The sequence below is a fragment of the Battus philenor genome, unplaced genomic scaffold (genome assembly GCF_028537555.1).
Source record: "Battus philenor isolate CCGP_79_NKW_IND1 unplaced genomic scaffold, ilBatPhil1.0.hap1 SCAF_16, whole genome shotgun sequence".
Lineage (NCBI taxonomy): Eukaryota > Metazoa > Arthropoda > Insecta > Lepidoptera > Papilionidae > Battus > Battus philenor.
Window position 1 is genome coordinate 5,268,456 of NW_027181678.1, and position 144,179 is coordinate 5,412,634.

The following is a 144,179-nucleotide window of genomic DNA, read 5'->3' on the forward strand; positions in this document are numbered from 1 at the left end:
CAGCTGAAGTGATGATAATGAATTTATTGAGCTTGTCAAGGTAGCTGAAAGACGCTGGATGCAGCCCTATCTATGTTCACTAGTGAACCTACGGCTGAAATGATGTCGACAATGATAAAACCAAAGGAAATACTGTAATATTGAAATAGTCGCATTAGCCAAGTTTGCATATGTTGTAAAATATATAGTAAAACGTCTGCTTAAACATAAATATGTTCTTAAAGTATTGAAACTAGCTGACTTAAGTATACATTATTTAATATAACTCAATAAGCTTGTAACGTTTTATAACACAATTAAAATTTAAATTTAAAATCTGATTAACATAAAACTTGTATTCATACACGCGAAAAATTTATTTATTAATATGAATATTTTATATATTTGTGTTAAAACGGTATTTATTTGAACCAAAACGAACACCAGTTATTGTTGTTATATTATATTAGTAAACTTAAAAGTTGGTTAAATTACTAAACTTAGATGGCAAATAAAAATAGAATCTGAAGTCTACGCAAAGCTTAACTTCGTAGGCTTTTTAAAATACCAAAAAAAAATCAGCTTAATCAAGCATACACAATTCCCAAAGTATTGTCCTCATAGAGGCTTTATTGAAACTGGTGCAGGATTAGAAAACGTGACAAAAATATAAGTTAAAAAAGGTTCGAGTGGCGCGAAGTTTTATAACCTTTTCACCCTGTTTTTGTTCAGACTTCTTTGTGAGGATTTTATTGAATTATTTATAAATAGTATGGATTCTGTTTATAGTTTTTCCTATACGGAGAATATTGGTAACATAAAGGACTTAGTAAAAAATCTTTGCTTTGAGTTCCTACGAACAAATTTTAAAATTTGTTATAGAAAAATGCTTTGAAAGTAATTTGAAGTGACAGCATAGCACACAAAAGTGGCTATGTTGTGGGCGCCGTTACCTTTTGGTTTTGGAGATGGGCGGGACCACAGACCGGTAAGCGCAGCAAAGGACATCCACCTCCAAAGTAAACATATGACATTGTTAACGTTCTCTGAAGGAACTGGACGAACTGGTCCATTTACTGGTCCTAATGGAAATCTATGGGAGACATCTTTCAGCTGAAATGACAATGTAGATATAGGGTGCTTAATTTTTTTTAATTAAAAATTATTTTTGTTTAAAACCTATTTTTTTTATAATAGAGTCATTATTTTTATTGTTTGCAAAAGAGCGCTCTTAGCGATCAGACCGCCTATTTTTGCACCAGCGTTAACATTTTAGTTTCAAGTCAATTTACTCTGTGCTTCAGTAGTACAAAATCTTTCTATCTATAAAGAAAACCGTTAGGCTTCTGAAAAGGAAACAAATTTTAAGAAGAAGATTCATATCACCTGCATTTTCTTTAATAGGCCAGTCTTGAATACAACATTTTTTTTATTTACATCTTTATATTATTATAAATAAAGTGACTATTTCCACGCATGCCTGAGCAGAGGTAGCCCAGTGGTAGAGAACTGACACTTGCGATAGCATATCGAGGGTTTTATTCCTAGGATGCAGTTTTATATAATTTACACTCTGCGCTGTAATTGTGTAGAATTGCCTCTGGTCAAAAATAAGTTTCCAGATGATGTACAGCAGCGTTCTTTGCTTATCATTATATCAAATTGTGGAAGCCAACCCCCCTGCCAGGCATGGCAATTATTTTGTATACTCTCGGATATCTATATATAGATATCTCTGAGGAAGGCCATATGCCCTAAAGTGAAGATCTATGAATTGGGAAGAAAAAAAGGAAACTTTCATGCACCATAGTGTCATTGGAAATTGTTGTTACATTATTTAAATACACGGTAATTAGTTGTAGTTGTTGTTAAAAAGCTGTCTCAGAGTTTTTACAAAGTTTGCATGGATAAATAATGATTTTAATATGTAGTATCCGAATTATAAAAACACTTAGAATAGAGATAGGCCATCTTTTCAGCCCATAGACGCCCATATCAAAACATATGTGTCATTATAAAGCATATTTTCTCTCAAAGCTTTTACAGCTATAGTCTCTCACTATATATAAAGTAGCTTCCCCACCGCTAACTCATATTTAAAGGTGTTTTAAGAAAACGTCCGCGTGTTAAACGATTTGTAGTATATATAGACGTTCGTTATAAATGACCGTTTCAAAATATTACCACGAGGGACACAATTTATGTTGAGAAGTACAAGTTGGGAAGAAAAATAGTTCAGAATGTGTGGACTGGTTCGTATTCCGCAGCTATTAATCAAGGTGTCAAGAAAAGATATAAAATATAAAAAGTTGTTATATTCATTGACCAAAGTCCAGAATTATATTATTCATTTTATACCTTCTGCGTGTGTGACCTTCAAATAGAGATAAATACGTAAAACATATAAAATACCATAAAATATTTTATCATAATATATGTTATGATAAATAGCGCTAAAGCCCAGTAGTAGATAATTGAAACATGATATCGTAAGTCACGGTATCGATTCCCAGGATACAATCTTAAATAATTCAAACTTTATGCTTTAAATAGATATATATTTCCACTGCTCACAACCAATTTTCCAGAGTAGTAGCAGTGTCCTCTGTGAACCATAATAGCTCACTGTGATCTCCAACCCGCCGGCTGAACGTGGTGATTATGGTATAACGCTTAAAGGCGAACAAACCAACGAAAAGGACTTTAAAATTGAAAGTAACATTATTAAAGGACTCGTAACTTTAATAATAAAAATTAAAGTAGGGCACTATAACAATGTAACAAATATTACAGTTATGTTTATCACTTAGCTAAAATATTTTATTTGAAATAGTATACGTTACTAATTATAAGTTTTTTTAAAGCCCTTTTGAATGTCGCGTAGTTCTAATAATAAAAATTACATCATCTTATGTTTTAAAAAGATAAAGATACTTTAACAATGTAACAAAATATTCAGTTGTTTTTATCATAAATTAGCTAAAATATATTTTTATTTGAATAAGTACACTTTATTTTAGTAGTTTATTACAACATGAAAATAACTATTGATATTCAAATAACTTACTTTCGTACTTGAAATAATAAGTTTTAGCTTACTACTACTTAATAAATTTAATATCTCCAAGACACTCGCGAAAATTTTTTGTGACTTCATATGATTATATTTTATTAAATTCCCAAAAAATGCCAAGAATTACAAGTCATTTACTTGATTGTATTAGGGCTTACAATATCGAACTAAAATCTTAATACTGGTATTTGATATTTGAAATTTGAAATACCGCCATACCGGTATTAAAACCGGTATTATTAAAAAAATACTTTTTTTATAATACCGATTTTTACTTACTTTAGTTGCTATATTGACTTGTTAACAAATAATATATGAAATCCAATATTAAATTCTATGTTACATTTTATATATAATGGGCTCGTATGGTATTATATAATTAAAGAATCAAATAATATAATTAAATTGTAAGTATTATATGAAATAATATGAATAACTTGTGTTTTGTTTATTAAAGTATACTTTAAAAAAAATAAACAATGAATCGTACAATTTTTACTTATAAACACTACAGACGATTTGCAAAATGAAACTATCTAATCTAAACTATTTCATAATTTTTGTATTACGTATTTTATGTATTTGTATAAACGAAGCCTTTTCATTGGGCAGTAGACGTAAAACATAAACAATCGAATTATAGTGCCGACACCGCCGCTTCTCGATGGTGCCATACTCGGCTCCGTTTGGGTAATAAATATGCCTTATATAGATATTAATACAATAAAATTGTTTGTGTATCTAAAAAAAACCCTTGTAAATAATAAATATTATTTTTAATTAGATTTACATTGTACATAAATTCAATTTTCATCAACTAATGTAATACCGAAATACCGATTTTTTTACATGAATACCGGTTTTTAATAACGGACAAAAATCGTCTCGGATTCCGGTATTCGGGATCCCGGAATTCCGGTATTGTAAGCCCTGGATGGTATGTTACCCATCCTATCCATAACGCAAAAAAATAGTTATAAGTAAAATTCGACAAAGGCAATTATAAAATTACGAGTAAACTTTACGAGTAAGGAAGAAATAATAAACAAATAAATAAAGTCTTGAATTCGATAAATATGGAGGATTTTTTTTATTAACAAAAATTGTGGCTAACTAAAAAAGATAATTATATGCATTAAGACACACTACGAACGTCATCGCAGTAGTGGCAGCGAAGAAAAAAAACTAATCAGAGAGTCCTCAAACCTAAATTCGTTCGAAATAATTACGAAATTTTTGAACTTTCTCTTTTATTTTAATGACTAATTCCCCTCGAAGTTAAGACTTAATTGGTTAAAATAAATGAAATTTTATTTTAAACAAAATTACTCACCAAATCCAAAGTCTTACAGCGTGAAATAAAATTGTCTTAAACTTTTGGGAGCAATCAAATTGTGTAGATTCCATTTAACATTGCCAGAATTCTTGCTGAAATCCAATCGCATTAAAAGCCTTCTTAAACTTTTTGCTGCAAAAGGATTTCGTAATTTATTTTACTTAAAATAAACAGAATACGTGCTCAACGACCAAAAATTATTGTCGAATTTTTCATTGAAATTTTCTGATATAAAGAGAACAGTAGGTAAAAAGAAAACCATTCGTAGAAACGGCTCCATATATTTTTCTAGGTTTTAATAAATAATTAGTCGCAATAAACTTCAATCTTCCATGATTGTTGTTAAATTGAACGTCGATTTAAAAAGTTTATATGAAAAACATCTGAAAACTGGCATAAGGAAGACTTTTCTTTGTTTTGTCGTTACTATTTGTCAATTTAATTTCTAACTAATACTAATGGTTACATTTGGAGCCCTAAGTTCAGTAGAAGATATCTGATGGCGAACTTGGTGATGATGTTGATCATTGTCATTTAATTTAAAAAAAATATGTATCTTGTGTGTTCTCATTACTGCATACTTTACACAGCACACAACATCCCCTACGTACCATAATATAAATATCTTTGAAGGAGGCCTATATCGTGCAGTGGAAAACTTTGACTTAATCGTAGGCGACATTACACCTTTCAAAAATGTTACTCCAATGTAATTCAATCTACGAGACAGACAATGCTCGATATAATTATATGTAAATTAGTTGCCATGGAAAAAGGAAATACTTAATTATTATTATTTAGAATGCATGAAAAATCTTTAAAAAAATAATACGTCACGTTCTCGCCGAATAGTTAATATATCAGCGCTAGTGTTCCACACACTTAATAAGCTCCTTTCGTCCCGCTTTGCATTTGAAGTTACTTAACATTTCATACTGAGTTTCTCCGTCTAGAAGAATCTCAAACTAATTTTACGGTTCAGTGGTAATATGCGCGCGCCACAAACTTCAGTTGAAAGTGAATTTCTCTAAGAAAGTAAACGTTCCATCTTTGCCAGGCATTGCTAATGATACCACATTTTTGACCATTTATAAATGTGGCCAATCTCTAGAAAAACTTAGCTTTAAAAAAAATACATTTATTTTCTATGTATATCAACATAAAATACTGACAAAAATAAAATTCGAAATTTAAATCATTAAAAATTCCTAATCAGACATCTTATTTTTAATAGCATTTATAAAAATTAATTCGATTGAAAAATAAATTTCGAACGTAACAAGGATTGGTAGCACAAACAGCTATAAAAAAATTTATACTCAAGCACATCCTGGAATCAAGATCTTAAGATGATAAATGAATAAATTACGAAATATTACTATTTATTTTTATAAGTATCGAGGTGATAAAATGCGAATAGTGTTTACTCCAGATCTCATTTTCACTAAGTCTTTCAAGATATGATGGGTATAAGCATGGCTGCATTTATTAGGAAGCTCTAGATGGCCGAATTTGGACGTCTTCGGTTCTTGTTACAATACTAAAGAATTTATACGATGTCTGTTATAATTTGCAGAGATAATGTGAAGAAAGAACGAACCGAAGTCTTTAGGTTCAAAACGTTCTCGAGTGACGATAGCGAGCCAGTAGACTTGGCGTGGGTAGGCCTCCCTCTAGGTAGATTGACGATATAGTTAAGGTCCCAGGAAACCGTTGGATCCGGGCAGCGCAAAACCGATCACCTTGGAGATCTCTGCAGGTGTCCTTTGCCTTGCAGTGGTCGTTTATCGGCAGATATAATGATGTTATATTTTATTCTAAATATATTAGTACTGGCCTATATTATACTAAATAAAAACTCTGATCATGGAGAATATTTTCCAAATTTTATTACTAACAACATTCATTGATAATTTTCAATACTTGTTTACCTATATTTTATTGTAACGTAATATTCTGTGTCATTTTCTCTCTTAAAATAACACATTCTGATGCCTTTTATCTGAAACCGTTTCTGTATGACAATTATGGTAATTTCGAGGGGTTACTTTGCGGTAATTTGTATACCTTGGCTCAAAAATATAAACAAAAATTACGACAGAAATATGTTTATTAAGTTTCATAAATGTTATTCATACAAAATGTTCTTTCAATATGCAGTTTATAACATTTTTTTTTAAATAACAGTTTACGTAAGTTTAAAAACAAAGTTTACAGTGATTATTACGATAAAAAAATAAAATTAATTTTCTTCGTTATAATTTCAGCAATAAAACATCAACTAATAGATACGCGCCTTTGTCGCGTTTTTGCATTAAGGACGGTTGGAAGTCCCAGGTCTTTCGTTGACCTTAAAAAACGGTCGCTTGTTGATCTTCTAGGAGAACAAAGTGCAACGCTTCACTTGCCAATCCGTGGTCTTTACTATAATAATTAAAGGGCCCATTAGCCATCTGTCCTGCGCGCACTGTAGACTGCCTTCAACCAATAAAAAAAAAACATTATTATTTTGATCAACATTCCGTTTCTTAAATTTCACTGTTTGATAATGAAGAAACGAAATGTTAGTTGTTCTAATTAATTTAATTTATTCGCATAACAGCATAAGCGTGCTTCGCTTATACATGAACCGAGTTCTATTAGCAAATTCTTTTTTGGGTCAGTTCTCAATGAGCATGCAATTTTTAAGTAATAGCTAAGCTTTAGCTTTTGACTATACCTGTATTTGCAAACAAATTACAACATATTACATCAAATTAAAATAACTACAAGAATTGCTATACAAATTACTAAATTTATATGCGAAGTTATTTTTTAATACAAAGTAGTAAATACATAAATACCATAGTTTAAAATAGCATTATTAACAATTTAACCTTTATTTAAATATTAGTAAAATAGAATTATTCTTATAATTTATATGTTAATTATTCTTTATCAGCTTTATTATATGAGAACATTACAATTATTTGTAATCATCAGCTTAAAATTAAGTTTACCTAAATTCGTAACGCGTCACCTACCGAGAAAATGTAACAAAAAACAGGAGTTTTTATTTAAATAATAAATACAAAAAATCGTTTAAATTATAACGACTTAACTGGATAGGCCACACGCTCTGAAGGGAACCTGATGACATACCAGAGCAAGCCCTAGATTAGAATCCTAAAAGAAAGCGAAGACGTGGTCGCCCAAAAACAACCCTGACGGCGGACGATCACTGCAAAAGTGAAGGCAGTTGGAATGACGTGAAGCGAAGTAAAGCGCGAGGCTCAAGACCGCTCGAGATGGCGAAGTACTGTAGACGCCTTCTGCCCCATCTTTGGGAAATCTATAGATAAGGTAAATGATGACCCTTTTTAAATATATATATATATATATATATATATATATATATATATATATATATATGTAGTATACAATTTATCACTACATATTTATGATTTTTGTGCTTTATCCGTTTACTTTCAATGACTTCAAGAGCTTCAACATTTAACAACAAATAAACAGCGCCAGTCAAATATGAATTTTGATTTAATACAAAAACAAGTGTGTAAATATTATCGTCGATAATTAATTTATTTAAAACATTAATATTTGATGTATTTTGACAAATTCAATAAAGAATAAATTTGTAATATCTAAACTTGTTAGCTAACGAATTACAACTTTTATATTTGACAACTTAATGGCCTGTAAACTGAAGCGGTAACGTTTTTGCTTTATTTATCGCAAATAATACATCAATCATTGTCTAGGTGCCAGGTCGTTGACAAGTTCTTAAAAAAGCGCTTTTCATGTTATTCAACGAAAATTTTCACACCATTTGGGTTGTAAGTCTCAAGATCTTGTAAAATGATTTCTAAATTGACACCGAGTTGTTGAACGTTATTTTAAATTGTTCAATATTCATAAGATAAAAAAATAACTTAAGCTACTTAAACTAATTAATTTATTCATTTATCAAGCATATCATATCTTTAAAAGTATCTTTTACGTAATACAATAAATACTGTGTTTGTAAATACACAACCTTATGTTTTGGGTAAAAGCTTTATTTCATAATATTAATACCACACCATTTAAACGTGTAATACCATAACCTTATATATATATATATATATATATATATATAAATATATATATATATATAAACATACATATATATATATATATATATAATTTCTAAATATAGTCTATCCTGCTTAATAATTCTTACTTGCTAACTTCAAAGATAAATAAAAACCTTCCTTAAAGCAGTTGTACTTAGATTGTAATGAATAGTTACATAACAAAATTTCTCTCGAATTGCTATAATGCGAGACTGTAATTTTTTTATTTCACACGTGAAGTATGTGTAGAACTGTTTCTAAAGAAAAACTTAGTTAATTAAATTATATAGAACATAATAATTTTACATTTCCTTCTTTTAAATTAGTTAATACTAATGGAAAATGAGAAAAATATGCCGATTAACATAGGCATTTTCTTACCATTTTTTTTAAAGTTATTCTCGTATATGATAAAATTCGTTCTTATAATATACTTCACACAAAAGTAGCGAACTTTGCATTCTCCAAACGTAAGCCCAATTAGCAAACTACTATCTAGGTCAGTTCTCACACAGCGTATTCATTTTAAAATAACTCGTAACTTTGATTACTTCCCAACTTAATATGTTGGTGAAATGACATTATTAGTTATTTGGTATAGTATTAAATTATAAAAAAATGTCAACGATGTAGAGAAAGTGGAAAAGAAAATGTGAAGAATGAAAGAAGACATATTAATAAATATACAAAACTGAAAGAAAATTAACACGAAATTCTATCGTTCCTGCCCCACACAAAGCAGGGGGAATGACATGCTACTAAAAACGGGGACTACAGAAAAAAAAGTTTGTTAACAGGACTTCTCCTGAAACACACCAGTGCTACTAGAATTCCTTTAGAACACACAGATCCCCCTCAATAGTCCTCGGCACCTCCGCAGTGCTACAGCAATACGAATTCATGTCGTGTTACTAAAGAAGATGAAGGCCTCCATTCTCAACGCAGGCGAACCTGACACCTGTTCTAACCGCCTTTTTTTAAGAGGATACGTTATGGTAACGTTCCTAAAAACCAGGATAGAAGATTTGTTGCGTTAAAGTTAAATTAGGCTCTGTAGATAGTAAATTTAACTTTATCAGTAAAATTGTTTAAAAAATCTCACCTTTTGCTAGAAGCGAGCACATACTAAGGAACGCAAATGATTTTCGAAATCTTTGTTTGCATCTTCTAGGAGTTTGTTATTATAGTAAAAAATAATACATCTATAAAAATACATATATATGAATTTATAAAGGCAAAAATATCTTTTATGTTATTTTTAAGATTTTGTAAACACTAGATGTATTTTTTGTTTACATTATTTTAATAATACTTAGTATTAATTACTTCCATTTGGTAATATTGCAATATTGACTTAGTCGAGCTGTCGGAAAGAATATAGAAGCAATGTTTAAACTATTTACTTAAAGTTATACGAGAATTCATTGATAATCTACAAGCCTTTACTTATATGATCCTGTATATATACTTTGATGCTGTAATTATGAAGGTTAAACGCGACTCATTATATTAAATAAAGCGGTCATACTATATACCGTGATAATGTATAGAGGAACATTCCTTTATCGGATAAGTCTTATGTAATAACCCAGTCTAAAAACCTACTAACTAAAGCAACATCAATTGTTTGCATATATAACTTGTGTAGAATCAAAATTAAAGCTTTTATTTATGTATCAAAAATTCGAATATTCCTGTAGTAATTTTCCTCGATTGCCTATTAAAGCACTTTTTTCACTTGTTAAAACCCGTTCACGTCGCATTAAGTGTCCGATTTACAAAAGGACTGCGCCTTTGAAAATTAAATTATTAACGTAGCAAAAATTAAGTAGCTTAAAAAACTTCCTTCCATTTTAGCGGCCTGATATTAAAAATCCTTAGCCTGGGAATTACAACTACATTTCAGTAGATTTGCAAATAGACGTTTACGCACTAGATGTTATAAACAAATATATTTTCTAATAATTCAATTAGCTACTATTAATTTGAATAATTTCATGTTCACGAAACTAATTAACGGAGAACTATTCGAATGCAAATTTATTTGTCTGTTTTGTTAACTTCGTAAATAGTTTATCACGTTATACTCTAATGTCAAAACGCTAATCTTATTTTAGACAACTATGGAAAACATTTCAAATTCTTATTACATAATTTGTATGTTATAAAAAATAAAAGTAGCTACAAATGAAACAAAACGTCAAATGAGTACGGTAAAGATAAAAAAAATATTAGAAATTATTAATTATTAATTTTGACAAAAACACTTCACATTTAAATGTATTGTACGCAATGTTTTTATAAAAATAATGTTTCTAATACTCCGTCGAAAGAAATGTATTTGACTCAAATATGTTATGAGTCGTTCAAAATAAGTTAACTAGTCAAAAAAGTCAAGTTTATGACAAAGAACCGTAACCAGCAATGGGTGCCAAATGGCTGAAATGATATTCAAAGTCGTCTATAAGTGCTAACAAAATTCTCATTGGAACTGTTTAGGATGAATTGTTTGCCATAGTTTTTAAAGGAGGTTAAACCTTATGTAGATATCTGGTTAACAATTAATGCTACAACACATCAAGCAACAGATCGCTATCCAATGGCAGCTAGTAAACGAATATCATGATTATTGGTAGTAAAAGAAATGACCATAAAAATATTTTTTTTTTATTTAACTTAAAAAAATATTCCTACAACAATTCCTTACGAAGATCTAGTCACATAACTCCGATGAAGTAGATTATCTGGACAGTTCTACAGTTAGTAGGAGTCCCACATATTTATCCTTTGCCTTAAAGGTAACTCTGATTCAAAATTTTCTCTTTTAGTCACATAAAAACATATTTCCAAGTTAAAAAATTACGATGTGCACACACAGAATATTTTTATAACCATGAAATATCGATTTATAAAGAGAATTGTTGTTGAGCAGCAAATATTTAATATAATACAATGACGGCTCACGCCTGCCTCCTATGAATACTGAATAAGACCTCAATTTTGTTCGAACTTCAATTTGGTCTATAAATTGACTGGCTGTGAAATATAAAACAGTGAAAACAGCATAGATACAAATGCACGGTGTTTAATTATTAATAAGAACACAAAAAGGCAGCGAGCACTTGTTAATTTTTTATTTAAATTTAGAAAGTTTAAACAAATGTAATACAGTTGTAAAAATACACGTTACTTTACAATTTTTGAGCAATATCTCAACTACTATCTATTTAATAATACAATTAGTTTTCGTCGTTCAATAAGTTTTATGTAGGTTAAATATTTTTTTAATTATGTTCTGTGAGTCAATTTTTTGGAGACCCATCAAATTTTCACTCATCAATCGAACGTGGAGTTAAATTTTTATACATTTAAGAACGATGAAATAGTTTCAGAGCATTTGAATTTCTTGTATATTTTATTACGGTCTTGACCGCCACAAAGGATTACGCAAACCTGACTTTGATTAGAAAATATAAATAGAAATTGAAAAATAGTTGTATTTGCGATAGTAAACAGATAAGCCTAGTTTTTTCGAACACTCGTAATTTAAATATAATATCGACATAAAAGCGGTCTAGATTTGATATAAATATTACGTTTTATGTTCTGTAAAATATTTTCGTCAATGCATTTTTAAGGTTATCCGTGTGAAAAGTTATGAGAAAAGAAGTAAAGCCTTTTTTCACTGCCAGTGAAAGTAGAGTGATTTGCAAAAGTATCTTAAGAAAGTACACCCGTAAAGTGTAACTGATCCACAGCCCGGTTCATAACGTATCCTACTAATCCTTGATGAAAATTTATTTCAGGCTTAACAATATTTTATAATGCGTGTATACACGTCGGAGAAATATCCTCTCGTTATCAGCTTAGCCAATATTACATAATTTTAGTTCAACAAACCGTCAATAATATATAAATTCGAAAAAAAGTGTTCTATTCGATCTAAAGCCGGTCAATGTCACGAGATACAAAAGCTCCGGCGTTTCCAGCGACAACTGTTTCTATGTCGGCGGTGAGTGGTTTTTTATCAACTAATGACAATTACAACTATTCGTCTATCTTCAAGCATAAGTTTTTTTATAAAACGAAGGTTTCAAATAAGGTGCTTATTTCACAATGAACAATTATATATCTATAACAGGCAAGGGTATGCACTACATAAATTTATGTTCTTTGTAATGAAGAATAGGACGTCCACAAATCTACAGATCTATCTGGAAATCCATCAGTCCATTTATTCACCGTTTCAGTTTCTTAAGTCATTTTATTTCGGGTAATCAGGCGATTGGACCTTACCTGTGGTCCCCACCAAACGAAAGGTCTAATCACCATGTTATCTCTACCTGATACGAAATTACAGAGCCATATTTCATTTATTTTGCCTTACGATCTCTTTTAGTAGAGCTCTATTTACGCTCTAGCTATCTCCTAATACTTTTCTAATAATGACAATTGAAATGAAATTCCTCCGCTTTTTCAGTAATCATTATATATTTATGAGCAATCAACGATAACAAAAGTTAAATCCGTTATTACGTTGAAATAAACATTTTTTTCTCAGTAAAACAATTATGAATTAAAACGTTCGCGAGAAGAATAAGAAAAATGATATCGGCGAAGACATGTCAAGCCTGCCAGTCCGCATGCAAGGAACGTAGCGAACTAAAGATAACAGGCTCTGTAAAGTTTGCTGCTCAACTGTAAAACTGTATACATTATATTTACTTAATACAAATGTTACCTATTTAAAACTTTAATTTTAATTTAAAATAAAAATTGTCTTTCAAATTTTACTAAGCTGTTTGTGTATCATTAGGATCTTGGCTAAAATTTTTATATTCGCATTTTCGGCGGCGTTTTTTTTTATCGCTTTGCGGTCATCCTTCACGTGACTACTCTGGACTAATTATACAAAAAAATTCATTTAAAAAGCTTAAGAGTTGCCCACATCAATTTTTTTAAGCATAGTAGTGCTTCTGAAATATGTGTAAAAACAGAAGTGCATACATTTGACAAAGTTTAAAAGTGTTTATAAAATCACGTCCTTTAAATCATATGTAAGAACTTTATGATTATGCATCTGGTTGACAAAGTGATTTAAACGACAACGTGTTTAATGTTAACAGTGTTAAATGTAGAGATGACGGTCCGACTACCATATATTTTTTATGTTAAATTATTCTTATTAACATAAAGCGTTATTATTATCAACTCTATTTTTATTTACCACCATGCATGAAAAAGAATCTCGTAAATTATATTCCTATGTAAATTACGAGAATTCTTGAGTTAATTTAAATTTTAATAAGCATATCTATGTATAACTTGTATGTAAATTTATACCTTTATTTTAATTAGACACTCAAATGGAAAATTTTAATAAGTTTGCCAATTTTAAGCGTAGCCCTGTTCGTAATTATCATAATTCTTAACTCAATGGTTTGTATTTAAAAATATAACTAAAGTCATTATTTTTATATAAAAATGATAAATAAAGGTATTACTTCAAAAAATTAATATGTTTTATTTTAAGTGCTTCCTTCTAGACCATTATATATAACCAAAAATAGGCTACAAATTGATTACAAATTAATTGTTAACATGATCATATAAGGTACTTTATGAGGGAATTTTATGCTACCATTACAGTGTTATTAAGTATAAATAAAAACAATTTTATTTTCAATGTTGAAAGAACCTATCCTTAAAAGTACTTCTAGGGTTTCCTTATTTCTCCAACCCGGATATTTCTACATGAAAATAATAGTAAGGGTTGCACGTTCTGCGACTCGGAGGGTGAAGACCGATGTTGGTACATCATGTATTATGCCGTGCAATATTAAAAACTTTTTGTTTACATCTACAAAGAACTCTAGAAATACCATTAACACAAAATTAGATCAAGAAAAGATATAAGTACGCTTTACTGCTGAAACGTCGGTCCCAAACATATGAAATGTAGGCAAAAATTTAAATATGTAAATAATTACATCTATTGTATATTTAACAAAGTTACTAAAGTTAGATTTATTACATATTTTATTATGTCTTTGTTTTTATTGGAAAAGTTAATAATTTGGAAAAAAAACATTGGTTTAACAAATATATAAATATTCCAAAATATTATCAAACACTTTACTTCCTTGCGTTTTTGTTGGCATAAACTTTTATGATAGTTTATAGTCCTTATCCTTCCTTTATTTCTATATAAATAGAACATTGTCCTTTTCTGTTGTATTTTTTTTTGTTGGGATTTAGACTTAAGATGGTAGATCGCAGTTTTGATTCCCTGTTTACAATCTTATGAATTATAGATATTTTAGACTTTGCGCATTCATTATGTGGGATTGCCAAAATGATAAATAAATATATAAATCCACATAGATATTTTTGGGCAAGGTGTCACGGTAAAAGCCTGAGTGTGAAACTACATTTATGATCTAATAATAATTACTAAGCATTGTAAATAATTTATAATTTTAATTAAAAATATTTGATTATTTTTTCTCTTAAATCTATTAAAAAGTATATGTCTTATAGCTATACATCTAACATTTTTAATATATTTTGTAACTAAGACTTCCACCAATATATCTGTTTGATCACTTCTCTTGTGTTTTAGGCGTCTATGAAGCGTTGAGTCTACTCTTTTAAACTGTACTCAGTTTTATTATCGTCATCATTTCAGCCGTAGAACAGATGTGGTAGAGGGTACTACTGGACATAGGCATTCACTGTAGATTACGGTCGACGACTTGGATTTGCTACACTCTTCGCTGCGTTTGTCGGTCTGTGGTCTCTATTCTAGAACCTTAAAACCCCAGTGGCCATTAAGCGCGTTAGTGTGGTCAGCCACTGCCACTTTAATTTACCAATCGGCAGGGCTAATGTCTGTAGTTGGATCTTCCAGGAATGAGGATGATTCGGTTTTGTAGGAATTTCACGAGCATATTTCTCATGGCTTGTAGTTTGATTGTGAGATAAGGTATAAACCTTAATAACATAAAATGTTACTCAAAATAATATTTAAAATAATTATTTAAAATACGTGAAACGTAGAGAATAATAGAGAAGAAATTTTTCCAGTCTTTATAATACATCGAATATTTAAATACAGTGTTACTTCTTTATTTATTAAAGCGAAACTTTTAATAATCAATCAAGATATCGTTCAGAATTATATGTCTATTGATTGTAGAATCTGTGCTACGAGTAATAATCTAAAATGTAGCCGCGGATTGTAGCACACGCGTAGCCAGTGCCGCCGCGGCCTCGTAGCGAATCGGACGTCTGAAGTACGGAGCAGTTGTAGCAAAGCGATTCCTTTGCACAAATCGTAACGTAACTAACAGTTTCGGACTAACGTGTTACTACGGTTATCCAACTTTTTTGCTGTGATGTGATATTCAACTGTGTGTGTATTTTAAATTTTTTTAATAACGCTTGCTATCAAATTGTGATGAATTTTTCAAGATTGGTAAAAGTTTAATTTGAATATTAGATAAAGAATCCGTTATTTCGACGGTTAGGTTAACTAATACAAAATAATATGTAGTACTTATATGATTTATTATCGTTAAAAATTACGTAAATAAAATTATTTTTATTACTTTTATTCACCGGTTAGTAAGTATTTTTTTGGCAAGTAAATACAAATAAACAAAACACTACACAAAATAAGAAAAAAATAATGATTACACATAATTTACGAAGCTTATAATAAATATTAATTACAATATTTTAGACACGATTTACTTTATAAGATCATTTTGATTTTAAATTTGATTATTAAAACGATATCTATATATCTCTATACATATATCTAATTTTCCTTACGGTAATGTTATGTTTGAGCTAACTATATATAATATCTCATATAATCCAGCTATGTAATCTAAACGTCGTTGTTTTACCATTAAAGACGACATCACCGACTTACACGGAGTAGTTAAAACAGTCTATATCTGTTAAAAATCTATACAGATATGATATGAAATAGGTAAAAAATACCAGCACGGTTTAAATACAATATAAAAGTTGAATTCTAGGCAATTAAAGACCAAATAGAGTAAATTTGAACCTAAATAAATAAGTACAAAATATTAGCAATTTTAAAACATTAGGTATTTAAGATGGACTTAACATATAAAACAGCGTTTTCGGTAAGTTCATAATTGTTTTCTTTTCAATGGATCAATGTTAGATTCTGCTTTGCGGTAAATTTTAGTGTTCGATATCACGAGACACCGCTTTATTAAATTTAAATCTATTTTTATTCTGTAGTGTGGTGTTTAAATCGGCTTATATTTTGTAGAATTTATATTAAAAATCAATCTTTAAATCTAATTAATGTCATGGGAAATTCAATTATTAAAAATGTTAAGGCGAAACGTAAAGATTATGGTCCTAATAGTAATGAGCCAAAGAGAATCAATGAAAAATTTATATTTAAACTTAAACCCTACAAATTGTTTCGTATGAAACGTTAATGAAAATGATTACGTTAACTAAAGTGATCGATCAAATAGATATAAATATAATGAACGTTCATTATAAATAAAAGGTTACAACTTAATTGAAAATTAAATGTAAATTAGTATACAAAGTTAATCAAGTTAAAATTAGTCGTAGGAAAATTTTCAACAACACGTCGTTTATTTTACTATATCGTAATGTTACAATTTCGTTGATAAATTAGGTCTATTTATTTTCCAGTTTTTTTTTAAATCATTCATACTAAAGTCTACGTATTAATCGAAAGATTTTATTACCTTCACATTCATTGACATTATTTTTTATAGTTTGCCTATATATAGCACATATAGCGACATCTACACGTTGATTTATCATAGATTTATAAGCCTTAAATGTGGTAATGAATCAAGAATATATTTCCCATTTGTCAGCAAAACGCTTTAAAACTTTTATACTTATATTCAATCACCTGTATAAAGTAATCACTCTGAAATAAGTTACGTCAATTGATTTTTCTATAGGATTGCGTCAGGTATTTTAACAGTACAAGATTTGTAGGTACAAATAGTAAACAATTATCTATTTTAATATTTAATAACGCGATTTAAGAAAAAGATTTAACTATATTATCATAACGACATTAATCATTTCTGCACACACTATAAATCGACAGCAAATGATCTATACGTTCACCCATTTCAAGCTTTTACATTTGTAACCAATCACTCTATGTTCACCGACTTTACTAGTTATTTTATAAGTTTTTGATATGAGTTGAATAAGACATACAGACATACGAGTACAGCCTTATTTTAATAGTGCTATGAAAAAAAAATGATACAGTATTCAGCGAACCACGTACACATTGATTTTGACACAAGTGTTATTAATATTAATAACTCTATTATTTTATTAGTTACGAAAGACTGTTATACTGGAATATATTACGAAGCATTCTTTAATAATAGTCACTTGTAAGGCAATATAAAAACGTACCATCTTTTATGAAAGCCGGAAAAGACCTTTGATGTTCAGTCAGAACTTACCAAAGGACTATCTGAGCGCAAGTTTTATTATTTGAACCTTGTATGAAAAGAGACTATTAGACAGACAAGGTTCTTAAACCGTTTTTTGTCTTAAGCTTAAAACTTTCTCTCGCAAAATGCCTTTGAATTGCTCTATTCTTACAGTCTCTTTATGTAACGTAAATGACTATCGAACAAAAACTTTTCTACCACGTTACATTGTTATCAACTTAATAAAAGACATCTGAAGTATCACTGCCATATTAAAAAGAATATAAAGGCTTTATAAATAATAATAATAATCATTATATCAGCCGATAGACGCCCACTATAATACAAAGGACTCCCAAAAAGAACGCCAGGATAACCGCTATAGCGTTGCCTCCAGCGACTCCCTTTTATCCTAATTCTATCAGGCTTGTCCTATTTATAAATAATACGTTTTAAATTAAGGTATAGATTTTCGTGTTAATCTTTCTTACTTGCATACTGTTTTGTTAAATAAAGTTTGTTTATACTACTTATATTAAAAAGAAAGGAAGCATTCCTTACTTTCTATGACAATCTGATAACACAATTCTGGTCGTGATCGAAAAGATGATATAAAAGGTGATTTGCCATAGGTGTAAAATTAAGTAAAAAATTAAATTATAGCCCATCCTATATATAAAGTTACCTTTTCGAAACATAATACACATTTTTTTAATAAGAAAGCTACTGTCCAATAATTACTGGCAGTACAAAGCCCGCAAATTCTGCAGAGATAGATAGCAAAGAACAATAAATGTTATAATGGACTAATCCAGCTTTTACTTACTATATTATCAACACGATACTTAATAAATCTAAATCGATTGATTTTTAGATAGATTGTAACATCCAACACCTGAAATACATCTTTTTAAATTTTCTATTCATACAACCATTCATCCTGTATTCATTGGATTAATATTGGCGTTATAAAAAAGCGAAAACTAGTACAGCAACTGAACCGTATGACTTTGAAACTAGAATAATTTGTTTTCATGTTACATCGATACGCTAAAATTATATTTTACGTCATTTATTATGCTCTACAATCAACGAGTCGACTCTAACTGCTATCGGTACCCATACAATCAAAGTTATTATAAAGCACGACATGGTTATTTTTACTAAGTAAAATAAAAATATAACGCTATTTATATCGATGAGAAAAGAGGTAAGTCTACAAGAGTGTTACCGTCAATGTGTATATACTATCACTTTTTCTTTTGTCAAAATTTTACTAACTTTGGTAGTTTTTGTAACTTTTAGTAAGTAATATTCTTTATTTTTTACAGTGGAAATAATCAAAATCACTAATAAATTTATTAAATTATGTTTGCACTTATATAATTAATTTTTATTAATTTCGTTTAAATTGTGATGCTTTTATTTTCCCTTATAGAATAAAACAATTGTCTGAAATAATAGACTGAGTCTTATAAATAAAAAAGCAAATTCAAAATTAGCCATGAATACCGTCAACGTATATACGACAAGGAGTGTAAATTTGCCGTTTCATATATTTGTATTAACTTCTTTTAAATTAAATTTTGATTGTTTTAATATAATTTTCGTTATAACCTGAGAACACAAATTAGTTAAATAAATTGTTACATATTCTATATAGGATATTCCAGTGACGACTTATGTCACTGAAACATAATCTTTGAGCATCATATGGATGCTCACAGGCGCTCAACGGGCCATAGATATGGCTAAGCTCGGATTTTTTCTACGAGATCAAATCTGAAATTTAGAGATTCGTAGACGAACGAAAGTATAGGCATATTTAGCTGATTGATAGTAATAATATTTTTTTTTTTAAAAAAGTGATCTTATCCTGTCAAAGTTACTCAGAAAGATTGTGCTTAAAATTTGGAATCTAATATTAAATTATATGTCAAAAATAGGACGGAGATATTACTCAATTGGGTTTAGAAATATTTAAATGTTGCGTACCCCTGCAATCTGGCTACTCGGAGAGTTAAGATGTTTATCATTAACCCAGTAATGTTCAAGACTACTTCACATTTTTAAACTGTTAATACTTAGCTGTCTCAATTAAAGATCGATACACCAAGAAGGCCTGTAATAAAGATTTTTACTAGCAACTATACGTATTAAAATATTGATTTTTATATTGACATTAATGTTTTTCTTTGTTATAAATTTTTAATTTCGTTATTTACTTTATTATTCATTTTTGATCTTACGTACAAATTAGTACTGAGTAAAATATCAATTTATGTAAAACAAAAATAGTTAAAAGTAAACTGAAATAATCACGAATAGAATAAATTTGAGCTTGGATTCCTATTTAAAAAAAAACACGATGCAAGAGGTAAATTTTGATTTATTTTACAAGAATCTTTAAAATAATATACATTATCATTATTAAATACTACAGATACAATATATAAGAATTTTCATTATATTTTTAGATGGCAACGACATGCAGAACTGACATATTTTTCTCTGTTATGTTTTTTATTTTTACGATTCACTTTTCTGGCCGGTTATTAAAACTGCGAATTAGAAATGAATAAATTAAGTAAAATATGCACTTATTGTGTTATTAACACACTATTTAGAAATCGAACATTATTGATAGAAGTTATCATTATTACTTTCTGAATTTTAGTTATTTTGTCCTTAAAAATAATAAAACATTGAATCAAATAATTGATTAATGAAAGTTCAAAATTTAAGTTCTTTAGTTTAGGTTTAGAAATTATTTTTTTAGTTTATTCACGCGGTAATCTGTAATAAAAAATAACGTACTTCAAGCGTTTATAATTATACTTGTTAAATGCTGGGATAGATTTTGTTAAAAAGTAAATTTTAGGAACAGACAGATATTTGTATGTAATTAAACTCATCTATGCAAAAATATAATTATTTTGTCGTAAAATATAATCTTTTTTTACTTTATCTTGCAACTCAAACCATTGACTGTAGGTACTGCAACGTACGTAATAACAACATTGAATTATAACTTTCTTTACTCTGTGTCACTTTCTCTGTAGTTTGAATTCCAGTAGTAAAAATAGAACAAGGCAATTGTATATAAATATAATAATATAACTTTTGTGACAGCCTGTGCCGAGGTTTCCGTGGAAGCTCTCGAGGTATGACACGGAAAAGAGATCTAGGCTAAATGTCTGTCGTGTCACTTTATTTATTTATTCATTTACTTATATTAATATCAAGTAAGGATTATTTACAGTGATAACTTGTGCAAGTCATAGAAAGAATGTCAAAAGATCCTTATTTCATAGAAACTAGAATCAAATTAAGGTTCTTTATAATGTCTTACTTTAACTACCAAGGTTGCAATTCTATAATTTACCTCCTGCTCGAGGAATAGCCTAAAAAAATCAGAATAGTAATTTTTTTATTACTTTCACAATTATGTTTTACAATATTTAGATAATTTATTTTAAAACATAAAGACCGTTAAAAAATATACTTTTATAATTTATTACATGATAATTCAGAGGTAATATACGGAAATGTATTTTAGTTACCTTCTAAAGTTTCTAATTTAATGAAGCTGAGAGAAAAGTATAAAATAAGGCTGTTATTTCTAATGTAAAACTACAATGTACAGACATGTATCGCAGTATTTTTAATCATATTTTATATGTTGATACTTTGGTAGCATTTACAATTTTCATATTTTAGACAGCTCTAAAAATCATTCGTAGCATAAAAATAATATCACTACACTACTAAATGACACTGTGACAAATCAAACACCATTTTCATATATCCAGAATGTTATATCAAACATGTACATACTTATTTCAGTGCATAATATAAATGTAAAGGGAAACACGTATATATTTTATTACATACATCTACGTGTCAGTATGGCGTCGAGTTCTCTGATCGAGTTGTTATGTTGTCAGATATTGTCTCTCTATTCTGACCTTGCGTGTCTCGTAACATTGTTTTAATAATACCCTTCATCTTTTACTAACAAAGACCTATCACGACAAGCTTTTGTATAAATATTTAAATAACACAGTTTCTGTTACATCATAATTATCCCCAAGGGTCAGCGGACATGCTAGTATATTGCCCATTGAGTTATTGCGTGAGTCTCTGCTATTTATAATCTTTATTTAATAAAAATCTAAAACAATCTTTTAACAACAAAAATACTGGAATTCGTTCAGTAAATCAAACTAAATATATTTCTATGTCAAACGGGTTTTATTAATATTCTATATAAAAATAAACATTTAAAAAATTGTGTTCAGTTCTAAAAATGGATCAAACAGTTTGAGTGGAGTATGACACAGATGTGGGTGTAACAATGGCGATGGTAATATCTCAAGCGACTAAAGCAGCTATTGGAGGTTTCCTTGCTTTGATGATATTGGGGGCTGTATTAGTTGTGGGTGCCGCGTTCGGGTGGTTCGATCCAAAGAGAGAAGATGAAGATACACCTGCGAAAATCAGCGCAAGGCTTCAAGGAAGGACCTCTTTCGTTACTCACAGAGCCGTAAGTAAACCTGTTATAATACTTAAAGAGACTAAAATTATAATCGCACAGGTATTGTTAAGAAACATGAATTCCTTTTACAATATCCGGCTGTGTAGATTTTATAAAAAAGACACGATTTTTCCGAGCTTTTGTAGAGCAAGTTAAACAGAGAGAAACCTTCACGTACGTGGGCGAGCCGACGTATTTTTTACGATACATTATTGTTAGGCATTTGTGTAATTTTAAAGCCTTTATATAGTAATAAACCAAAAGAAAACTATGTAATATGTAAATGATATAAAGTATTATAATTAAAAAAAAAATCCACCAAATAAAGAAGATCTTGAAACTACAAAATATATCGTCCATTATCCTTCTGTGCCAAATTTTGTTATTAGTGATGATTCATTACAATGTGATATTTCACTCTAAGCCTTAGTGGCAAGTTTACAGTCGCTCTATCAGTCATGGTAGACGAACGAAAACAGCTGACATAATGCGGATTGACAATTTAAATTGGGAGTAGGCAGGCTATATAGCACCCAGAACAGATGAGCCTTTAGGTTTCGGAGAGGACATCAACAGGAGAAGTGGATATACGATATTGAGATCGTCGGATTATCCTGGATGCATGGCCTTTTTCAACCCGTTCTGTTGGATATCTTTAAGCGGAAAAGGAGAGTTGTTATCTGTAGTGGACGTCATATGGCTAAAATGATGATGATAAAGCAAGAGAAATTTAGGGAATATTTATAAATCTTTTTCTTCTTCTTTTTTAGCCGATGGTCGCCCACTGCAAAGCATAGGCATATTAACCTATATATAGTAAAATTAATCCATCCGCAAACATTAACGAATGTAATATCTACCGGCGGAAGTGATCTCGGTTAAAACAGAATACGTGAATAGCTTCATAATCGTATCATTTTGTAAGTCACAAAGCCAAAAACAAAATGATACATAGATAGCAAAATGTTAATTCGAATAATAAAACAATCAAGTTTATTGTACTCGGATTCTAGTGATAAACTTTAGCTTAAACTGAAAAAGGGTGTTTGGTACTCTGAGCACGAACTATTTTGTCGGTTTTTCAGTTAAAGCGCTTTTAATTAACCAAAAATGTAAGATAACCTTTTCACAATTTCTCTCTGCCTACGTACATTAAAGTAAATATTTCCTTTACATTAAATCAATACCAAATTTTTTGGGATTTCGTCCAAACGAATTTAATAATTTATAGTCCTATTTAATTACAATTATCAAAATACAATTAACTACGTAATTTTACCAGAGATGTACCATAATCTAAACAAAGTTTTTTATATTCTATTTCGATAATTGATCACCTGAGTTTTCTAAAATAAAAATAATGTTATTATTCGTATTAGGCTCAAAATTAACAATATTGTAAACATAACCTGATATTTAAATTATTAGTCGTAAGGAGCTGGCTTTTCGATTAGTACATCGCTTAGCAAGATCATTAAGTATATACAGCATTTTAATCCTCAATTTCCTATTTCTTTCATTTGAATAAGACAATATACGCTCCCTGCAAGATATAGGCCTCTTCCACGCCCGTCCACTTAGTCAATTTCCTATTATTTTCCTATCATTTACAGACTACATAACGACAATCGAAAAAATTGAAAGTCGATTACATAATTCACTTTGAGTATATAACATTTTATTAGTTCCATGAGTAAATTCAGTAATTTTAAATTAAAAAAATATTTTTTAAGAAGGACAGCTTTGAAATTTGAATTTCCATTTACAGACGAAATATTGTACTTATTATCAAACAGATTAATATAATGAATGTCGATAGTTTTTAAATGATTTATGACAATTATATGTAACAAATAATTTCAAGGAAAAACTGTTCGTGACTAAAATCATTAAGTTGAACATTTTTTTTCGTAATGACACGACAGTAAATAATTAAAAGTTGTATGTATACTCTTGTGTCTATAATTTACTTAACGTATATTTACTGTTTTGATTGCTCTGTATCTTGATTGAGGAAAATGTGTCGTTATGATGTTCATAAGTAGATTGTAATAGTTGATATTTTTGTTTAGATTACGATGTACATTTTGGTCTTAATTTGTGTATTTAGTAAACTGTTTTATAATAGTTACAAAGCTATTTACGTAAATACGTATAAGTAAATGTTTATTGGATGTCAAATACCACTTCATTACAAAAAATGTTGGTTAAAGTAAAAAAGATAATTTGTTCCAAAACATTCACAAAATTTATACTATACTATTCATATACTTAAGTATTCTTTTTTATTTAGCGTAAAGGCCAGTAGTAACCTGGCTGTTCTTAGTTGCTCTACCAATGGCGGAGTGTTTGATTAATTCTGGTAAAGAACGAAACTCTTAATATGTGACGTCAATTAGGTGTGCCCAACTCCAGTAGTGCATTTTACTGTAGACATATTAAAATTCTTACTAGAAGGTCCAGGGACATTTTACCGCAAGAAAGTGAGCAATAATATGACTGTGATGTTCTTAAATGTCCATCCACGAATGCTTCACTGAAGAAAATTACTATGTTCTGTTGAATTCGAAGCATTTGATATTGAGGCTTGCAATTATCCCTTATAATTGAGGATTTCCTTGTGATCCCGAATTGCGCATAGTTATATTAAGTTATTACCAACATCATTATTATTTTCTCCTCGGGAAGTCCGCAGTTGTACATATGTGTAGTATGCACATATGCACCTCCCATAAATTTCTAATAACACCGACCTGCATCCAAATTCTTGGTAATAAGTTTGTCTACGCTACGCTTGGCGGTCTCCAATCGAAAACCTTGAGGCCTCAGTGTAATAGTTGTGCAGTTGGGCGCGGTACTTGGCCAGCTACCGCTACAGCTTGCGAAACTACTGGGCTATCTCGGTTCTTTACGTTCGTCTACGAACCTCCTCATTCCTACTTCTATCTCGTAGAGAAATCCCGATCATAATGTCCTCTATAGCTCATTGAGCGACTGTGGGCTTACCAATTGAAAACGTGACTAAGGTTTTGGAAGTAAAAAAAAACTGACCTCTTCCAATAAAATTATTACTGGACTTATTTAGTTAAGATTAATATTATTAATGTTTATAGGATAACTACGTAAATAACGCCTATTTATTTACACAGATATTGCAAAATAAACAAAGTTTTAAAAAAGGAAAATATTATTTTTAATTACGATAATCAATTTTAGTTATTATTCTTCTTAACTTCAAAGCAATTATAAATTCAAATAGTGATATAACACTTCTTATTATGATTTTATAGTTAAATATCTATATATGTACTTTGTAATTTGACTTACCTTGTTATAAAATATAACGCGATGTTTCTTGGCAATCTTTTCTTCGCAAAAATATTCGCTGTCGGATTATTTCCATATCGTCTGTACTCTATATACTCGATTACATGAATTATTTATTTGTATTGCTAGAAGTCCCTTCTTCGTTCTTTCGGAATTGTTACGCGTGACTTGACTGTATTAAAGTGTGACAATTTTTGTTTGTACTTTTTACTTTGTTGAAGAAAAAACTTAGAAATAACATACAACAATAACAAACAAAAAATTAAGAGTTAAAATAAACATATTAATTGGCAGAGTAAGAATAAAAAATATATACATTTATTCAATGGTATACACTTCCTTTGAAATGCAGTCGCTTTTCTTCTTGTCTTCAGCCCACAGATGCCCACTGTTAGGGGAAGTCCTATCCCCAAAGATCGCCTCGATGAACGCCTTCGCGCTGCCCGAATCGAATATCTTCTCGCGAGCTTAACAGCTTGTCAGTGCTCCTGCCCATACCTAATGGAAGACCTACCCGCGCCGCGTCTACTGGTTTGTGGTCACTACTCCAGAAGCTTTTAGCGCCAACGGCCATCGACTGCACGAGCGATATGCCCCGCCTTCTGCCATTTCAAATGAGCAATTCTTCGAGCTACGTCGGTGACCATCATTGTTGCTTTTTCCTTTATTAATATGTATCAAAAGTTTCTTTTTATAATAAAGCTTACAACATATTTTATATGAAATGTTTATTGTAGTCAAAAACGTTCAAAAAACCACACCACGCAAATTAAATTCTGAATTTTAATTTACACATAATTTTATTGCAGGTAAATCCAGAAGAGAATAGATTAGCTGTAATATCACACTCATCGCCCTGTAAGTATTTTTATAAATCAAAAATAAAAGGTGTGTGATTTATACAGGAATTTTCCTTTCATGATTTGTCACATAGAATGTTAAATACATCGTACCTTCATCGGCAAATTGTTATCACAAATTATATAGAGTGATTTATTATAGGTGTAAAATATTTAAAGAAATGAATGTATAGCTCAATTGCATTCAATTAATCTATTGTTCACCCTATTTAAAAATAAATGGTTTCAAAAACATTTTATCACGTGATGATAATAAACTAAGAAAAATCGTTTTCAAAAATGAAATTAATACTTCTTAAAATTGATTATAGGCTACTATATGTATGCAGACTTTATACGTGCAGAAGTTATTAACCTATCTTACATTCCAAAAAAAATAAAAATAATGCAAGATATTTCGGAGTGATGATTGTATACAGATTGTAAATAGGTTTAACAGTTTTTTTTTCTGATAAATGAGCTATGCATTTACCAATACGCCAGTATAATATATCTTTTTGGATCTATGATAACATATTTTAAAAGGCATAATCGGTTTACAGATTTCGTTGGACAGAAAGGCGAAAAAGATGATAATGTGAGTATAAAAAATAAATATAAAAACAATTGTTTTTCGCAGTAAAAGTTTATCAATCTATGCTACTATGTAACTTGTTTGGTACATATAACAATTTATTGTTCTAAACCCCTTTGTACGTATTATTCAAGACATTTGCCTTTCTAATGGGTGTATTGTCTAAACAGGGGTCGCCTGACGTATCAGTGAACGGAGATCCGGGTTCATCCGGACCTTTGGGTAAACTTGGCAGATCTACAGAAGCAAACGTAAGCATTGCATCAAAATATTCACATGTTACTATTATTTATTGTGTATATTATACAATCATAAATGGTCATAACATAACTGTGTCGACATTTCTAAATGTTTTTATTTTTTATTCTAAGATGTTATTTATGTTTTACATCGATATGTAGTTAATAACAATGTTACAAATGCATCTATATATTGGAGTTTCAATAAGCTTAAAGCTACTTTTTAATCCACCTAAATATTACTAAATACTCATAATACTTGAAGATGTTGAAAGAATGCTAATGGTGTTTTCGTCGTTCTCTAGTAAATTAATCAATATTTGTTAAGAATACGTCGTAATTTTTGGGTTTTACTAGTCAGAATAATGCCCAATTTTCTATTTTAAATGATAGAGGTAAACAAAGTAGAGATAGATTGGTATCAAAACTAAGCAGACGAAGTCCTCATAAGTAACTGTTTTTAAAAAGTTTTGTTGTCTTACAATATGAAAAGTGCAGATTTAAAATTTGAAAGATTCGTAACATTTCGTAACTAAAATTTAATGCCTATGTTCTTTGTTACTACAGATTCTTCTATCGGAGTATTGTCAATGTAGTGCTAATGACTTATCACGTATTTTGGAAACATTTCCTGGGTTGAAGGGTCCACCGGGACCGCCTGGACCTATAGGGATAGACGGTACTACAGGCGCACCTGGAAAAACAGTAAGTGACTTACAATCTACTGTGATATGAGGTAGGCCATAATGAAGTTTGCTGTTGCTTTTAAAATAAAACATAGTCCCGCCAGGTAAGGAACTAGACGACAGGACAGGGCAGAAATATTCCCTGGAAAGTTATATTGAAGAGAAGTTCCATTAAGTGGTCACCATGAAGTCCAGATTTGTTGTTTTGTAATTTTTAAATAAAGATATCTCAAGAATGGTCTCCTGTTACACTCCTAAAACACTTAGTAAGATAAAGCAAAACGCATATAGACCACCCTTTTACTAAAAAAAATAACTCAATGTTGTTTGGAAGAAAGTTTTCGAAGAGTTTGAGGACACGTTGACGATATTATTTTGAAAAAAAAAATACGCTCAAAGCTCAACACGCACTTTTTATTATTTTCAATGTGAGCTTTATTTATCACCCACTCTTCATTTATACGTTACAATATTATAACTTTTAATTAAATATTTTACTTGATGCATTTTATATCTTATAGGGTCAAATAGGCGAACCAGGTGCACCCGGACCTCCTGGTACAAAAGGCGATCAAGGTGAAAGAGGTGACACAGGCTCTCCTGGCGTAGAAGGCCAACCTGGTCCTAAAGGAGATCCCGGTGCTGATGGTATACCAGGGTTACAAGGACCCCCTGGTCCTCCCGGACCCCCAGGATCGGTTCCCTCGGCTTTAATAGTAAGTTTTTTAATTATATAGCAATTGTTAACTTAATATAATTATAGCCAAATTTACTTTAAAGCTACATAACTTTAAACATTTAAATTCTATAGAACAGAATGAAACTTCATTAATTAAACGTTTGTTGATTCGGCGACACAATATAATAGAACTGAATTCATTTTATAAAAAATCTTGAATATATAAATATTAGTTTTAAAAAATGGCAAGTTAATAATATACCTACTGGATTATTTATGATAACTTATTTTTAACATGTATATATTTGAATACTTTAATCTTCTAAATTCTCCGTGCCCATCTAAACAGGAATCAACGGGATTATACGGATCAAGTAATCGCGGTATCGGTGTTCCGGGGGAGAGAGGCCCAATGGGTCTACCTGGCCCTCAAGGTGAAAGGGGATATCAAGGAAACAAAGGCGACAGAGGCTTACACGGGTCTAAAGGAGATAAAGGGGAAAGGGTGAGTAATATAGTTATTAAACCACCTTTAACTTTAGATCGCTTTGGAAAGTTAATTTAAAGTTATTTGACAATATTGATTTTGATATAAAAATGAAATGTAAGGAATTAAACATATCTTATCATAACATTACGCGTAATTGAGTAAAAGACACAAGGTATCGAATAGGCCAGGACTGGTCAATCCACTTACTCGGAACCTTTTTTTTCACAAGCTAAAATTGAACATGTATTAGAAGGTATAAAGGTATTATTTAGAAATATTATTTAGAATACAAAAATTATATTAGCACAAGTATAAGCAAAAATGTGTATATTATTTTAAATATCACAAAATAAACACACTTACTTTACTTGTCTCGATTTTTTTTTAAATTTTGTGATCTGCACTTCTCAGTAATTCTTTTAGTTGTTGGTTTGTCTATACTGATCCATGTTTAAATTTCAAGGTTATTTTATTCAAAATATTACAACATAAATATTAAAACAATAAAAAGGGAACTCCTTTAAAAAGCGTGGCTGATGCACCGTCACTTGGCCTCCCCTGGAAAGGTGTATTTCAGCTTCATGCATACTATGACTTTTATAATTTTTTTTTTTTATTTATGGTTTATTTAAAAATGGCGTCAAACATTTATCAATGTTTTTGACTAGATACAGCGGTGTTTGAGTTGTTCTAAGATTGGTCTATGAGTACTTTTTTTATGCGATAATATGCTCGAATTGAATTTCAATTATAGTTATAACATAGTGCCAAAACATATATAGTTGAATTTTGTATCATTTGATTCTGAATTTGTATTATATATGTGTTCGAAACTAACTAACAAATAGCGTTCATCTGGGGTATTTTTTACTTGTAGAAATTTTGTTTGAGCTCGTTTGACTTAGATGTTACTACGTAACAAGGTCATTTCAGTTTCAAACAGGTTCTATTATGATAATTAGCTAAGCAGCTTCTTTCAGTAACAACCAAATCAATGCTACTGGGTGTTCTGTTCTATAAAACTCGTAACAAACAAATTAAAGCTCTAGAGATAGACGCTCACGCAAGTTAAGTTCACTTAACAATATAGTAACCGTTTCACAATTTAATTTTATAACTTTCTGGCTGTGCCTACATACTTAGCCAGAAATTATTGGCATGACGAACTCCAATTAAATAAAAAAAAATAACAAAGTGCGACCACTATATCTAGAGGTTAAATTTGAAATAAATAGTTTCGTGATAGGTAGATAGGCAGCTGTTAAAAGATGACGAAGTTTACAGTTCGTGATCTGTTAAACTCACAAAATTTATAGCGAACTGTCAAATGCGTCGAGTTTCAAAAGTCACTATATGTTCTAAAATTTTTTAAGTTACTGCGCAATTTACAGTTAGTTTTTTTTTAAGTTCATAGAGTATGTGTAAAACTTATGAAATGATAAATGAAATCGGTAAAATCGATAACGATATAAACGAAAAAATTTTTGTTTATATCTTTTCTAAAAATTACTAGTCAAATGACTGGTTCTCCGCATAGGTGCATATAGCAGTAAATAAATTGTTTTGTGTGTCAAGTACACACAACGTAGACTAAAATCGCTTCTAATTTTATGGCGCGCGTGCAAAACCTACTTCAAGTGGTAGGAACCATGAAATCGTTAATTGCAATTTTAAGTGGTGATTAATCCTACGATTATCGTTAAAGAGAAGCTTTATTTTGCAAAAATCGTAAAGAAGCTATAGCTTCTAATATTCTAATCATATGTATTTATATCCACCCTAGATATGATAAAATCTAATACTTTATGGTCTTTTATAATATGATTAGTTTATTTTACTTTTAAACATGATTTTTTATTTTAACTTTTTTTTGTTAAATATCAGTTTGAAAAAGTATAGGGTAATAGATTCTATGAAAAATGAAAGTATATATTTGTAATAATAGAAAAAATATAGGGTTACACAGGCACCAGAGGGCCACATGGTGTCAAAGGGGAAAGAGGTCAACCAGGTCGCGACGGATTGCCCGGTCTTCCGGGTGCGCACGGCCGTCCCGCGGAAAAGGGTGAAAAAGGTAACAAACTAACTCAACCATCAAATTTAATGATACGCTATGATCGCAATTTATGTTCGTAAAAGATTAGCGGAGATCGTCTGCTTACTATTATACTATTTTTAAGATCAGTTATTTAAAGGATTTTTTTTATTATAAATCTCAATCAATCACTAATCATTTATATAATATCTCTAATAATATGTAGAAAGGAAACAATGGTTAACATGTATAATTCTTTTAACGAAATACGTCTTTTTCAGTTCTTTTTTTCTTATAGTATATTCTATGTAAGTAGAATATATAAAAATATTGAAATTTTTCATATGTAGTTGTTATTCTAAAAAGTTTTGGCGATTCATCCCCTGCGGGTGCAACAGACATTGACACATTCCGAATAAAATACTTTAGTTTTATTTCGAACCCTTTTGTCAAACTTATCAGGAATTTTCGGACATTTCTGTACTTTAGATAACTCTGAACCTGTGCCCCGAGTTTTTATAAAGCTGGAGATCACCACTGATCATAATAAAACGCTGCGGGATCATACCCTTGCTGAAGTTTTAAGAGGCTAATCGCCAATCACTTTCAATATAATCACCAAAGTCAGTGTTACGAAATTACACAGTACTACAGTTATAGTAGTACAGTGGTCACTTTGTTCTTTATACATGTTACGATTTAGCATCTAAATTTTTAAGCTTATTTATTAAAAAGAAATATTCTTTTTGGAAACATAGATCCGGACGCCGATATGATAGAAGCTAATGTAAATTTTAAATAAATACTAAGTTAGCAAAACGTATAAGTATTTGTAGGAATATTAATTTTATTTTAAGCGGGCATCATGCAAAACGGATGGACACTCGGGCGTTAATATTCTGGTTAATACCACGAACCAGTAAGCGCAGAGCAGGACTTCCACTGCTAAGTTGGACTGACGACCTTCTGGTCGTCAACGGTTGTCGTTGGTGTGGAAATAATAACAATGAAAAGAAAAATCTATAGACACTCATGTTTTATTTGTGGATGTAGAATTTCGTATTTTTTTTATTATGCTAACATTAATTATATTTTCTCGTATAGGTGCCCGTGGTCTGCCAGGGCCACCTGGGCCATATAACTCAGCCTTATTAGAAAACTCTGCAGGAAATGTAAATGTGAACGCAGGTAAGTTTCACATTTTATTTAAAAAGGATTATTAACTAACTTCGACCCGAAAACATAGCAATATCAATAACTCGTTAAAGAAGCGAATGTTTCCAATTATTCATTATACTTCGAAATGAACTTTGTTTTCGACTTATACTAATTATACCAGTGTTTCATTTTCGAAATTGCTGTAACCTTTGCGAATGGCATACATAAGTTTACCTTAAAATCTGAACTAATAACTTGACTTGTATTTTATATATTTTCCATAACGTTTACCGAATATAAATGACTTACGGTTCGCTACATGTTGTTTTACCTGTCTTTTAGATGTAGAAAACTAATATGTTCTTATTGCGTACACGCTAAAGACTATTTTAGAGTGTACCTTATTTACTGACGTATTACGACACTAGCATGTAAGTATAATAAAATAATGTTTACAGGGCTGCGTGACGTTACCTCCCTTCCAAAAGGGGGTAAAGGAGAGAAAGGAGAACGTGGAGAAAAGGTAATTACCTGCCAGCCGTAGTTAGTGTGAATAAGTATTTTGTACGCCTGTTATTTGATTCTTCATAGTGTAATTTAGAAATATTGCGGTCAAAAAGGTCGTTACCTATACACTAGTAATTTATAACTTAATTTATTCTTGTACAACGTTTTAATTATCTTTAAGCTGACAATAAATTTGAATATGATTTTTTTAGGGTGAGAAAGGTGTTAGAGGTATTGAAGGACCACAAGGATTTCCAGGAAATGATGGTAAGCCAGGAGAAAGAGGTGATATTGGGCCGTCTGGACTACCAGGAACGCAAGGAGTAACAGGTGCCACCGGACCAAAAGGAGATAAAGGTGAAATTGGCGCACCCGGCCCTGTAGCAATATCCAGAGAAGAGGCAGTTATTATGACTAAAGTAAGTTACCGTACACGTATACGTACTAACAAAATAAAGTAAAACGCTAGCCCGTAAAGTTGATAGTTGGATGTTAAGCAGTTAACATCCTCTAATATTGACGAAGTTTACCTCTTTGTGAAAAATTGCAATTGTTTTTAAAATCCTAGTAACAGAAACCACTTTTTTGTATGGACAGGGAGACAAGGGTGAACCTGGTCCTAGAGGCAAACGCGGTCACCCAGGTTCACCGGGTCTAAGAGGCCCTCCTGGACTTCCTGGTCCTCCAGGAATACCAGGCACTAATGGAATTTCCGGTGATATAGGATTACCAGGATGGACAGTGAGTAACGAAGAAATTATATAGCTGAGTTATTAGCATTCTACAGTTTTATAATCTTTACACAATTCTTAGGGTCCACCAGGAGCAGCTGGTCCACCAGGACCACAAGGGCCTAAAGGTGATAAAGGTGACAATGGTATATCTTCATTGGATTTCGATAAGGTACTTAAGTAACACTATCGATATTATATATATATATATATATATATATATCAAAATTTTAACGTGTTTTTTTATTTGACAAAAGATTAAAGGAGAAAAGGGAGACAGAGGAAATGATGGTACACCGGGTGTACAAGGTAGAGATGGGCCAAGAGGTCCACCCGGTCCCCCAGGGACGCCTGGACCAAACATAAAATATATTTCCGTACCTGGTCCACCAGGACCACCCGGTCCACCTGGACCATCATATTTTAACGAGACCCCTGGAGAAACTTTAACCGATTCACCTGGAACAAATCGCCGTGGACCAAATTCTGGTAAAATATTTTTCATTAGAGCTAAAAAAAATTATTACATTCATTTATTTATAAGTAATATTTTTCATCTTCGATCCATTTCCATCATTTCTAGTGATCGTCATACTATTATACCGTAATGAAAAGAATTTCAGTAGTTGATTATTAGTTTGAAAAAACTTATGATTAAGAAACCATAAATTTTTGTACGTTGAGTACTTATATGTCAATAGAAGATTATCAAGAGAAATTTATTATTTCTATTTATTATTTTTGTTTCGATGATATACAGACGTCCAACTTATTATTTCCTCAAAACTTTATGTCGTTAGTAATATATAAACCTAAGAAGAATTATTAATAAAAAAAAATATAAAAATGAGTCAAATAGTCTTTGAATCAGCGATAACATCAATTTTCATCACCTAGTGTAAAACAATTTTTATTTTAATATTAATAAGGGTGTACTTTATAAAATTAGGAAAGCAACGTGACGCATTACAAATTCTTAGGAGCTTAAATCATCTTATGCAAAATCGTCCAGTGGTTTACGGTAAGGCAATTTCTTTTATATATTTTCTTCATGCTTTTCATATAACTTTAAAGTCAAACACTTATGGAAATATGGAAGTAACATGTTTCATTGACTGATTTAAATGATTATGTTTGAACTATACTGGGTTATAGATACAAAAGCGTTATAGAAGTGAATGTATACGGAGTTTTTTCCTGCTTATTCTCTACAACTGTAACACCTTGCAGCTTTTGACTCTATTAGTCAAAAATGAAATAGATTTAAAAAAAAATTCGATCAATTAGCGTCCTGTTAAAAGTTCCAATGTTGAGTAAATGAATTTAATCTTTTATAGCTCATTTGTCAATTCACCACACGTTTATCCAATCGCCCGATATAAAGTAAATATGTGATAGTTATTTATTTATTTTATTGGAATACAACAGGCTAGTAACTTCTGGAAGTACATAGTCTCCAGGGAAATAGAGTAAACAATATTAAATTTTAATATGTAGTAATCAGAATTTCATAAACACTTTAAACGCATTACTTTTTTTTTATTTCTGAAATCATTGATTTTCGGATAGGTTACATCAATTCACAGTAAATGACATTTAGATTAAACCGTTCATACAAATATACGGCACTTAAAGATTTTTAGATAATTATTAATGAATTATTCATTGTGCACCTAATAGTATAATTTATGTGGAAAGTATCCAAAAATGTATAATTTCTATATTGTTACTATGCATAAAAATTTTTATTAATGGCATTTATTACCCCGAAAATCGCAACTAATTTTCAAACCGATTGAGTCTCGTTAAGGTAATGTTCATACTATTATTTATTACATTTTCGTGATATTTCCAATATTATTCTTAATAAAAATTTTAAGATTATATTTGAGAGGAGTTGCACAAAAATAATAACTAATGATGTATTATTTAAGGTTTACGAGATCCTTTAGACAATTTAGAGGATGATAATGATTTTGACGATGAAGAAGAAGGAAAAGCAATTGTCGGGACGATATTGTTTAAAACTACAGAATCATTGGTAAAGGTACGCCGGTTTTAATTAAAGTTATATATTCGATTTACACTCAATAATGTTTTGAAACAAAATGTAATGAGGTTGCAAATAATAAATAAGCGGTTGAATGTGAATAATATGTTTCTAGCTCGGCATAACCTGTCCTCGAGGTACTTTGGCGTATATCATACAAGAGCAAGCGTTGCTTGTTCGTGTCAACAACGGCTGGCAATATGTCGCGGTGAGCAAAGCAAAATATCTAAATCTAGTCGTATATTCCTATTTCAAGGGAACATGAGACTCGACGTCACAGAATAAAAAAAAATCTTTTATAAAAATATGAACGCTGCGCTGTGATGTATTTCTGTTGTATTAATTACAACATTCTACGATAATTAAAAAGATCTCAAGCATAAACTGAAGTATTAAAATACATTTTGAATGCAACTTTACTGTTATAATTAGCAAAATGAATTTATTCCTAGCACGGGACAATTAGCGTAATACAATTATGAAATGTATTTGTGAATTCTAAATAATGTTAAGGTCACCTTCAGCGGTTCGAATGTAATTTTCGACTGTTTTAAACATATTTTTTGTAGGATATTACTTCGGATAGTAAAATTATTATATGAAAATAATGGCGTATATTATTAGAGTAATCTAAATTTAGTTTATATTATTTGTACTCAAAAGTAAAAACATTTTAGATGGGATCGCTTTTGACCATACAAAATTCTCCCAATGGTGGTCCGACTAAAACTCCTTTGCAAAATATTTTGGAAACATCAAGTCTTGTGCACCACAAGAATCCAGCTGGACAGGGACCTACGGTAAGAAATTTAAATGATATTGTACAAATAATCGATGAAAATGCAATAACTAGGTTTGTGCAATATAATACTCGAATCTAATATACACGTCAATCAATAAAATACACGAATAAAATACACAAATCTACATTTAATATTTAATAAAAATAATCTAAATAATTTTTCCTATTTTTCTTTACATATAGGCATCTCAGGATTTTTTCGTAACAAAAATTTCGTTCTAAATAAACTAATAAAAATAACATTCTTCGTTTATAAGACAATAACCATAGACGTCTCCAGTCAAATTAAGGCCATTAAAGTTAATTTAAGTTTTCTCTACTAATTCAGGTTCTTTTTATTTAGACTTGAATTATTATAAATACCAACGTTTTTCATATTATTCCAAATGTTATGTTAATGAAGGTTTTTGAACAAGTTGACAAAATATTATTCAGTGAATATTACTTTTAAACATTGTGTATAATATGTTTCCTGTTCAGTTGCGTCTGGCAGCGTTGAATGAACCGCATACAGGAGACATGCATGGTGTTAGCAGTACAAACTACGAGTGTCGTAGGCAAGCACAAAGAGCCGGCCTTGAAGGCACTTTCCGCGCATTCATATCTTCGAGGCAAGTGTTTTACTTTGTCTTCGGACGGTTTCATTCACCCTCAGACGAACGTGCTGTTAGACTCGACGCTTTAATAAATTAAAAAAATGTTGCAAAAAAATGTACATTTGTATCAAATTCATTTTCTTAATAAAATTAGTATTATATTAAGTTTTTATACGTTTAAAGAGGAATAAATTTCACCGAAAAATTTGCCTTTGTGACAAGACCTCATTTTATACATAATTTTTTGCCTATGTTTTCGGAGTTTCTTTCGTTCGGAGCACATATTTAAGAGCAAATAAACAGATAAATGAATAATATTTATATTTAATAGTAACATTTTTACGTTTTCATAAGGGTTCAAATTATTTATACTAAAGGGCATTTAATAGATCCCAAATATAGTGCTGCTAATTTTATTTTTAAATTAATGAATAATATTAAAAATTATATAATTTTTAGAGCGTAGATTAATAAAATTTTGATTAAATTCCATGTTTCCGCAGAGTCCAAACCATTGATTCTATAGTGAGTTGGGTGGATCGCGAGATTCCTGTAGTGAATATTCGAGGTGATGTGTTGTTCAACTCATGGGGAGAAATGTTTGATGGATCGGGTGCACTTTTTGCACACGCGCCCCGAATTTTCAGCTTTAATGGAAAGAACGTGCTAGTTGATCCATACTGGTAAGCCAATGATGTATATACACAAAAGTTTCACAGATCACACAAATCTATCTACATATCAATTCGACACCTTAACGATATGGAGTTAAGGTTTGATTTCAAATATTTTTAGGCCTACCAAAGCGGTTTGGCATGGTGCCGGTCCTAATGGAGAGCCAGCAATGGATGCGTACTGTGATGCGTGGCATAGTAGCAGCACCGACAAGTTTGGTCTAGCATCGTCTTTGCATTCCAACAAGCTGTTAGACCAGGAAACGTAAGTACCTTTTGGCTTACGTATTATAAAAAATGTCATTTCACGATCTTTTTTGAAGTATTTTGTTAAAGTAACGGGACCGCCTTCGTATACTACTATAATTATAAATGGCATTAATTTAGCGACTAAATGGCTTAGGATGGAGGTACAACCACCCATCCGTTGTCTTTAAGAGCAGCGAGTAGCTCGCAACTCGTAGCGGGGCCAATACATGCATACAGCCGATCACCCCCCAACCTGCTGTCAAAATTTGACCAAGTTTTGTAATGGAGTGAGATGCGGGTATGATATAACCTGTACCAACGTCCATATGGCTGGCAGCTTCCTTCTGCAACATTACTTAAAGGCACCGTGCCTTCCACCATATATGGACTTTCTTTGCAGAATAGAAGACAAAACTAATTTGAACTACAAGAAAACTGCGGGTGTTTACCCAGCAAGAGTCTAGCATAACATTTTTGTTGTGCAGGGAATGAATTTTTAACCATACTTACACTTTCTGAATATGTAACATATAATTGTTATTTTTAGATTTTCGTGTAGTACTAAAATGATTGTGCTTTGTATTGAGGCAACGCCTGCAAATACAGTGAGAAGAAAAAAACGATCCAGGTAAGTAATTTAATCAAATATGGTTCTCAACTTGTAAATTTTAAATAATTAGAAAATTTAGCATGTAAATTACTAAGCGTAAAAATCTCAGACAATGATATTTATTATATAATATATGAAAACATTGTACACTCTTCTTAAATTATCTAGGTATTAAATAGTCTTAGTAGTAAATAATCGATTTGTTTTTGTCGTTAACAGACTACAATTGGGTGAGACTACGCGTTTGTTTAAGGCTGTCGCGGAGAGAAACAATAGTAGACAAATTTTATAGATGATTAATTCCAAACTACTTGTATGTATAAGGAAATTTGTGAAGACTGTAAATATTTTAAATATAGGTTATACAGAAATCTCTCAAAGCAATGATTCCCGTGGAGCATATCGACAATATTCAATTGATCACATCTTAAAGAAAATAAGAGTTATTTAGAAGAGCGGTTTCCAATCTTGCACAAAATTCGTAATATTTATTGGTTTTTATTTTTGCTTTGGCTATTGAAATTTCGTTATTTCTCTAAGACGTTTTCAATAATAGTTAGTTCTTTGTACATTAAAGTAAGTTTGTTTATGACATCAACTCGGACTTTTAAGTAAGTCTTTTAATTCTAGGCATATTAAAAAACTGTCTTATATTACATCCAAAGAGTGATGTCATAATGTAATATTAAATAAAATTTACGGTTTTATGTAATTGTATATAAATGTAGATATACGTATGCCCAAAATTTTATAATTTTAATGTTAATTAACCAAAGTCTAATTACTCCCATTTTCAGATTATTTTAATGTTTATTATTGACAAAATTTTTATTAAAAATTAACATGACAGTGTTCATATGGTTTTAATTGGCAATTAGTAATATATTTTGATTTGGAATCCGCCCTTAATAATTGTCAGCTATTTTAATATAGTCGTTTTGTATATAGATGGCTTTTTAATATATTGACATTGAAAATCGTAAACACAGATAAATCACAAAAATACAACAATATTTTGTAGATGTAAATAGATTCCACACGATCTTGCTGTCAATATTAGAATGAGATATACTGCCGTTTTGGTAAATAGATGTTTGTCAATAAATTATTATTATTTATTTACATGTCGGTTAAAATAGTTCTATTGCAAATGAATCATGGCCCTAAGTTATTTCGTAAATACGAAATTTATTATGAGCAAAGAGGTGTTTTATATGTAAATCTAAACTTAAGTTTTTGGCCTATATATTTTTATTATTACTTTAAAGAATTCATTATAAATGGTGTCAATACTTCAAGATTCATTTCTCATGCTGAAAACTGTGATATTATGTTACGTTTTGTCTCAAAAGACCTAAATTGTCTCTCTTATTAACTGCATTACTTTTCAAATCTAATAATTTTAAATAATAATTGATTTGGAGCTCATTGTCGTTTATTGTACTTAACCAGTACTGCTGTTTTAATAAAATAAAATGTTTTATTTATTTGTGTCTTTATTTCGTATCCATTTCTAGGTTTATTAAAAATTATGCAGAGCACTCGATAAGATAAAGTAATTTTTTTATTTTAATTTGTGCAATTACAGAAGATTTGGACAAGAATATTAAATATACTTTGGCCCCGGGTAATTTATTAATTAGAAATATTGAGTTTGAAATCTCAAATATTATACTTTATATCTCTGCCCGCAGAGGTGAGGGTATGTAAAAATTGTTTTACTAATCCTGAATTGACGGAGGTTTCGTTTATAACAATAAGCCAACAATTTGAACTTCGACGGTAGGTGATTAAAAACTAATCTTCAATTTTTATAGTGTGTGCTATTTTTTTTTAATTGTAAAGAAAAAACGTTCAAACTTGAACACACCCACAATCACAAATTTACGTTCATACACACTTTTTTGCACATCTCGTTAGATTGTATTTATTTATGTAATACTGTATATAAAGAGTACTGAATACCGGAAAAATTAAAAGTAAATTAAATTCGGTTTTAATATGTGTCTAATACACAATATCGATAATAAAATTGACGCGTTGAAAAATGTAAATATTTTTTATTAAAATTGCAGACTTAAAAATCTTTTGTGCGTGAAAGAAGATTACTCGTAAATTTGAAATGAAATTTTAAAGCTGATTGTAAAAGTCTGCGTAAGCGGTGAGATAAAAATAGACATATGTAAAATTAAACGGGATTAAAAGATGAAAGCTCGATAAGGTTTTCAAATTAAGAATTCTAATCAATAAACGCTACATCGAAATATCTTCCAATACTTACTCAATTAATGTATATAATATGCAGTATTTATACGACTTATGTATATCAACGATTTATTAGATATTGGGGAATCAGTTCTATTGTAAACCTTTAGGGGAGGCCTATCTACTATGTACAGCAGAGAATGTACTTTGGCTGAAATTATTATGATTGTGAAAGTTGAGAGGGAGAAATAAGAGGCAAGAGGTTACCATTAGGTGAAATGGTACAGTAGATAACACTATAAATACTTTCCAAAGAAATTTGAAAAATTAACGCGTTATATTTTGATGAAATTAAGTTAATCTTGCAAGTCACTTCTTCTGGTACTACTGGAAAGAATTGATGGAGACCTAAGTCTAGCAGTGGACATCTAACTGCTAAAATGACGATGATGGTAAAGATTAAGTAGTTATTTTTTACATATGGCGTTTTACCTGCCATATTCACCATAGGTCAAATTCCATAATCAGCCATTCCTTTAAGATGTGTTGGTTGCAAGCACTAACGAATTTTGAGGTTTTATAAAAAAACGAAGGTCTAGCGCTCATAGGATTCTGGACAAAAGTTATTCCGAAACTGCTGTACCGCGCCTTAGGAAAGTGCGGCGTGGTGGGGGTAGAGGAAAAAAGAGAATCGGTGAAGGTGAACTGACGGAACGAAGCGGCCGGTAGCCTCCCCGTCTTGCCGCGTGCATTCCTAAGGCTTAAGTACGGTTGTTTAAGTACTATACCATAACACGCTTCTCTGGTTCTTAATCTGGTTGCTATAAAAAATAGAGTTTCATCAGGTTTGAAGTGGCGTAGCGTTAAGAGTGCTTAGTCTTGACCATTATAAAAACTGGGGAGTTCAACGTCAACCACTGTGTTTGCGTTTTAAATTTATCATATAAATATCGTAATGAAATAAAATAATCTACATAAAATCAATATAGGTGTTGTAATAGCACCTAAGGACGATGGCTCACTTCGTCAACACGTTTCGGTACGTTACATTATTTATTTCGCTGGGTTGGGAGACCGCCAAGCTATAGCTTGTTTAGCCGAACGTTCCATGCAGTGACATGGCTTGGGCTGTCATTGGAATCGCTTTTAGCATTCCAAATTGAGATTTCCCGAGAGGGCTGAACATCGGCTATATCGAATTACGTAATTGAAATAAATTTTACCCTATAGAATATCAGTGTGAAATACCTAATCCATTAGTGATAATCTAAGAAGACAGTAATGGAATAAAATCATAATTTGGAATATCTCAATATTTGGAATATTGGGTTCTAGATTGTGCTAAAATTAATGTTAATAAAACTCTGAACGAATCATAGATTTAATTATCTTAGATATTACGTACATAAACATAAAAACGTATTGTGTTCACAATTTTTGAGGATTTTCGCATATTTTTGTTATGTTTTTAATAAATTAATAAATTTAGTGAATTACTTATCTCCCGTATATTCAAGATGTGAATCAAATAAATATATAAAAAATGATAGATTGTTCCACAGACAAAAATTAATAGTTTTGGTCTGTATAGGACTTTAGTCGTCTTTATTTATATTTATAAACAGGAATTGGATTCAGGTGTAAAAGCTTAAAAGAGGTTAATGTATAGTCCATTTTCATTCAATTAACGTGTAGTACAAAAAATCAATAATTTTAGAAAAATTAAATTATTTAAAAACACTATAGTTATAAAAAGCGTTTTCTAAATTAGTAATATTACATATTAAAATTAATTAGTGTATGTTTCTGCGAAGTCTCTAGTGTCAGAAGTTATTGGTCTGTCACGTTCTGATGAAAATAAAAAATGGATGTACTCGTAACACATTCTACTGATCATTTATACAGAGTGATGGGAAATAAGTGTAAAATCTTTAAGATTCTTTAAAAACAAATGTACCTCACACATTCATCCATTTGAACTTAATCTATACAAAAAACTATGGTTTTAGAAATTAAAAACAACTTAGTGATAGTATAAAAAGAAGAGTTTTTTAAATTCGAATTACCACATAAAATTAATTGTGGGTTACTGTCTGTTCATTGGAAATATATGTAAAAGCTTTAAAGCTTTTTGTACACATAAACCTATAACCATCCTGTTTTAAGTTGATCAACGCAGTAACCAGATTTAGATTATAAATTAAAAGTAACAAAACAGCTTTGAAAACCAATTTGAATCCAGTTAACGATTTTCAACTGAATCAGTGTTTGCCATTAGCTTGACACAAGCAATTTATCTGTTTGCAACATTTTAGTCCTTCCGACCGTCCGGTGTAATCCAATTTGCGTGTGCCGGCACGCGTGGGCGGGCAATCACGCAAGTCTATCTTCAATTTACACTCATCAGACAAAAGTTTTTTTTTATTAGTTACAAAACACTTGTTTGTTCGATATGCACATAATGAATAAACCTACGACATGGCTGGACAAAGGCACACCCAGAGACTTAAGATTCCAATAGAAGCGATCGGAAGCGGCATACATTTAATGTCTTCCGACGACCTTAACAAGGTTCACCTTGTAACATTAAAGCTGTAGCGGCCATCTGCCTTGCCCACTGTGGCTAAGTCAGTTCCCTTCGTTCATCTTCGTATCTCCTCAATCCTGATTCTATCTGATAAATAATTAGTAACTTAGCTCTCTTCACGGCTAGTTGACCAACAACAAGCTTATCAATGAGGCTAAGTGTGAAAGAGCACGTTTCAGGGTCGTTAATAAACTTTTATTTATTAGGAGTAACATGTAAAGGGCAACGAGTTATCACTTTATAATTAATTTTTTATTCCGCAAATCGATATTAATATGACGAACAATGAATTTAGTTTGTTTTTAAACTAGGCTCAAATTTATTTAGCACGGTATGCTATCAATTAAATTCGTTTTGTAACATCCAAATTGGCGGTTAGCTTGTATTTTTTTTAATTCTCGCATGACAACCGGCAGTTGATTTTCAATTCGTGACCGCTCTGACAGGTGTGTTTACAGAGCGTGCTTCCAGCAAACATTTGAAGTTAGATTGTACTCGATGGTTCTTATAATAATATATAACAAAGTGTCAAACATTAAATACAGATTAACTACGAACAATAATAATAAAAATCACATTAACGCGTGTCTGAGAAAAGAATAATAAAATATTAAAAAAGCTAGGAAATTTAAATTCATTATCACCATTATGATCGGTAGGACTGGATGGAAGCATCCAGCTTCTTTCGAACCAAAATCTTTACAATTTTTCTAATTTTTTCTTACTTATAAATATACTTATATATATATAATATAAATATAGTGTGGATAGATATAATTAAGGTGGCGAGAATTTGGCAACGCACGTTGTGGAAATATACTAATTTAGAAACTTCATTACGATAAAATTTATATTGTTTTTAGTTATTTTAAAGAATAGTCATATAATATTAGAAATTGTTAGTTGTTCTTAAGGTATTTACGTAAGTGTAAGTAAGTGATCGTGGGTTTTTTTTTTTAAAAAACAAAAACATCGTGGCCTCGACTGATACAAAAATGTCTACAGTTTACAAACAAATAACATTTGTACAGAAATACATTGTGGATATTTTTATAAACACTCACAAATTATGCGAATTTTGGGCATAGCTGCAATGCGGCAGCGAGCTAACGGCTGCCTACAGACACAGGTTTATATTCTTTAAATATAAACCGCAATTTCGCTGCACAGTTGGCGTAGTCGTCGCCTTGTCATTGTCGCGCCCAGTTTTGAGGATTCGATCCTAACTTTACATATGTGTCTGCCTATATTACACATATCTCTACAAAGTTATTCGAATTTTAAAAGATTATGCAAAAAAATATTACTTTTATAAACACAGAATAAAAAAAAACATTCGTAACAAGATTCAAATAAAGTTACTTTTAATTTTCTTATAATTAATTTTCTTTTTAGTCGTAGAAAGTTGAAATAATGTCAATAAGTAATTTAATTAGATTTGGTACACTGCAAGTAAAGGGTATATTTAGTTTGCAGTTTGAAGCTAACGACGATTTAATTATTTTTGATTAGTTTTATGTAAAGTTAATGTTATAAATTATTTTATATTATTTTATACAATTACAAATATCTATTGGTTCGGTCTAATGGACGGTTTTCATACAAATGTATTTCGTTATTATAATCTAAAAAAAATGCTGAATTAAAAAAAAAATCATTACAAATTTATACACAATAAATATTAATAATACTAAAAACTAAGCAATGAATATTTTAATATCGTTGCAATAACGCTTCCATTAAAATTTAATATTTTCACTAATCGAATTTTTAACGGTAATTTTGTAACAAGAAACTTTAAACTACATTTAAACTAGGTTTATTTAGATTTCAAATAAATGAATTTATGTTGATATCAGATATTAAAATTAAGTGAAGGTTAATAAATAATAAACTGTAATTAATAAAAATAAATACTTATTAATACTAACAATTGATTGACTTTTAAAATCGAAATGTTAACTACCATATAAACATGCTAATGAAAGCAGTTTAATGCGAACAACCTCCATTGTCCAGGTTTCACCCACTAGCTGTAAATTAAAAGGTAATAGAGCGCAGCAGGTTAAATGTTGTTCAAAAGTCACTTCGAGTAACAAAACATTTTGTTAATTACAGTACTGTAATACGCATTGTACATAATGTATTGAATATTTTATTTGTATGTCATTCTTACCTACTAGACATAGGGACAGTTGCATACTTTATAACTTAATTTCACACAAGAGCTTTTGTTTGAAGACTAGATGTCTTGTAAAAAATCATTCTTTTCTATATTTTCCTGGACAATTAACCTTATGATACGTCTAATTTAAAAGAAGTCTAGCTAAAATAGTCACTAGCAACAATAACCATTATAAGGACATAATTATTTTGATTAGTAATTATCTTTGTCATCCTTTCAGTCCATATACGCCCACTCGAATATCATACAAAGTATGGATTATAAATAAAGTTATATCCCAGAGATCGAACCCATGACGAAGGCTGAGACTTGGGATCTACTATCCCAAGTCTCAGCCTTCGTCATGATCGCTGGGTTACCACTGCTCAACTTGTGGCATTTGCTATGGCGTTTCGGAAATATTTTACGTCGGAAAACATAATCCTTTATAAACAATCATCTTCAATTATTTACATACCAAGCGGTCCGACCACTTTGGAGCAATAAGAATGCTCTATAATAGAATTAAACCTATCTTTGTCTTAAGTCTTATTCTCTTCCTCAACGTTTCAAATCAAATGATGGTTATTACACTGTTGTTATTAAAATCTTTTATAACTAAACCAGGTTTGGAAGAGCCTTGTTATTTACCATTATGAAGGATGCATATGCCTAGGTGGTCTCATCATTATCTAAAATTATATATTAGAAAAATTAGTATTTTAATCGACTCGCGTTATTTTGTGTAGAGATGATGTATACAGACCAATCAGAATGTTCGTATTCTCACGTAGAACACGAAATAAACACCGCGTTTAGTTGCTTATTGCACATAAAACAAAGTTCGAGACTTAAGTGTTTTTAAACGGTAATCTTTAGTTCAAAATACTATTTGCTTTAATGTAATTTTCAATTAGAGCAAGGAAACGATTTATATATGTTATATTATTTTAATTGTAAAAAACCTTTTGATTATGTGCGCTGCAGGTCGAATATAAGTTATGTAGAAAGTATACCAAGGATCAATATTCCACAGACAGCGTCCGTGCCCTTGTTTTATAGTTACTTTTATAAGTTCCGATCTTTTTGTTTGCTTACGTTTTGCATGTTACAGTTTTTAAGTAAAAAAGTAAGTCTCTTAATCTATCTTAACGACGCGCTAACAATGTCCATTTTAAAGATTACGAAAAAATAAGTTAGTTATGTACTGTTACCGCTCTCATTGGAAATCTATGGGAAAGTCTATGTCCAGGACGTCTTACTGCTGAAATGATGAAGATGGTTTAAATACATAAATATATTTTTTTTCTGAAAAATACCTGCAGTATTTAATGGAATCAGGCGTTATTTCGCGGAAGTCCATCCTAAGTAAGAAAAGAACCAATATTTAGCCACTTCCGCATATGCAGTAGTAGTCGTGCAATAAACTGCACCGCCCGCCATAAATGAAAAGCCAAAAGTGTTGAATCTGTGTTTGGCACTAATCGGTGTAACATAACTCCTGAAGATGCCCCGTGGAGGGGTGAAACACGTGTTGAGTAATTTGGCGGTGGCGGTTGTGTGATTCGCATTGTTTGCCGCATACGCATTTATCAGCGGGCTGGCGGGCGGTGCACTTTATTTTACGACTACCACTGCATGTGCGGAAGTGGCTAAATATTGGTCCTTTTCTTAAATACCTGCAGTAGTTAGCTAATAAGTTTATGCGATGCTCACTCTACCGACGTCATTAAGAAAATTTTGGTGATTCCTGCTAAAATCGAAGACAACAGCTGTTTTAAAACCTTTGTTTTATATTAATTTTATTCTATTTTATTTTAGACCAACAGTGTAACAACGCCTTGTTACTGATTGATGAATGTATAAGGGATATTGTCGAATCCAAAGGTCAATGAAATTGTCAAAACAGCAAATGTTAATAACACCTTATGTCGCTGAATATAAGAGAGATGATTTTATAATTGAATCATTTCTTCAAATAAATGAAATACAATGTAATTTATGAAATTAAAAAATGTTTCTAAATCAATATTAACTCAAAAATCAAGTTATATTTTATTATAAGAAGAGAATTATTAATGCTACTCTTTCATTTTGTGTTTAAATGCATATCAAAGTTATTAAGTGCTACTAAAACTCCTTCGTATTTATTTATTTTATGAATACATTTATTACATTACTATTACATAAAAAGAAGTTAACATATATCTTTTCTTATTGTAATTATTTGTGTTATAATAGAACTTATTTACATTAATTTAAGTCGTTTGTCTATATAAGTTATTCTCTTGTTAAATCTATGTCGATTGTAAAATTACGAGGCTATCGGCGAATGTTGTTAAAAGGCTAACGAGTTTTATATTTCAAAAGTCTGGCTCCTAAAAATGCATTTTTAAAAATGACCATTTGAACACCGGGGATGTGTTTGACACATTATAATATAAATAATAATCACCCTGGAGTTTTGATTAAAAGCGCACTGCCCGTAAGACAGTCTTGGTTCAGCGACTCGTGCATTTTTCACGCTCATGTCTGACTAAAATTCACAGAGAATTTTTAAATTAGAGAATGTTCAGCTCTTTAATATTTTATTACTTTCTCTGCTTTAAACCGTAATAATAGAATTCTTAAAAAGAACGTTATGAAACAGTATTCATTACCTTTCCTCATTATAATGTATATTTGTATTGCAATATCACATGAAATCTGCACTAGATAGACTATCACACTCTCTTTCTTATATTCTAATCAATTGCTTACGTGATTGACCAAAATTTACAAATCTTATACAATCACTATGTACGTAATGGACTTAAAAAGCCTATCAAATAAATCTATTACGGTTTGAAGAGATTTAAGTAATAATTAAACTTACGAATACCTTGCTCTACCGCTGTATTAAAGATACTTGAAAGTGATCATAAAAAACTCGATTATTATCGACTCTTCTCGAGGTGAATAAACATAACGTAACAGTAAAATTACGTTTATTCAATATTGTAACTTTTAACACGACTCTTAATGATCGTCAACTTTTTTTTTAATCTATTTCATGTTGACGTCTACATTACTTTATACGTGTTATAGTTGTGGAGAAGAAGCGAGAATATACTCCACAAAAATACGTCTTTTTTAAAAAATATCAATATGATTTATTATGCTTCATACATGGGAATTTATACCGATATCATTTCCAAGGATTCCTATCATTTAAATATTCCTTCATTGAATAGACTTTTTCCGTCTATTTATTTTTAATTTACGTTTTGAATTTTATAAATGGCAGAGCATATTTTGAGGAGTTTTATTAACAAATCTGGTTCCGTGTATTACAAATGAATTAGAGATATTTAACAGTACAAATATCGGTGTAGCCAGTTTTTCACAGTGCCTTTTAAATGAAATATGTACGACCTCTATTTTTTATTTTATTATTAGTATTGTAAACGTATAAAATATTATTAAAATATATTTTGACGCCACAGTAAAAATGTTGATTTCTTTAAACTGTTTACTTAAGGACCGCTGATTTGTCCCTAGCCGTAAATTGCTTGGATAGTCCACTATAGGGGAGCCCAACCTAATTATAGTTTTTACCAAGTATAATTCTTTTAGTATTTTTTTTTTTTCATTTTATCAAGAGGTATACAAGGGATCGATGTAAATGAACCAAATTGGATGATTATATAAATAAGTAATATATCGTTATTCTCTCTTTATTAGAATTTTTCAAAAAACCTTGATGAAATTATTAACCTATTTTTGGTAATTATTCTTCCAGTTAGTTTCCTGAATTATTTTTGTCATTGAAACCATTGTTATTTATACCCTCAACAAGACTTACAAATTGCGTCATAATATTTTTGTATTCAAAAATCTTTTTCTTTTTTATTCATTACTTATTTAATTTATAGTACTGCTAGATCAACAAATAAAAACTGTTTGATTGGTTATTTGACTATATTCCTGCCGCGGTTCTGGTATTGATATCGGATTATAAACAAATTGAAGATGAAGAAGTAATTCAAGAGCCTTTTTAATATCATTGAAACAGGAATTACAAGAGAATTAACAAAACGACAGTAAAAAAGACATATATAAGCAGTTTATTTTATAGCAAATTCCTTATTAATTATGTTTTTAAAAAGATAACCAAATTTAATAAATATTATTGTTAGAACACAACTGAATTTTGCGGGGGCCGTAACAACCAATCTATTTTCCGCTACCTGCCTACAATATCCATTAAACATCAGGTTTGCAGTAAATTCATCGTCGATTCCCATTTGAAGGATTTAAGCAAAATAAACGTGTCACACTGCGGTCGTCACTTATGTGTTTGTTATTTAAATTGCTTTTGTGTATGAACTATGCACATTTGTGTAACTTTATACCTCTATTGCCACGTAATGACATTAATTTGTGCATGAATGCATCGTTTTAATGATCCCAAACCGCGATGGGTGGGTACCCTCCATCGGTGGAGTTACCAAGGTATTTAATATTACTACAAAATAGTTAGTGATAATAGCTGTAGTGAACAAACGTGTATTTTTCTGGACTGTGACATAGATAATAAAGTAACAGGTCTTGTAAGGTATAACATTAACATACCAAATACTCGTAAAATAACTGATATTAATAATGCATTGTAATTAATAAACGTAAAACTAATTAATCTTATAACACTTCAATAACACCATTAAAGAACTATTATCTAAAAAAAATATAACTAACATAGTTACTGGCCTATGGTTTGAGATTGGTGGAAAGCTATAGTTTTAACTAATCCATCAAAACTCATTCGAAGCGTACCTCGATGTGGACTTCTTTCATTCGCTCGCTAGCCGCCCTAAATGACCCTGCTTTGTCCCTGTTAGCTATTTTTATTTCTTTAATACTTTCATGTGGGTCACTTCAGCTTTACTGACCCCCAAATAATTTTAAGGTTTTGCCAAAAATGTTTGTCGTTGCTTCAAAATTTGCCAGTTCGACATCTTGTGATAATGTTAATGATAATGTAAAAAATAAGCCACAGCTTCTTGTCCTTATATATATCATCTGTTTATTTACCATAGACACTAATTTAAACATGTTTATAATTACGATTAGGGACGTAATTACCACTAATCGATGAATAAATCTTACATTTGTGAAATTCAATGCTCAACTAACTCCGTGATGCTAGAAGAGAAAATTTTCCGGAAATTACAGCATATACCTATTAAACAAAGAGAAGCGAGTACTTATCGGCATTTTCATATTCTATCGTATAACACACGATGCTATTTTAAAAATAGCATCTCTGCCGTTAACTATTGCTTTATAGGGATAATTAGACACGTAAATTAATCAGAGACTATTTATTTAAATGTGAATTCGTTGATGTAACGTGTATTAGGACATTATATACGTAAAAACTGGTCGTATGTTTATTACCACATGATTGACATGTTAAACAGTATATAATACGTCATCACCAAATTCAATTGTATATTATAAATAGCAGGTTGAGATTAGTAAAGTCTTCTGCTATCGCATTTTCAACGTTGTACAAATACTGAAAAAATAGAATTGGAAATTAGTATATAAAAAGTATGAAATATAAAATAATTAATATTTAATAGTGATTATTGTTGCCGAGAACGCTAATCATTATTTGCATATTGTCCAGATATATTTCACATCCATATTCAATAATGGCTTTTTTCGTCCCTATTTTTGGGACTTCATGTTTTTTTTGTAACTTTATTTAAGTTACAAAACCTAACAATAGTTTAAATATTAACGTTCCCGGAGGTTCCTAAATAAGGCAGGGCTGGTGTGTCTTGGAAATCATTTATTATTTTATTTGGAAATAGTAATTATCAACTATTTAAATTGGTGTGTGTGTATTGGAGCACTCAGTCACACAAATACGCACATATAAACTTACATGTTTGTGTACGAGTGTGTGTATTTGTGTGAAAGATCGATTTGAATTGTTGTATGTGTATCTATTTATATAGCTTTATATTGTCGGTATCTTGGTAGTCGACACTATGAAGGACATATATAAATTTCGTTTTTGCTATTACATGTACATACAGATTTACATACATAAAAATAATCGCATAATATAAAGAATAAAATTATCGCTGCCATCGTGTTAATAAGTAAACGTGTGAGTTAAGTACTTTAGCCGCTTATGTATGCAAACACCCAGTCTGCGGTGAATCGAAACAACAGCTGTACAATACGCAAACATTACAATTAAATAAATTACCCTTTTTAAAAGAATTGTAAGTGAAAACTTAATTCAGCGATTTTTTCATAAATAATAGATTAAGATACGGGGGTAATGTTTGTTAAGTTATAGAAGTTAAAAGATTTTCACTTAAAATTCTGAGTAGTGACGTTTTTGTGTTTGGGTATAAATCGAATATGATTTGTCTCATTGCATTATTACGAAATTAGCCTTAATGGCGATAGAAAGAGATGTTACAGCGCTATCTATACATTGTAGTAGCGATAACTTTTTGGCGTTGTTTTTTTTTTATTCATAAAGCTAGATGGGTTACAACTTAAAACTGTAAACAACATTTGCATAATAATTACTATTAGAGTATCCAAACGAGTGATTGAGTATTTTGGGTTATTGCCAACTTGTAGTACGTTATCAGTAGCAGAAGGTAATAGTAAAAATAGAAGTGGTCCAATCAGATCCATTTAACAGATCTGTCAAAATTTGACAAAAGACACCATTCAGTAAGCGAAAAATCTTAGTCGATGGGGCGAAGTCTTACGACAAATGCTTGTGAAAGAAATTAAGAAGAATGACCATAAGTTGAAAAAAAAAGCCTCTTCTCTTGGCAATACCAAGCGTGTCTTTCTGATTAGTTTTTTTTTTCTTAAAAAATTTTTTCGTTCACGTCGTATAAGGAACGCGATATATAACGGACGACTAAATAAAATGCTTATTCAATCTTTTCGCATTGTCTTATGCTGCTTCTCCCGCCCCCGATGCGTCAAGTGCCTAAGGGACCACGGGATTGCAGACTGTCTCCGTCCCGCGGTCACAGAGACACCACCCGCGTATGTCCTCTGTAAGACCGAAGGCCACCCCGCCAACTACAGGGGATGTCTCAAGGCGCCTAAAAATCGCCGCGTTGGCCGCCCCTCGACCTCCCGCCCTCTCAAAGTCTCCGCCCGACAAACCTCCTTAGTTCCCGCGGAAAAAGTTTTGAAGCCCACTCCGAAACCTCTTTTCCCTCCTCTACCCCCTACCACTTAAGCCTGGACGAAGGCACTATAACCTAAAAGCAAGCCCGCCATCCTCCGTACCACCCCATCGGTGGCTCACGAGCAACCGAAAACCACTAAATCCCAAACCGGGTCCCCTTCGCTTGCCGAGGAATTTAAAGCCCTCGCGCTATACCTCGCCAATGTAGTCCTTGACAAGGGTTGCATTCTTGCCGCAAAACTCCGCAAAGCCTCCAGTCCCTCAGAGCGCTTTCTCTGTATTTCGGAGCACTCAGCCCTTCTCGCCGCCCTTAAAGCAGAATTTAAATAATATCCCCCCCCCCCCGTCTCAACGACAGGATACACACCTCACATCGAGCCCCAGCTGTCTCGATGCACATGTCATGCACTACTCACACACATGACACAGCGGCCGCGTCCGCTCTAACCCGCGTTCGAGCGAGGGCGGTCCGGAGAGGCCCGTGTCTCTCCTGAACGCCGAGTATTCCTCGCTTCGTGCTACATACACTACACCTCACTTACTCCACTATACACCTAAACGGTTATAGTTCTCCGCGTGTGGACGTCTTCGTCGTAACTGGGGTACTATCCCCAGCGTAAAATTTTTAGTCCGTGGACCTCTGTTTCTGCGAACTCAATTTCGATGAAGCTGTACAAATCCTAGACCGGCTAGTAGCATTACTTCTAGTACATCAAATACAAATGTTTTCCTTGGTCACACCATAAGTTGTTACCGATTTCATTTATTTTATATAAGTATCCTAAAATTATTTCTAGTAGGTTGTTATGGAAAACAATTAAAAAAATTACGCAACAAATTATAATAACTATTGTAACTACGCATTTCGCTACGAACTTCGCGTATTGAGGTTTGGATTGATTATTCGTAGTAAGACAGGGGAACGTCTGACGCGTTAGCTAGTAATTAATAATATTTATTTCTTTCTGTAAATGACGTTTGCTCGTGTTTGTATTTACAGATTTATCAGTTAGCTAATCGCTGAAGACGCACAACTTACAGCTCTTGCATCATCATTATGTGTATCGTCATCATGATTTCAGTCATGAATGTCCACTGTTAGATATAGGCCTCCCTAGTAGGTTTCTAATAGGACCAGTAGGAAGCTGTCTGGTTTCACTACCGTCCAACGACTTAAGAAGGTCATTTGTTCATTTTATGTAGACATTCTACTTTGTGCTTGCCGGATCGTGTTCCGTTTACTCCATAACCTCAGGGCAATACTTAGATCTCTATGTGGTAAGTACACTCAGTTGCTGCATTAGTAGCACCGATATTAGTCATTATCCACACTGGGCTTGTTTTTATATTATATGTAAGATAAAGTACAATTAAAAACTACTTCAGGTACTTATAGTAAATCATAAATAAAATGGCTATAGCATTTAGCAAATACTGATCGGAATCTATAATACCAAATTCTCTGCATAATAAGTAACGGACGATGCGTGTTAAATTAGCTGTAAGGCTTCGCTGCTACAGTTTCAGTATAGGAATATCACATCTCTAATCGCATGACAAACTTGTTCTTCCTGCCGATCAACATTCTTTCAATAGTTTATTCCATAATGGTCGGTTAATGGTTTATTAATTGGCTTATGTATACAAACTTATGTCTATTGAGGAGATCCAAAGACGAACAAAAGTAGATATAGCCAAACTGATGTGCCAGTTGAAGTGGCAGCGTAAGCCGCATAGTGCTCAGAACAGATAGCTAGCTTCAAGGTTCTTCTGGAGTGGAGACCATGGAATTGCAAGCGCAGCTTAGGATTTTTATCACAAGGTGAATTTCTTAATGTGCAGCCGCTCGATGCTCCCTACCGGCCTTATTGGAAATCTACGAAAAAGGCTTGTGTCCAACGTCTGAAATAATAATGAGAGATAATTGGAAAGAATCATTTATTCGCAAAATATAATAACACAAATTGATTATGAACAAGGCTTAAAATAAATAGATACCATCACGTAATAAAATTTAACGATTTATAATAAAAGAAATGAAAGGAAAAATAAAATTTAATACAAACAAAAAAAATGCTGGCCACTTTTGGAAAACTATTGATGAGGCTTATGTCTAAAGATTAACACTCATGATAATTTTCCAATTATAATTTGTTGTTCAACGGACTGCCGGCGTCAGATCCGAAGGCGCTAAACCTTTCGCTCTTTACAGCGACTATGGTAGTTGTTATGCTATTGATAAAATGTAAAAAGATTCTTTGAACCGGTTTTGTATTTGAAATGTATCATAAAATTGTGTTAGTGATATCGACAAAGTCGGCATCGTCTCTTTTAAAAAACACTACTGTGGGAATTCCTTGTGCATAAATAATACTGTATACAAAAGGACTTCTATGAGGAATTTTCCTAATTTCATCCTTACGACTAAGTAATTTAAGTACAATATTGTGAATCACTGAAAGTTAAACCGCACTCTCTACCTTCGTTACCTGGTTCATTAATTCCTATCCAAATTAAGAGCCTATATTAATTCAAAAGGACACACCATTGCATGAGGTGACTTTATGCTTGCTATAAAGGTTTCTCTTCTTTAACCATTTGATTAAAAGTAATACGATTAAAATAAATATTTTTACCGGCTTAAATTATACATACACGAAACTTTAAGGGAGTTAATGTGTAGTTTATTTGTCAGCAAAAAAAGTAATAATCCTTTACACCTATATTCAAACACCCTATATAAAGATATGTCTCTAAAATAAGTTACGTTTATTTATTTTTCTATTATAATGCGACTGATTAATAACTTCTCTCAGTACAAAGTCTGCAGGAACAGATAATAAACAATAATTAATTTTAGTATGCTATAATCCGCATTACGTTATTTACTATTTCTGAGACCATTAATTTTTGGACAGGATTTATCGTTCACCGCTTTAACACCTATATCCAATCAAGTTATATAACCCAACCGTAATAAAATTCATACTTATATTTCGAACATACAATCATTGACCATATTATATTTTGCACTGCCATTGTTCTTTCAATAACTCGCTTTCTGTTTCATTGATTTTAATTACTGTATGTATTCTGCTTACTTTTGAATAAATATTGTATTGAATAGGTAACTTACGTCACAGTGAATTAACGATAGTAAAAAAACTAATGAAAGATATTCATATGTGAATATTAAATTCATCTCTAGTAATTGAAAATGATTGATGGACAACGAGTACAAATATATAGGTGCCATGTTGCACAACTCAGGAAATTTAGAGGTAAATATACAACACTGAATCGCAGTTGGCTGGCTAAAGTGGAGGGAAGTAACTGGCGTTACCGTGATCGCAGGATGCCAGTGAAGCCTAGTTAAAGGCCTGATATATAAGAGCATGATAAGACCTGTTCTGACTTATGGAAGTGAAACATGGGCTAAGACATAAAACCATATCCCTTGAGCCCAATTCGCCGAAATGAAGATGCTTTGGTGGATGTGCGGAGTAACGAGGCTCGATAAAATAGGCAACTAGTACGTTCGCGGTACGTGACAGCGCCGATAAGCTACAAGAGAGTCGGCTTAGATGGTACGGACACGTAAAGAGGAGATCTCCTGAATACATCGGGAATGTCGCTATGGATCTAAACGTTTCTGGGTCCAGAAGAAGAGGAAGACCGAAAACAAGATGGGCAGATACCCTAGCGAAAAATATGACTGCCTGCAATGTTTCCGCGAACGACGTGTCCAATAGCGCGAGGTGGAGAAAGAAGATAAGGAAAACAGACGCCATGATCAGATGGGATTAATAATGCTCAGGAGAGAGAGAGAGAGAGAGATTTAACTCCAGTAATCAGCTTGTCCAAAACCGGTCCCACATTGTGTCTGATCAGATAAACACATTCTAATAAGATTATAAAATTATATTCCGTCAACTCATGTGAAACCTAAACACTTTGCTTTAACACAAACCTAAATGTGGTCCAATAGCTGTATGTAAATGCCATATTCTTCTAAAATTTCTCGAATGATTTTAAGATGTTTTTATTATTAACAAGGAACATTATTTGCGTATATAAATACAACATAACTTTCCCTCCAACCTATTATTTCCGGTATTCACAGCCATTTATTTCTACCGCTATTTAATAGTGCGCTAACTTTAATGTATAAATCAAAATTAATAGTGAAACAATACACATAAAGGTAATTCAATAGTCGTGTAAAATTTTCCAGTTCTAAATTCTGTTTAGTAAGGCATTGATATTCTATTATAGCGTGTAGTATGGAGTGCAGTTCGACTAATAGCATTAAATTTAGTTTTTTGGACTTATATAATCGGCGATGATACATTACCTTCTGTATTAATATATATTTTATAACGTTACAGAATATTTTTGTATTAAGATATAGGACAGTTAATACCATCTATTGACTTGCAATAAATTTTACAGTTCAATAAAGTCACATCGGCCTTATTAAAAACCTATGAGGGTGGCCAACATCTAGCAAAGTATATTCAAAAGATAAATTATGGTAATAAAATAGATTTTTAAAACTAAAAACCTTGACTTGATTCACTTAATTTATAATTACTATTTTACTTTTATTTGTTTTCTTTGTATTATAAAGGTATATAGTCCATAATTTAAATATTACAAAATTTATGCATGCATTTTATATCATTTCATCATATAGAAGCCTACCGGCATTGCCCTTTACCAAAGTTATATGTGTTGGATATACTATAGTTGGCGATGGGCACGCAAACGTCGCTGCTGACCATCCTCAGAATACTTGTTTGTGAGCAGACGCAATCTTAAATAATTAATTACCAAAGTGTGAAGTACATAAGACTATATCCCGGGTATCAAATCCGCGACCTGCGATTGAAGCTCTCTTTATTCTTTACCTTTACTTATTTATTATATATTCTCATAAATTCGTATTAATGTCTGAAAATAACTTTATTTTTTTTACTCATATTTCAAAAAGTTTTTATTTGTTAATATTCAAAAATTAGGAAAATTATTCAAATAAGATGTAAATTCACACAAAATAGTTAAAACCTTTTAATGTCACATGGACCCCGGTTTTCTCAGAAATGTTGTTGGAATTTTGCTCCATGAATACACAGATCCCTTGGCTAAGATATTTACCCTTCGAAATCTTACCTTTGAGATAATTTTACCCTCGAATTAATAAATTTAAACTATGTTAACGGTTGGAATTTCTCATATATAATCTTATTTCGTATTTACGGTAATTGTGTGACATGATACAAGGATAGAAATATGAGGTAAAGATGACCTCATAAAATTTCAGCCAACGATTACTACAAATATACAAGAGTTTTTTTTACCACCTAAGTACCAACCGCTCTAAAATCCTTATTAAAATTACACTATCAGGCAAATAAGCTTCTGCTTAAATTTAGTAACAATCTCTGTTGCCAGTGATAACTTTTTTTTATTGCTTATTAGCCCGTCTTTGACGGCCAACTCGCTTGTTGGAAAGCAAAGATGTGAACTATAAAGTTATAAGCTAATGAGACATACAAACTCGTCTTTATTTTTCTTATAAGTACTTTTGTATACAATTTTTCATCAGGAAAACCGTACCCGTAGATAGATCCCAGCAGATAGACGCCCATTGCAAAACATTGGCCTCCCCAAACGCATCTATAGGAGGATACACCATTATAGCCATGCTTTTCAGGTGAATTGGCGATCATATAGTGTTTTCATCGTACGCAGAGAACCCTGCATATCCTCTGAAAACTTGTTTATAAGCAGTGAAAATCTTATATACATAAATAATCTACATGGTGTATTATTTAAGATTGTATTCCGGGAATCGAAGTGTCCATAATCGCGAGTATCCATCCTCTGCCGTTGAGCTACCAATGCTCGAGTAAAATCTTAAGTTCGGAACCGAAAATTATGGAATCTTGAACTCAATATTCATTAATTTATTTTTGTCAGTCGATAGACGCCCGTTTATTGAAACGTAAATAATTACTTGTTAGTATAACCAGCCGTCATTTCTTTTTGAAAATTTATTCTTTATGACATACTGTATATTAGGTGTTAGTGGTGCGTGTTTCATTCTTATGCTTGATAAGAGTCTTATCATTGAAATAAAGCCGGTGTGGTTAAGAAAATTAATGCCGTTATCAGAGCCATGAGGCCGAATATATGAAATTAACAGCACCCTCGTGTGACACGTAACCTTCGTAGGATAAACGTTTCACGTCACTTCGTACAATAGCTTGTCCCTTTAAATTAAGGCCGCTCCCCATATAACGCCTAAAGGATTATACACTAGTGAAGGGTTGTATATTTTAAGCTGCTATCGAAACGATTAATTTGTTAATTTTCATGTGAATTTAGGATATACAATCATAAATAAATATAAAACGAATTCTAATATTAAAAATAACACCGGATATACCTCGAAGGGATAAAATTGTATTATCTATTACTTATGTATACGTGTATTTAAGTATACATATTTAATTGAATTAACAGCGCTGTATCAAGCAATTGATGTATACAAACATACATATATACGTTTAAATATATGTTTGTGGCAATGGTAATCCAGCATTAAAGGTTTGAGACTAGCGATCGTAAGTTTCGGTTTTGTTTTGTGGCATACAGTCTAATGTATAATTATCTAATGTATCCAGTAGTATATATATATATATATATATATATATATATATATACATAAAATATACAAATACATATAATGTATAATTAACACTGTGAATTCATTTTATATAAGATTTCTGCTGCTCACAAACAAGTTTTCAAAGGATAGAGAGCGTCCTCTGCATACCATTGTACCACTATGCGATAGCCCCCTCTGGCAAACGTGGCTATGTTATATCCCCACATAGACTTGTTTAGGAGAGACCTATGCATTACAGTGAACAACTACTGGTGAAAGGATGATAATATATTTCTGCATTGATTTTATTTCAATTGAAATAATTTATAAATGATTTAGATTTTTTTAATTTTTAATCTAAATATCTTCAATTGTTAGTTTTGGATATTGTGTATTAGTTAATATGAATTTTACATGTGTCATTTTTAAACATTTAAATCAAAAGCAGAACCTATTATAATCGGATTTAGTTTTATTATTACATTTATTGCAACATTGTTGTATCTTTATATAATAATGACGCTTATAGCCCTTCGTTTTATGTTATGTTTTGTATTTAAGTGTAGTATTTTTATAACTCGCTGATGAATTTAAATAGATCAAATAATATTAAAATAAATATCAATAAACATAAATAATAAGATAAGACGTAACGATATTATGGTCGGGAGACAAAGTAGTGTAATGTAGCATGGAAGACTGTGGTAAGAAATAAAGAAAGGGTTCCAAAGTTTCTAACAGGAAGTCAAAGATCTGGACATACATCATTCTGATCCGTCGCACGTGTTTTAAAATCTTTTCATAGCTCCTGAGATATTTCTGTGTTTATTTTAGTATTAAAGCGCCAGCTCTTCTCTAAGTTGATATATAAGAAAAGCACGGCTAAAACTACAAAAGTATGCGAACCATCCAGCTATGGAAGTTTTATGTTAAATTTATAGATTTTTTAACAGACTTAATATTTTTGTATGTAACATATATGTACAAAAAATATAACGCAGTATATATATAATAATTCATGTCTAGCAGTGATCGGTCAACGGTTGAAATGATAATTAAATAAATTAATTAAAAGGCTCGCATGCACTAGGTAAGTCGTATTTCAATTAAAAAATAACAATTGATCGTATTCGATTTTAATTAAATGGTGAAGCATCATGAAATTCAAATTTCAAAGAACAACATAGAACACAGTAAAAAAAACTCGAGTTTTCAATTGACCGCACAGTTGTTACAAGCTTCAACGAAGCTAATGAAATCAAAAGAGTTTTAATTATTAAACTACTGTAGGTATAAAATTAAATAAATGGATATTTATATGGTCCTTATTCTTCTTGTATTTACCAGAAAAACGACCACTGCAAGGCATAGGCCTATCCCAAAGATAGCAAAGATCCTGCATGGTCTATATTAAGGTTCCATATTTAAAGTTATCGTCGTTCCTATATCAAATTATTCGTAAACTAAGAATAACCTTTATTTACGTTGTACATTAATAAGAATAACCTTTATTTACGTTATAACCGATTACGTAAATGAAGTTTATATTAGAACTTTACGTTGATAAGAGAATTATAAAAAAATAATTGATATTCTTTCTATAAAACAATGTAGAAGAAGTTAATGTTTTTAAAGTAGCTAATGTTCCCATATTCATCGAAAGACCTTTTGTGTAAATAGTGTCGCATGCCCTAAATGTACTGGACTAGTCATACGTGACCAAGTTTTACAAACTTGCTTGGCAATGGGTAGTCATCCCTCGAGGCTGCTGACCCCTTTTAAGCAATTCGCGCATCACTTTTCTAAGCTCGTCTCTATGCTACCTGGCTATTGAGGTAGTAAAGGATGTATTTTTTCCAATAAACACATATTTCTGTGAATTTGAAGCAGAAAATATAATAGCAAAGCTTGGTGCAAATGAGAGAAAACATGATCGAAATATGTTTGAAAACATTGCAGCTTGTGTCTTACTCTATATTTCATTTATGGTTTTAGTTTGTACAAAATTGTAATTAGTTTGAAATATTATGAGTGATTTTCAACATTCTATAGAATTCATAGTGAGCAGATAAAGACTGTACTCGCCTGTTTCTACTCACAGATAAATGCAATACAAATTGTATATGATTCTAACTAGTAATTCAATAAGAAGTAAATGAAATAAAGTGTAAGTTTCTTTCCTTTTAAAAATGAAAGTTACAATTAAAGTAAAGTAATATATATAGAAAGTAAATATGTAAAGAATATTATAATATTGCGAACGACTTTTATACATTTCAATCATCTTTTATTATAAATACCTAATACTTGGTAAAAAATAAAAAAATGTTATCAATCAGAAAATTGAGCAAAACCTTCGCTACCTGCAACCATCGACTTCCCGCGACATTGACTGTTTCATTTAATCATTAATATAAGTAATAAGCCTCGCTAAACAAAGACATGAAAGCAAGACCAACGTTCCTAAAAATGTGCAGAACAATTGCGCAAAACGTGATAAAAAGAAACAAGAGTTGAGTTTAAATTAAAAAATTGTAAATAAAAGTGTAAAAATAGGCAATTTAATAAAAAAGTAAATAGAACAATGTATATAAAAATGTATACCTAGAATAGATCAAAAATGTGACATAGAATAAAAACAAATAAATTGCAACATTTAAGGTATGAGAAGAAGAAAGAATGGTAAGAAGAAAAAATGGATATGAAAGGGAAAGAAGGAAGAATTCCAGAAAGAAAGAAAATAAAGGAATGAAAGATCTTAGGAGAAACGATAGAAGAGCGCAAAATAAAAATATTACATGAACAAAATTATAAAATAGAAACAAAGTCCCTGTCCTACAATAGATAGGGATACAATAGGTCCATATAGCCACGGCCATTAAAAAAAAAGTGATAATGAAATATGTTACATTTATTTAATTTGTCTATTGGGATGCGACAGGTTAACAAACTTCTGTCATTACAAAGTCAATCGGGACAGATACCTTTAATGTAGATAATTTAATATTTCTAATTTCATTTTGAAGATGATCAGAAATGATTATATTATTAAAATATATTAGAACGTAATTTTAATATCACTTTTAAGGAATCCCTTTGAGTGAGATTTCAATAAGACATGACCGATTACAAAGCAACGTAGAAAATTATATATATAATACTATATAGTTCGAGCGTCTACTTTCCCACGAATCAGTTACAGGCGTACTTTGTACATTTATGTATTAACAACAAAGTTCAGTGTAACAAAATCTATTTCAAACATTATCCAATTTCAAACGAATTACCGATAACCCTTTAATGTAGTTTAATAACTTTGACCATTATCAATACTTATTTCGTATAACATAAACGTTATACAACTTAATTAACGTTCATTCATTTTAATTTTAGAATTATAGAATATACATGTATTTTTCAAAGCAAAAAGTTACTTAGTGAATAATGTATAAAGTCTATGTATGAACTTCGACGCGGGATTGAATTAGAAATGAAGGGTACAACTTAGGTCACCGATTTAATTCGAAGAATTAGTTAACTAAGTGGAAATCACGTGTTTGTAGACGCAGCGTGGATAAACTCGCCACTATGTGAACTAACGACTTAGTCCAGGTCGCGGGAAGTTGATAAATGTGGTCAGGTCTAGACTGGGCATTATAGCAAGCTTTGAGGAGGTTTTGGACTCAACGTCTATCGGTTGACATGATGGGTATGACATTTATCAATATTCAAACATTACAATATACCACGTCTGCAACATTTTAAAAAAAGAGTAGACTTAAAATGTCTTACCCGTCACAACCTAGTAATTTAACCTAAATAATTTAGTAGTATACGACCGGAACTTCGATTATAATTTTGTTAGAAGAAAAGTCAGTAAGCCGCACATTTTGTTTGAATATTATAGTACGCACGTTTTGTTTGAATATTATAATATCACCCATTTGCTTATAAAGAAGAAATATATTTTGAACACATTTCAAAAGTAACATTCACAGTTTCTTATTCACTGAATATTTTACAGATCTGTATTATCTCCATGAGAGATGAGTCATGTCTTACTGTAAAAAACATTATGCTTCTGACCTAATACGGGAGTTGAAATTGGAAATTAGTTTACATAGGAATAATGGTTTTAAGTATTTGTACATTTTGGGAATCGTGCAGTACGAGGTTAGTTTTGTGCCGTGGGATTATAACACTTACATACTCCCCGAAAATGTAACATATTATACATATGTATATATAAATATATACATATATATATGTATATAAATGTATATATAATATATATATATATATATATATATATATATATATATATATATATTATATATATATAAATGTGCATATATAGAATATTATAGAATATATTATATATATAGAAAGAATGCTGTATACATTTATAATTAATACGGTATCATAGGTTAATAGTTTGTTTTTTCTTCTAATTGTTAGTCGAAATAAATACGAATTCCTTACAAGTTTTTTAAATTTTATTTTCTATTTATTAGACAGGCCGGTGAATTTGTCGTTAGCGTTATGGTGGTGACCGTGTGACGCGTGACTTATTGTAACATATTGGTATCATAACGACGTCCCTCGCTGCGCTTGCAAGTTTGGTCTCGGCTCCAGAACCTTTAGGTTAGATAACCTATTCTATTTCATTGTAATAATAAAAAAACACATTTTTTCTTTCTTTTCTAATAAATAAGTTATATTTTAAAAATAAATATTCCGTGTACTATAAATTTGAATATCATGCCAAATATATATATAAAAACCTTACTTCTTTATAAATGGGGATAGTATATTAAGTAAGCACTCGAAAATTAGACAAGGCTGCTGTATCACTGCGTAAGATCGGTTAAAATTAGTAATTCCTTTGTAGAAAACTCATGTAATACCTATCTAAGGATATTTATAAAAATGATCTCAAGCTAATATCCCGAAAAAAATTGAGCTCGGAGGGCTTTTCCAGATATTTTATGTTAAATATGCTATTAGCAGAGAGGTCAATTTTCATTACACTGAATTCACTTTTGACACTTGGATTACAATAAAAAGTCGAAAGTCAAAAAAATTAAAAATGTTAATTTTTATGAACATTTTAATATTATCTGCATAAAGATATTATTGTATTAATCATGGGGAATCATCATGGTATTCAGAGCCAGTCAGAAGAAACTGCAAATGATCTATAAACGCAAGAACATCAAACAAAATTATATGTATTAAGAGCGTCAAGGAATCCGATGAAAACGTTAAATGTAAATCGCTACAAAATACAAAAGCCTTTAATGTATCATTAATGGTTTCCAAGAATTTTGGTGCCCGACTAGATCCGAAGAACAATTAAGGTACTGAAGCTTTGAACTTTACCTTTGTGGCGGTTGTAGCCGTAAAGTGGAATTTCACAAAGCGAAAATTAATATTTTCATGCGTAAAAAGGTAACATAATCTTAGTAGACGTGTTACTTCTAAGTAATAAATGTGTTTATATATCATTAACAAATAACATATGTAGTTAAAAAAATTCCCCTTTGATTTGAAATTATCATCATTTCAATCGATAAAGGTCCAATTTTAAGAAAGTTCTTCTCCATAGATTTTTGATAAGTCAGGTTGTAAGTGGCCTGCACATAGCGTCATCCGACGACTTTCTAAACACTGCGCTTACCGATCCATGTTCTCCTCTAAAGAACCTTAAGGCTCCACTTACCATTTGTGGCCTATGTAGCCTTCACTTTGCAATTTCAACTTTGTAATCCGCTGGGATAGATCGACTTTTAGTTGTACTTTTGTTATTTTATTACAAATTTATTCTGTTTTATCCTTCTGATCTACAATACGTACAGATATTTCAAACTTATTTTTTTAAAGGTAGAAAAGGATAAGCTTATGTTTAACATACATTTTTAAATAAGTAAGGGTATTCCGGTTACTTTAAGTCTGATTTGCATAAAGGATTAATTACCATAAATTAAAATTTTCTTACTAAATATATGCAAAAGAATTACGTAGATCCTATTTACATTTTCGCCATTGTTTAATTTAAATATATATTCCATATACAAAGAAAATTTTTATACAATTTTGTAATTGTGAATGTGGTCTAAACAGTAAATATATTGCAGTGATCCTTCCCCCTAAATAGGTGAAGAGTAATGTTAGTGTTTGTCTCAAAATTAAGCTTTTCACATATATTTTTCAAAAAGAATGAATAGATTATGAGCATAATGAAGCTCAATGATGTTTAAGAAATTTCTGGCACCGGTTTAGAGTGCATTTTTATTTTTACAGAATAATTTTCATTTTATAATGCTTCATAACGGAACTAAATTTTGACCTACTCTTAAGAATTTAGGAAGCATAGATACCCAAAGACCAGGCAAATAAGATGAAAAAATATTGTGACATAATCGACGATGTTACTAGAAATAAATTCATAATGGATTTGTATACTTTGAAGGTATAACAGCCGGAGATATAATAACAAATTCTGTATAATGCGATAAAAGATTGTATCTTTTAAAGTATTGGGTCTTTTAAGTGCCAACATTCATTTTTATAAAATAAATGTTAGCACCAAAACATGTTGGGAAGCATACTCCTATGTATCTTAAGCTAGTCGACCAAATGACCAGGTTTAAAGTCATATTGAATTTGTGGCGTACAATAGCGAGAGATAATGCAGCAAAATCTCTATAGCTTGCTGAAAGATTTGACTGAAGTTCATTGTTGAAAGATTAAATGCTAAACAAGAAAAAAATCGTCACATACAAACAGACACGCTGCATCACAGGTAAATGATGTAATTGTTAACTTATATTATGGAAAATGGATAAACAATAAATTAACTAAATTGTAACAACTCTCATTTCTGCGATATCTATGAGCCTAGTGCAAATATCAACCGTAATTTAATCCATTGCTATATTCTGGTGAATAAATAAATAAATTTACATTCGATGCATAACTTAATTATATTTAAACATAAGTAAATGCTATGAAAGCTTTTTTCCCTTTATCAACGTTTCCCTAGAAATCTTGTAAAGTCGTCTTAACAAATTTTTACAACAATGATACATTTTTGTTATCATTCTATTGTGTTTATATGGTTTATCTATTTTCATTGTAGCGAGATATCTATTCGGTCCATTCCTATTTTAGAGCCGAGACAAAAATAGCAATTATGTATTATCTACTTTATTGCTATATAATTTTTAAAAGGCGCTTTTATGTCAAATTGTTAGAGTTTTTATGTGGTGTAATAAAATATCATAAATAATTAGTTAACACTTTGAAAAGATTAATTAGAATGTTTGGTAAGGCGTTCGTTTTTTGGAATATCGTAGCGTATTGAATTTACTATGTTTGTAGGACTCACCGTTCTGTGTATTAAAATGACTAGCTCAATATGCAACAAGCAAGATGTTTAGTTATGGAGGACGAAATAGAATATCAGTATTATTGTTAAGGCATATACATTTTCACAAAACCAATGCCTGCATCGTTAGTTGAGCGTTCAATTTTTTCATCTCGAAGCGACAACTAAAATTTTCGATTTTATAAGAAAATTACACTAGTTTAATTTATTTTATATAAAACTTTATTTAAATCAACGTTGCTGTAATTTAATCTTTCTTATACGTGTTCTGTTTAAACTTCGAAATTTCGTTAGTTTGGTAAAGTCGCAAATTCGATAAAGAGCCTGATACCTAATAATGAGAGTCAAATAATAAATTCGACGACGATGTGTTTAAAATTTAAAATAGCTCATTAGTAGTATTACCAAAATGTTAAATTATTTACGTCGATAAACAACTTTATAACACGATTGTCATTAAGCGCTGTAGTGCAGCAGAAGGGTAAACAATCATTAAAGTTAAGCAACGCTCCGCACGGTCGGCAACCTCTGACATAATTACATTAACTTTTAAAAATATTGCGAAGAGCTCGCGGAAAATTCGGCCATGCACTCTATTAAATTTTGTAACTTAATGAAAACGCAACATAAAGTAAATAGAATGAATAAAAATTAACATTCGAAATTGAGAATTACATTTCGACGCAAATGAAGAAAAACAGATTAAAAAGTAAAACAATCGAATTTATACGGAAACGAGTTTTGGGTAAAAGTATTTATTATGTAATGATGATACTATTGTACCTCGCCGTGAAACGGAAAACTGATTTTTAATTATCTTGATTAAGTCATTAGAAAAAGTTGTAGGCTGCTTCTAATCAGTTTTTTTTGGGAATCTATGGGATTGGCACATGTCCTGTAGTAGACAGTATTCCTTGACTAAAATAATGATGATGATTATACTTTTTTTTATCTAGGATTTGTATCTTAAATGAGAAATAAAATAAAAGCTAGATTGATCGTGTGAAATTTCAAAGATTAACCAAATGACATTGTAAAATATCGCCGGAGCTTCACTTCGGGAAATCCATTGAACACAAGCAAAACATCTGTGTGAAATTTAAAGAAAATTGCATCGATATTCCTCTTGAGTTTATTTTAAAAATCGTGTGGAACACTTCTGCTGTATTTACGAATGAGATGTTCGCTCCTGGCAGTTATAGATGTTGAAATATTTTAGTTCTACATATTCATACATTATTACTATTGATTTTAAAAGAAATTATGAACATGATTACACTTTTTGGATCATCAAGATTTTTTTGAATTCACAGTCTACTTAAAAAAATTTCAAACGTTAATAATATTTTATTAATTATATTTGGTTTAAATTATACCAAAAATTAAAAACTGCAATATTTTGAAACATATTTCAAGTGTAAATAGCCAGTGTGAATATTATATCAACTTTAATTTTAGGTCATCCAGGTACATTCGCCGCTTCTATTTCTGTCGGCACATAGAAGTAAGTAAACATCGCTGTGTTTTGGTTTGAAGGCGCCGTAGTTAATGAAACTACTGGACTGAACTGATGAAACATACTAATGTCACAGCGCATTTCATAGCTTTGATATTAATGTTGCCACTCATATTACTTGTGCACATTAATAATTTATATTTAATACAGAATTTTACTCACGAATAATTAGAAGAAAACTACTAGTGTTTTTCTGATTATTTCGTTTACTTTGATTCCGATTTAGTGCCAAACACAGAGACTCTCTCAAGCAACATACTCAGCTCCTCGAGCTATGATGCGATAGACTTTACAACTGCATAGTTAATAGGACAACTGATTGAATCCCTAAAAATCTTTACACTGACTAAAGAAAATTCACCACATCTAAATGTCAAAGTATCCTTTACCTCATATCTTCTATTTTAAATGGTAATAAGCATTGCAAAGTTCTTACTATTACGCTACAAACATCGATTCTAAAAGAGCTCAAAAGGCTTCCAAATATTTATGGTGTGTAATAAATAAAATATTTATCGTGTTTACGGCCAAACAAACACAAATAAAACAATGGTAACTTTCCTTTCATATAATTTTTGCAAACGTTATTTGTGGCAAACACAAGCGTGTTATACAGAACGCTGACATTTCATTCAAATTATTTTTTTCTGTTAATTTAAAAAGTACTAAAAGCAAATTGCTTTCAAATTGTAAAATTTAGATCAAATACTATTTTTTTAATAGAACGGCAAATTGCTGTTTCGTTTTAATGGAATGACATTAAAAAATAAATAAAAGTTGTATTTAACCGATTTGATAGCGTTTGTTTTGTAAAAACTGATTACGAAAATGTTATGAAAAGTAAAATATGTGTTTATCAATAAGATGAGTTCTAAATGCCATTGCGAGAAAAGTAGTACACGCATTAATGTAGTGTTTAGTTCTCTCTATATAAAAAAAATAAGTAAAGTATTTTTACTACGCTTACTTCATTGATTACTTTGTACGTTATTAAATCCTTTGAATGCATAAAGAATGTAAGCAGCACGCAGTTTATTCCATCGTAAGACTAATCTTTTAACAGCACTCGCATTTTCTCTCTTTGTTGGAGAAAAGCCCTGCTTTTTACATTCTTTACTTACATTATTTTTTCTTAGTTGTCGACTTCCTTGAATTTCTTTTAATATATATATGTATATACACACACACACACACATATATATATCTCGGAATATATATATATATATATTTATATAAATCCAGAGATTCGAACTCTCGAATATTAGTTGGAGCAAGATCTCGTAGAATGAATTGGTTTGAAATATAATTTTGTAATGGTGTGCAGTATTAGGCACACGGAAAATAATTGAAAAGAAATTATAACATTTTTCAAAAAGAAGCTGAAGCAACAAGCGAATATTGTTTGGATAGAAGGCACAAGTATAGAAAAGAATGCTAGCTCCGGATTTTTAAATTGAGAAATTTAAGTTACTTTATCTCTGTATACACTCAAGAAACTGTAACTGTTCCTAACGTTAAAAACGAAGTGTTTAAGGAAAAACAATTTTTCTTTCAACTTAAGGTAAGTTGAAAGAAAAATTGCTATGACAGCTTTCAGCGCATTTCTAAAACAAGGAGATATGATGTGGCTACTACGATCGAGTGTAAAATACAAGAGTACAGAGAAAAAAAGAGAAAAAAGAAAAAAAAATACAGTGTACAAGAGGATTAATTGACACAAGAAGAAATATGTTATTTTAAATGTTTATGGTTACGTGGAATTTAGGATGAGTATTTAAGTTTTCTGACTCGGGCAGCAGCGGTTTAGATTTAATGTTCGAAAAAAGGTCGTTTTCGTCACACTGCGTTTTTAAATAGAAAATTTAGTACCATTACGAATCACTTGACCAAATTACTACAGTTTTCAATTTTTTTTTATGTCTAAGATCTCCTTCATTTGCGCCCTCTCTTTATGTTTTTATAATTTGATAAAATGTTTTGAATAATATTAAAGAAAAATAGGTATGAAAATAAATCATATTTTATATTCATCGTATCAAGTATTAGTTTGGAGTAACTCGAGAATCAATTAATTTGAAACTATCTTCACTTAACCGTCTAAGTTACGCAATTAACGATTAATTTAATACACTTACAGAAATTGATAAGTTGTAGTTAAAGTTTAAACGACGTGACAAGTGACGGCAATAATCTTTTATTACTTACACCTTAATATTGATTTGATAGTTTTTGATTCAGACCATATTAATCTACAGCATTATTTTTTGGAGAGTCAAACGACCAGTGATTCGACACTGAAAAGAGGTCTATCACTTCGGGCCTCGTTGCCAAGCTTACAGTTTTTCAGTGACTCATGAAAAAGACTGTGCTAAGTGTGGCGCCTTTCTCACCCACTTAACTATCAACGTTCCCAAACATGAAACTAATCTTCCCTGACGTCGCCCCTTTACGCACACTAGTTATAGACACACGACCCGCATTGGATATATCGAGCTGTTTAATTTTATTGTGAGTTTATTTAACATTATACTCATACAAGTCAACATCCACTATCCTAGTTTCATTGCACCAAAACAGAATGCGATATCCTATATCAGGATTTATCTACAAGATCAAATCACAGTTAGGCAGATCCGTAAAATAACGAAAGTAAATCACAAAGCGCAGAGCATTGACAAGTTGAAGTAGCAGTGGTTAAGACATATAGTACGCACATATGTTAGTCGAGGCTTTCAGGTTCTGGAGGGAAGATCGCGAACTGGCAAACGCAGCGGAGGACATCCACCTTGTTAAGATCGACGGAAGATGCTGAATGCAAGTTGCTTCCAACGGGTCAATATTGGAAATCTATGGTGGAAGCCAACGCCCAGTCGTCAACATCCTATTGTTAAAATAATAACGTCAACTCGGTGCTATGGTAGTATTCATAATGATTCTTTGCTGTTTACAAGTTTTACATTAATAACCTGCTAGTTGAAGGCCACCGCCTGCGAATTGATACAGTAAGATAGGCCAAGCTACTCTAAAGGTTATAGTAGTGTTAACTATAGTAATCTAAATCTAACCTTTGTTCGGCCCTCTCTTGAATGCAATACGCGGAAATTATTCCCTATGAAGCGTTCATCTAAACGTTAGGGCGTGGCGCACTCCCAATCCAGTAAAATAAGTATCTGTATTACTTTATTACTGCAAAGAGTCGAACACTAAAAGCCCTTGGCGCGTTCTATACCGAGTAAACTGCATTTGTCGCGAAAAATATTTTTGTTAAATATTTTTTTATTACAAAATTCTATGCAACACAGCAATTGTACATGTATCGACCCATAAAATGATGCGATTCATTATTCACAGTAATTTAAATTCAATTACTGGTTGATAACTGAAATTTGCCGTCCTGGTTAATAATAAACACCTAGGGAATCACTCACATAAATCGTCTGCTATTAAAAATTCTGTATATTAAATAACATTATTTTTAATACATTTTTATTCTGTATTTGTACAATTATAAGAAAGCATAAAAACTAAAAATAAATACTTAAACCACTATCTATACATAATAAGTTGTACATTGATAGATTTACGCAAACCGTTTTGTGAAATAATGTTGCTACAATTGAATGCCTTACCGTTTAATCTATCTTTGTAATTGTTTTGTGGCTAGTGCAAATGGCACAGACATCCGAGTGAAATGTTCTCATGCGAAAACTGGTCTTTTTAATGTTAGATAGACGCTTCTGTACTATCATATAAAGTTTAAATTTTAAACGAATGGGATGGAAAAAGGTTGAATTTATTATTTTATAATTACTTCAAACATATTATATTTCACGAATTTCGTATTAGAAAATATATGTAATATTTGAGATGAAACATATGTATTCTCTTATTTTGAATATTTTGCAACATAAGCTAAGACTACAAAGGGTAAATATGTAAATTGATAAAAATTGGCTTTTACGAAATTTTCGTAAAGGCTTTGAAATTATTACGAGAGAAAAAATAGATCGTTTCCAATAACATCTTCCTTGGACGATTACCCTGAATTATTGAAGCATGCATAAAGGCAAAACAAATTGGAAAAGAAATATTAAAGCAAAGTTTATTGAATTACATGTTTAGTGAAAACATTGAAATGCGACCGTTTAGAATGTAAAACTAAGCAGAAGTATTCAACCATAATAACAACACATTGACGAATATATAAATATTATTAGCTCATTTAATAATACAATTTTAATCTTATTTTTAAATTTTCAATTGTTTAGTTCATTTGAACGAAACATTTAATTTCTATATTTTTGAAGAACGACGCTCACGCCTGTGACGTCCCAGAATTACATATCATAATTTTAAATAAATACATAACTAGTTTCTATTCCTACTTTATAATTCTATGAACTGTTTTGCCAGAGCTAAGCAATAATCAAATAAAGATACATACTTGGGAACAATCCTATTGTTTCTAGTTATATAAAACGGAGAAACATTTTCTATACTGCTTTGAATTTGATGTTCTACAGTCTAATTTTCTATTGATGCTTAGACCAGGATCTCCAACACAATTTTAATAGCTGTTTTATTTTTCTTGAAATAATTGTTCCAAATCCGAATCCATGCTTTGTTCATATTATTATTAAGTTTTATTTGAATTCATCAAGTAAAAAGATATAAGTAAAAACGAATTTGTTTAAATAAAGTTTAAATTTTCGTTTAAAGTTTTGACATTCAAATAATTTTAAATTATAAGGTAAAATATTAAAGACCAGTTGGCAGGCTTAAATTAATTTCTGCTAATTTCGCATATTAAAAAGATCCAATTAGAGAACGGAAAGACACTATTTAAACAATTTGTTCTCGAAATAAAAGATCAAAGAAAGATTTCAAACTTTGAAGAAATTAGCGCTTAATATTTAACTAAGCACTCAAACTTGGAGAAGAATTAATTAAGAACACGGCGAAAGTTTTAATCAAGGCTTATGATTTCAATCTGTATGTAATTTATTTTTAAATCATTGTTTTGTCATTACCTTAAAACGTTTAAAGTAATTAAACGAAAGAAAAAAGATTACAAGAAGCCATTGGAAAATATTCAAAGTTATTTTGTAGATAAACATTCGCATTACATTAAATGTCTTACAACTGCCTTCGCAAGGTTGCCTGTTCACCTGTGAGGGGACGTTCTGCACTGCACTAGGCGGTTCCTTTAAATACCTATATTTAATAATGTTTTTGACGCGTTGTTAAGAATTTGTTTCAGCAATATTATTAAATGACGTGCAGCATTGGAGTTGAAAGAATCTCGACGGACGACCACAAGACGATAGACCTGGCGTGGATACTCCCATCATCAGGAATACTGACGACATAGTCAAAGTGCGGGCAGGTAAAGACCGGGCATCGTCGCGATCTCTGGGAGTGTCCTATGCCTTGTAGTGGGCATCTGATGGCTGATATGATGATGATGGGAAATATTATCATCTAATCAACGCGGGCCGAGAAGATCAACTTGTAAAGCAACAATATGATCAACTTTAGGCTTGTTTACATGTATTTTTGATTTCGTTTATGAACTAGTTATACATATGAAAATACCAACGATGTCTCAGTCATACTTGAAATATTTTTAAATATTACAAATAAATAATACTACAGGAAAAAGGCAAAAACTTTTTTATATTAATAAACTACACGTAAACTACACTTTTCCAATTAACAAATAACACAATGCTGATAAGAACCATTCGCTTGCAGATTGAAGTAGCCTTATATAAAACTTTCATCGTGTTTTAATAAATTCTTCTTAAGATCCACACATTGCTAAAATATAGAGAAATTATTTATTTCAGCGGAAATATAATACTTTGAATTTCGATTTTTTCTTAGAGATTCGCGGTATTAGGCAGTCAGCATTCAGTTTACAAATAATACATTTATTGACTTTTATTTTATACGGATGTTCATAATTTGACTTAAATCGTTAATTAGTTTATACTTAATTAAAAAAATATATTAAGAAATAAATCTTGCTGTAACCATGAACAGGAATGTCAAGAGAATGTCTCATATGCCACTGATGAATGGGAAAAGCCCACGACAAACACACGGGTTATTTTTTTATAATCATATTCACAATTCGAATCGAGAACATAGCCGCGAGTTCAATTCCCGGAATACAGTCTCATAAGCACTTAAAATTTTCTGCATTAATTATATGGGATTCCTACTGCTCACAAACAAGTTTCTAGAGCATGAGCAGCAAGGTTCTCTGCGTGGAATAATATCACACTGCGATTGCCAACCGGACTGCTAACCGTAGCGCTTATGGTAAAGCCTCCACAGATATCTTTTTTGGATACCTTGCAGTGGACGTCGTCTTCACGCACTTAATAAATGGTAATATAATAATTAAGATAAATAAACTTAATATAATAGTAAAGTAATTCATTTCTTCGCTTTATAATAGCCCAAATTTACTTTATAACATAATATGTTTTCTTTTCAACATTTTTATCCATATAATGAAAATTGATTATATTGATGTATATATACAATAAAGTATAATATAACATTTGTTATAACTTTGTAAAAATCTGGATATGTGAGAAACTTTTAATTAATATTTTACATGAAAATAAAACAGTATTTCTATTACTTTATTTCGTTTATCTGTGGTAAAGTTGTGAGAAATTTTGCATATGTTTAAAAATATATTTTAATCCCTGAAGATGGAAACGAAGCACGTGCCGTTTTAATGAACATAGACGACGGTGACAAATATTAATCAAAATTATTATTATTTATTTTTCCTTTCCATTAAGTTACTAGAGCTGTAGCTTAGTAGTTTTTTATTTTGTGTTTTAATCGTAGGTTTTTGATCCTGACGGGATAACATTTCGAGTAAATAACATTTTCTTTTCGCTATTCCATAAATCAACGGCTAGTTGTAATCCGGTGATAGGGAAAGAGGTAGTTAACCGCAGAATATTAACAAAAAAATCAAGATTTACTTTAATTATTGAGAAGACAAAAATTTGGTGAGTTTCTAACACCGTGGAAATATTTATAAAAGGTTTTTGTCCTGATGTGGACGTCGAAATAAAGACTAGTCTCTTCAGAGGTCACTTCTGGAAATCTGTGGCAAAATTTCTAACGACATTTTGACAAAACGGCGAACTATTTTTTTTTTAATAACGTCAAAGAATTAAAATTTATGAGCTGTTTTATATTCGATCGGCTCGATATAGACTCTGTTTTTTTGTTACAATGACTACCCGATTTTAATTTTTTTTAGTCAGCATTGACAGACAAAACTTCATGCCACAAAGACTTAATTTTGAAAGGAAAAGATATTTTGTCGGATATGTACAAAATTATAACAACATCCAACATTAACCAGCAGTATTAAAATATATTTTTGATCATTTATATTATCCGATTTCGACTAGACTTTGATTTTTGCGAATAGAAGACTATAATTTATACAAATTTAATGCTGATCGAATTTATACACAAGAACTAAGATTCTAATCTTAGTTAGTGGGCATAAACTAGTAATAACAACCGTAAAAAAAAACTACTAATTTTCACAGCTCTAATTAGGTAATAAATTAAATAAGTTCTCCTATCACGTTCCCATTTTGCTTTAATCAATGGGACATGTATATTATTTATATACAATATATATACAAAGTTGCCTCTGCTCTGCAATTTCAAAAGAAATAGGGTAAATAAAGAGAAATCTAAAAGATTTAACATACGATAGATATTTGGCGACATAATATCCATCACTGAGCTTGATCATTAGACAACGATTTTGTACGCATTTTATGAAGGAAAGTTTTAGTACCAACAGAAAAAAAAACACTTCATTCATTTCATTTTATAACAATAACAATTTACATGCCTTAGCAATTCTCTTCGAACATTTGTTCCTTTCTTCTTCTTTGGATAATTGGAATTAAGGTTTTGAAAAATCCTTTTTTTAAAATACACATCTATGATACAAATCATTTAGCAATGATATAGTTAAAGTCGCTGGATGTTGGCAGCGAAAAACCGGTCACTGTGGCGACCTGGGCTTAGGAAGACATGCCTTGCAGTGAGCGTCAATCAACTGAAAAGAAGAAGGCGATCAAGTAAGGAGTACACTGATTTTAGCTTGCTATCCAGGGAGAAAACATCAGGAGATCAACAACAAAAAAAGTTGAAATCGCGTAATATATTTATTTAACATTTTACATATTTTGCAACTTGTGTAATTGTGGACAGTAATGCAGAGATCACAATTAGGCAAGTGCATAAATGTTATAATAGATTAATAATACAAATATGTAAAATACATAAATAAGTAAGAAATACTAAACCAATCATGCAATTTATAAACACAAACTTAAATAGGAGCATATATTATATACATAAAATACACATATACATATAATATATTGTGTACAAGTACAGTGAATAAATTTACGTCAAATCTTCGACCATTAGATCTCAGTCATTTTTAAAAAAAATATCGATTTTCAGACTCTTTCATATAGTTTATTACAAAGATTTCCGCTTTGAAAAAAAAAAATTAACGAAGTCGGATTTGACAATCGTAGATTCATCGCTCTAGCAAAGTTTCAGCAATTCATTATGAAGAATTTCTGCAGTAAGATATATATTGTACTGATTTAAAATGCATATAAATGCATATAAAGAATTACTAAACGGGTGTTAACAATAAAACGCGAGATGCATTACTCTAAGCCTGTGATATAAATACACGACTTTTATTTTTGCCGTTAAAAAAAAATCATTACAGCTGCAATGCTGAGCCGTACATACACGCATACTAACCTTTTTTAAGTAGCGTCGATAGTACGTGCCGTTTGCACTCTCGACCTTATTAAATTTACATAGATATCAGTCCTGGCAATTTCATAAAAATGTAGAGACAAAACGCCGAAGTACTTTTTACTTATTCTGTGGTATATAAAGTATTACTTTAGGTCACTGTGTAATAACAGATATAAGAGAAGAAATAAAAAAGCTAAAAGTACGGAAATAAATCACTTCTAATGTTGTGCTTAATGTTCAATTTAACTTACTTGCAAAGTACCTAAAGTTAATTAATCAGTAAATAACATTAACAAATTCGCACTAATATTCATTACTACTCTAATATTGTGGCACATGACAAGATGTCAAAATGCCTCTAACATTTCGGTATTTACATACGTAACGAGGCAAAGATATGTTACATAATTTAGTTGTTTATTTAGATATCAAGTGTCATGCGGATGTACTTTTGAATGATTTTTGATAGTGTTGAGACAGACTGTAAACTGCGAACCAAAGTTGATACTGTCAATACTTTTTGTTTTATCTGGAGGTAATGTCTTTGTATACCCATCTTTGCAGGAGCAACGATGCTTTGTGTCGGACTTGTACCAACTAAAACTCTCGATATTTCTCTATCATTCCTTTATGGTGGGACTCTGGAACGTTTTCACATATCTGTAGCTAAGCTAGTTCTATTTTGGGGAAGAAAATTCTTCCCTTTTCCTACCTGGTGCATTGGAACCGGCAACTTACATCTTGGCCTTTTCACCTGACACGAATAATAGACTCTCCGGAGTCTGTCATCCTGAGGTCAAGGAGGTCCTTTCTCAGCTACGGTGAGTTTCATCTTTAGCTCTGCTACTAATCTTCCTACGGCCATGATTCTCCACGTGTTTATTGACCGTAGCATCACCGATGCTGCGCTGTCAGAACCCACGGAATCGCAGAGGGCAGATATTCGCTGTAGAAGTGAAAGCTGATGCACCTACATATGTTCAAAAAGCCTATCTGTTTGCTTTTTAATTAGGCTCATCGATATCACTCAAAGCAGCCGCCTACAGCCGGCCCTTCCTAAGACCTCTCATAAGGTGATGACTGCTGATAATTTATAATTAGTTCACAATGCTACGTTAAAGTATTTTTCAAATAAGAGGCATATCAAATGAGCTTATTTTCTTATGTTGTTTACCTTAATCAATGAGCAGTGGCGTTGAAAATTTCACATACAACTGTGTATTTACTGGTAGCTTAATTCACAGCCCTTAACCTGTAATTGCCTAAAAGGCTTGCAGACTTCTGTATTTTTCTTAATACACAATAAAAGGTTTTAAGTTAATATAAAAATTTACAATAGGGCAAACATGGTAATATAACACTCTAACAAATGGTTATAAAAAGAAACAAACTGAAGGTCAAAATGTAAAATGTTACGACAACAGCAAGCAACTGCTTTTATTTAAACATAAACCCTTCATAGGTAACATAATAAAATACGCTAAAGTTATTACCGCAAACGTTTTCATTATGTTTTGTATTTACGTACAAATGAGTTTGATTATTTGCATAAGTTAGCAATTAAATTTCTCTGCCATACGCTCGTAGTCCTTCTCAGGTGTCATTGTTTTGTTAAATTATTTTAATATGAACCAAAAGCATATCGTTCAAAATGATGAACCTAAACTGGACCTTTTTAAAGGGACGGTTAACAAAAACGACGAAAATAGTTCGTTTATTTTCAACATCGTATATCGCACTTGTAATGTTAATGCTTTCACTAAAACTTATTTTGAAAATGTATTTACACGCTTGGTGTGTTGCTCCGTAAGATCTTTCTAAAACTGAACACGATTGGAGAGAGAATTAATTATCTCTCACCTTTCCATTATTAACTCTTCGGTGTATATACATATTTTCTAAACGTATGGCAGCGTTTGTGGATCTTACAAAATAACGCTTTCTATTAATCAAAATCAATCATCAATCAAAAATTTGATTATTTTTTTAATCGATTTAATGTTGCATATCTCCAATACAATATGTTATGTAATAAACAAATCTTTAAATCTATAAAAATATATAGCTAAATGTGAAACCGAAAACGTAACTTGAGGAAGGTTAAAATGGAAATATTGTAAAAAAAGTAAAAACATGATTTTTTTCTTTTGCCTTACAAGCCAAAAGCAGTCATACTTTTGAGGTCTATCAAAACCTTAAAGAGCGTAATAAATTTAGTATTACAATGAAAACACAATCAATTTTCTAATAAAAATCGCAGCAAGTTAAATAAATACATTTTAAAATACTCCAGTAACTATTTATATCCACTATAACTATTTTATTATATAAAATAATTTAATTATAAACAGCAGATAACACGTTATTGAAAATATATAAATTTCACCTGATTGCTTGAATAGTATGAAGCCTTAAATTCAGGAATCATGTTTTAGACATTAATGTATTTCTGAGCCGTAAGTTTACAGGCATTCATAATTAATAAGCAGTATCTCAAGTTGATGTTGGAAGTCCCATTGATTATTTAATATTCGATGAATATGTATATGTGTATAATATTTAAATCAAAGTAATAAGACGGTATATTAATTATCAAATTAAAATATTAAAGTATTTTTGTTAAAGATAACGCTCGATGTAATTGTAACAAAAAAATTGAAAGAAAATTTTAAGTGTTATCAAGATAAAAAGGTATTTACATGTTGTCCATCAAGTATATAATAAATATATATTTTAATAAGGTTTTATCAATCCTTTATACCTCATTTTTCAATGTTTGTAATTTTTCTTACAAGACTTAAATTGATTTTTAAGATCGCGATGGGAAATAAATGAAAAAATTAGTAACCTTTTTCAGTCGTGTAGTTTAGTCAGAACGGTCTTGGCCATACCCTGGTTGGCTTTGGTGCCCCCGCTACTGTCGCTATGCGTCGCCATGAAGTTCGGTGATTGGCGAGAAAGAGCATTCATTATTGAGAATTTTTAGTAGCAGTTTTAATGATATTACTCATTTTGCTGGAGAGCGTTCAAGAGATCCGAAGAACTTGAAGGTTCGTATTTGCATAGTTGACGATAAAATATATATGTATAAGTAAAAGGTAATCAAAATCATTTAGTTCATAAAAAAATAGTAATACTATATTCTGAATTGTGGCTATCACATAAAAAAGAAAAGATTATAGATTGAAGTAATTTCTAGAATAAAATAGATTGCATTTTCTGTAAACGTTCAATGCTCCGTACATTATGTGAATTAGCAAAAGCATTACATAAAATTGGTATTGACGCCATCGTCAGAAATAAAATTTGACGAGCCCCACTGTACAATATTCATTAACTCGCAACGTTATAGCTTCCAGCGCGTTAACCGAACATCAAATGAAGTTGTGGACGCAGTTTTCATCTCTATGTAAATCAGGATATACCTTCTAATCTTCTCTTAATAAGAACCCTCAAAGATAACGATGTCACAAAACAAAATTTCGGCTGGTCGTTTCATTGGTGTTATTTTTTTTTTAATTATTTATTTATTTAATTTTTAAGGCACGAAAACAGTGTAAACCCAAACATAACTAAAACATTACATATCTTTAAACTAATGCATACATTAATGCTCAATCTTTTTGGACAGAAATGTAAGAGGGAGACGACATGTTTCCGATGCTTTTTCAACTCCATGACGAAAAATAATATAAAGAGACAATAATAGTCTGTGTCAATTATTAGTAAAGCCTTGTCATAGAAATAAGATAGTATGATTTTTATAACATTACAAAATGAGTAAAATAGAAAGAATAAACGAGTAGAGTAATTTTAAGGCGTAAAATTTGACTTGTTTACAAGTTATTTCAGTTATTTCATTCTGGTATCTAATACACAGGTTATACTAGGTTTATATACTAGACAACACAAATTATAACAATATACATTAGTCGTATTTTATAGCACATTGTAACAATTAATAACATAAGGGAAAGAAGGAAGAGTTGCAAAAATAAATATGCATAGGAGGAACGATAGCAGTTCGCGATAATAAAAGTTTTACGTGAAAAAATAATTAAATAAAAACAAAGTCCCTGTCCTACAATAGACTAAGGTACGAGGGGTTCCCATAGCGGCGGCCAGAATAAAAAAAACCTTAATAACATATCTAACGTTACAAAATAATACGAAGTTCACAGTTTTAGCGGTCAACTTCTCTTGTCATACACCATGATCAGTAACTTCTTTATTAATCTCGACGCTATGCGGAGAATCAGTTTTTCTGAATAATTCTTACTATTCCGTTGTTAATATTTTTTATGTAATATTCTTTATCGTACATGCTGGGATACTTTTAATTAGTTTCGTAATAATAAACAACAGAAGTACAAGTCATTCTTATCACACAAATCAATCTCTTACAGAAATCCGTAGTTTGGAAAAGGTAGAAGTATAAATGATGGATAGTTAACGTGTACTAAACATATATACAAACATACATACATATGTATATGACATATATACTCATAATAAATAAGGTATAATACAAGTTATAAATATAATACAATAATAAACAAAAACATCAAACCGATTTACTGAAAGAATTAAAAAAAATTGAGGAGGATATATTATTGAATTAATGGATAAATAAGTATAGGTCTAATAAATAGTTCTTAACCATTTTCTTAAAAATAGGTAGTGAGTTAGCACGTCTTATATTCAGCGGTAAACGTTATGATATTAAAATTATATTGAAAAATAATTATTTACTACTCTTTTTACATGCAATGTTTTATAGGCATTCTCAACTCGTCAACCTATAATGAAAATGATATAGAGATAAGAAGTTGGCAGTTAAGTAAATGTTACGAAAGAAAAATAATACAAAATATTACTTATTAAGAAAAATAAAAATACCTATAAGTTAATTACTAAATGGGAAGATATCACATATATATTCATATAATGTACACATATACTACATAATATACAAGAAGATTGAAGATAATTAGGACGGTTCTTTGGCTTAAATGTCTCTAATATTCTTTTTGTGTAATGAATTGCTAATTCTCTTTATATTAATTCACTCTTTAATTTTATCAAGATAACATTTAAGTGTTTGGCCGAAGAACGGCTTAAGTAGTCAACGTATTCTGAAAAGATATATAATAACTACAACCTTTATTCTTACATAAATAAATATATATTTTTCTTGATTTTCCTTACTGTATTAAATATTTGCCAAAATAGATTCAAACTATTATATTTTTATCCCTATTACATTCTTCTACCGATAAAGCCACTATTATATTGTCGAACGAAACATTTTCAATAATATCAAAGCCAATGCTGCCATCAAATCACGTTTTGGGAACTCAAATTGCGATAAGACCAAAAATTTCATCTCTAGTACTGCCCTAAGTCACTAATCCAGTTGAGGTGTATTTTGTGCGAGTAGTAAGTCCTGATTAAAATATTTAAGGCATCTTAAAAATAATGTTTGAATCTATAGCTTCACTAGACGTTTGATTGTTACAGTTTTTACAATTTAATTTGACTCATCTCACCAACAATAAAAAGAACTAGCCTCCTTTTCCACAGACATAGTATTGAGAGGCACATCTATATAGTTGACTTTTAACAAGGAGGTTTTATTACGTGGTAATATCACTTAATTTTATACTTTCGTCAAAGGCTAGAGTTGAGTTATGCACAGAAAATCTTGTGAGTAATATAAAAACTTCCTATTAAAACTTTATCATTGGTGAAGATTAAATCTTTGATATCTTTAACGGCTGCCACAACTTATTTGCGCGAACTCTGAAATATTTCAAAAGCTGCTGTGAAACGTCCAGAGCTTCGTCGATAAACGGCTAGCATCAAGTCTTATTAGTGTTATTTACGGGTAAGATAGATTGAGTCATCTATATATCTTATGAGCTTAACACAATATAAAGCTTGATTGTGTAATAGATATTTGGATTATATACATTTACATATTCAAGCGTATGATTCATGGCTAAAATGAAAACTATAATCTCAAAATGGCAACTTTAATTCCATATTTATATTAATTTATATACCTGTGTTTCTTCTCTGAACTATATATATGTATATATACTTGTAAAAATATACATATAAATATAATACATATATATTTATAATACATATAGCTACATATATAATAAATTGAACATTTTTACGGAAGTATAGAAAAATAAGTATAATAATAATAAGAATACATAAATAAACAAAAAATAAATATAAATCCTAAAAATTGTAATACATTTATGTTCTAAAAAAAGATGAATAACAGGCAGAAGAAAAATGAAAAAAAAATCAATTTTTTTAACTAAATAACAAATTACTTTGTTATACAGATGATTAAGTATAATAAAAACATGTTTATTTCCAATAAAATACAATAAAACTTCTCTCTTCTTTTCAGCAGATAAATGTGCAGTGGAGAGAAATAAGTTTCTCCCAAAAATATTTATGATATAACATACATAATCGCGAGGCTTGGCAGCCGGGTTGTGGCAATCCTATATAATTTATGCACAAGATGTAAATTACATGAGATTGCATTTCGGGAACTAACCCGCTACCTGTGATCGCAAGTCTCAGTCTTCTATCGTTAGGTTACACTGCATATATCTACCAATAAAACTACCATCAACAAAATTCACTACTTAACAAAACGATATATGTAAATATACAACTATGACTTAAAAAAATTAAAAAATCGTATAGCAGTAAAAAAAGAATCTAAGTAAACACTGTGATATTGTTATTTAATTTTGAGGTAACCTATATTACATAAATATTCGACCCTTAATTATATTTTTAAGTAATCATTTTAATAAATAAATCATAAACAAAATATTTTATAATAATTGTTTGTAAAAGTTTAATCGAAAAGGCTATTAACAACTTTTAATCGGAAATCAAAATCCACGTTACGAGTATTTTGCGATTTCTAAAAGTGTGAATACACTATTTTTGTCCAGAGTAATCAATTATCTTCTTTGGCGTAGTGCCCGTTGACCTGTAAGATAAATTTAAAATGAACAACGTCCTGGCATACGACAGAAGAGATAAAAAAGACAAAAAGCCATACCGGAAAAAAAACAACGATAATTTGGCTACGGTTATATTACCTTTTTAATACATTTTTATATCATAATAACACTTTTGTTGAATAGTTTTGGCTTTAAAATTATAGTTTTAATAAATTATTGTTACAACTTAATAATAATTTGATGATGAAATAATACTTGGTAAAATATAATACTGCAGGTTGAAGATGTTACTTCCAAGTTATCGACTATATTTGAATATGACGAAATTTGCAGATTCATTATCGCAACGAACCTATTTACAATTAAAAACATTTTCGAAACGCTACAAGACGATGTCACACGTAAACGATTCCTGTATAAATAAAACTGATTGGTCTGTCTCCAAAATCAGCGCTCTAAACAAAAGGCGAAACCTAAAAAATAATAAAAAAATGAAAAAGCCGTTATACAGTCGAATATATACGCAAAAGTTGAAAAAAAAGTTACATAAATAGTTCCATATTAAAATTAAATAACACATTTATTTATTGGTTTTCTCTTCTTACGTATTTTACAATCGAAAAATTAATACCTTGTAGTCATTTTCAACCAGTATATCTTAAACGATGCAGAGATTACTCGTAGCCAGATGTATAAATGACGAAATAAAAGAAGGGGCGAAATCGTGTTTGTTTAGAATGAATGTCCTAAACTCTCACTAGCTTCAGCGACTCAGAGGCGGACCATGGATCTTCGTGATATCGAACCTATCGTGAAAGCATTGCTATTAGAAAACCTCGGGTAGCTAAGAAACGAATACCCTGGGACGGGCATTCCTGAACAGCAAAGCAAGAGAAATCGTGCAAAGTATAGAAAATTTATTAATGGAATCACTGGATTTCCTCAAATTGCACAGAAAAGGTGGTTCTTTTTGTGCAGCTTGAGGAAATCCATTCTGTTTCATAACCAAATTTTTTTAATAATCCAAGGCTGTTTCAGTAAGTAAGAATCTCGCATAATCCTGTCTTCCTTTCAGAGATAAGGTATCTTGCACATCTAGAAGATTTCTCACCCGACACTACAAAAAACAGGTTAGTATATTGGAAGTGTACATGACTTTCAGCATTTACATATAATAGCGAAGGCCTGGTGCTCAAAATCTCATTCGGTATAATAATGAAATTCTATAACTTTGATATTTTTAAAGTGGCACATAAAATAATCTCTTATCTTAAGTGAACATTTCAATTTATATCAACAAAACCGAAAAGAAAAGAGATTATTTATTTTCTACATTTACGTAAATGTGATCTAACGTGCATCTTATTTTAAAACATTTCGAATAGTACTTACACTACTATATTGGCTCTTTATTTTTAAAACTGTAAGCTTGAAGCGAAAGCACAATAGGCAAGTCGAGTGGACCGGAGTACAATCAGATGCAGAAAGAATGCTATAGAAGTTTCGCCTTTTAAAGTGTAAGTGCTTCGTACAATTCTTTTGTTCGTGTTTAACGAAAGAAGATAGCATGCGAAAAATACTGTAGTTTTATTTTTAAGTTAAACTAAAATACGGATATTATTGATATTTATTTAAATCTTACAATTATAACTTACCTAATCATATAAATTTAGCATAATGATTTAATACTCTTAAATTTGAATTTGTAAATAAATAAAATCAAAGTTACCGAATCTTATTTCAATAAAGATAGATAAATTTATTTATTATAGAACCATCTAGTTAAATCACAAACTAGACTTAGTGAAGGTAAGGGTAAATAGATTATAGGATTTCTATACGCGTGTGTTATTCACTAGATTCCGTATACAGAGTGCATTGTTAGATATATCGAAGGATAATTGAATCCAGGCTCCTAGTACACTGTGCACTTATGTTACCTTCGAACAAGATTGCGCCTTTCAAATTAGCTTACGATTTGTGTGAACGGAACGTAAGGAGTATTATCTTTGTATGGTTCTTTGTTAAAAATATCTGTACCTTTTAATAAAAAATTTCAAGGTGTTTTACTATTAAAGATTTAACATTTTATTTAGTTCTAGATAAAATAAAAGGTTATTTAAAACATCGGTTATAAAAATGATAAACAAATTTTAAATAAGATACTTTATGTTTAAAATTTTTTTATTATAAATTAATGCATCGAACCATTACCAAAATATTGTTATTTAATTCAAACCGTTTAAGTGTGTTACTTTCTCTCGTTCCTTCTGTAATTTGTTAGTAGTTTTTTTTTTACAATTACAGAGTTCATCGATGAATAAATATGGGCATGCTTTCATCTAAATAGTCTACTTTTATGAATATTACAAATCAAAATCTTTAAAATAATATTAAATCATTGCTTAATAAAGTTGTTTAGTTAATACCAGAATGATAATCTAAAAGACTATATACTCGTAGAATTTACATAAGATACTAAAAAGCAAACGCCTAAGAATAACAATCCTTCAATTTTTATCAACAGAAAATCTATCTCTATATAGATACACAGGCTGATCGGTTAAAAGTATAAATGTTTTAAAGTAGTGAATGTATAGTTTATTTTTTAGTTTATATAATGAAAATAGCTTTAAATCTTTTACATTTACTTTTGATACATTTTCTTTTACTTTTGATTAAAAACCCTGTAAACTATTTAATCTAAAATAAGAATAATAGAATAACATTTATATTTTTTTCTAATAGAATACGAAAGGCAAATAACTTTTAACAGTTAAAAGTCTGCATGTACAATTAACAATAAATAATAATAATGTAGTAATTCTAAAATATGTAGTAATTCTAAAAATAAGACTTTCTTATTCACTACTGATTAAAAAAAATGGTTAAGAAATATTTAATGGACTATTGATTATTTATTCTTTAATTATTTTTTTCTTTGTACTTTCTTAGGCAAGTGTGGTTCAAGTTAATGAGGGTTTACATAATTTATTATAATGTACTGTATTATATATATAATGTGTACATTTTTTACCGTGCATAAAAAATAATTTTTAGGCAAGTTATATTATAAATTCTGACAGCATAAGAGCTATAGATTCACTCTATTAAAGCTTTTACACCGACAACCAATTACTGTGTATAGATAAGTAAACAGAATAAAATCTTTCATATAACGTTAAATAAGTATAAAACCTTAATTACAAGCACTTTACCTTCTACATTACACGGATTACACTCGTGAATGGTTAAGTCTTTTGGGTTGGCAAAGATGAAACGAAATGCTTTAACGATTTGATAAACAACCTTAAAATTTTCGTCTGTAGTGTTAAGAAATTTTGACGTAATTTATAAATTATTAATTCACTTTAATGCTATTGTGCTGTATCACAAACATTATAAAATTTTCGTTTCATTCGGATAATAGACTTATACAGGATTATAAAATCTAATCAAAATATGCTAGTATGAGTTATAAATATACTACGTTGTTTAACTTCACAGATATACTTAATAAACAAAGTACTTGGTCGTGAATCCGTTGCCCGTTGGGGGCCAAAAGGTTCTTGCGTGGCGACTACTTGCCGATAAACGTGGCATAGGTGACCCCACTAGATGGACCTACGACGTAATTAAGATCCTGGAAAGTCGCTGGATGCAGGAAGCGAAAAACCGGCCATCTTGGCCGACTTTGAAGAAGGCCTATGCCTTGCAGCGTTCGTCTATCTGCTGAAAAAAAGGACGAAAGGAGAAAGTACTCTTACTACAACTTATTCTCGAGAAATCTATCAATAATTTTTTATTACACATTTTTGGACTAATACAAATAATACAAGATAATTTCTTCTTTAGCCCGAGTACAATACCAGCTGTCCTGAATTCCATGTCATGAAGTAACTTAATTGTTCTGGTCGTTTCTATCAATGTGTTTCTAGAATGTTCAAAACTTTGGAATCTTTAAATAAAATACATTTGCATCATTTAATTAAATTAACTCAGACCGGCAAACGCAGCAAAATACGTCCATCCCTAAGGTAGACACACAGATGACCTTTTTAGGTTTGTCGGAAAACGCTGAATGCGAGTCGTTTTCAACGAGTCCTTTAGGAAATCTATGGTGCCTTTGTCCAGCATTGGACTTCCTATGACTTGTATAATAGTGATAATAATGATGATATTGTTTTATTTAACTACTCTCTTAATAACAATTTTTTATTAAAGATAATTTTTCTGCCCATTTTCTTATAATTCTGTACCCAATAATGTTCTCGATTGCGCGCTTTCTTTATTATTATAAAACCTAATAGCCATTATAAAATGCAGTGCAATCATTGATACTAATTATTTAACCCATATAAATTTATAACCACGTGTTGAGTGATTTGACTACCACTGCATGTACGGAAGTGGCTAAATATTGGTCTTTTTCTTACTTAGGATGGACTTCTGCAAGGTAACGACTAATTCCATTGAAAATTTATAACCAACAATAAATAGTTAGATTACAAATTTATTTTAATAAATTTATGTATTCGTATATCAATTCTTCTTTTTTCGTATTGTCCATCATTTTATCCTTATTTTATACATCAAACTAATACGCATTATATAAGGGTGTTTAAATGTTTGCAGGGAACAAGAGCATGTTTGCGTATCGGAAGTACATGACATGTCGCTTAATAACTTTGCACCACAGCCGGATAAGCAACCGAATTAACTAAGTGTGAATGAAATTGTAATTCTTTTACATATGAAATAATTTTTTTGTTTCTTAATCATTACAATTTATGTTACTGACTTGACTTGCGTAAACATTTTCATCTAAGTAAGTGATTGACAGTAGATATTTTATTAAACGGTTCACACCCAGTCTAGGTAATTTTATTAAGCTTTTTACACAATATAAACATAAATTATTCCTTACCATCACAATATTTTAAAACGAAAGATTTAATATTACGACAGGCAGAATCGATAATATAGTTGGTAAAGTTATATTAATTTCAAGTTTTACTCCCGGGCACAATCATCATCCGATAGACATTCACTACAAGACAAACGCCTTCCCTAAAAATCATCACCATGGCTGTCTTGCACTGCATCCAGGAACTTTCTGTGACTTCAACTATGACGTCGGATTTGTTGAATTGAATATTACTGGTCATAAACTGTGATGGAAAATATATAAGCAAAAATTGTAACTAGAATCACAACAGCGGAAACTTTCGTCAAAACCATGGACAATTATTCCACAACAGTGTAAACTTATAATACAAAAGTAGAAAATTGTATCACAAGATTGAACTACAATAAAAATTAATAATTTTGCCTAATTAGCATGTCTTGAAGGTAATAACAACACAATGTCCGAATTTGAAGTGTATACTATTCGGTCTTCGCCCTTATAAATGTTATAAATGAACAATTTTATTTTTGTTAAATTGTCCTTTTCTATATACCGCTGTTGATGACGTAATATTACTACTACAAACAAGAAATGCTTCTCATAAAATCAGCAAAAACATCAACATTTTGAAATAACAAATACAAAGCAAATTATCTTCCGCATATAGCTTACGCAGTACGTCTTTTGTATACAAGATGCATTGTTAGGCACGTCAGAGGATAATTGAATCCAGTTCCTACTGCACCGTGAGCTTACAGTGCCTTTGTAACTGAAGTGCACCTCTAAGATTAGGCCAAGACATACAAAGAACTCGACTCGACATCTAGAAATAGCTTGCGTATGTTTTCTTATGATTGCAATAAACCGTTTTTTGTGTAATTAAGCCAATGTATTTAAGATTAAAAAAAACTCTAATATACTAAAACAAAGCTTACAAACTTCTGCTTTATGTTACATTTATAATATTTTAATCTTTAAAAACAGAAAATTGGTATCAAGTCTTTAAATAATACGAGTTTTATTCTTGTACACGTTCCCAAAATCACACAAAAAGGTTTTTTTTTTCAAAATTTGTATTGTAATTTTACAGGAAATATTCTATCAAATATTTTATAATTATTTTTTTTTTATTTTGGTTAACTCAAACGATATTCATAAATTAATCTAGAAATAAATTTAGTTAATAAAATCATTATATTATTTAGTTCAAATCGATGCTAATGTTAATAACTAAAGGCAGCCGGCAGAACCGAACATTATGAATTTGTAGCAAAAAATACTTTTTCTTTGCAATCGTTCGTAAAACCTCTTAATGTCTGTATGGTTCGTCTTGTTGAAAGTGACCAAAATTAATTCGAAATTCTGACAATAATTGGCAAGACATGTTTATAAATAATTTATAATTGTTTTCTTTCTAGCCTAATATTTCCCAATTCACAAAAACATTTTTTGTAATGTGGCACTATATGGTAATTATAGCACACACGCATCACAATAATACTCAAGACACCGGCGGCCGCGTCGATAGCGTTCAAGCGTGACCGCTCAGGTAAGGCCCTGCAGTCATAGCTTCGCAGAACTTACACTACGCTTCAGTCACAAAACTATACACTGACACGGGTAGAGTACCTCTTCGTGCAAACGTTATCATTGCAACTGGGATACGATCGATCCGCGTATAATTATTGACCCGCGGACCTCCTGTTCCTGCGAGCTCAATTTCGATGAAGCTGAAATAAGCCAAAGTCGGCTAAAAACATAATAATAACATGCCGCACAGACGTTAATCTTGAAAAAAGTCAAGCTATCGTCTTCACACTATCCCGCCAACTTAGATGTAGAAACGGACAAAATCCGAGCATCCTATCCCTTTACGGTCGTCCTATTCTTTGGACGAAAACCGTAAAATACCTAGGGGTCACCTTTGACACTAGACTCCCATTCCAAAAACACATAAACCTTGTCAAAAATAATATTGTTTTGGTTTTACCCTCCTTAGCCCCTCAAGTAAGCTATTTCTCAAACACCTCCTATTTCACCAACTCCTTCTCTATAAGACCTGCGTAAGACCCATGTTCTGCTACGAAAGTGTAGTTTTTGCCCATGCCCCGGCACACATACTCCAACCCCTGCAGTCACTACAGAACCTAAACCAAAATTATTTAATTAATTAAATAAAAAAAACAATTGTAAAACAATGTTACGGAAATTCAAATATAAAGTCACATATTATTTAAACACAGCAAACCATTTTCACTAATATTTATTTTAAATTAACAGCCTCAATGAAAACCTATGCAAGGATGCTGCACAAGCATTTCTTTATAAAGGCTCTTTATTAAATTCTTCGCTGTTAATTTATTCTCAATCCACGTTTAGTTTTGCTGCATTCCTTTGTTATTACTAAATATGTTTAATAAAATAAAATTTAAAACAACACTTTTGTTTGTCCAATGTTATCTTCTGTTTCTTTACTTTCATAGGCGCTATCAGGCGTCTTATATATTATCATCATCATTACTGATATGTGTGTGCAAAATACCCGAATTTACAACAAAATTGTACACAGATGCTAAATGATCATTGTTTTTCGTACCTCCAGTATCGAGAGTTTATGCGATAATCTGTCTATGGTATTATCAACATACTTCGGCAGCAATAAAAAACTTTAAATTTTTATTCGAAATTAAAGATATCTCCCGCCACGTATTGGATTGTTGGTTTTGTGTAATTATTATGTATATCAAAATCGAGACATTAAAGTAGAAATTCTTTTGTAGTAATTACAATACGTTAAGGTATTTAGGAGTGGAGGGAAGTAGCAGTAGTAGGTCGCGGTTTCGATTTCCGGGAAACAATGTTATAATTCGCATTTAATTATATAGGATTGCAACCACAAGTTTCTAAAAAATGGGCAGCACAGTTCTCTGCGTACCATAATACCGTACTGCGATTGCCAAACCATCTATCTCCATCTTTGGCGGTGGCCTGTGTTTTACAGTGAGCGTCTATCAGCTTAAAAGAATATCAATACAAAATTATAATATCCAGTAAATCTACGATTTTCGTATTCTGTAATATTTCTTATATTGAATAAAATTTCTTTATTTTTTAATTTGTCTACACGATCTATCTATGAGTAATTTTGAGACACTTACTCAAATAAAATAATCTAAATACATTTATTCTTAACCCATCAAGTTAATTGTTTACATTAATCGTAAAAACAAATTTTTCGCCTTTTATCGGATGGTGTAGTGGTAATCTAATTAATTTCCAGATATCCTGGGCTGGGTTTTGATAAAATTTGACACGAGATATTAAAATAAAATCACAGTCAGACCAGAAATTTATTTTTACTTTGTATCCTAATAAAGACGTCTATCACATAAAATACAGAAATATTGTTTGTAACATTCTCAATCCTAATACAAACGCTATATTACAAATATAAATAACCATCATCGGTGATGATGTCAGCCGATCCACTCCCTCTCCTACGCAGAAGCCTCCCCCAAAGATCGCTACAATGAGCGGTCTTGCAGTGCCCGCATCTTTCGGCATATTGGTAGCATGTATAATAACCAAATAATAAAAAATAAATACTAATAATCTATAAAACGCAAGGAAATATCAAAAAATTTTGCAACAGATTTCACTCTAGTAAAATCTAACGTACAAAATAATTGCCTCAATTCAATCTAGAGTGTTAGTTTTCAAATGCAGAATAATATTTCGTTAAATTTTCCATTCATTGCTTAACTTTTTTCATTAAAAAAAAATCGCAAACTATAAGAGTTGTTGCAACTAAAATGCCGGAATGAGAACGACTAAAAATTAATTAATTTAAATGAGCTCCCGCTCTAAGGTCGGCTTTGTTTTAGGTTTCAGGAGTTTCACGAACTTAAGAATTTTTCTACTTCAGTTCAAAGGATACTTTGTAAATAAGTTTTAATTACATTTCATAAGAATGCTAGAAACGGGAATACTCGAAGCAGTTAGCTATATTAATGGAACCGTTTTATTCGCAGTAGTCGCATTTTTAATTATTTTTATGAATTATATTAATTTTCTATACATCAATATTTCTAACATATATGATTATAGTCGTAATAGTGATACAAGTAAAATTAAATTTTTAAAAAGATACCAAGGAACGAACAAAGGAACGCTAAAAAGCACCGAGGAGGTCTTATATACAAAAATAAATGAAAATAGACATGTAATGATGGTTATAGTTACATTTTAACTGGTTAACATAAAAAGTTGATAACTTGAAGGGGTGGTCAGAAGGTTACATGGCCTCTGGAGCCTTAAGGTTTTTGACAAAAACCACGAAACGACACAGTGTCGCACGTACCACAAGACCGACAGACAACAAGGTTAAGGTCGTGGAAAAACGCTATTGGAAAATCATAGGGGAGACTTATGCCCAGCAGAGGATGAATATAGTGGAAATGATAAAAATGATTTTAAATTTTTGTCTTATGTGTAATGAATTTTCGTATATTTATGTTCGCAAAAAGTTTCAAATAATTACCTACGATTAAATATGATTTATAATCCATGAAGACGCGGCTCCTAATTCCAGGGAGCTTATTCAACTCGGCGCCGAGGGAGTCACTGAGCGCGTGAAATTAGTAATTAAGAGTCACGTGTCGTATAACCTTCTAGGCTTCGAAATGCCTTTGTCCTCGGGGGAAAAGTTTTAAGGGGAAATTAAAGATGTCTTGTTCGAATATTTAAATTAACCACTTATATGAATTAATTTCCTGTAGAAACCGAAATAATATATAATTTTATCGACATTTTTATTTAAGTCATAAGTACATAAGTTTTACATTCAGTAGTGATAACATTGAATAGTTCAAAAAATTTTGTTTTTGTATATTTTTTAAAGTAAATTTTATAATCATTAAAAAAAAAGGAAATTTTATTAATAACTAAATAATATAAACAAGTGGTTGAAAGGAATGTCGCATTTTTTTTTTCGTTTTTCTTTACTAATATTGAAGAGATTAAAGCTAAATTATGAAAAATAATAATTAAATGTTTATTTACAAAATGAGCTATTCATATATTTTTTTCTTTTAAAAAACGCAGAAGACGCCCGCTGCAAGGCTTAGGCCTTGTATGTATTAAAGAACCAAAAGATCTGTTATTGATTAACTTCCACATAGCCCGGAGATAACCATAGATATTCGATTAGCAGGTTGTCGTAGAAAAAGTAGAGCGAGAAAAATTAAGAAGCCTATCACCAACCCGATGAGTGGATTCTGTACGTGCGGTGAGGGACAACACAATAATGGAAGCACTCAGAAAAGCAGGTCCAAGAGACCTGTGGAGACAACTCGTTGAATCCTCTAGGCTTTTCAGGAAGGGCGCGTTTAGCAATGAAGACAGGCGTTCAGAAGGAACAAAAGAAAAAGCTAAAACCATTTATGTTTTATTTATATCTTTTTTTCTAAACAATATATGTGCAATAGAAATACATAAATCCACATCGCAATCACTCCTCATGGCTTCTCACATACACTATGATAATAATAATTTAGTAACTGGTAAGACGTTAATTGTTTTTTTTTTTAGTAAATATATCAAAACATGTCCTAAGGTCCGAATCTCTATTCTAACGCAAAATCATACATCGCGTTAACTCTACTTTCACGCTACCATTTTTAGGTATAACATTTAAAAAAAAATCAGTATCGTTCAGTGTAACAGTACACAGTACCTAGGTTAGGAAATGATAGCTAGAGATAGCAAGGTGAGTTGTGTTAAGATTCTCATGATCACGATTTCTCATCTAGGAGCCCATAAATAAGAATAGAGTACGAATTTATCGATTATAACAAAATTTACTTAGGAGGCACTGCAAGCGTTTAATGATGGCATCAATGTGCCATATAAATAGTTAATTATATATATTCTTACATTAAAGTTAGTTTTAAAAATAGAAACAAACACCTGCCTTTTTGCTTTTAAATAATTTACATTTCCCTAAGCTAGTCCTAAGCTTCACAGTAGTTGTGAGTCTATCATGCGTTCACAGTAGTCGCACTCAATTTACTTATGTAAATACACGGTTTCCGCTTTGTCCTGAATAATTCATTGCGTAATACGTACGTTTGAATTCCTTCAGTTTTGTAAGTCAACAGGAGGCGGTCACGTCTGAGTCTACATAAGAGAGTAAATATAATAAAAACGATCATTGAATTTTGATTTATGTCTAGCGAACCGCGCACATTTTTTTAAAGGCTATATTAAATAAATAACTCTGGTCTCTCGCTCTGAGCTTCACATTTGGGATTTGCACCGGATTTTTCTATGAAAACTAATGAGAAATGAGGAAATCCCTAGAAGATCGTGATAGCCTGTGAATCGGCAAGGTGAAGACACTGGCTGCGTCCAATCAGTCTTATTGGAAATATACGGTGAAGGTCTAAGCAGTCGTTCAATGGCTGAAAGGATGAAATAAAGAATATGAATTTCCAGTTAGTATAAATAAATAGTTTTATCTGTAATAAAAGTATTCACCATCTTACCATCTAATTTTTATTAAGTGATGGGATTTATGTGTTTTTTTAGTAAACTGGAATAATTGATTATCATAAAACTTAAGAATTATATACAATATTAATAAAGGCCTTACAGTAAGTAATCCACTTGAAAAATCGTGAAATTTATTTATTATATACTTTTCAGTTACTATTTATAAATAAAACATCGCCATTACTGATGATTTATGAAAAATATTTCAACCATTGCTATTGATAATACACATTCAGGTATTACAACTTGTATCGGTAAGCTAGTGAAGCGAAGTTAATACTGATAAATAAGGCAAATACTTTTGATGCACAACTTTGTCCTGAAATAAAATAATATTGTGACTTGGAATACTAGATCCGTATAAGCAATGTACGCGTATATTATAATAACAAAGTTAGATATTAACAATATTATATACAGGTACCTTTTACTTCATTGTAGCGTCTATTTCTTCAGAGAAACATTTTTGTTTTTCATTATAAAAATACACTTGCTAGTGTTACCATTAGACAACATATTGTTTGTTGGCGACATATGATAAAACCATTACGAACTACTTTGTTGTTATAGCTAATGAACCTTGTGTAAATATTCAGTACAACAAAATGATACGTTAACTTTTCTCGTTAGTTCCTCTAAGTTAGAAAACCTTTCAGAACGCTAATCTGCGATCCATATTTATTTCATCTATGGGCCTTAAAGGCGAGCTCATAATTTCTCAACGAGCCACGGAGAAGGTTGGAATTTCACTACGAGATCGAATCAAGAATGAAGACTGCCGTAAATGGGTAGAAATAACTGATAACAAGTTACATAGCGTATCAGAAAAACTCCAATCCACATCACAGTAAATAGTTTTATTCTACTTTTAGTACTATTACAGTAATACCCCGCTTTACGCGACCCCGTTATACGCGGTTTCACTATAACGCGAATTGCAAATTTCGCGCTCAAATGAAGCACCTAGAAGAATTGTCCAGATGCAGAGACAAGTGCTTGAAGACATTGCAGCAATGATTGAGGGGTCTGAACTTGAAGATGTCGCGGTAGAAGATCTCGTAGAACTTGTAGCAACGTACGACGATCCTCTCAGCAATGAAGATCTGATCGAGTTATAGAATAATCCTATCTACGATGAGGAAGAACAATTAAAAGAGAAAGTTTTATCTTCAGGGGGAATACAAAATGCACTTTCAAAAATTTATTCAGGTTTGGACGTATTGCAGAGTATAGACAATAATAATGAGCGTGTCTTGACCATCTGTCAAACAATTAAAAACAGTGTTGGGTGTTATGAACGTATTTTACAAGAACGTAAACAAAACGTTACCCAAAAGACAATAGATGTATTTTTCCGTAAAAAATAATAGTATGTATTGCAAAAAGTGTTCCTAGAATTAAAGATTGATTAAAATAATTTGTATTTTTTTGTAATAATTTTTGACTATGTTTAATCATAAACCTCGTTATACGTGAATTTCAGTTAACGCGATTTTTTTTGGAACGTATCTCTTGCGTAAAGCGGGGTATTACTGTATGGGCCAACTGGCATAGTCTCCAATAGACAACTTATCACTACTATAGTTATCGAACGAGTGACCGAGCTCCCGACTCAATAATCAAAACGATGTTTCAACCCTACCACTCTCAATCCTTTTTCCTGAAGTTGTCATAAAAGAGTGACGGGATCGAGTAGTGTTGCCATTTAAAAAAAATGAAATCACCTTTTATATAATTATTACATTCGGCCAACCTACGAAATATCTAGCCTCCAGGTACACTAAAAACCTCAGGAACTCTGCCAATAAATGACTTACAAAATAAAGTTACTCATTATTATTTTGAAGCCAATAGAATAAAATCTTAATTTAATTTTGATTCAAACAAGCATTTTTTCATAAAAGTATTTATTTTCTAAATTGAAATAAATAATCTAAGGTAGCTTCTGTACATTTTAAAAGATTTCATGTGTCTGTTAAATTATGCAGTATTTTGTACCAATGCATTTAGGTAGTATACTGAATAACACAAACCTAATCAATTTCAAATAATTATTATGTTTTAAGATTAAGCAATAACATGTATTGTTTACGCAAAACCAGTTTTAAACGAAACCTTACAATATGTGACGAAGGGGGATGAGGAACATCAGAGGGAAGAGGGTGAAGAACGTCCTCCTGATCATTTCTTTCCCGTATCCATAATTCTACTCGAAGGTAAGTTGTCGAATTCAACACAAGTTGTCGCGGATGACTAACGTCCAAAAATCACGTATAATGCATGAATGATAGTTTAAAGATTGCGGAGATAACAAAGCCAACCACGTGTCTTCTTAAGCTTAGATTTGGATCTATAGTATATAGTATCACAGACTCATTAAACGGTCACATTAACAAAAAACACTTTACCTTAATAAAAAGTGTGGTCTCAATGGACTCTGAACATTAACACTGTAACACTATAGTACTGCAAACTTTTTTATTTTTGTATCTGATGTACTAGAAGTTATTCTGCTAGCCGGTTTAGGCTTTGTACAGCTTCATTGAAATTGAGCCCGTGAACACAGAGGTCCACGGACTAAAAATTTTACGCTGAGGGCCCCAGTTAGAACTAAAACCGTAGAACTATAACCGTGTAGGTGTATAGTGTAGTGAGTGGGGTGTAGTATATGTAGGACAAAGTGAGGACTACTCGGCGGTCGGGGGAGGCACGGGCCTCTCCGGACCGCCCTCGCTTGAATGCGGGTTAGGCAGACGCGGCCTGTCATGTGTTAGTAAGTAGTGCATGACATGTGTATCGAGACCGCCGGGCCCGAAGTCTTATCCTCGGGAAGGGCGTACGTGTGGAAGGAGATGCCTTCTTCACGCAGGTGGCGGGTGAGGCGACAGTAGTCGTCGACAGTGATTGTGCTAATCATAATACATTTAGAGGTATTTTTAGCTTTCGCTTTGTCCACCTCGTTGGCGAGCCACGTGTGGACGAATTTCCTTGCTTGTTTGTTATGGGGAAGTTTGGTCCCGTTATCAGAAGGACCTTGGGAGACCACTTGTTGAGGTTAGGCGATCGATTGCTAGGGAGCAACCGTTGGAGAGGTCTTGCGTACGGCTTTTTTGGCCGGGCTAGCCGATGGGGAGGCAGTTTTTTGGGTACTGCCGCGGTGAGAGGAGGTGGGTGCAGCACGTAGCGGTCTCTTCCTCTTGCCGGTGACTAGAGTGAAGTCGTTGGTTAGGGAGACAGACTTCGTTCCGTCGATCTCCATTTTCGAGTCCGAGCCAAGATACTCGGACTCGGAGGTGTAGTCCGACGAGCCGTCGCTCAGGTGTGGGTCCTCGACGGGGAGGAGTTTTCGCTCTTCGTAGTGGACGTGGGTATCTGGTGACTACGAGGAGTCACACAGAAAGCAGGTGGGACTGTCTTTGGCATCTGCCTTGTACTCGTCCGGGTATTTTATGGCCATCTCACGATCGAAGGTGATGACCGGATCCTCCAGAAAATAAAGTCTCATAAATAATAAAATAGCAGCCTCTATTATATTTTTCTCTGTTGGGAGTTCTCGCTTGTATAACTGTAAAATCATGTCCCATATTCAATTTCCAAATATAACGTAAAACGTATAAAATTCTAAAGAATTCAAAATAGCTAGTATAAATATACATATTTATTAAATTGAAAATGCGAGTTAAAATAACATTTAACACTTTATATTGCGCATTACCGGAGGATACCCCCGATCAAATGCTGTCGTGAGTATTTGTGCATTACTGGAGGGTAGCCTCGATCAAATGCAATGTTATGTAAAACTGTCGTGATTATTTGTGCATTACCGGCCCCGTTAAAGCCCCGTTAAATGTAATGTATTAGTGTCGTATTTGTGCAGTATCGAAATTAAATAAAAATAAATTTTAACATACTTTATAGTTACGTTGTAGTTTAATGTAATTTTAACTCGAGTTTCCTCCTTCTTTTAATAATATTTAAAATTTTAAGGGCGTACATACTTCTGGATTTTTAGATCCCACTTCTGAAATACCAGAAAAACTCCAATTCACAGCACAGTAAATTACTCCATTATAATTAGCGCATTTTTACTCCATTTTAATAAGCGCATATAACAAATAGCCGCTGGAACAACCATGGCATAATAATGCATGGTAATATAAGTCGCTTCCAATCGGTCTTATTGAAAATTTAGTATTGAAATCCATGTCCAGGTTTGGGCGTGTTACGGTTGAGATCATGAAAATGATATTATACATATATATATATATATATATATATATATATATATATATATATATATATATATATGTATAATATCATTTTCTTATATATTATATATATATATATATTATATTGATATTTCTATTTTTATTTCTTATTATTATTTTATTACTATTTCTATTTGAAGTTTGTTACGTTTAATATGTACAAAAGAGGTAATAAGAACATCAATTTTTTCGCACTATTCACGAAAAATGTATATAAACGTGAAAGGTACCGTATTAATAGACTACAGGACATTAGCCATCACTCGTTGAGTGCAAGCTTGAGCTACTCAGCCAACGCTATAATAAGTGGATTCGGTATGGAATTGCGATTATAAAATAATCCTCTGTAAGTTAAACTTAAAAAAAAAGAATACACGGTTTTCTCAAACTTTAAGTTTTTTGTAGATCTATGTTATTTTGACTATATTATCATGAAATACATGTAAAAATAAATAATAAATTTTAAGTCTTTTAACAAAAAATTGTAAAAAAGTCTATTTGCAGTATCACGGATTTTAAGAGATAATATCACTTAAAATCTTGTAAATATAGTTGGAAACGCAATAGTTAAGATTCAATGCAAGAAATTAGATAGCAATATGAACATGTGAATACAATATTATTTATCTTGCCTTGCCTTGATTGTTCAGTCCTTTGCATTGCATCTTTAGAAAACTTTCGGTAACATATTAAAAGAAGTGTAATTAATTTTGCTTTAAACAGAAAATGGAAAATTTCTGTTGCCCACCATGTTCTTCAGAGCTCGCTTTAAATTATTAATATTATAACAACAATTTTTTTCTAAAAAAAAAAAAACAGGCAGTCAAAGTAGCCGGAGAACTGGGAATGTAATTTAATAAATTCTCGGAAAAACCTCCCATTAAATGAAGTCTATTATAACGAATAAATAAATATGTATTTTAATCAAACTCCTATGTGTAAGAGATAGCCTTTGGTGAAATTCAAAAATGTGATTTAAGTTTTGCGCCAAAATTATAATTATGTTAATTTTGGCGATTACAACCAACTTTCAATACAATATTTTCAAACTATCTTCTATAATATTACTATAATCTAATAATAGAATAATAATATCTTGAGAGATCCGAATGTTGCGATGTTCCAAGTGACAAATTTATTTTCATGTAATGCCAAACAAGATTAATAATACAAACATTGATCTTACTGAACAATTATTTAATTAACAAATGAACAAACTTACAACACCGTTTCGCTGGCGTGTGTGTTCACATTTTTTTCGCGAAATGAAATGGTATGATATAATATTTGTATGTAACACTGTAGAGTTTATATGACCGAATTTTTCAAAATATGGCCTAATATTTTGAAAAAAGTATTATCCGCTCTATTAAAACTAAATGGTTTAAATTTTTATGGATGTTTGGGCGATTTTAGTAATAAATATTTTGATATTACTTTTATATTGCGAACAGCCAAAATATGGATCAACCTAGAGCGTTGTTGTTTCCAGTTAACTATAGGGTTTTTATAGCCCGTGCAATGGGGGGCCCCTCATACACCTATCTTATTTTTGAGATAGGGACTTTGAATTTCTTTTAATTAATTTGTCATATAATACTTTTATTTCCGCGCTCTTCTTTCATTCATCATATGTTCTTTCGTACTTTTCATTTCTTTGTACATTTATTTTACCTTTCCCTTGTATTTGATCCTTTCATTCCTCACCTCTTTCCTCAATTTTATGTTTCTTTATCTTTTTTTACACATTTTTTTGTTAACTATTGGTTAGGAGTCAAGTCAAGAGTTAATAAGTTTTCAGCACTTTACAACAGGCGAGACAAGGGTCAAATACTTTATAATAATCGATTATACAAAGTATGATATGTGTATATTCGAGGTCGCGAACAATTAAAAAGAAAAAAGTTTGTTTGGGCACAAGATTACTTTTTGGAGGGTACTTGCAAAAGTCATTCATAATTTTTTTATTATGTATTAAAATTATTTTAAATTATTATACAATATAATATTAATTTACTGTACAATATTTTTATAATTCTCGTATAACGGTGTGCGTGATTGAACTCCTCCGAAACGGCTCGACCGATTTTCGTGAATCTTAGCGTGCATATCGGCTAGGGTGGAAAACCGGAAAACATTGTCGGTGGTCGGCGGTCGGTGGTCCACCATAATTTTTTTTTTATTTTTTAAACAAAATCTTTAGTTTTTATTTATTTATGATACAATATACAAAAATACACACAACTCTAAATTTTCATCCCTCTACGATATCAACCTTTATTTTTTTTTAATGTTTGCTAGAAATAACATACATGACAAAACAACGTTTGCGGGATCAGCTAGTATATATATAAATCGTATAAACTTACACTTTGTATGTTTATTACTTGGCCAAGATTCCAGAGGATGGGTAGCAGCGTCCTATGCATGTCATATTATGGTATATCTTTGAGAGAGATCTATGGGCTGTAGTGACGACGACCATAAAATAACTTTTTTATATTTTCTCACTGACTACAAATATCAGTAAACGTATGATCACCGCTCTTCAAGTCGATTTGTATACATATTTAATCAAGGTGGCTTTCACGTGAACAGTTGCTTTGAAGTAAGCATTTTCATTTTATTTTTCGGGTGTACGGTACAATTATGTATATACATATATTGAGTTTAAATATTGTTCCAGAACATACTAGAAGGCGTCTGAATATCTTATGACAAGTATTAAATTGGGAATAACTACACTAAAATAAATACTCTCATATTATATACATTATTTTTTTTTGTGTATAACTCAGAATTGAAGCGATCCGTAGGCGAATGAAATTAGTCCTGCAAGTTCAGCGGATAGCCTATGCGATGAGCTAGTGCAGCGTAAGACGTCCAGCCAAGATAAAACGTCAAGACGTCAAGCAAGATGCAGGCTGCTTTCAGCCGGTACCAATGAAATTCTATGGTACCTCCAATCGTCGATGTTAGATAAAAAAATTATTATCAGTTTTTTTACTTCAAAATATTTTAACTTGATATATTATTCAAAAACTTTTAGTGTTCTAGTTCAGATGTATATTGAAGGCATGTAGAATTCGATAAAGATCGTCAGGGGTCTTTTAACAAAATAAAATAAAATGCACAGCCAATAGATTCAAATCTTATGATCTGAAGCGGATATGAACAAACGATGATATATTTGGTTGAATAAAGTGGAACAAGTTACTCGGATATAACTCAGTTGACTCGAAATAAATGTTGGTAGACAATCCTTGTTATACCCTATTAAATTCAACGAAGCATATTATTAAACAATGTTTCTAGATAAGTATAAAAGTAAATCATTCGAAATATTACACAATACTTTAGTAATAACAAACAGTTGAACAAAACAAATAAAATTACGTTCATGTTTGGGGCTCAGATGTTATATTAGGCCTATAAAATTAATTTACAAACACTGCCTAATTATTTGGAGTTACGCAGCCTACTTTCTACTAATAACATTACGATGTTTGCCAAAATTGTTGTTGTTGCTAAAACATCGAGCCAAATGTCATCATAACTGCTAACATTATTATGACGTTAGCAACAGCATTTGGTGCCAATTATTAACGTTATTTTGAGATTCTGTCGTTAATTTATAATAGTGGTAAGTTATTTTGCAAAAGAACAGCTATTTCCACTGACAAGCATTCATTAAAGTATGCTCAAGTTAAAGTAACAGTGGACCGACGACAAAGGACACAAAACAAAGTGCCGTTGGGGCCTAAAGGTTCTGTATTGGAGCGCAGCCACCAAAAAGGTCAACAAACGACCTTATTATAGCGGAAGAAGACGCTGAACGTAGGCTGCTTACCACCGTTCCTTTTGGAGAGACCTGTGTCGGGCAGTGGACGTCTGTTGGCTGAAATGATAAATTTGTAACATTATAATAATTATTCGAATAAGTTTAAATCACTTTTAATAACTTTTCGGTGCTAACATTCTAATTTATAACATAAAAGGCACGAGTACACACACATCTTATAACAAGTTCTGTATTAAATGTATCTCACGTAGATCTGTTCCTAACCTCATTGGAATATAAGTTACCACAAACATAAAATTTACGCTTTAATGTATACGAAAACTTTGTTTATATGGATAAGAATAACAATAAATGTAAAAAATAGCGTTGTTTATAAAGTTAGGGCCAGAATTAAATAAAAATTTGTAAATCTTCCTCTAGACTCCGTAAATAAGTCTTTGTAGGCAGACGTTTTCATGTACGTTTCACAACACGTAAGCTTACCTCTGAATTATCAAGCGATAAATTAAGAAAGTTTATTAAACGAAAACTTATAATGCAAGGATTCTTATTGATAATAAAGTTAGAAAATTACTATAACTACTATACTACTACTACTATACTACTACTACTGTACTACTATATTATATTACGGATATTTGAACGCAATCACATAATAACAGACTGCAATTCTTATGAATTCTTCTCCGATCAGAAACCACGTATAAGCTTACGGAAGCCATTATACTGAAGCTCAATTTAATACTATTTCGTATCTTATTAGGTTGTTTTTTGATTTTTTTTTTTAATATCGTATACAGGTAATCACTGTAAATGATCCAAAGCTGCTAATAATTTTATTGAATAAATAAATAAATAGAGCATTTTAAAAGTAAATTCGACTGGAAATGGTAACCATATCATATTTTCCAAACACTTAAGTTATTTAACAATTTGGCTACAATGCCGAAAACACAAAGTTTTCCAAGTTGGACGATGTTTTTTCCAAGATATACATAGCCGAATTGTGTACTTTAATAATTAATGAATGGATTTTCGATAGACAATCTTATTTTACAATCGAATGAATTATAAACTTGATTCAGAAAATATCCGTTTATGAAATTAATTAAGAGACGAAATTTTTATGTCATATCCTATAATTAGTAAATGAAAGTTGAAGTCAGTAAGCGATTAAGTAAAAATGAAACCTCTTTCTTTTATTTTGTTAATATCTGTTTCTGCTGTCTTAAATGATGGTAATGATGAACACCGTCATTTCAGCCGTAAGGCGTTCACTTCTGGACATATGCTTCTCCCGGAAATCTCCAAAAGTACCTATTCGAAGTGTCCTTCATACACCGTCTACCTACGAATTTAACAATGTCTTTCCACCTTCTGGGTGGACGTTCTCTATTTCATAAATCTCTTTATTACGCTTTGTTGACCGGTCACGAGATAAATCGTGTTTTTATGGCCGAATGTTGCAGACCAGCTATGAGTAAATTCGTGATGCGTTTCTTCCCGCATAATTGTTGTTTTCTTCATTTACGCCCATACAGTGCAATTGTGGTTCCGTATAACACACTACGGAGCTCAATGAAGAATATTTCGATGAATACGCCGATGCAATATCTGATTTTCAGAGTAATCTTGAATCAAATTGTACTTAATTTGGAAATAATACTGTACCAGAAGACAGCGACTCTGATATTAGACCACCAAAATAACAGAAAAGGAATGACCATGATATTACCAGGGTTTCCGGATGAGTAAGAGACCACGTTTTAGAAGTCACTGCTAGAAAAACAAATCCTTCATACTAGAGTGTTTAATGTATGTTCTTTTCTTCTCTTTTCTTCGAAAGAAAAACGAAGCGAAACTCGATATAATTTTAAAAGCTTTAGGTAGGGTATGTAGGTGATTGTTATACTGCTTATCATATAAAAAATATTATAAGTTGAATAATAAATATGGTTTTATATCTATTGTTTTACTTCCACATCCGATTGCCAAATAATAGCCGGTGACATGAGATAAATTTTCTGTAAAACTGCCAATAATATGTTGAGTAATTGCGAGAACTGTTTCAATAATTGTTTTGAATACATTTTACTTGTGCAATTATTTCTAACATCAAGTATAGAGACTTATTAAGCGTTCTCTTCCTATTCACTAAAGCACTAAGATTCGCACAGCCCATTGAGTCACAGTGGCGATTATTACATCAATTACGTGCGAGCGACGTTAGAGAGCTTGTCTATTACACATCAACAGTATTATTAATGGACCGGCAATATAATTTAATAGTAGTACAAAGTTGAGATCTTCCTGTGTAGTTTATGATCATTATACGAATACCATCAAAAGAATTGATGGTGTAAATGAGTTATAGTCCATTGAACTCAGTTTCCTAACATAATTAAGTTTATTATTAGATTGAAATAATAATTTTTATATTGTGTGTATTATGTACTATCCTTTTTTGTACTCTTTGATATTGACGAATAGCTTTCTTTCTCAAAAAAAGTAATGAAAAATAAGAAAGATGTTTTCTCGATTTAAATAAATAAAATATTTAAAAAAAATTTAAGTTAGCGACTGACTAGACCACTTAAAACCTCTTTATATTTTTATTTTTTTTTGTACTTTTTATATTGACATTTTGTGTCGCTAGGCTTTACTGTTATCTAGTTTTGTAGAATTACAATTAAATTACCATTATCATTTAAATTTAATTAATCCGTTTATACAGCACAAACACTCTCCAATTTTTTTTTAAATTAAAAACTTATTCTCGTTAAAACGTCTGGTTTCTTTAACTAAGTTAATAGCGACAATAATAATTTTACATGTCTTTCTAATAGATTAATTAGCTATATTTTCACTAGTTTTTACGTCATCATCGTCATCATTTCACCCTTAGGACGTTCACCATTGGGAATGAGCTTCATAGATTCCGTCTGTCCACTTATGGACATCTTACGCTCCGCTTGCCGGTATATGGTTTCTACTTCAGAATCTCACTTGAATTTATTTTGTTGTTGAAAAAATTAAAACCATTTAATCAGCTATAGTTGTACTGTTAAGATATTTTCGGCGTCATTTTGAATTTACCGTCTATAAATAAATTATCTTTAACATTTCTATGATTGAATTGACGGTCAATACCCTACTTTTCTGTAACGGCTTATGCTTCGGAGCTCGCTTTACCCTATAGAAGCATTAAATTAGATATTTTATAGTCGTCCATAAACTGCTAACCCTGCCTTTGTGGGAGGAGCCGTTTGAATTTAATTAATAACATTCTCCTGTTCTCTACAGGTTATCATCAAAGTTACTCTCTTTACAGCTCGTTAAATGTATTAATCTCGATGTACTAAGTTTCAAGAAACGATGACAAGCGGCGCTATTATGTTTCTTTGATATTCAAATGAATATTAACGGAGTCAAACTGTAGAATACGTAATGATTCTTTTATTTTAAATATATCATAAATTTATAGGATACGGTTTGTTTATTTATTTAGAGTAGTTATAACATCCAGAAAATTAATTTATGTTATTATAAAAATCTACTGAAATAAATTTTCAAAAGTAAACAGATTTATGCCGTGTAATTGTTGGTATTTTCAAGTGTGGAAACAGAAAGGAACCCTTAAGGATCCATTTTTTTTACGTCAAATTAAATATAACATCTATTTCTTTTTTTTAGGCAAAAGAGTCGCGAAGAACCAATGCAGTACGACATCGACGAATCGAGACTTGACGCGTTTGAGACGCCTTTAAAATAGCTTGAGCTGAGCCAAATCATATTAAAATACTATCAGCGACGTCTCTTTATATCAATCAACGATTTTCAAGCACCAAATCTTTGATTTTTTCGACATGTCTTTCTCAATTTGGAACGATAATATATCTTTTATTTTTGATCGCAGCACAAACCTCTTAAATATTAAAATCCAATCAATTAAAAATATCTAGAAAAAGCGAAAAAGGCCATTTCTATTGTAAGATTACTGCAATCAGCCTCAGATTATAAGTTTTTGTAATATCATGGTGTTGCCAGTTGCTTATGTAGTAACTAAGTCATACTGATGATTTTCCAGTCGCTGCATATTCCCTGCCACTTTCAACTCCTTCTTAACAGTTCTCATGTTCAATGCTTCCAAGATCTCTGAGTTGGTCATAAACCAAGGCGCGTTAGAGATGGTTCTTAGTATAATATTTTACAGCCTTTGAATAATTTTAAGGATGGAATCGATGGCCCTTTCCCTCAGCTGTGCGCTTAACATAAATATTGCTTTCAGGATTGTTTTATACATCTGCAGTTTACGCATATATTTACAAAATTATTTAATGTATGAAAAACTTTTAAGCATGCATTGAAAATATTGTTAATGAATTGTTATATTATATTAAAACATAACGCAGACCAAGACATCGTAGTGTTTTTAATGAAATAACTTTCTTATATTCTTTATTAAAATTAATATTCTTTTTAAAAATAAAAAAGTATGCCTAGTCTTAATGATAACACAGATAAATATTTTTATCATGACAAAATAATTATTTTAATTGATACAAATCAAATAACATAAGCTTAACTATTATTACAGAATATCATCTCAACACTTATTTTTCATGACCTTATTAAAGATTATATATTTTTTAAAAAAAAAGCATAAGAATAAAAAATAATAAAGGTCATTGCCGATATCAAATTATAACCAGAAATCCCTTAAGGTTGTCCACACTTAAGATAAAGCTCCAATCGTTCTAGAGACTAAGCCGGGAATCTTTACGATAGCTCCGAGCGTCTCCACTGCAATTTGTCGCGTTGGCTCGCTTGAGAAAATATGTGTAAACTTTAGTAGTGAGGCGTAAGATATAGAAATTTATTGGATTACAAGGGCCAGGAGTAGACGTTCGACAGTTGATAAATATCTCTCGACATCGTAATATCTCTTGCGATAGGATAATTTTGAAATATGCTTTTATATAATTTTTCCGTACTGTACACTGATTTATACCCTACCATATATCGTGACGATAACACTGAAAAGCGATTTCTAACTTTGGGCCTTATAGACGAATTCATAATCGCTTACTGACCATGGCGGCATAATCTAGCGGCTTGTCATTGAAGTGACAGAACAGATAGCCACTTGGATTTTAAGAATATAAACCACGGATCCTCAAGCGCAGTATATGACGTCGACCCACAAAGTGGACTGAATACCATATTTATGTAGTCGGAAAACGCCTATGCACATCATTGAACATTCTGCTGCTGAAATGAAGATGGTAATGAAATTATCTCTGATTTTGAGGTTCATTTTATGTTACGAGTTTAGTAATAATGACTGAACGTTTTATCTTTTAAAATATTTTTAAATTAGGAATACTGGTTAAAAATATTCTAGTGGAGATGAAATGAATATTACTGGAAGGAGTTTTTTTTTACAATAAAAAAATTAAAATCGAATAAAACTTATACTAAAATAATATTACAAACAATTTGTGATACATCTTATTATCCGAAAAATGTGGAATTATAAACTAGATATGCATTAATTTATTCATATCAGTTGACAGCGACGTCCTGATAAAGTAGATATACTAAACGATAATGATATTTATATATAATATAGTATACCTAACAACAATCTAACTTTTTTAGAAAACGTTTTATTAATTACCTGTCGTCAATTTGAACCTGTAAGTCATAGTAAAATATGGCATAAGATAATGTAATGTGAAAATGTCATTTGATAGGACATAGTGATTAACAGACGTTAGAAATGAGTATTGATAGTGCCAAGGATCTTATTAGGGGACTGGAAAGTAATGCCTCTTTTTTAACTTAAGTTCACACGAGTACATTATTAACAAGTTTTTATTTCTAATCAACAATATACCTTCGTTATCAACAACCTTTTGCCATTTAGTGTAAAAATTTTCAATGCAGGAGCAGTAAAATACAATCGGTTTTTCTGTAAAATAAGTCGGCGGAAAAGACATTACTTTCCGGTCCTCTAAATGTAACGGTAGGTGTATAAGTAACATACTAATGTTTCTGAGCAGTGGCACAGTGGTGGAGGACTTTGACTTCCGATCGAGAGTCACGGTTTCGATCCCCAGGATACAGTCCTGTATAATTTGCATATTGTACATTAATTACGTTGCATAATCCCTAAAGCATTCCAGAAAATAGGCAGTAACGTCCTCTGCGTACCATGATACCACATTGCGGTCGCCAACCCGCCTACCAAACGTGGCGATTATGGTGTATTCTACCTTAGAAATATTTGAGGACAGACCTATGCCTTACAGTAGGCATCTATGAGCTAAAACGACGACTACGATGATAGTTCATTAATTACAAGTTTCAATAATCCTTTATTAATTTAATTTGAGTATCTATATACAATTTATTAGTTGATCGTATTTATCAAAAACAGAAAATTGTACAAAAACGTTAATGGCGTTCAGTTGTACTTTTTGTCAATAATTATATAAAAAGAACTGAACGCTATTATTTAAAAGAAAATGTTTTTTTAATTTACTATCAAGTAACATTGAAGCCTTACAACATTCTATTTTTGTTTCATGAAAATAAACGTTGAATAAGGAAATTAAAAAAACAACTTTTCATTGTCTAAGCTGTCCATTGTCTTTACATTTTAGGTAAATATATTTTTATTGATTCTAATATAATTTTAACATTATTAAAAACAAATTGAAATAAGAAGTATTATGGTCATGAATAAAATTACCAGTAGTGCTCAAATATTAGAATAACTTGATAGTTACTATCAGTAAAAAAATTCTTTAATTTAACGAATTCTTAACTTGCAAACTTTTTGGTAAAAGCCCAAGCAAAAATCATACAAGTAACATTTTTTATAATAGAATCCTTTATTGTAATATGCGAACTTCAACATAACAAACAATAAAAACAAAAACGTAATAGTAAAATATAAATTAACGCGTGATTTGCGTCATTGGATAAAATACGTTAATTTGTCGCAGTGTGGTAACAAAGTATGCAGAATATACTGCTGTTCATCCTCTGAAAACTTGCTTGTGAGCAGTGGTAATCATATAAATAATTATATAACATTGTGTCACAAGCATCAAAACCCGTGAACTACGATCGCAAGTCTCAGTCCTCTATCACTGGGCTATCACTGCCCATATTTTTTAATGTCTTTATCAAGTGTCTAACCTGCAATATATGATTTTTAACAATTACTCTATTGTACAATGACAGGCTAAAACTAATTGATGATGTCAAAAATGTGATTTTAGATATAAGCTTTCGGTTCGATTGCCTCCATAAAGGTCGATACAAAAAATACACTTTTTTTGTAAGACAGAGGCTATGAGAAATAGCACTGCGTTTATATCTGCCGCTAATGTGTACAGATGCCATTTTCAAGACGTTGTTGGTATAAAAGTGTAAGATTGATGAGACGTATTTCATACCTCAGATATAGTGGAACAGAGATTCTTTTCTATGTAAATTCAAGAAATTTATTAAGCACGAGCTCTTCCAAAAGACGTATTATTTTTCGAAATTAATTATTCTAATTTTACGGTAAAAATTATATAATAATCTTAAAACAAAAGAAAAATTACTCCACAGAGTTCTTTTATTAATTCTTCGCAGAAGATAAGGACTTATGAACTAAAATAAACTTAATTATTAGTTGACGATATTAATTGATTCTAATGATATCGTATAATAAAGCTATTTTCTTAGTTATTATATTTACTTTGATTTTGAATTATTTTAATTATGAACGTTTATGTTATTTCAAAATAGTAACTCTGTTATATAATATTGATTTTCTCTCTAATATAATTCCTACATCTTCTGTTTAGTTTTTCACCTCTTTTTAATAAGGCAATTTTTAATTCTTATTTATAATGATGTGTACTCCGTCACTGGCGTAGGTTACTTATTATTGTTTATATTTTACTACATGTTAATCTGCCAGCTGTGAAGGACTTAATAATTTTAAATCTTTAATTTTAGTTGTTTCGTTAAAACACTTATTTTTTGTTGATCTCATATTTCATGACACTATATTTTCAAGGAAAAGTTATTGGGTTGTGTCGCTAGTACTGGGTTTTATCACGTCAGGTAGACTACAACTTGAATTGGCTATAAATTTTTCATCGTCGATTTATGTTGCTGCCCTCGTTTGCTTTTTTTTACGTAGTTACTTCATTGGCATGAATTTTATCAAGCTCCATCAAAAACTACAAGTAATATTGAAGAAGAACTGCCAAACGTTTTTATATGGGAAACAAAGACATTTTATTCATATTTTCCGACCAATCGACTTTTATATAATAATATTAAAATCATCAAAATAACTTCCTAAAATAACTATCGATCATGTATAGATGTGCATTGAACATCTTTTGTAAAGTAATACATATGTGTATTTACGTGAGTTATGTTTGTACTTATGTTGTAGAATACTCATAATCAACCACAGTGGTTGAAATTGTTATACATTTTAATAACATATTATTTATGCGACCTATTTTAAAAAATCATTTATGAAAAATAGTGACGGAGGCATGTCAAATATAAGAAATAAAAATAATCTCGTGAACATTTAAATTAATTTAAAAAAAAATTAAAATCCTTCATGAGTCTGGGTGTAATGTAATGTAATCTACATATAAAATAAAATTCCGCGGGATATATTAGATCTTAATTTTAATAATATTAAATTTAATATTAAAAGTATACAATTGAGTAAATCTTACTGTAGCATTCAAGAGTTTTATTTGTGAAATTTGGTTTATTGACTCGTTTACAAGATTGATATTATAATGTACATATGAAAAATTGACAAATTTTGTTTAAAAGTTGAGTTTCTGGTGTCCTCTTCTTAACACTATATATAAGTTTCGAGTCGAGAGTAGCTTACTACATAAAATGTAAATGCTTCCTTGAATGAAGATATTTGAAGTTTGAATTTGAATTTAATGATTCCTACGCTCTTAAGTATAAAATGAAACAAACATTGTATACCTACAGCTTACATCAAAAGATATCGAAAAATTAGAAATAAATAATTTATTTAGGAAAAGAAAAAATAATATTTCGTTAATCGAATTGAAGACACATCATTTAAGAGACTGACTGACTGATTTTACTACTGCGCGAACAGTGTAATCAAAAGACGGGTCAATAAATCATTAAATATTAAGATCATCCTCAAATCAACCTACATATCACGTGCTATCTATATATTAAGTCTCATTTAAATGTTACATCGTGATATCAATTAAGGATTTAGTATTACGCGAGCTACAAAACCAATTACAAAGATGGATTACTGTAACTGCCTGCTGTATCGAGGTTCAATTTGTGGAACCATACATTTAAATCGCGTGTTAGTAACTACATACAAAACGATTTTCTGATAGGGATTTATTCATAATTTTTTAAACTGAGTTTATAATTTTTTTGAATTTCGAATTTAATGAATCGAATTACTTTTTTTACAAACTGTAAAAAAAGTAATACTGCACTTAAAATTATTATAATAGATAGAAAATGTCTTTGTAGTGAGTATATATTTGTTATTTGAATAATTTACAATTTATTTATTTATAATACTCGCTTAGTTACATTTATTTTAATAACCTGGTCCTTATTTTTTACAAAATAAAAAGCACATATTTTTAAAAATAAAGTATTTATGTGAGTTAACGGTTTTATTAAAAGATTGATTTTGAATTAATTTATATCATATAAATAGAACGGTATGGTATTTTTAATTGCATAAAAAACTAACTTTTACTTACATATTCTTAAAGCATTCATTTAAAGTAACTTGTGCTTTTTTTAATTTTAGTGGATGTGAAATGAAATTTGCTATATTTATTATTATATTCTTGAACATTAAACAACTAACATTCGTATGAGGTTCTTTACCACATTAAAACAAATCGTTCACTAGTTTTTAGGCACCAACAAAGTTTTCTTCGGGGATTATTTCCAAATCAAAGTTTATACTCACATGCACATAACAAAATTCTTTACTTACACTATGAATTTTCTCCATTATTTAAGTAGATTCAGTAAAAATAAATTAAAAAATTCATATCATAATATCCCTCGTTAAAATATAATATTATTTTAATGTATGTAAATCATATAGTACCACAAGTTAATTCAAAATAAAGTGATAGCCTTGTTCTACTAAGATTAGATAGTAACTAAGGCGGTAATTTAGCTTTAACTTAATTATTAAAGTTCTCTAATTAACGATTGATTTGAAACACCTGCCATGATTAAGAGTTAATTAGAAACATATGTAGGCACAAATATTATCTAAATTTTCTTTGTTAATAAATTATTCATAAATATATCAGTGTATGTATTAAAGAATAAATTGGGCCATAACTTAACTTGTAATAATTTTCACTGGACACCCCGTTAGATTTGTTTGGTATGTAAAAAGACCAACCTAAGTAGATTTATACAAAGGTAGTATAAAAAAATATCAAAATAAGAATATTGTGGAAAACTATTTTTTCATGTATACTTGTCTCTGTCACTTAAACTTTTAATAAGGATAATTTTAATAAAAACGAAAACGTTCTTATTATTTTTATTTAGTAGTCTCCTTTTCGGATCATGTCTTAAAAACCGCAGCTCAATGAAATTTTTAGTCTGTGAAGATATTTTAAGCCGTACTTGCTCATTAACCTTTAACTATGGACGTCATTTTTTTATCACACTACCATGGACGCGCGGTCTCTCGGACCGCTATGTTCTGAAGTCCAAATATTACGTAAATATTAATTTTATTTGTATACTTTTGTATTTATTGTTTTTTAGGTATATTAAAATAAATAATTTCGAGGCTTTTAATAAATCTATCTTTATTTGTAAATAAAATAAAGCATACCAACAATTAAAGGCACTTTTTGGCATACATTTACTAGAGATCAATTGTAGGACGAAAAACTCGAATGAATTAATTTTTTTTAGAAAAAATAACAATCCAAACTAAAAATTTAAGGTTTAACCTAATATAAAAACGAATAAAAGTTCTTCTCAAATTAAAATACAAAATTTTTGACATTGGTCCAATTATTTAAAATTATTGGTAGTCCTTGCACAAGGTTTTGGAACACTGTAAACATATGACCTGCCTACAACTTATACAAGTGTAATTGGACTTTCTCTTTAGTTTTGTTGGACAAAGGCGACATGTTTTTCGTTTTAATGAATCACTCTCCTGGCTAGTGGGTTCATCTAGGAGCATATCTGCCCCTAAAACTCGCTTCATTGACATTTTCAATTCGTTTGGTATATTTGGTTTTATTGATCGTCTTTGCATATGCGGAAGATCATCACTAAAGATCGTGCTATTTTTTTTAGGAATACTCCTCTTTTTATTTTTTTGCTCTGATGCTCATTGTGTAGTACTGCACAAGTCAAGAATGCGATATAAAATGAGCATAGGCCATCTTCTCGTTCAATATTCATTGACATTTTGAATGAAAATAACATAAAACAATCAAATTAATCGAAATCACCGTTTATATTATTTACGCAGGAAACGTGGACGTGCGGTCCGACAGACCGCGGTTAAAGTATAAAGTAAAATAACTCACCTAATTTGTGTCTGCCGACACAACCTATCATCTCAATATACGTTTCGGCGCTAAAACTAAAGCTACTGAGAGCATTAAACGCGGGGAGAAAGGGAAAAGGGGTAAACACAAAAATTACAAACTGCAAGCGGTCTGTGAGACCGCACGTCCACAGTTAAAGGTTAAATTTGATGCACAACAAATGCTCGTGAAAGAATATCGATTCCTGCCAAGAACATTAGATTGGCGATTTTATTATTATATTGTTCTTTGCTTCTGTCCTGAAATGCCTTGCGAGAATCGATGACAAGTTTTTTCCACACCATTCTACCTGCTTTCCTCATGGCAGTAATAATAAAAAGTCCAGTTATTGATATTATTTGATCAGACTAGTGAGTAGGTGATCGTACGTACACGTGGTCTTTTTCCACAGATTTTAGATATTAGATCAGGCATGTTTATTCGTCATTTTTAATTTGTATTTTTACTGGTTTTATTATTATGTCCTGCATATTCTTTGTATATCCTTGTCCTGATCTTGCATAGTTGTGTACAATTATATTAGCTTTGTAATTCTTTGTTATATTATAACCAGCAAATAGAGGCATTTGATATAACATAACATCAAGTTTCATGATAAGCTAAACGTATCTATCGATTTGAAAACCCATAATTAATATTATATATATATATTGAAACTCAAACTACACTTTACAACGCTAGCTTTACATAGCTGTCTCTTGATACTAGAAGCTCATTATTTGTAGACAATACCTAAAACACTAATTGACCATCAGAAATTAAAAGAAAAGGAGGAAAAGTGTAATACCTTTGTGGAATAAATAAAGGGAAAATAAAACAGAAGTTATGTAAACAAGCAAGAATTGTTAAATTGTGATAAAATTAAAATATATACATATATACACACACACATATATATATATATATATATATATATATATATATAAAACAAGATTGTAATGCCCTGCCCCATAAATATGATAGGAGAGAGCGAGAGGCCGCAATAGTGGGGCCCGAAAAGAGGTAAAAAACTTCATCACTTGACAAGTTGGATGTAAATTTGAAGTTAATAGAGCTTATAGACATCTATCGTCTTTGTCCTTGATACTTCGGGAACATAAAAATGTAAGAAAATACGGCAAATCAATCCGACAGAAGTTGTATTACTTCATGAGTAATATGTACTTAAGTCTGAGAAGTTTTTTATCTGTAATTATTAATAAAATATTTATCTTCTTGTTTTCAAAGCTCTTTCATTCTAATACAATTTAATTAGTACAACTACTACATTCTCAAACAACATCAAAGATTTGATAATTTGTTAGTAAATTTTCGCAATAGCCAACCCGAGATTTATCTATCATGCAACCGTCATTTCAACTGTTAATTGCAATTTCAAGTGTTCATTTAACACGGTCTCGTCGACGAAGTTACACATCGCTAAAGAACCTGTATTTCCGAGAGGTAATAAAAAGTGTATTAACATGCTCTATTTGCGACTGACAAAGTATATTCAAACCATTAAGTAGACTGATTGCACTGTTGCAACGGTGGTAAGTGTTGCTCTCAACATTGCCAACGTCAGCAAGCTTTTATTAGTATTTTTAAGACACTTATTGAGATTCAATGTTCAGGTACAAGCGATATTCTTTAATACCGGTTATAAAAGGCATTAAAAGTAGACCTATTATACTGTTTTCTTTTATTTTTTTAAAACCAATAAAGTGAATTTTTATTATCACACCGCCTATAAAATTTGCAATTAAAGATAACATTAATGCAGTTCATGGTTACGATCTATAATTCCCTATTTATAAAGCGTTCTTATATGAAGACTAGTATAGGCGGCGAACGTTATTCTAGTCAAGGCGATTACTTAGGAGAATATTGCTTATCGAATAATCCGTTTCCGCAGACGCCGAACATACCTACACGTACAAGGTGTACTCTGAACCTGGAATGCACATTTAAATGCGCTGTTTGTTACGTCTTATCAGCTTTCACAGGATGCGTGTTATATATTTAATTGTTTACTTAAGCAATTATGCGTGTGATTACTTTTGAATACTGCGTTAACGATTGTCAGCTATTTTTGTGGTTTCACAAGATACTGTAATATATAGAAATGGGACAGTCTTGTGGTTTCCTACTTGTTAATATTTCCGTTGATCAGGGTCAATATTTTAATGGGGTTTCGGAATTTCCTATTGGTGTTACTGCTACCCCTTGATACTACTTGAAACTTGATGGATCCAACTTGTCTAAATACACTCTCCTTGCAATATATATATATGAAACCATTTTAATTTATTGTTATCCGTAGAACCGATGGTCCAGAATTTGACCAAATCTCGATACCACAGTAGCCGAAGCAATACGTAACGTCGAAAATCGACACAGATGGCTCATAATTTTTCTTCATAGGACAAGTAGAAAATCGGCCCACTACGAAACTTACATTGTGGAGTTTCCTTGGAGGTATACCAAGCGTTTTGACTTAAGGTTTACATAACGATCTGTTGGCTTCCTTATTTCTCTAGAATAATAACCCAAATTTCTGTAGAAAGAGTACCTGCTGAATGTGTGCTTCATCTTCAACCACATAAATGCCTTTCAGCAGGCGAGTTTGAAATTAAATGCGAGAAAGCGTTAAAAAAATTCAACGCGGGTGAAATTTTCCAGACAGAATCACTCAGTAGTTAAGAATACGACGTATGACGAAGGAGGATCATCCGTGGGTTCGCTTCATACAAATTCATAGTCCCTTTTAGTTGTGATTGTGATTACGTCTGTACCATTCTAAGTTGCTTCTTATACCGTAGTAGTCCGCCATATTTAAAAGACAGGCTATAATGAAAGATATTAAAGCGAACACGGTAAAAGAGCGAACCTTTTTTTTTACAGATATACAGCCAGAATTCTAAAGCCTCAACGGAAATAGAAGCATAAATGGAATTAACAGGAAATTTATATAGAATCAGTAAAAAAAGATTTTTCTTGATTTAAATATTGATTAAAATACATTATTGAATTTAGTTAAAGAGAAATTTTTATAATGTTCATTAATATAGATTGAGATCACAGTCAACGCATATGTAATTAAGACTTAAAATGTTTCAGTTAATTATTTTCATAAATAAATACCACATAGTACATGTTTGAAGTAGCAGTTTGACGAGTTTTGTAATTTAAATGATATTAATCAAAAAAAAATTATGTCATCTCTTTTATAAATTAGCCGGCCCGTAAAAAATGTAAGTCATCTCCCACCAAAACCTGCAAGTCACCGACCTTTCATATTTCTTGTGACAAAAGTGAAAGGTCAGACAAAAGACACGTTTCGGGTTAACAGGAAGTTAATTATAAAAATAATTTCGGCCTTTGAGATTAAAGAACTTAATATGGCGAAGCACGAAACAAAATAAATTGCGAACATGCAACAATCGAATTGGCTTTAAAATAATCTGTTACATTGTATTGGCTTTCGAACGAGTAAAGTTGGTGATGATTGGGTTTTTAGTTCAGATCCAGGTCGGATTAAAGTTTAAAGTCAATCTAATTCATGAGTTATTCTTTCACGTGTTCATCTTCTTTTATTTCAAAATCCCTTAGTAACTAAAGATGAAAGTCTGCAAACAATGTGTGTTATCAGATATGTCTTATAAAAAGCGGTCTTTTTTATTCTGCGCATAACGAGTCAAGGAGAGGACTATGGAATTTCTTTACAAGAGCGAACCAGAAATTGGATCCGTGGACGAATGAACGAAAGTATCTAATATACACCAGCGAGTTTGGAAGTTGAAGATGCAGTGAGCGAGCCACAAAGCGCGAAACAGGTGGCCGCCGGTGCCCGTTGAAATGATAATGATGTTAAACTTGCCAACATTTATTTTTCTATTCTCAAACAACAGGCGTTGCATTATTCTCACAAAGTCTTAACCCGTTGCTAACTAGTAAACATATTTTTGAATACCTATTATTATTATATTTTGTTAAAATTAAGATATCGGTTGAACAAAAAATTAATAAATAATATGCCATTAATAAAAAGGTGATTAAAAAGTTTGCAAAAATTGTAAATAATAAACAGTGTGCTCGATGAATATAATTTAAATCAAGCGTCTTAGACGATTACATCCATCGTTGTATTATATAATAAGTTAATTACTTATTTCCTGTATTCTTTGTGAAAAATTTTGGCATGGCAAGACATTATTTGATTATTAATATTAATAAAACTTTATGTATAAAATATAAAACTCGACATAAATATATTAGACGAAACTCATAAAGAACACCGCTATATTTATTAATTAATTGTATTAAATATTAATAATACTTCCACCAAAAAAAATAATAGGAACTATAAAACTAATAGGAACACGAGCCAGTGTCTTTTTGATTATTTTTACTTTATTGGAAAACGTAAAATAAATGTTCATTGCATACCATTCATTAGTTAACAATGAAATTGGTGTGCTGTAAAATAATAAATTAAATCTTAAACACATGTCACTTGCATAAATAGCACGTGTATATTATTAATGATTTGAGACTCATTTCGTCAACCACTACTCTCAGCTTAACATTTTTCTAAGTGGCGGTAACGCTAGCCTCGTATTATCGACCAATCAATTCGAGCCTTCCGACCGCCCTTAAATCAGAATACCAAATGCGTTCTGTGGGCTCCTATGTCAGGTCTCTCCAAGTACTGACTACACAAGTGACCTTAGAATTCGGCGGTTTCCCAATACACTAACAGCTAAAACCAGATAAAGGCTTTGTGCTGTAAGGCAGCTTTTAGAACTGTCTAAATTTTAATATTGTCTTCTACTTCGATTTTAAATTACTGGTCATAATATCACGTCATACCTTATGCGCTAAGATTATGTATAGACATGGTTACACATATTCTATATTAAGTAAGCCAATGTCATAATTTCTTATGTCGTTTATAATTCATATAAATTTACAATTTATAATTTCCAGTATGTCGTTGGCGGCTGTACTTCTATCCTTCTCTTTGAATAGCAAAATTAAACAAATAATTAAATGGTACATTTAAACACAGGTGCGCAAGCGGCCTCGCAACAAGATATTGCAGATTAAAAATTACTTGATTTTTAATATTACAACTATAATTTATTTTATACAGTAATGTGTTTGCTGAAGCTTGTAAGTTTGTTAATATTGATAGTTAGCATTTTTATTATCATTAGGTACATACACAACAAATTTGAAGTTTTAAAAGAAGAATTCAATTAATACGTGGCATCATCGAAACAAGATAAAGTACTATCACGAAAAGTCGAATTTCAAGCCAAGATTCCATAAATATCCGCCCTCTATTATTACAATGGCCTTAATCAAAAGATAAGATCTTAACACCCGTAAGGTCGATTTAGTCGGATTACTGAATTTTAAAGTATCTAAAATCAGTTCAAGCTGCGATAATCAATAATACTTTTACAAAATCTTTATTTCAACTTTTTTATTACAAAATGCTACATTTTGATGTAAGGTTTCATATAGGCTGTGTGTATAGTATTTTTTCTAATGTATATATAAGGGCGTGTATTTATCATACTGCAATTATGTTCTAGAGTTGGCTTAATGTAGAAAAATATACCTTAGTGACAGAAATACCATAATAAATATAATGGACATTAATGTAAATATTATCGATACCCCACTATTAATATTATATTCCTTGTAAACTCCATTTACTTTTACATTAAATACATTTTTTTTCTATCGAAGTAGGGAAGCGTTAATGATTTTCAATTTTTCCCTTCGGTTTTTTTATTTATTTTTTGCATTGTCGTTGGACATCGTTATTTTTAGAAAAGATGGTATTTCATGACTGCCATATATTAGAATACTTTGGCGGACGTCGCACGTAATAATGAAAATATTGTAACAGAGGAGTCCGGAGTCAGGAAGGTTTATATTTAATTACTTTTTAATTAATTAAGCAAAGTTTAAATCGATTCCATAATTATTTTTTAGTTTATATTTATGTTAAAAATATTTTGTATTTAAGAACTGTACTGATGTTCTGTAATAAATTTCATATGTTAAATAATTTGTGCGAATTTTAAATTTACTCATCTTCTCTGAAAGCGGCAGCTCGTTTAAAATAATATAAAATATTTGAGTGTGCAATAAAAAGAAAACCGCAGTTGTTAAACCGAAAGGAAGCTAAGAATTTTAAAAGTTTCAAATTATTTCACGAAACTTCTTGATATTTAAGTACCTGCCGGGTTTTGAGTCAAAATTTAATTACGAATATTATAAAAGTTTTAGAGGCAACCGTATTATTGCAACTTACAGTAAACGCCTATATTAATTTGTATTTTTTAATTTATATTCATTTATTTATTAAAAGTTTTTTTCTCGCGAGTATATTTCTTTCGGCAAAAAATAGTAAGACGGCAGAATTATTAGATTCGGTGTTAACAGACTATTTATACACACACAGAAAAAAAATTATCCACTTGCAATCATTATTTGCTCATTGAAAAGCACTTTTGTATGGACTGTATGTCATGAGAGGAATGCCAAAATTTATCAAAAAGCAAATATTTAAGCTTTAAGAAAAAATAATTTTGTAACAAATCTAAATTTGCGTATTCGGCGCTTAATTCGCGCTTGGAGAGTGATTCGTTTTGCTTGCATGCGAGTGTAGAATAAGACTGTAAGATATCATCATCATCTTTATTATGAACGTACATTCCTGGACAAAGGCCTACTGTATACATTTCTATAAGGACTGTTTGGAAGCCTGTATTTAACTTGTTGGTTTAATTATTATAGATTTAAATATAGTTGTTTGTATAAGATACAATATAACAGTGCAGCAAGTATTTAATAGGGAAAATTCCTTTACCATAAATTCTTTAATATTGGTATTTATTTATTTATGTAATAATCAGCATTCTACTATACAGATAATTGTAGAGATGCACCATGTCATCACAGCTCCGTGTAGACGTGATTCGTTTTGATTGCACGCGAGTTTAGCATCAGACTAATAGATATCATCATCATCTTTCTTATCATTTAGCCGTAGAATGTCCACTATTGGACATTTTCATTACAACTGTTTTGAAGCCTGTATTTAGCGTCTTCCAACAATCTAAATGATGTCTTATATCCATCTTGTAGATTAAATTGTTACAGATTTGGATATTGCTGTTTGTACAAGATACAATATAAAATGTAGCCAGTAATTGACAAAGGAAATTCCTACACTGTAAATTCTATAATATTGATAATATTTATTTATTTATTTATGTAATAATCAGCATTCTACTATACAGATAATTGTAGAGATGCATCATGTCATCACAGCTCCGTGTAGACGTGTACAACCCGTGTATAAAGCGGCGCCTTATACGCTCTTCGGCAGTGATTCGTTTTGATTGCACGCGAGTTTAGCATCAGACTAATAGATATCAACATCATCTTTCTTATCATTTAGCCGTAGAATGTCCACTATTGGACATTTTCATTACAACTGTTTTGAAGCCTGTATTTAGAGTCTTCCGACAATCTAAATGATGTCTTATGTCCATCTTGTAGACTTAATTGTTACTGATTTGAATATTGCTGTTACAAGATACAATATAATGTTGCAAGTATGTAACAGGGGAAATTCCTTTGCCATAAATTCTATAATATTGGTATTTATTAATTTATTTATGTAATAATCATCATTTTACTATAACGATAATTGTAGAGATGCATCATGTCATCACAGCTCCGTGTGGATGTGTACAACCCGTACATTTGAAAATCAGTACCCATCGCTCGTCTTTAATTAAAAAAATCTAAGTAACATATATGCAATCACCATTTTGAGAATTAATGTTTGATGTACTGTCTTATGTCTCATACGGTGTGTTTGTTATAGTTGTAAAAGCTTATAGCTTAGCTAGCTAGCTAGTCATGAATGTATAATACGTTTAATGTAAACTAATGTAAAGTACAGCTTATTCAAAATCAATTATTTGAGAGATAACACGTTTAATGTAAACTAATGTAAAGTACAGCTTTTTCAAAATCAATTATTTGAGAGATAGTAAATAAGGTAACTATAATATAGTATAAAAAAATCAGATTTTAAATTTTTACTGTTTATCCCTGCAGACATTGCACTGCTAAAACTTATTAGACTGCCGCATCCCAATAGAGTTTCAGAGTGATCATTTAATATAGGGTGATTGGAAATAGGATTAAAGTTGTTAATTTTTTTCCTACCATCTAACTTTTAAGTTTTTAACCAATCCTAGTATACATAACAGTTTCTCTCGAAACCGTATCAGTCAATAAATACGCAATACAAATAGTCCAGATTTTCAATTAAAACTAAGTTTTCAATCATACCGTCAGTGTAAGAATGATAAAGAAAAATGATGGTTAATAAAAAGGTAAAAAAATACACAGCTTAATATAAGCTAGTACACATTTAAGACAAGACGCGGCAATTCTGAAGATTTAAGCTAGATATCTTTACGATACCTTCGGGGTTTCTCTCCAGCAATTTGTCACGTTATTCCGATCGTGAAAACACTTATAAACTGTATGGCTAAGACGTAGAGATTTATCGGATTACTTCGAGTGATAATAACTACATTACACATGATTGATACACCTTGTTGAGACATTATAAAATAATTAAAACTTTCTAGATTTTTATATTCTAATCCGTTGTTAAAATGCAGATAGTGTATGCTATTTAAACTAATCTAAAACATATGTTTAAAAAAATATTAGTTTTATTAGCTCTTCTATGGCCATAACGCCATAACGCGAAGAACAGATTACCGTTGTCCTTAGAGCTTTGCTGTAAAATCAAAATCTGTGAGATACGATGCAACAGTAGCATTAAGATCGAAGACAGAGTCATGGTTAGCCGCATTACGCGGACGACGCGGGATGACCCATCGCAGTAAACTTTGGTAAAGACTGAGGCCTTTGAATAGGAATCTATTCCCCAAAAAGACGATGATGTGTTTGTAACAAATCGATCTAAAATACTCTAAGCAATAATTAAAATGAAAACTATTTTACCCTTTAAATGTCGTCAAGTTTCAGCAATTACCGTTAATATCAATTATACTTCATTGTTCAACTTATACAGCTTTCATCACATCGATCAAAACAGTACACGTGACGCACCGTTACTTGCAAAAGTTCGACACTCCGGCAACTGATTAACGGCTGAAATATATCAGAACCCAAACCTCAGCGGATATCGATGGAGAACACCTATTTTTAAGAAAAAAAAAACCGCAATGGATGAGAATTTATCAAAGCTGAATAAGTTATACGTTTAATTTGTTTACTTGATTCAGTTTAAAAATTATAGCACAGCTTATTTTTTTCTGACCTGTTGTACTTTCAGCCATATATTTCTGATGACATTCTCTCGAACTTATTCAAAATTTCACAATTATAATCAATCTAACCATAGTTAAATGTTTAATACTTAAGCAAACACAATAAGTTGAGAATTAAAGGTCGATTTATGCTGCATTAGTAAAAAAGTAAAATAGGTGAAGATTATTTATGTACGTATTTACCTTGATTTTAATAGTTATAGCAAATTTGTTTGTCACTGCTGCCTGCCACTGCCCTGAAAGATTTCCAATAGGACCAATTGAAAGCGACTTTTCCGAAAACCTTAACATGTTCATCCATCCACAAGTTATTTTTTTTTACTAGTAGTTTATTTGCAGGGACATTGCTTATTTTTAATATGTAATTTTTCTCCTTGTCATTGAATTTGATACCATGAATTCCCTATTGAGTTCGTTTGATGCGCATTCCAACTAAGTTATTTTAAGTTTTAAATGGTAAGATTAAAAATAAAATGTTACACAAATAAAGATAAGTTAACTTGGTTATTAGTAATTTATTTATAATTAACAGAGGTGTCTACGGGACTGCAAAAGAGGTAGAGACAGAAGTAGACAGTATCAGAAATTGAAGGATGATATTGGTGGGTCCAACGGTGATGCTTTTAAAGCTTTCGAAGAGGCCTTTGTCATTTGCAGTTATTTATATCATTTTATTATTATTAGGGCTTTTTTCAGCAATAGAGTAAAATAAACAATAAACAAACATAGCTTACTTCTGAATTTAAACATAAATATATTAAGTAATGATTGTGTACAATAAAAAGAAAACTGTTGTCTTTTAATATTTCTACAATTAAAGACATAGCCTTCAGATACACAGTTAGGCATATTTGCACAATTATTTGTATTGGTGGAAATCATGTATATATTTGTAGAATTTTGTATCTAAACATTTAGTGGCAGCGATAGTATTCTTGGTTATTACTCGTCGAAGATCAAACCCGAAACCTACGATGGTATGTCACATTTATTAACCACTATACTATCGCCACTTAAGAGTGGAAGTTAGTCCTAATTACATATAATCTGAAGTATTGACAGAATAAAATATGGTTCGTGTTACCTCAGGGGAAATCCTAACGAGCGTTCATAAATAACCACGCTCTATTATTTCAAGGGTCTTAATCTAGAGATAACATCTTAACATTCTCGGACGCGAATAAATTGGAGCTTTTCATTCTTACCGTTGACTCTTTATGCTATAATATTATATTAAAATTATACATTCAATACGACGACTTGAATAAATTTATCTTAGTACACAAACGTGAAGTTTTATCGTCGTTGTGTCATCATAAATGTAATGCAGGCCATTGTAAAGTAATTAAAAATTCTGCTCAAAAATCTTTTCCGTAAATATAAAGTAATTACCAAAGATAACATGAGCAGGGGTAGCCCAGCGGTTGAGGATTGAGACCTACGATAGTAGGTAGCAGGTTCAATCTCCGGGTTACAATCTTATATATAATTCACAGATTGTGCATTATATATGTAGGAATGCCACTGTTCACAAACAAGATTCCAGGGGTGGGTAGCAGCATTCTCTTCGTACCATAATACCACAGGCATTGCTAACTCGCCTGCCAAGCGTGGCTATTATGGTATTTCTCCCCTTAGTTATATTTGAGGCTATACCATGCAGTTGGCATCCGTAGGCTTAAACGACTATGATGACTCTAGATATACATACAAGTAAGTACTTAATCCTTTGTTTTTTTCTTCTTTTCAGACGATGAACGTCAACTGCAAGGCATGGGTTTACACCAAAGATCGCCACGATGTTCGTTCTTGCGATGCCCGCGTCCTGCGATTTTTTTTGTCAGTTGTTTTTTTATCTAGCTAAGAAATTAGCTAGATTTGACAAGACTAGCTATATTAGACAGCTAGATTGATGTTTTATAGCATTAAAACTATCTCCAAGCTATAACTTCATCCTAGGTCTAGGAGTGAGTGTCTATCCGCTGAGATGAATGGATGAACTAAATTATTTCATGCAATGTACACGTCGAGTACTCGCTACTTATTCTTCCCCTCTTTCCATACTACGAGTATCTTTAATATTTAATGGAATCAGGCGTTATTTTGCGGAAGTCCATCCTAAGTTCCTATTACTATCGTTGTATTAACGATAAAATCGATTTAATTCATCCTTTTGTAAGTTTGCTAATACATTGTAGAAGTTTATAATTTCTATAACTTAGACTTGCAATGTTAATAAATGAATCGCAAGGGCAGATGCTAAGTGTTAATGACATCAATCTTAAAAAATCATATTTTTAACAACTTGTACAGTACAGTTTTGGTGTTGAAAAGTATTAACATTACATATTTACGCACAGAGAATAGATCTTAAAATTATTTATTAAAATATATTACTATAAACGCTATATGTTGATATAACTTTTTATTTATTAAGGTTCCAATTTATTATTCACGGCTTGGACAGGATAACATCTGTCGGGACAGCTAGTAAAAAATAAAATATTTACCAACTTTATCGGGACAGTTCATTGAACTATCATATTCTCTATTGATTAAAAGTTAATTTGTATTCTTTTAACAATATATGCTTAAAATCAATGTTAAATTAATTAAACCCATTTAAAAGCTAAAAACTAAACGCTTTTTTCACGTCATGGCCTCTCCATGTCTCTGTATATCTTGTTAAGTAGTCAGACGCTATGCTTTTTTCTTTTAGGGTTCAGCTTTTCTCTAAAATTTTAATTTGTAAAGTTTTTCCAAATTAAAAAAAAATACATAGCTATTAATACAGATTTTTTTAAAAAAAAGGATACTATTTTGTTTTTTAATAAAAGTCAAAATATGGCTATGGAAATTCATCAGTTTATTAATTAATTTTTTTAATATTATCCACATAGGAAAATGCATAGTGACCACTTCAATACATGAGAAGAATAAAACAATGAAACAATTATTTATTGTTTCAAATAATTTATGCTAAGTACATTCGAAAAATAAAGACATTAATATTTTTAATATTTAAATATGTATTTATGCATAGTAATTAATACTACCCCAATTGTTTTTTAAATACTACCGCCTGGTTCGTTATGTTGATTCTGTAGAGAAGAATCGGCCAAATAATTCGTTTGTTACTCTTTTTTTGACAATATCTTTAATTTTCCCGGTTATAAATCTAATATTTGTCTCATGTTGTTCGTTCCCATTTCTTCCTTAATACAGTAGTAGAAAAATTATTTCCCGAGCATTATTAGGTTTCGTTTTACTTAAGAAAGATTTAGTTCTAGGTTTTGTAAAATAAACTCAAATTAATTTCATGATTATTTAGAGACATTACATTGGAATGTATAAAAAAAATTGTACAAATTTGCCAATAAAAGAGTCACAAATTTATGAAGCTTAGTTACTTCACAGATACAAATTTTCTCTTCAATGTCAACTGCTTTAGATTGATAATAAATAAAATTTATGAAAATTTTTGTTGTCCATTTAAATTAATATTATAATGTTTGAATTATGGTATAGGATTCTGGACTTTAATAATAAATCTAGATATTGAATATATTGAATATTTCACTAGCTAGTACTTTTTATTGGAGTAGTAAATTTATGATAAAGTAATAAAGAAAATTATTCACATACCTAAATTTTTTACGCGAAAAATGGAGATACAATCGCTAAAAGTTTCGACGGTTGTGCGAAATGTAATCGTTGTAGAAATCATTTTTTATCGTTTTTCAGAAATTTTTTTAAGGAATTTGTAATGACATTTTTTAAACATATTCCTATTTCTGGATGTATTTATTTCTTTTAACATTGCAAGTAATTCGTAATATAATCAAATCGTCTCCATGCCTTAACAAGCCGTCAGCTGAAAGCGCACGTGACTCAATTTAATGAGACTGAAATATATTTTAGCAGTAAATCACCTCCCTTGTTGTAAAAAAAGTACGGTTCATTACGTCCGCTCGCTTACAAATAGGTTGATGCGTGCTAATCCTCACAACTGCCGTTTATTTTCGGCTCTCTCACATAATTGTAATAAACAGATTGTGAACAAAAAACTGGTGTTTTAATACTATATGCACAGGGAATAAAATTAAAAATGATAATTACTTAAAATTTTAAAACAAACCAGTAATTATAGTTTATTTAGATTTATTTAGACAGTATACGTACAATTTCTTTATTTGAACCTTCAGTCAATTTATAAAATATTACAAAAAAAAAACTTTTAAAGGTGTAACAAAATGGATTAAAATTAACTAAAATTGTTTTTATCACAAACTAGCATTCAGCCTTCCCTTGAAGATCGCCACTATGACCGGTTTAGCACTGGCCGTATCCAGTGACCTCCCGCACTCTTAACTATAACATCAGTCCACTTAGTTTCTACGCACACTGCGTCTATCAACTCGTGGTTGCCACCCAAGACACTTTGTGTGTGGCTCGACCATTGTCACTTCAGACTAGGATTCTTCGTGTTACATCGGTAACCTTGGTTCTTCTGCGGATCTTCTAATTCCTAATTTGAATTCGCAGCGACACTCCTCAAACAGCCGTCTCGTTTAGGTGACCTTGAGCCTTCGTATAAAGCTAGATGTCCTAATTTACAATTACAAACTAGACAAAAAAGAATACAGTGTAATTACTATTTCTGCAAAAGTTTTATGAGAAGCATTGTCAATTTAAATTATATGCTATATTCTATTCTGTTTTCTTCTCTGCTGTCGTTATACACAATCATTTTCATCATTATAGCTTACTTGATCTTTAGCAAAAGCTTCTTTCTTTTCCCTTACCCAGCTTTAATGACGGCCTTAATTTTTTAGGCCTTTTTTTTACACACTCATTAGAATAATATCCATTTTTAGGTCGATAGCATTGGAGTTTTAAGTCTTTATAAGAGTGCTACTCTTACGGTGTTAGTTCCGCTTAACCTATTAAGGTTTAATTCACATCTGTAATTGTAAATAAATCAATCATCTTGCACTCGGGTGGTATTTGTACAAGCTTGTGTGACCGCCGGTGTTATTGTAGAAGGGTTGATTACTTTAGTACATTTTTAGTCTGTTGATTCTTCGTTAAATTGAACTTAGACACTATTACTTTGCAATATATAAAAGCTTTACATTTAAACTTCATGATACTTTCAAAATCCTTCTAATTAAAAAAAATATGCATTTACCTTTTTATGTTTTATTAGAATCGTGGAATTACGACTCATTACTTACACTATATTGACATCTATGTAATCTCCAAATTATTCAATTCAAAAGGTATTTAAAAATGATACTTAGTGGAAATTCACGTGAATAAATATAGTATTTCAGAATTTTTTAGAACAATAAAACAATATATTTCAAGCTTGCAATAATTATAATTTTTATATAAAAAAATCCAAGCCACCTTGAATTTTACATCTGAACAATTTAATTTGAAAACCTGAAGAGTTTCATGGCACGTGACACTTAATTACTAATTTCATGCTCTTTGTGACTCCTCGGCGTTGATACGAATGAGCTCACTTGAACTAGCGCCCGTAACGTCATGGACTATAAATCAAGTTTTATCGCTTCAGTTACAATAAATCTCTGCATTAATGCTGACGTAGTTTTCAGTTTCTAAATATCAGACAATATTATTTAACTTACAATTTTTTTTGCGATACTTTTTATAAAGAATCTAATATTGCCCACACGTTTTAATGAAATAATGGATTTTTATTCTTTCAAATAGATTGCGATTTTTCGAAAAGTCAAGACGTTGGTGCAATATATTATATGTATATTTATATTTATATATACATATATATATATATATATATATATATATATATATACACATACATATAATATGTATGTATGTATACAAATATACAGACTGGTCAGGTTCGCAATGTTGATTCTTTTGAATTGAACGTTGCAAGAAACTTGATATATATATACTCTCTTTTATGTCTATTTTACAAATTTTTTCACACTATGTTGCCATCTTCAACCAAAAGTTACCTTAATCAAAAATATGCTTAACTAAAATATAACCTAACCACATTTATATATTATTTTTATTTCTGATGCGACGGGTCGATAACTACTGACAAAAAGGAAAAAATAAACTTCGGGCAAAATCTAAACATAAAAAAAAGTAAAGTTACTAAACATTAATTAATTTTGACATGTCATCTGAATTTCAAAAACACTTTCTTGGTGTATTATCATTACGTTATTTGTTATATCGAAAACCTTTAATTTTTGGATAGGATATTATTAATTACCATACATTCATTGCCGGCAAATGAGCTATTATATCTCCTCATTAAAGTTTTTACATCTATAACCATTCACCCTGTATGCGAGAATAAAATAAAATTATCGCTAGAGTTGTTTATCTTTATCTTTTTTAAAAAAAAATCGTTAACAACGCTCTTTGCATTACGCTTAAGGCCTGTAGTACAAAGATCAATGAACGGGGATTGATCATATTATACTTTAGTTGTTAAGATGATACATGTCATTATTAGCACAGAAAAAATGATTAACAGTAAGTAATCAGTAGCTTGAACTTCGATCTATATTTGTTTGTATTCCTAATGTAAATACCTTTGAATAATATTCATGATTTTTTCTATTTTATCATATCACAAAGCTGTTACTTTTTTTGGTTGTAACTTTAGATTTATATTTGGTCATTGTTTCATCTAAAGTATAATATTTCAAAGCACTGGCTGTGTGAAAGAATCGAGAAGAAAAAATCACGATAAATTGTATAATACTAAATAATGTTACATAAAAGTTTAACAAGGTAACGCCTTACTTAAATGTTTATTACGTTTTAAATAGACCATTAAATGTTCCGATTCGTCCAAAAAAATTTGATTCATTATTCATAACGTTAAGGCGTTTAAGTGAAACAGGCTCGATCCGCGTTAGAGGAGTAACACGGAGCGTGAAATTTTTCATTAGGAGCTACATGTCGTATAACTTCATAAGCTCAGAGATATCTTCTGTTATAGAAAAACTTCAAAAGACGTTAATAACACCGTATTGTTAAAAGAGAATTCATTTTTACATTAACAACATGCAAGTATAATGATTGGTTTCCTCGTTTCGTTTTTATTTCATTCCAAGGTATTTCTAGCGTGACGAATCAAATTGCCTTTTTATGCATATATAAATAATAAAACATTAAAAAAAGGCACATTTAATCAAAATTCTGAGTGCAGACAAGGCCAGAAGACAAGGATAGAAGTGCGATTCCTGGGATACAATCTTATATAATTCACACTTTCTGGAATGATTATATAAGGTTACCACTGCTCACAAATAAGTTTTCAAAAGATGGGAAGCAGCGACTTATATGTACAATAGTACCATACTGCGACCGCCGTTATGGTATATCCCCGGCGTCTATGGGCTGAAACGAAGAACTGATACTCTGGTAGCCTGTGTTTACAATAAAAATTTAGTATAGAACTATTGTCATAATTTTGGCCATAACACGTCTACTGTTGGACATAGGTCTCTCTTAGAAGTTTCCAGCATCTTCAGACAACCCTAACAATATCGTCTGTCCACCTTGTTTCTATCTTTGGGTGGACGATGACCTATGCTGCTCTTGCCGGACCGTAGTTCCCACTCCAGAACCACAATGTCTCAACGGTCATCTGTTCTTCGAGTTATGTGGCCATAGAAGAGCTAATAAAATTTAATATCGGTTTTAATATATATGCTTTAGATTTGGTGAGAAGCATACACTATGTGAATTTTAACAACGGATTAGAATATAAAAATCTAGAAAGAATTATATGTTTTTATAATGACTCAACAAGGTGTATCAATCATGTGTAATGTAGTTATTATCACTCGAAGTAATCCAATAAATCTCTTCGTCTTCGCCATACAGTTGATAAGTGTTTTCACGATCGGAATAACGCGACAAATTGCTGGAGAGAAACCCTAAGGTATCGTAAAGATTTCCAGCTTAAATCTTCAGAATTGCCGCATCTTGTCTTAAGCGTGGACTAACTTATATTAAGCTACTTATTTATGACACCTTTTTTTTAACAATGATCCTGATTTTTCTTTAACACTTTTGTACCTGACAATGTGATTGAAAATTTAGTTTTAATTAAAAATCTGGATTATTTGTAAAGCGTATTTACTGACTAATACGAATTCTAGTGAAACTGGTATACATTATTGGTTAAAAACTAGAAACTTAAATGGTCGGAAAAAATTTAACAATTTTTAGTCCTATTTCCAATAAACCTATATTAAACGATCACTCTGAAAATCTATTGGAATGCGATAGTTTAATGAGTTTTAGCAGTGTAAAGTCTGCAGGGAAATTAAAAATCTGATTTTTATACTATATTATTATTACGGTATTTAAAATCTCAAACAAAAATAATTTTGAAAAGGGTGTACTATACATTAATTTACATTAAACGTGTTATACATTCATGACTATAAGGCTTTTACAACTACAACAAACACACTGTATGAGACATGAGACAGTGCACCAAACATTAAGTCTCAAAATGGTGATTGCATATATGTTACTTAGATTTTTTTAATTAAAGACGAGCGATGGGTACTGATTTTCAAATGTACGGGTTATACACGTCCACACGGAGCTGTGATGACATGATGTATCTATACAATTATCGTTATAGTAGAATGATGATTATTACATAAATAAATTAATAAATACCAATATTATAGAATTTATGGCAAAGGAATTTCCCCTGTTACATACTTGCAACATTATATTGTATCTTGTAACAGCAATATTCAAATCAGTAACAATTAAGTCTACAAGATGGACATAAGACATCATTTAGATTGTCGGAAGACTCTAAATACAGGCTTCAAAACAGTTGTAATGAAAATGTCCAATAGTGGACATTCTACGGCTAAATGATAAGAAAGATGATGATGATATCTATTAGTCTGATGCTAAACTCGCGTGCAATCAAAACGAATCACTGCCGAAGCGCGTATAAGACGCCGCTATATTTGAAAACGCAAATGTATTTTTGTTTCAGAATTATTTTTTCAAAAGCTTATTAACTGTAATTATTTGCAGTAGTTTGAGTGTAGTTTCTATCATCTGGCAATTTTCTTGTGCCGTACACAATAACTTTATAGTAAGTAAATGTTTATAAGTGGATATAGAAATGTCTGTCTGTGTGTATAAATAGCCTGTTAACAATGAATCTAATGATTATGCCGTCTTACTGTTTATTGAGGCGAAAGAACTTTAAACGCAAAAAAAATATGTTTCAGTGAATAAATCAATATTACTCAAAAATACTAAATAATATAGGCGTTTGCTGTAAATTGCAATAAGCCGGTTGGCGTTAAAACTTTTATAATATTCGTAATTAAATTTTGACTCAAAACCCGGCAGGTACTCAAATGTAAAGAAGTTTCGTGAAATAATTTGAAACTTTTAAAATTCTTAGCTTCCTTTCGGTTTAACAACTGCGGTTTTGTATTTATTGTACACTCAAACATTTTATATTATTTTAAACGAGCTGCCGCTTTCAGAGAAGATGAGTAAATTTAAAATTCACTCAAAAATTATTTAACATATGAAATTTGTTACAGAACATCAGTACCGTTCTTATACACAACACACTTTTAACATAATTATAAATAGAAAAGCTTTGTAGAATCGATTTTAACTTTGCTTAATTAGTTACAAAGTAATTAAATAAAACCTTCATGACCCCACACTCCTTTGTTATAATATTTTCATTATTACGTGTTATGTCCATAGAAGTATTCTAATATATGGCAGTTATGAAATACTATCTTTTCTAAAAATAACAATGTCCAACGACAATGTAAAAAATAAAGAAAAAACCGAGGGGAATAATTGAAGTTCATTAACGCTTCCCTACTTCGATTGAAAAAAAATGTATTGAATGTAAAAGTAAATGGAGTTTACAAGGAATATAATATTAATAGTGGGGCATTGATTATATTTACAATAATGTCTATAATATTTATTATGGTATTTCTGTCACCAAGGTATATTTTTTTACATTTAGCCAACTCCAGAACGTAATTGCAGAATGATAAATTCACGCTCCTTTATATACATTAGAAAAAATACTGTACATACAGCCTATATGAAAACTTAAACCGGAATGTAACATTTTGTGGTAAAAAAATTTAAATCATGATTTTGTAAAATAATTATTGAATTATCGGAGCTTGAACTGATTTTAGATACTTTAAAATTTAGTAATCCGACTAAATCGACCTTACGGGTGTTATGATCTTATCATTTGATTGAGGCCATTGTAATAATAGAGGGCGGATATTTATGGAATCTTGGCTTAAAATTCGACTTTTCGTGATAGTACTATATCTTGTTTCTGTGATGTCATGTATTAATCAAAAACTTCTTCAAAAACTTCAAACTTGTGATCTGTGTACCATTTACCTTATTTACATATGAAATTCACCTAATGATGATAAAATTGCTCACTAACAATCTTAACCAACTTACACGCGCCAACACACACATTACTGTAAAAAATAAATTATAGTTGTAATATGGTAAACCAAATAATTTTTAATCTGCAATTTCTTGTTGCAAGGGTACACAGCGCTCCTGTATTTAAATGTATCATTTAATTATTTTAAAAAATAAAAAAATAATAAAATTTCACTATTTATAAAGAAGGACAGAAGAACAGCCGCGAACAACTTACTAGAAATCATAAATTGTAAAATTAAATAAATAATAAATGAAATAAACAATGATTATACTGGCTTAGTTAATGAAAGTCGTGTGTTACTCTACACGTCTTATATTATGTATAAAACATGCGTCTTATTTTTTGGTTCTGAGTGAGGGATCTTGGTTTTTTCTATGGCCCCCTTTATTGAGGGTCCCTCGTACCCCCTATCTTTGGGAAGAGTCGTTTTATTTCATAATAATTTTTTTCACATTACTTTTATTAGTGCGCTTCATTCTTCTTATAGTCTTTCGTACTTCATCTTTCTTTCCACATTTCTTCTGTCTTTCTCTTTCATTCGATATCATTCATTCCCCACCTCATTCCTCAGTTTTACGTTTCTTTATTTTATTTTAGGCTTTTTTTTCTATGTACTTTTAATTCTTATTTTACTTTATTTGCTATTTGATTGTTTACACTTATTCTTATTTTTAACTTTTATTTCTAATAATTGCTTTTTCTGCAATTTTCCTGCAAAGTTCGAGGAATATCGGTCTCTTTTCGTCTTCCTTTATTAGGGAGGCCATTAATTTCTCGCAGATCTTCATGCCTAACCGGCATTCGCAGTCGATCCGGAGTCCTCCGAATACGGGGCGCCCGGTTCACAGAAGCACGAGGGGTCCTCCTTGAGCTTAAACCGGTGAAGGTACTCGGAGAAGCCCTCGCGCCCTGTGAAGAGCTAGACCAAAACGGCGTCCACCTCGATACTAGCGCCCGATAAGCTGAGACGGCGTCCGGGAAAGGGATCTTGGTTATTGTAAACGTTATTGTATACAAATAGCCGCCGAGACTTGTGACTTTGAAATTTTTCACTGTCTGTGAGGTCAGGTCGCGGGGCAATATAAAGTTTTTGTACGTCGGTTGATTATTTTCTTATGTATTAATCAACTTGCCAGAGTGTGTAGAGTTTTGACAGGCGTGTAGTTGCACGCGTGCTGCGCAGCAGCGCGCGCAATCAGAAACCTTGTAGTAATACTTTGTGCATTAAATATATATATCAGGAACGCATAAAATTAAAAAGAAAAAATGTTTAGAAACAAAATTTAATTTTTCGTAATATTTATACTACCTAAGGGTAATGGTAGCCTGGCGTGGCGATCGTATGTCCTGGGTTCGATTTCCGATGTATTTTTTTTTAAATTGACTCTTTTCTTTGTGCATTAATTGTTTCTATTTTAAAGGTATAAAGTTAAAAATAAACTAACACAAGTTAATTTTTCACAAATTAAAGCTTTAACGTAAACTTAAAAGTAAATGTAGTTGTAAATATAAAAATAAATATAAACATATACATCAACATAAATATAAACAAACATAAAAATAAATAAGCTACTCGTATGTCAGAAACATAAAACCAAAATTTACTAAATAAATAACTAAATGTTAATACATTATAGTCGGTTTTTGCTTATCTGATTAATGTTAAACGACTTTCCAGAAATTACTTCTGCTTTTAATATATTTTTTTTATTTCTTCTTTTCACTTATCCTGCAATGTTGTCATAAGATTGGCTTTTACAAAACGTTTTTTACGTATTTTAAATAACAAATACTTATCAAGCTTTAAACAGTACAGTGTATGATCAGGCTTAGCATTCATGTTTATCGATCCAACGAGGGCAAGCGCCCCGCCCCAAAATTACAACGACTTCATAAATTTTAATCATACTCGAAGACTGTAATAGAAAGTGAAATCAATAAATTATCCTACACAACACTGTGCAATGATTATCGTGTACAATAATTTATCTTAGCAAATAAAGAAATTATAGCTTTAGTTTTCAATGGACAATGCGCAATTATGAAGTGCAATTCAAGCAATTTTAGCGGACGTTTGATTAATAACCATTCTGTGTTATTACAAGGTCTTTAATCTATGTAGTATATCCTAATACCCTGAATTCATTCACATCGTTGCTTAAAGTGGTTCTTTTTATTAAATTCATAATTAAACGTTTTTTTTTAAAGATAGATTATTTGCAAGTAATACTGAAATTTTATTTTACCAAAAATGTGTATGATAATAATAATTAACAAATAATACAAGAATTTTTATTTATTTAACCACACTTTTTATACTCTGCGAAACAGCTGACCTGCCTCGTCGGACTACATCTCCGGGTCCGAGTATCTTGGCTCGGACTCGGAGATGGAGATCGACGGACCGAAAGCTGTCCCCCCAACCGACGACTTCACGCTCGTCACCGGCAAGAGGAAGAGGCCACTCCGTGCTGCTCCCTCCCCCACTCACCGTGGCAGTACCTCCAAAACTGCCTCCCCATCGGCTAGCCCAGCCAAAAAAGCCGTACACAAGCCCTCCCCGACGGCTGCCCTGTCCGCCCAACCCCAACAAGTAGCCTCCCAAGGCCCTCCCGAAAACGAGACTAAACCTCCCCCGCCTGTCTTTCTCCACGACAAACAAGCCACTCAAAATACCACTCAAGGTATTATGATTACCATGCTCACCGTCGATGACTTACGTCGCTTCACCCGCCACCTGCGTGAGGAAGGCATCTCCTTCCACGCGTACGCCCTCACCGAGGATAAGCCATTTCGAGTCGTTACCTGCGGCTCGAAAAAGAGTTCTCCGACGTAATCGACGACCTCAAGAAAGCGGGTATCCCCGTAATCGATGCGAACCTCATGTCATGTCTGCGCACCAAGCTCCCCATGCCACTCATGGCAACCATAGAGCTTTCCTCCGAGGGAAAGCGAATCTTTGCACAAATGCCAGCAAAATTTTCCACAGATGCCAGCTGTACGGCCACGCAGCCCACAACTGCTTCTCCCGCCCCGGGTGCGAAAAGTGCCTACGGGATCACGGGACTGCAGACTGTCCCCGTCTGCAGTCCCGATGTATAGCTGTTACATCAGCAAACAGCTTTAAAGCTTTTATTCCTATTTCCTATCAACTTGTTTGAAATATTTACTCTGAAATATTTTAAGTTAATTTATTTTTACTATTGAAATACGAGAGACCAATAACTTCTGTCAGTACAAACGCTTCAAGCACAAATATTTAACAGTAATATATATATCACAATTTTGAAAACACTTTTTCCTACTATATTATGATTGTTATTTATTAAACCTGAAACCGTTGAATTTTCAATAGAGTACATCATGTAGTAATTGACAACAAATGACATATGTATACCTACACTCCTTTATCGCTTCTACATTTTTTAAAAAGATACAAGATTATATATGTATGTCTTATTCTATTGTTTAACTTATCTAATAGTCGATTTAGGGCTTCCGTGAGTCTGAGCTAAGTACTCTGGCGAGCAGCGATTCCCCAAAGCCTAACCCAGAACTGACGCTATGACCCTTCGATGTTCCTCACGTTCTTGAGTTTCTTGAAAGGAACGTCAGATGTTTACATAGTTTTGCAGACAGCTTATTTGGCAAAGTAAAATCGAGGAAATAAATATAAGTTCTTGCCTATTTTGCGCATTGTTATGTAATAAACCGTCTGCTGATTTTATAACTACATATTATCTAATTATTAGAGAACAATTAAATGAGAGTGTATAGTATATATATATTATACATATACGAATGTATATTGTAACCAAATAATTTGATACTTAAGTCAATAAACTTTATTTTTCAAAACACGGCAAAGCAAAAGTTTTAATTATCTGTGCTGGTTAACCTAGTTATTGGTTTTTCAGTTAATTTAAAACAGATTCTATTTAGAAATTGTTTTTGAGAGATAACACACAAATATATACGGAGTAAAAAAGTTCTTAATCATAGGAATAATAGAAGCATATATTTACGAGTATTACAATAAGAACACGTTGAAGGAAATATTGTTTTTCCCCGAGGTCCTTTTGATCATATTTTTCCCTATTTTCTTGGAACTACTGCTAATATAGTTAATCCCCGCTGGTCCCATTCAGAAGAAATATACTATTTAGTATAGAAAATACCGAAGTAATCAAGAAATCATCTCACATACCTTTATTTCGCAATACAAAGAAAAGAATTTTAAATAAGTTAATGCATGGTATAATCATTAACATTTTTATTATTTTTAACTATCATGAAGAATTGCATATGTTAGTAACAGTAACCAATAGGTTACTGTTACTAACATATGCATAATAATCTTCTTTATAATGTTAGTTAAGCTACTATATTGGTCGATACAACATGTTCAACATGTTTAATCTTTATTGGCTTGCTCATCAATGGATCTATTTGCATCTTCTTCTTCTTATTTTTAGCTGGTAAATGCCCACTGCAAAGCAAAGGCCTTCCCCAATGGTCAATACAATAGCTCGTCTTGCACATCGCCTTCCCGCGTGCTTAAATATGACGTCGGTCCACCATATCCTGCCATGCCTTATTCACGCTGCTTCTACCTCGTGGTCGCCACTAGAAAACCTTTCGACCCCAACGGCTATCGGTTAAACGAACAAGATACTTTTCATCTTATATAATCAACTCACAGATAGCGGACTGATAAAAATGCAAATGTTTTTGGCGAAAAAAATGCCTTATTTTAGATTCTATTTAATTAACTTTAACAAAATACTTACAGTAATAAAAATCTTAACTTAAAATTATGATCCCTTTAATTCACATATCATACATGTTGACGGAGTTAATGAATAAGACTGTTTTCAGCAATCTTTTACATATTTGCAAGCCATTTGCTTGTAAGGTATCACAAGTTCTTCCAGACTTGTGAAAGAAGAGCCATAGAAACTAGGTAATCATGTTTTAACTTTAAATGAAATTGCATGTGAAGTTATCTGACGATGTTTATTGTGCATTTTAATGTAACTATTTCTTAAGTTGACGTGCATATCATTTATCGAAACAGATTAAAATTTTTTTTTAGGAAATACATCGATTTTTATTTTATTTTCACATTTCCGAAGGTTTGATGCTTTTCAGCAACCATGGTCACTGAGGCTATGTGTATTGACTTATATAAGTCATAGTTAATCGAAGTACCTATCGCGATGTAATCTGTAGAAATTAATTTGATTTCAATAGTTTAATTATTAAAAAAAGAAATAATATTTGTCCCTGTAATCGTTTTGGTTATTTTTTTTCTAATCTTTCGAATTTCTAATGAAGAATGTAAGAAGGCACGGAGTTTAACGTAATCTCTTACACATAAGTTTAATAATTAAGTGAAAGTTTTTGTAGAGAGACTGTTCTCTATTTCTATGAAAACATGTTGATCGTCGTGATTTTTAATATAATTTCTGCCGTACGATGTTTACTCCCCTCCCTGATGGGCCTCCCTAATAAACCCAAGAAGCCAATTGAAAACAGTCTGCAAAGCAGCGGTTTGCAACGACCTTAACAAGGTCACCTTGCAGATGAATGTCCTATGTTACGCATGCCGTTCCGTGGTCTACATTCCTTTAGCTCCCAGTGGACAACTTATTTGTGCGATTTATGGCTTGCCCATTAAGATTTCAATCCGTTGGCCCATGTCGGCCACTTTCGTTCGCTTACGGATTTCATTCCTAGTTCGATCTTTTAGTATAATATAACCTAAAATGTATAGTCGGGCTTTGTCCTTTTTTCAACAACCACGAGAGGCCTATGAAAAAAAAATATTTCACAATACTTTACCTATGTATGTGACGATCACATTACGAAAATTGACGACCACGGTTGTTTTCAATTTTTTTCTCTGAAACAAAAGTTATTGAAGAGGTAAAGAAAGACTAACAACGAAATAATTATGTTCAGAAAATATTATTTTAATAATTTATATTTTTTACTTGTTATAATTTTTAATTTTAATAGTAAATAAATTACTGTGACGTTTAAATTTTCACGTTTATATGAAAATAATAATTAAATTTTATGTTCGATATTTTGTCGCTACAATACATTATAATTACTCCTAGTTAAAAATATTAGTAAATTAAAAATAGTTAAGCTAATAAAATTGAAACTAATAAAGAGATTTCTACTTTCCCAATAAAAAAAATCTTGAAACATTATAAATACTGGTACATAAAAAATCATCATCAACGACCCACTTAACCCGAAATAAAATAGTTCTAAAAAGTGTCAAGTCATAATATAACAAATTGCCCTGATGTATAACGCGATGCCGCGAACTGCAAGTAATCATGTTGCGTGAGTCCAAAATAACCGCCAGCTGTGAACTACCACGCATCAATCAACTGGTGAGCGGACGAATGTAATGAACTGCACTTTTCTTCGCTACAAAAGTGGCCCATTAAAGTGAAACACAATTAGTTGCATCTATTCTAGTTTCATTGAAATATATACGACCAATTTAAATAGAACACATGAATTTGGAAAATACTACTTCACTCCAATTAATTTTGTGCTTTATTCTGTATAATAATTTAAATGGATTATTTATAGTAATACTTGCGTACAATGGGAGAAGAATACATTTACATTTAATTACATTCTTATATATGCTCTTGTCAGAGTTTCCAGGTCCTACCTACAGTCTTTCGCCATCTTTATTTGTCCAAAGGACTTTTCTAAGATTCATTATGACAGCAAAAAGCAACAAATTCATTAGGACTTTTATCAGATTTATACATTACAATTTGGGTGACTACTGAATCTTCAACCATTCAAGCTATCCTGAACTTTAAGAAAACCAAAACTGTTTTTGGAAAGAAGCACAAAAAAATTATACTACTACTTTAATCCTTTAAATTAAATAAATCTACGAGAGTTAAGAAAAAGAGAACAACCCATAAATAAATCTATCAGTTTCTTTAATGACCACTTTCATAAACGTCCTTACAGATGAAAAATTAATGGATTCCTATTAGTCCAAGTCATTTATAACTTCATTTTTTGTTAATGTTTAAACTTGTAACATATTATATACTTTTAGGGAGGAACACGTGAGAGTTTTCGTTTGATTTATCCATTGCAAAGCTGGCTTATTTTAATTTCATTAAGCTTTAGTAATGTCCCGACTGTTCACCAACTTATTACAAAATGAGTTGGTAAGGATGCGTGCTTTTAGCGCCCGAGCATAGTTACGAATGAATTCTCGGGAAGGTAGATGCATTGCATAGTTAACAATAATCGGTTGCGTAGAAGTATAAAATTTTGCTACGACAGCATATATATAATGATATTCTTGAACTTAAAACAAAGGTAAAAGATCGAGAACAGCTCATAAAAACTTTTTAATTTTTTGTAACCACTTTCACAAAGACTCTTAACGTAGTTAACCTTGACTTTAAAATTAACGGGTTCCTGTTATGATAAAAAAATTTATTTCCATAATTTTATTTTCAATCTCAGAATTAAAATAAAATCGTTTGAACAATTACTCCTTTGAAGTGGCAGAGGGCGAAGTACATCGATCATGCCACCATCGGCTACTGGGGCCGAAAGGTTCTAGAGTGGCGACCAGAGCTGATACCATCTGCTTACTTACTTACTTTTGGAGCGGGCTTCTAAAGTATTGTTAGGATCATTAAAATTTGGTTAGACAGGAAGAGGAATCCGCTAGATGGAAGTGAAAGAATAAGCATTGTAATGAGGCCTCCTTCAATCTTGTATGCCTGTCGTGAGCCTCAGCACCGGCATGGTGAATCTAGAGACAATTGAGAGGTTACGTGTACACGATTAGCTTAACAAAACATTCAAAATCAAGCAAGTGTTTCCTCTTCACTTAGGCTGAAAGATCAGTGGTGGATGTCTTACGGCTGAAATAATGATGTTGATCATTTTAGATTGGTGATAGACAATAGCGAAAGAAGATAAGATAAATGTATAGATATAAGTACAGACGATAAAAACTTGTTCATTATTTCATTTTTCTATTAGACACGGCTTAAATCTTGAATAAAATTATTTACTTATTTCTATAAGGGAATATATTATATATTTTTTCGAAACGATCGCGGAAGTATTTGAAGCAAATGAGGTAACTTATCATTTGACATACTTCAATAAAAATATAATGTTGAAAATTGGCACAAATTCAAATCGAACTCAACAACCTAACTAGCTGCACGGTATTTCTGAAAAACGGCATTATGCATTACATAAATATACAAAAATATATATTTAATGTTATTAAATATAATCGTTCATTAAATCCGCAAAATTATTCAGCTCTCTATTGTTACATTATAAATGACCCCTCATGCTAACACTTATGATAGAAACGTATAGAACTAAAATATATAGAAATTATATATTTTAAAATCCCTGAAGACGTGGCAGAGATAACTTCTGGACCCATTCATATTTTTTTTAAAAATGTAGTAGTAGTTAAATTTACCATTCCCTGGGAAAAAAAATGTACTTAAACATAACAAAATTAACTTAAACAAATAATATGACCTGATTAACGACCTATGACTTGCAGTGAGTGTTTATCTGCTGAAAAGAAGAAGTATTTGTATGTAGGGAAATCTCTCCTAAGGTCTGCTACGAGCCAACATCAGGTAACTCTTGA

The 144,179-nt window shown here is 31.1% G+C and overlaps 1 protein-coding gene across 1 annotated transcript; it reads left to right on the forward strand.

The window, feature by feature from the left end:
* The first annotated feature begins 22,348 nt into the window (after positions 1-22,348).
* On the forward strand, positions 22,349-107,703 carry LOC137919496 (collagen alpha-1(XVIII) chain-like). The gene is made up of 23 exons (XM_068762591.1): positions 22,349-22,537; positions 26,665-26,713; positions 27,258-27,292; positions 27,460-27,540; positions 28,096-28,233; positions 28,736-28,930; positions 29,243-29,398; positions 31,340-31,457; positions 32,523-32,606; positions 33,035-33,099; positions 33,296-33,502; positions 33,681-33,824; positions 33,897-33,986; positions 34,072-34,303; positions 34,764-34,835; positions 35,749-35,861; positions 35,980-36,072; positions 36,542-36,664; positions 37,147-37,277; positions 37,766-37,945; positions 38,058-38,201; positions 38,733-38,813; positions 107,625-107,703. Exons 1-23 carry the CDS (start codon positions 22,349-22,351, stop codon positions 107,701-107,703), a joined length of 2,799 nt encoding a protein of 932 aa, XP_068618692.1.
* The last annotated feature ends 36,476 nt before the right edge of the window (positions 107,704-144,179 follow it).

Coding starts and splice junctions, on each gene's coding strand:
- LOC137919496 (XM_068762591.1), top strand. CDS start 22,349: ATGGCGATGGTAATATCTCAAGCGACTAAAGCAGCTATTGGAGGTTTC. Junction 27,293..27,459: donor AAGGCGAAAAAGATGATAAT/GTGAGTATAAAA, acceptor TTGTCTAAACAG/GGGTCGCCTGACGTATCAGT. Junction 28,931..29,242: donor CGGTTCCCTCGGCTTTAATA/GTAAGTTTTTTA, acceptor CCATCTAAACAG/GAATCAACGGGATTATACGG.